At 40.6% G+C, this 125,786-nt stretch overlaps 5 protein-coding genes and 1 long non-coding RNA gene across 11 annotated transcripts; 3 read left to right on the forward strand and 3 right to left on the reverse strand.

Annotated features, from left to right (window-relative positions):
• Positions 1–1,889: 1,889 nt before the first annotated feature.
• On the forward strand, positions 1,890–9,810 carry zgc:55558 (uncharacterized protein LOC393228 homolog). 2 transcript variants are annotated; one of them, XM_034190175.1, is made up of 6 exons: positions 1,890–2,199; positions 2,398–2,510; positions 4,503–4,681; positions 5,009–5,168; positions 5,290–5,422; positions 9,782–9,810. In XM_034190175.1, the coding sequence occupies exons 2-5, from the start codon at positions 2,400–2,402 to the stop codon at positions 5,401–5,403; spliced, it is 564 nt and encodes a 187-aa protein (XP_034046066.1). In that variant the 5' UTR covers positions 1,890–2,199; positions 2,398–2,399; the 3' UTR covers positions 5,404–5,422; positions 9,782–9,810. The 2 variants fall into 2 exon arrangements, with proteins under 2 accessions (XP_034046066.1, XP_034046067.1); XM_034190176.1 differs by having other exon boundaries at positions 5,290–5,417; positions 9,779–9,797.
• Positions 8,964–46,140, reverse strand: pold1 (polymerase (DNA directed), delta 1, catalytic subunit). Of its 5 annotated transcripts, none has more exons than XM_034190168.1 (28): positions 45,943–46,140; positions 42,152–43,366; positions 37,351–37,536; positions 35,457–35,570; positions 35,122–35,262; positions 33,063–33,188; positions 32,700–32,868; positions 32,469–32,583; positions 30,570–30,699; positions 30,297–30,463; positions 30,094–30,198; positions 27,054–27,194; positions 26,754–26,864; positions 26,204–26,395; positions 26,045–26,133; positions 25,812–25,928; positions 22,900–23,013; positions 21,431–21,578; positions 20,722–20,817; positions 20,421–20,558; positions 19,640–19,815; positions 17,620–17,772; positions 15,135–15,237; positions 14,680–14,812; positions 9,797–9,910; positions 9,491–9,543; positions 9,292–9,389; positions 8,965–9,185 (listed from the first exon to the last, which is right to left on the reverse strand). In XM_034190168.1, the coding sequence occupies exons 2-28, from the start codon at positions 42,438–42,440 to the stop codon at positions 9,098–9,100; spliced, it is 3,606 nt and encodes a 1,201-aa protein (XP_034046059.1). In that variant the 5' UTR covers positions 42,441–43,366; positions 45,943–46,140; the 3' UTR covers positions 8,965–9,097. The 5 variants fall into 5 exon arrangements, with proteins under 5 accessions (XP_034046062.1, XP_034046059.1, XP_034046058.1 ...); XM_034190167.1 differs by lacking the exon at positions 45,943–46,140 and adding an exon at positions 44,387–44,607; XM_034190169.1 differs by lacking the exon at positions 45,943–46,140 and adding an exon at positions 44,387–44,607 and having other exon boundaries at positions 8,967–9,185; positions 43,186–43,366.
• A 2,120-nt stretch (positions 46,141–48,260) lies between these two features.
• gys1 (glycogen synthase 1 (muscle)) lies at positions 48,261–98,340 on the forward strand. Its single transcript, XM_034190172.1, has 16 exons — positions 48,261–48,400; positions 67,412–67,530; positions 70,130–70,311; positions 72,905–73,096; positions 74,710–74,895; positions 75,010–75,154; positions 76,797–76,914; positions 80,935–81,055; positions 81,166–81,272; positions 87,946–88,005; positions 88,286–88,478; positions 94,207–94,333; positions 94,409–94,504; positions 94,609–94,772; positions 96,174–96,254; positions 96,349–98,340. The coding sequence occupies exons 2-16, from the start codon at positions 67,413–67,415 to the stop codon at positions 96,592–96,594; spliced, it is 2,136 nt and encodes a 711-aa protein (XP_034046063.1). The 5' UTR covers positions 48,261–48,400; position 67,412; the 3' UTR covers positions 96,595–98,340.
• On the reverse strand, positions 63,057–64,574 carry LOC117527712. The gene is made up of 3 exons (XR_004565592.1): positions 64,403–64,574; positions 64,076–64,150; positions 63,057–63,690 (listed from the first exon to the last, which is right to left on the reverse strand). It is a non-coding gene; the product is annotated as an uncharacterized LOC117527712 (long non-coding RNA).
• Positions 97,781–106,842, reverse strand: aspdh (aspartate dehydrogenase domain containing). Its single transcript, XM_034190174.1, has 7 exons — positions 106,230–106,842; positions 105,980–106,124; positions 105,787–105,871; positions 102,728–102,877; positions 100,227–100,450; positions 99,999–100,138; positions 97,781–98,633 (listed from the first exon to the last, which is right to left on the reverse strand). The coding sequence occupies exons 1-7, from the start codon at positions 106,315–106,317 to the stop codon at positions 98,596–98,598; spliced, it is 870 nt and encodes a 289-aa protein (XP_034046065.1). The 5' UTR covers positions 106,318–106,842; the 3' UTR covers positions 97,781–98,595.
• Positions 106,843–115,598: 8,756 nt separating this feature from the next.
• Positions 115,599–117,261, forward strand: tmem86b (transmembrane protein 86B). The gene is made up of 3 exons (XM_034190177.1): positions 115,599–115,852; positions 115,963–116,206; positions 116,325–117,261. Exons 1-3 carry the CDS (start codon positions 115,802–115,804, stop codon positions 116,777–116,779), a joined length of 750 nt encoding a protein of 249 aa, XP_034046068.1. The 5' UTR covers positions 115,599–115,801; the 3' UTR covers positions 116,780–117,261.
• Positions 117,262–125,786: the final 8,525 nt, after the last annotated feature.

A 125,786-nucleotide genomic window follows, 5' to 3' on the forward strand; every position in this document is an offset into this window, starting at 1 on the left:
TTACATTTTTGGCCAATTCAGAGGCCCATAGAATGATTCAAGGTCAATTATTTATTTATTTATTTGATTTGTAAGCAGCCTCACAAAAAATCATCATGCAAAACTAGACAAATAATGAACACTTTTATTGCAATAAATTGAAAAGTGCGAAAAATTACATTTTTGGCCAATTCAGAGGCCCATAGAATGATTCAAGGTCAATTATTTATTTATTTATTTGATTTGTAAGCAGCCTCACAAAAAATCATCATGCAAAACTAGACAAATTATTGAACAGTTTTATTGCAATAAATTGAAAAGTGCGAAAAATTACATTTTTGGCCAATTCAGAGGCCCATAGAATGATTCAAGGTTAATTAATTATTTATTTATTTGGTTTGTAAGCAGCCTCACAAACAATCATCATGCAAAACTAGACAAATTATTGAACGATTTTATTGCAATAAATTGAAAAGTGTTAAAAATGACATTTTGGCCAATTCAGCAGCCCATAGAATGATTCGAGGTTAATTAATTATTTATTTATTTGGTTTGTAAGCAGCCTCCCAAACAATCATCATGCAAAACTACACAAATTATTGAACAGTTTTATTGCAATAAATTGAAAAGTGTGAAAAATGACATTTTTGGCCAATTCAGAGGCCCATAGAATGATTCAAGGTCAATTATTTATTTATTTATTTGGTCTGTAAGCAGCCTTACAAAGAATCATTATGCAAAACTAGACGAATAATGAACACTTTTATTGCAATAAATTGAAAAGTGCGAAAAATTACATTTTTGGCCAATTCAGAGGCCCATAGAATGATTCAAGGTCAATTATTTATTCATTTATTTGGTTTGTAAGCAGCCTCACAAACAATCATTATGCAAAACTAGAAAAATGATTGAACACTTTTATTGCAATAAATTGAAAAGTGTGGAAAAAATGACATTTTTGGCCAATTCAGAGGCCCATAGAATGATTCAAGGTCAATTATTTATTTATTTATTTATTTATTTGGTTTGTAAGCAGCCTCACAAACAATCATCATGCAAAACTACACAAATTATTGAACAGTTTTATTGCAATAAATTGAAAAGTGTGAAAAATGACATTTTTGGCCAATTCAGAGGCCCATAGAATGATTCAAGGTTAATTATTTATTTATTTATTTGGTTTGTAAGCAGCCTCACAAACAATCATTATGCAAAACTAGACAAATTACTGAACGATTTTATTGCAATAAATTGAAAAGTGTGGAAAAATGACATTTTCGGCCCTTCCTCTGGGGCCCTGGAGAGCCACTTGTATTCAATCAGAAACTCAATTTACCATGATCAGATAGTTAATAACTGTACCAAATTTCTGCAAAATTCTTTGAGATAATTTTGAGAAAATCAGCAGATGATGATTTATAAAAAGATTTATAAAATTTTATGTAGAAATGTTCAGCAATAAATTGGCAAATGTGCAAAATGTCATTCCTGGCCTCTCTTTTTTTGGGGGGGGGCGTTAAAATGATTTAACGATGATGACATTTTTATTGTCTCCAAATCTGCAAAAATAGAGGAAAAAAGTTATTGTAGTGGATTCGACCACAAAGTCCAGTTTACATGACCAGACAGACAGTCCCCCAGGGATTGTTTGTACCAAATTTCAGAAAACAAAAACTGACTGTCTTTATTTTATTTTATTTTTTTTTTTTTTTTTTCAGGAAATTCTCGTCCCTCCCTGGAAGAAATATCTCAGGGAAAAATATTTCCTTTTATTTTTACTACACCCAACTTCGGACACACCTACTTGTGATTGGAATTTTTTTTCTAATTAGGCGGGGTTGCAAAGTAAATCTTCATTGTGATTGGACCAAGATGCCGTCAATCAATTTGCCAGCATTTTATTGGTTGTCTAACGATCAGATTAACGTAAAGCAGCTTTACCGACAAGGAACCACTGGAAGTTCGGGGCAGCAGTCTTCAACAACCAAAGCGTTTACTTTTAGTTGCAACGTTAAGTAATATTTTTATGTGCACCTTTACGAATATATTTTTCTAAGTTTCCTTAAAGCCTTTGTCAGAAAAGCAATTTGCGGTTTGAATCTCAAGAGTTTTGAACAAGAAACCCGTCGGAAGCTAACGTTATGTAGCACGTACGCTAATCTCATTTATCCATTTAAACGCCGTTATTCGTTCCACAGACATATAAACTTTATACTGAAGGTAAAAATGTTTATACAAAACTTCTTTCTTTTCTTTCAGCAGCCCCATATTTAAATAAAAGCTTGTAGTTGAAGTTGTTGAACCTTAAATCTGTGCCCGTGGTGAAGGAAAAAGATCCAAATGGGTTCATCAGATTTTCACTCTCTAATAAAAAGAGAAATCACAACCTTTATTTACCTCCTGGTTTCTTATGTTCAGACATGACCGAGTACAAACTTGTGGTGGTCGGTGCAGGAGGTGTGGGGAAGAGTGCTCTCACCATCCAGCTCATCCAGAACCACTTTGTGGATGAATATGATCCAACCATCGAGGTAACTGTGGTTCAAGGAGCATTCTTTATCATGAGTGGGAACAAAATCCACACATACCAGAATTATGCATTTATGGAATTGAACTGCAGACCTTCTTGCTGAGTTGTTACGAAGTGATTGCACCTTTGTCTGTAGCTGTTATAATATACATCTTGCAGTGAAAGCCACCTTTTGAAGATCTTGTGAGATTTTGTGGGATTTGAAACCTCAATAGAGCGAATTGATTGCTGGTTATGGAGTCTCGCCCGAGTTGTTAACCACTGTCACCATGCTGCTGTCCATCTCTTTGCTTTTTAGACGTTTGAAGATTTGTGATTTTCGCTAGTTATTGAAGTTAGTCTAAATGCTCAATCGGTGGAGTTATCAACAGACTTTAATTGGAATATATATTAAGTGTCATTTGCAACTCTATTGATTAAGCATTCTCGGAACACTACACAATGGGCAGATTTCTTAAGAGACAATTTCATAAGGCCTGATGCATATTTATAACTTGTCGTAAGGGTAAAGCCACCTCAAATCACCAGATTTCAGAAAATGTTTCAACTGACTATCTCCGATTTGTGTCATGCTTTCACAAAATATTATTCCCAGTAAACCCCATACAAAATTTCAGCCTTATATCTTTGTTGGTTTTTGAGATCAATTTGCCAACATTTCATTAGGATATGAGACTGATTTTACTCTAAAAACGAGTAGTACAGAAAAACATGCCAAGTTCAATACGAGTAAGTCAGTTCTATTCGTGCAAAATGCATGAACTTTTCAGGAATTGTTCTTAAGTACTAAGTGTCTTTAACTACTATTAAAAAAAAAAAGATCCCCAGTTGTATATTTGTCTATAGCTTGCTGAAAACTTTTTTTTTTTTTTTTAAGAAGTCATTAGTCCTTTGCTTTGGCCCTCTGTATTTCCACATTGAAGCACATCAGAGCTTTGACATTTAATTTTTTTTCTCATTACTATTTTGGTGACTTTCTAAAATAAATACAATTTACTGATTTATGATGCATTAAATATTTAAAAAAAAAATCATGCCAATAATTCTAATGCATATTGGTCATGTATAACGAGGTCTACAATAAAAAAATACCACTGGAAAGGGCATGTCTTGGTATCTTGAACCAAACTATATTTATTAAGGTATCAAATGCACATTTCACTAAAAAACAGAAATGTAAAATAAAGAACTACTGTACTTAAAATATAATCACAAAATGTTTATCAGAGAATGATCATTTGTACTTTGTCTAAATATTCATCTCATCTTTATGCTGCAAATTTTAACATACTAAGTTCTAGAATTTAAACAATCTGCAGTGCCAGTAGAAGTAAAACTAACAAATACTGTTAACTTGAAGAGTTCAAACAATATATTGGTTTGCTTTTCAACATCACATTGAAGTTTATATTGCCTGTCAGTTGATGAACTGCAAGTGGAACAGCAGTAATCGTTAGGACATGTATAGGAGAGACCCAACAGATATCCTCCCTCTTGGGTCAACTGTAAGTCTGAGAGGATGCATGATTAATAGCATTCTAGCAGCTGGCATGCATGTTCATTTGGCACAAGTTTTACGCTGGATGCCCTTCCTGTCGCAACTCCATAAGGCAGGGGTGAGGTTTGAACCAGGAACATTCTACACTGAAACCAACTACTTGGCCACCACCCCTGCTAACAGCTGACACAAATGGCCGCTTTAAAAATAAGTTTACCTGGAGCAGTCATATATTTTTAATGGAGCAGGCACCTGTTTAATCCGCAAGAAGAAAATTGCTTTTCTCAAGGTATCTGGACACAGTTAGGATTACAACAAACACTGGACTGACCTCTAGAGGAGACCGACCTGAGTCGTCACCAGGTTGAAATCCCGGAATAATAGTTTCAGCTCTACTGCAAAGAGAATGTGGCATCACGGCATTAAATATCAGCTATGTGTGCAGATTTCTTAGTACTTGGAATTCTGAAGATATTACTGTGTTCTGAATTGCAGGACTCTTACAGAAAACAGGTGGTGATTGACGGGGAGACATGTTTGCTGGATATCCTGGACACCGCAGGTCAGGAGGAGTACAGCGCCATGAGGGACCAGTATATGAGGACAGGAGAGGGCTTCCTTTGTGTGTTTGCCATCAACAACACCAAGTCCTTTGAGGATGTTCACCTTTACAGGTAGAGCTTACACCCACTTTTTAAAATTTGTTTTTAAGTTTCCTTACATGTTTGACTGTGTGCAAGTGAGTAAAATACTGTACTGGCAGGTTTAAATGTGAGTTTGGCCATGTCGTGTGTTCCAGATCCAAATAAATATGAATCCCTGCTCAGATAAACATTTTTAAGTTCACATGTTGCAGTAAAGCTGACAATGAGCTGCCATGTTTTTAAGACTTGTACTTCTGAAATATCCTCCTGAATAACCATTTGAGGATGATTTTAATATTTACCATTTCAAAGAAATACGACTGCTTCACTCTGACAGGCGACGTCTATCTTCCATAGGGAGCAGATCAACAGAGTGAAGGACAGTGACAGCGTTCCCATGGTGCTGGTGGGGAACAAGAGTGACCTGAGTTCACGCACCGTGGAGACACGACAGGCGCAGGAGCTCGCGCGAAGCTACGGGGTGCCGTTTGTCGAGACCTCTGCCAAAACCAGACAGGTACCACATGCCGATTCTTAAGCATGAGCATAGATTAAGAACCGGAATAACACTGGAGATGATCTCAAAGTTTACTTAGTATCTTCAACACGCCTGAGTGTTGTGCAATTCTGTCTTGCAGGGTGTAGAAGAAGCTTTCTACTCATTAGTTAGAGAGATTAGGCGATACAAAGAGACCAACCGCAGCAACAAGAAGAGCAAGAAGAACACGCAGAGACGCTGCGCAATCCTATAGCCACACACGCATGCACACAGTCCTTTACAGCACACTCTGCACAATCAGTGCATCTCTCTTTGGAGGCTACCAGCACCACTCTGAACAGGGAAACAATGTAGCAACACCCACTTTTCTTGCTGTCATTTTTTCTTTTCTGCCATGATTTATCACTTATTCATAGTGTCCATTTTATGCTGTGAATTCTGTTCATTAGTTTAAAAAAAAAAAACTAGATATTGCTGTTTTTGTTTGCTAATTCCTGAGGGATAGGTTTGTTTCAGGGTGCCCATTTGCTCAATATGTTGTTCCCAGTGGTGAAATGTCACATGACAGTTGAATGTCTGAATTTAGGTGACATCCCCAAAGAATAATGTGAAGCAGCAGTAGGCAGTATCGTCGTCTTAGTAATGGTTTAAAAAAAAAATGTATGGCAGTTAAAAGTTTAACTGTTTTCCCCCCATCTTCTTTGTTTTGTTGAGTTGCTGCTGGGTTTCAAAGCCACAGAAATATGTTAGTACAGATTGTGTCACAGTGAATGAACAGATTGTATAAAACTGACCACTTTATTTTTACAGCATTAAATAAGTCATTTCAAGGCATTACACATGAGCGTGACTTTAACCACCCTTAGTGGTGGAAAAATCAATTGTCCCGGTGTCACCGGCCCTGCCTTAACTGCGCATGTATCATTTCGGAGCTTCAGCAACGATACACCAATTATTACCTCGTTTCATTACCGGCGTCGCCAACTGAGCTGTCCCCCCTAAAAATTGGTTCGCCCTGCCTTCATTGCGCATGCGTCATTTCTGTGCGTCAGCTGCGGTTCACTGGTTATCACCTCGTTTCTACTTCAAACTGCACTCCAGTCATCTATCTTAGTGACAAATATCTGAAGCTTTTGTACAACAATCATTTCAACATAAATTCAGCATTTCATAATAAATAAGAGGAAGCGATCAGAGTGCAACAACGAGCGGAGATGCTGCTGATGCGTTCACTGCTCCTCCGTCATTTCAAAGCGTCTGTAGCATCTCGCTGATTATTGCCTTGTTTTTGCTTAAAACTGACTTTTGAATGATTTAAGAGATTTTACTTTGTCACCTGATGCTTAATCACATTATTCCCTTTGATCGCTTTGGCTGTAGAGTCTCAGTCTCAGATGAGCTGCTGTAGTCCCAAATGACACATGCACAGGGCATTCAGTCTGCAACACCAGGTTTTCTTGCAGAAATAAAGGATGGTGCATTTTTCACCAAGCTTCACAAGTTTGTATTATCTGTGATGTAACCCATGTTTTTTTTTTTTTTATAATCAAGATATTATGTTAAGCCCATCAAGATTTTTCTGTGGGTGGGGAGGGTTTCATATCTTTTGTTATTGTGTTAGGACAGCATGTGAAACTGCTCGGTGTTGTACTGTACACAGTGGACTGCACTGGTGGTCAAAATGCCACAGTCCAAACAGCTTCATACACCAACAACCTTCTCATCAATTCAGTGGTGGATGACATTTAGCAGAGCAAAAATATATTTTTGGAATGTTTGACTTTTTACATTCATAATTGTGATGGACTTAAATTTCTATTTTTGTAAGATTGCAAATATTCCCAGTTAAAAAAAACAAACTCACTATTGCTCCCACAGTTCCTGAAATTCTGTTTACATATTAACTGCAGTCTTGTTGCATTGTCACCAGAAATAAATCAATGCAGTTCTGAACTGATGTAAATCTGTTTTCTTCACAAACATTTTATCTGTATTATCTCTGTGCTTTCTTTGGATTTGCTTCTGTAATGAACAAAATGTTTTTTGAGTCTCCTTTCAAGATACTTTTAACATTTTGCAAAAGGATAAATGTTTCCTTAGAAGTCTAGGCAGCTAGCTTGTGGGGCACCAGCTTGTTAAATTGTCATTTTACTTGAGTCTTTGTGTGTGTGTCCAGCAAAAAACAAACCCCCTCCACACACATGTGAATCCTCACCTGTGTCAATCTTTGGCATTATTGTGAGCTAATCTTTATCATTAACATTCGAGGTGCTGGAAAGTACTAGGTTCTGTCATAACCACTCGGTGTCCGACTACCACAAAGTCTGTCCTCCCGCGGTGTGTGTGTGTAAATGTCTTTGAACCACGACCATGTGGGATATGAGTTTCATTAGTTCTAAGTAGAACCTCCCTCCTTAAAGAACACATTTCATACATTTGTAACAAACAGTTTAATCCCAGATCTGTTCCTTTATAGGGAGGGGTTACAAAATATTGGGGTTGGTCAAATTGTATGAGGGATGTGGAATGTTGGTAATGTGACAGCAAATTTTAGATTTGTGTGCTATATGGTAGAGAACAATCTTACAGTCCTGAGACTTACAGGAAAAGGGTTTGAAAGTGACTGTTGCCAAAGGGACATCAAATAAATTTTGCTCTGGTATCCCTCTCCATCTGTCTGGCATCTTTTAGGGAGGGGTCAAATGGGATAAGAATTAAAAAAGCCAACCACACTGGCTGCCTTAACTCTGAAACATCTATAGAGGCATTGTGGGGCTGCTGGCTGCTGATTGGACACAAATCATCTTAACTACTTGATGCTTGACCAAATGCATGCTGACATTTCCATGTTTCTCAGTGACTTGAGGGAAGGTTGTACATTTTGGGGGGGGGGGGGGGGGGGGGGGGAAGAGATCTATATTTAGATTTTGTATGAATACATAACGTAGCATAACTCAAAGACTGGGTATTTTTGATTGCAGTGGACCCCTACCAAACGTTGCTGGACAGATTGAAGGGGATATCTTCGCCAACACAATCATTTCCAAACCTTTTTCCCCAGTGAAAGTGTCAGAGGCTGTTAATGTTCAGTCAGGTGCCTCTCGAAGCCTGTGGGAGATACTCAGCCAAAAGTGGTCTTGGTCTTCTTGAACAATGTATAATTTTTAAATTTGATTAATCACATTGTCTATTCAAATTGTGAAAGATGTGCATTAGAATTTTATAGTGCCCACGCCAGTATCTTGAAATGTCACAGTAAAGGTTGTCTCTTCTGTTTTCACCTGTTTCATGGTGACAAGAAATGGTTTACTCAGACTTGTTAAAGCCCCATTCAATAACAATTAACCCGCAGCAGTGTTTGTATTTGACTCAACGATACTGCAATTAAATTTTTATGCTAAGTGAAAAGATAGCCCCCAAAACATCTTTGTAGCTTTTGTTCTTGGTGCTGCCACTAAAGATCTGCATTGGGATTTGACGAGTTTCAGACTAGCTGTCCTTCCTGGTGTAACTTCAATTGTACATGGAGACATACACACACAGCCCTGTCTTCCCAAGCTGCCTCCCAGCCGAGTACTAGTCAGTACCTACTGCTTCCCTTCTGATGGGATCAGGTGTCCAAAGAACAGCACGACTGCAGCAGCTCTGACACTGTAACTTGATAAATTGATGTTAGAATAATTTTTGTCAAACAGATCAACTCTGCAGATGCAGTAAACATGTTTGCACTTTGAATCAACTACCTGTACTACCTTAGTAAACAGCAACAATTACAAAGTAAAGGTTTTTTTTAAACACTGCTTTTTATTGTAAATTAATTTCCATTACAAAAGAGAAAGTGTCTCATATATATGCATTTATACAAGCACAAACAAAAGAACTTGTCAGCGATGGTATAAAATCTTGTTCTTGGTAACAGGCACATAGGGAGTGAGTGTGTGTGGCTGTCACCATCCAAAACGAGCCACCAGTTTACTCTGGTCATCCAGATCTTTCTGTATCTTCTTTCTCATGTAGAAGATGGGACAATCTCGGCTGCAGGAGTCAACACAGACAGGGTTACTGGACGGTAATGAGTTACTGCATGTTTAGCTATCAGTCTGCAGTAAACGCAGTAGCTGTTGTGAGTGGAGACGTGTACCTGGTACACAGCACGTCCTCGTGCAGCGAACCCTGACAACGTTGACACTGAGTCCACAAGCGAGAGAAACGTTCCTCCAGCATGTTCAAGTGAAAAATCTGAAATTCACATCATGACGACAGCGACCATTAACGGTGACTACAATTTGTTTTAAATGTCCTTGTGTTCAAGGTTCCGTGTCATTCTGTGCTGTACCCACCTCCTTTTGATATAATTCTGACTCTCTCTTCTTACAGAAGTCACACACAGCACCTGCAATGACAGACACCAAACATGAACATGTAGTTTGGTGCTGTGCATACACAAATACTGACCTATATTTACAGAGAATTTGAAGATACAAACACCCAACCTTATAGTTGTGACATAAAAAAAAAAAAAGCCAGTGATTGTGCATATATATATATATATATATATATATATATATAGCTTTTAAAAAAAATGGCCCTAACGGTCCCACAAACAATAGAAAAATATGCAAAATATTGAGCACACACAAACACACCATCTTTCTTCAGCACAGCCTTGCATCCAATGCAGGTGCTCCTCTTCTGTGCAAAGGCCATGAGGCCCCCAACCTTCGAGGTCAACACGGTCTTGCAGCGCGTATGGTCACCCTCTGGAACACAACAGAAATTTTAAGATTTCAAAAATTAGACAAAGCAGAGGGGCATAATGCATAAACAGGAACATTTTATACATTTAGCGTCTTTAATCTGCAACCGTGACACTAGATTTGACCACTTTGGTGGCTTGTAGGTGTGTTGAGACTTTGGTTAGGGGACCTCTGCATAAGAGAACAAGGGATGCAACTGCTTATCGTTTTAAAACATCTCCTTTAACATTTTTTAAAGCATCCTGTTATATGAAATTGTTGGGATGACCATCATAAAGTTCAAATCTGAAGCCATGCTGCTCTGCAAGCAAATGGGGAAACTCTTCATTTGAATTGGTGACGAGCTACAACCCCTGGCAAAAATTATGGAATCACTGGCCTCAGAGGATGTTCATTCAGTTGTTTAATTTTGTAGAAAAAAGCAGATCACAGACATGATACAAAACTAAAGTCATTTCAAATGGCAACTTTCTGGCTTTAAGAAACACTATAAGAAATCAGGAAAAAAAAAAAAATTGTGGCAGTCAGTAACGGTTACTTTTTTAGACCAAGCAGAGAGAAAAAAATATGCAATCACTCAATTCTGAGGAAAAAATTATGGAATCATGAAAAACAACGCTCCAACACATCACTAGTATTTTGTTGCACCACCTCTGGCTTTTATAACAGCTTGCAGTCTCTGAGGCATGAACTTAATGAGTGACAAACAATACTCTTCATCAATCTGGCTCCAGCTTTCTCTGATTGCTGTTGCCATATCAGCTTTGCAGGTTGGAGCCTTGTCATGGACCATTTTCTTCAACTTCCACCAAAGATTCTCAATTGGATTAAGATCCGGACTATTTACAGGCCATGACACTGACCCTATGTGTCTTTTTCAAGGAATGTTTTCACAGTTTTTGCTCTATGGCAAGATGCATTATCATCTTGAAAAATGATTTCATCATCCCCAAACATCCTTTCAATTGATGGGATAAGAAAAGTGTCCAAAATATCAACGTAAACTTGTGCACTTATTGATGATGTAATGACAGCCATCTCCCCAGTGCCTTTACCTGAATGCAGCCACATATCATCAATGACTGTGGAAATTTACATGTTCTCTTCAGGCAGTCATCTTTATAAGGGTGATTCTTTAACTACAGGCACTATTGGCCTTGTAATTTCCACCACTCCATTGCCTTACAATATAAAGAGCCTTGGGGCAACTGTTTGTTGTGATTTGGTGCTATATACATGTGCTCTGATGTCACTTTATCTCCATAGAAACTACCCAAACAATCTTTCATACAAACTGTTTAAAGGGACATGACAGTGTTGTGGTGGAAATTACGGCAATAGTGTGGGACAACTACATTTTGTTTAAAAACATCACAACAGTTGTATGACACTGAATACCCTAATTATGTTTTGATTATTTTACTGATAATTTATTCAGAGATTTTAAAACATTAGAAAAAACGTTTCTTTACCATTCATTTTTATCATTGGAAATCAAACGTCTGGGTGTGGGACAAGCACAAAATGGCAATATTTGCATATAATGATGCTGAAAAGAGGTGAAAAAGTCATCATAGACTACTAGAACAAATTTCTTAACACACTTTCATTGTAAAGATAACTATAAAAGTGTGAAATTTCCCCTTTTTTCTGTTTTTCATACAATATGATCAAAGGACATAAGTGCCCGTAGTCTAAGAATCACCCATAAATCTCATTGGAACGGCACCAAACAAAAGTTCCAGCATCATCACCTTGCCCAATGCAGATTCGAGATTCATCACTGAATATGACTTTCATCCAGTCATCCACAGTCCACGATTGCTTTTCCTTAGCCCACTGTAACCTTGTTTTTTTCTGTTTAGGTGTTAATGATGGCTTTCGTTTAGCTTTTCTGTATGTAAATCCCATTTCCTTTAGGCGGTTTTCTTACAGTTCGGTCACAGACGTTGACTCCAGTTTCCTCCCATTCGTTCCTCATTTGTTTTGTTGTGCATTTTCGATTTTTTGAGACATATTGCTTCAAGTTTTCTGTCTTGACGCTTTGATGTCTTCCTTGGTCTACCAGTATGTTTGCCTTTAACAACCTTCCCATGTTTGTATTTGGTCCAGAGTTTAGACACAGCTGACTGTGAACAACCAACATCTTTTGCAACATTGCGTGATGATTTACCCTCTTTTAAGAGTTTGATAATCCTCTCCTTTGTTTCAACTGACATCTCTTGTGTTGGAGCCATGATTCATGTCAGTCCACTTGGTGCAACAGCTCTCCAAGGTGTGATCACTCCTTTTTAGATGCAGACTAACAAGCAGAACTGATTTGATGCAGGTGTTAGTTTTGGGGATGAAAATTTACAGGGTGATTCCATAATTTATTCCTCAGAATTGAGTGAGTCCATATTTTTTTTCCCCTCTGCTGGGTCTAAAAAAGTAACCCTTACTGACTGCCACAATTATTTTTCCTGATTTCTTATAGTGTTTCTTAAAGCCAGAAAGTTGCCATCTGAAATGACTTTAGTTTTGTGTCATGTCTGATCTGCTTTTTTTTCTACAAAATTAAACAACTGAATGAACATCCTCCGAGGCCGGTGATTCCATAATTTTTGCCAGGGGTTGTACGAGAAAGTGACCCACTGTGTTGTGGTCTTGTTTCAGTGGAACATCAGCAGTAATGTGGACAATGATCTCAACTGTTGCTGCAAAAGGGGGGAGCTAAGCCTGAAGGGAAAGTGATGAATTGACCAATCCGGTTAGGGTGCAATCCCCACACACGGTAATCTTGGTGGCCAAAACACAGAATTTGTGAAATTAGACCAAAATGAATTTCCTTCACAAGTTGTGTGGACACACTTGGAGATAAGGTGAGGAGCACTAGGACACAGAGCAGAATAGAATAGATGTTCCTTCATGCTAAAAGGAGCTTGTTGAGATGTTTCAGGCACCTCAGGATTTTTTCTGGCCAGACCTTGCTACTGGAATTACATGAGCTATCCTGCCTGGGAATATGTGGAATGCCCCATGATGCAGTGCAGGATCCGCACTGTGCAGGATTTGGCTGGAAAGAGGGACATCAATGCTGTATTAAGGCTGTTTTTTTTTGTTTTTTTTCTGGCCGATGCAAAGAAAGCAAGCTGTGAATAATCAAACAATCCACAAACTTTTTAACATGCTGATGTGCACCTGTGCCAACCCATAATCACAAGTCATTTATTCTGCAGGCCAGGTTTTTACAATGACAAAATAATAAAGAAAAGAGTTTGATGTTTACATCAAATCTCAAGAATTACCGGTGGATTCCAGCACAGAAAAGCTCAGGTACATGTTTCCTTTTATTTATTTATTTTTATTGCATTTTCAGGGCAAAATGGGGAGAAGGGGAGGGGGGAGAGTAAAGAATGGTTGTTCAGGGCCATACATCACTAGAAAAACAGAAGTATTTATACAAAGAAAAAACAAAAAACTGATATCTCACAAGATATAAATTCTATTTTTCCCAGTCTTTTAAGCATTGTTCAATTCTTAATCTCAAGGTATAAGTTAAGTATTTTATATAATATATTTTGTCTACAACTGCAGTCCAGTCATCCTTTGATGGTGAGAAAACAACAAGGAACTTCAATATCAAAAGTTTTCCTTATTTCTCTGGTCAACTCTTGCCAATAAGAATGAATTAGAGGACATTCCCAAAATATATGAAAGTGGTAAACCTTGGGTGAGCCACATTTCCTCCAACAGTGCATCTGTCCCTGGGAGGATCACTGCTTAAATATCATATCTGGAGTCAGAAAATATCACATAATACATTTCCAGAAAAATTCCCGCTGTGACCTTGAGTTTGGTGGTCTTCTCTTGATTGCCCCAAATGTTACACCAATCCTCCTCAGATATCTCCAAGCCAGATTCATTCTCCCACATCCGTATGACATAGTGAGCTAAATAATTTTTTGGAGTTTTGCATTCTTTTATAAATTTGTGAGATAAAGTGTCTACTTACTTTGGATTCATAAGCATCAATAAATATATTAATTAAATTTGGATCTTGGTGATTAGTTTGATTTCTTTGTTAAAATAATCTCTAACCTGGAGATACCTGAAGAAATCACTTCTCCCCAGGTTATATACATCTGAGAGAAGGTCAAAGGAGTCCAAATCACCGTAACAGGTTGTGGTATATAAAAGCTGTTATCCCATTACATGGGATAAACTAGCTGGTATAACCCTGGGTCGAAAGCTACCCACTTCAACAACTTTGCACGTTTCTTAGGGGAAAACATTTGGCAAGTTTTTAACTGTATTTTAAGAGTCACTCTGGTCCACTGGTTGAATTGATCCACATGTAAGTCCAGAGCTGAGTGTTACCTAACATAGACTGTGCTGGAGTTTTAGATTGTTTTAATTACATGTTTCCTTTTAATATATGACCTCCCCAGGAATGCAGGGACCCCAACAGGCTGAAAGCTCATGGAGTCTTCTGCGCTGTGCTTTCTGGTACTGTATCTGGCACTGCCCCCAAGCGGTGACCAGGAAAGATAAAGACAGAGAACTGTCTATATCCATTGGTCAAGACGGTGCTGACATGCAGCAGCGCAGTAGTAAAACCCAAGTTTTAATCTGCTGCCTCAACTAACCCTGAATGTGCTCAAAGGTGTTCACTTGAGACACCTTAACTGTTAAATATATGGTATTTTTAGGCTCTATAAATTTACGATAATCATGACCGCTAGCTGCTCAAATTGCAGTTTCATCAGTGCAGTTGATGTGTGCAGACTCACTCAGGAGGACGCTTTCTGCTTTGCTCTCTCCCAAGATGGGCTCAAATATTCTCAGCAAGGGCTTAGACAGCTGTTGTTCCAGGTAGTACTGCGTGTCAATGGGAATGTTGTTCTCTAGCACATAGATTGGGTCCTGAAGGAAGCACATGGAAACAAAAGGATGACAATGCCTCATCCAGATAGATAAGAATATTTTTGAGCCCCCCCAACACTCATACACACTGAAAACGATAAACTCTGTAATTCATATAAAACTACAACTTCTTATTGAACAAAACAAAAAGTCATAAATTACCTTTACAGTAGAATTGCTAAATGTGACATGCAAATCCCTACAGCAACAAACCAAATTCAATTGCATTGCCACACCCCTCATCTTCAGAACAACTGCATTAATAAATATACCATAATCAACACACAGTTAAAAAAGAAGAAGAAAAAAAAGTGCAACAAACCTCAGACTTCATGTATGCCGCCACTCCCTTTGCAGCCTTGATAATGACGTACGGAACTCTGTCTCCCAGGTTGGGGGCGCTGCCTGCATCTCTTTTCCTCATCCTGTAAAATACAGTCAAGAGGTTAAAGTGGTGGGTTTGTAATCAGAGGATCCTCAGTTCAGCACGGTACCCCAAACCATCACTGACTGTGGAAACTTCACACCAGACTTCAAGCACCTCCGATTTTGTGTCTCTCCACTCTTCCTCCAAAACTCTGGGACTTTGATTTACAAATGAAATGTAAAATTTACTTTTATCTGAAAAGAGGACCTTGGATTACTGAGCAACGATCCAGTTCTTTTTCTCCTTAGCCCACGTAAGACGCTTCTGACATCATCTGTGGCTCAAGAGTGGCTTGGCACTTGTAGCCCATTTCCTGGTGGTTCTTCATGCATTGACGCCAGCCTAAGTCCACTCCTTGTGAAGCTCCCTAAAGTTCTTGATTTGGCTTTGCCTTACAATGTTCTCAAGGCTGTAGTCATCCATGCTGCTTGTGCATCTTTTCCGACCACACTTTCCCCTCCAGTCAACTTCCATGAATATTCTTTGATCCAGAACAGCCAGAGCTTTCAGAAGTGACCTTCTGTGAGTTAACCTCCTTGTGGATGGTGTCTGTGAGTGTCTGCTGGACAACTGTGTGTACTGAACCAGATTTGAGAGATTCATGGTATTCATACTACAACCCCTGGCAAAAATTATGGAATCACCGGCCTCAGAGGATGTTCATTCAGTTGTTTAATTTTGTAGAAAAAAAGCAGATCACAGACATGACACAAAACTAAAGTCATTTCAAATGGCAACTTTCTGGCTTTAAGAAACACTATAAGAAATCAAGAAAAAAAGATTGTGGCAGTCAGTAACGGTTACTTTTTTAGACCAAGCAGAGGAAAAAAATATGGAATCACTCAATTCTGAGGAAAAAAAATTATGGAATCACCCTGTAAATTTTCATCCCCAAAACTAACACCTGCATCATATCAGATCTGCTCGTTAGTCTGCATCTACAAAGGAGTGAACACACCTTGGAGAGCTGTTGCACCAAGTGGACTGACATGAATCATGGCTTCAACACGAGAGATGTCAATTGAAACAAAGGAGAGGATTATCAAACTCTTAAAAGAGAGTAAATCATCACGCAATGTTGCAAAAGATGTTGGTTGTTCACAGTCAGCTGTGTCTAAACTCTGGACCAAATACAAACAACATGGGAAGGTTGTTAAAAGCAAACATACTGGTAGACCAAGGAAGACATCAAAGCGTCAAGACAGAAAACTTAAAGCAATATGCCTCAAAAATCGAAAATGCACAACAAAATAAATGAGGAACAAATGGGAGGAAACTGGAGTCAACGTCTGTGACCGAACTGTAAGAAACCGCCTAAAGGAAATGGGATTTACATACAGAAAAGCTAAACGAAAGGCATCATTAACACCTAAACAGAAAAAAACAAGGTTACAATGGGCTAAGGAAAAGTCATATCTCGAATCTGCATTGGGCAAGGTGATGATGCTGGAACTTTTGTTTGGTGCCTTTCCAATGAGATTTATAAAGATGACTGCCTGAAGAGAACATGTAAATTTCCACAGTCATTGATGATATGGGGCTGCATGTCAGGTAAAGGCACTGGGGAGATGGCTGTCATTACATCATCAATAAATGCACAAGTTTATGTTGATATTTTGGACAATTGAAAGGATGTTTGGGGATGATGAAATCATTTTTCAAGATGATAATGCATCTTGCCATAGAGCAAAAACTGCAAAAACATTCCTTGCAAAAAGACACATAGGGTCAATGTCATGGCATAGGGTCAATGTCAATGAGCAGATTTGATTTGATGCAGGTGTTAATTTGGGGGATGAAAATTTACAGGGTGATTCCATAATTTTTTCCTCAGAATTGAGTGATTCCATATTTTTTTTCCTCTGCTTGGTCTAAAAAAGTAACCATTACTGACTGCCACAATCTTTTTTCTTGATTTCTTATAGTGTTTCTTAAAGCCAGAAAGTTGCCATTTCAAATTACTTTAGTTTTGTGTCATGTCTGTGATCTGCTTTTTTTCTACAAAATTAAACAACTGAATGAACATCCTGTGAGGCCGGTGATTCCATAATTTTTTGCCAGGGGTTGTACATAAAGAGTAACTTGAAATAAAATATGTTTTGAGATGTGCATTTTCTATTTTTTTTAAACCACAGGCCATAATTCTAAAATTAAAATTAAGAAGTGAATAAAACATTTTAGTTTGTATGTACTGAAGCTAGAATATGTAAAATTTTCACTGACAAAAAATATTGAACTTTTTCACAGTATTCAAATTTTCTGAGACACACCTACACATGCAAATCATTTTATCAATATTCAACAATCAGTTCGCTCAAATCAAAGAGTCCCATTATACATGATTTGAAATAAAACTTCTGTATTTGTTCATTGTGGTCACCTCTCAGCCAGCTCCACATGTGCCTGTTTGCCGGCATACTCCTGAGCAGAGCGGGTCAGCTCTTTGGTGATGACGAGCTGGCTGATGTCGATACGGTTACACAGGAGGTCTGAAATCACCTCTTTAGCATGGGCCACAGCACCCTGGGGATCCCTGATAACACAGCACATCAGCAGTGTTTAATTCACTCTCAATTAACGGTTTAATATAATAATATCTGCAGTCACAACAAAAACTAATGCCACAAATGTGGTTCAAGCATTAGAATATGGGGTGTAGGTCATTTGTAGCAGCAAATCTGGTGAAATAATTCCAGCATTGTACAACCCCTGGCAAAAATTATGGAATCACCGGCCTCGGAGGATGTTCATTCAGTTGTTTAATTTTGTAGAAAAAAAAGCAGATCACAGACATGACACAAAAATAAAGTCATTTCAAATGGCAACTTTCTGGCTTTAAGAAACACTATAAGAAATCAGGGAAACAAATTGTGGCAGTCAGTAACGGTTACTTTTTTAGACCAAGCAGAGGGAAAAAAAAAATATGGAATCACTCAATTCTGAGGAAAAAATTATGGAATCGTGGAAAAACAAAAGAACGCTCCAACACATCACTAGTATTTTGTTGCACCACCTCTGGAATCCTCAGCAATCATGCTGTTGCCAGATCAGCTTTGCAGGTTGAAGCCTTGTCATGGACCATTTTCTTCAACTTCCACCAAAGATTTTCAATTGGATTAAGATCCGGACTATTTGCAGGCCATGACATTGACCCTATGTGTCTTTTTGCAAGGAATGTTTTCACAGTCTTTGCTCTATGGCAAGATGCATTATCTTGAAAAATTATTTCATCATCCCCAAACATCCTTTCAATTGATGGGATAAGAAAAGTGTCCAAAATATCAACATAAACTTGTGCATTTATTGATGATGTAATGACAGCCATCTCCCCAGTGCCTTTACCTGAATGCAGCCCCATATCATCAATGACTGTGGAAATTTACATGTTCTCTTCAGGCAGTCATCTTTATAACTCTCACTGGAACGGCACCAAACAAAAGTTCCAGCATCATCACCTCGCCCAATGCAGATTCGAGATTCATCACTGAATATGACTTTCATCCAGTCATCCACAGTCCACGACTGCTTTTCCTTAGCCCACTGTAACCTTGTTTTTTTCTGTTTAGGTGTTAATGATGGCTTTCGTTTAGCTTTTCTGTATGTAAATCCCATTTCCTTTAGGCGGTTTCTTACAGTTCTGTCACAGACGTTGACTCCAGTTTCCTCCCATTCGTTCCTCATTTGTTTTGTTGTGCATTTTCGAGACATACTGCATTAAGTTTTCTGTCTTGATACTTTGATGTCTTCCTTGGTCTACCAGTATGTTTGCCTTTAACAACCTTCCCACGTTGTTTGTATTTGGTCCAGAGGTTAGACACAGCTGACTGTGAACAACCAGCATCTTTTGCAACATTGCATGATGATTTACCCTCTTAAGAGTTTGATAATCCTCTCCTTTGTTTCAATTGACATCTCTCGTGTTGGAGCCATGATTCATGTCAGTCCACTTGGTGCAACAGCTCTCCAAGGTGTGATCACTCCTTTTTAGATGCAGACTAATGAGCAGATCTGATTTGATGCAGGTGTTAGTTTTGGGGATGAAAATTTACAGGGTGATTCCATAATTTATTCCTCAGAATTGAGTGCGTCCATATTTTTTTCCCTCTGCTTGGTCTAAAAAAGTAACCGCTACTGACTGCCACAATTATTTTTCCTGATTTCTTATAGTGTTTCTTAAAGCCAGAAAGTTGCCATTTGAAATTACTTTAGTTTTTTGTCATGTCTGTGATCTGCTTTTTTTCCTACAAAATTAAACAACTGAATGAACATCCTCCGAGGCCGGTGATTCCATAATTATTGCCAGGGGTTGTAGTTTTAAGTACCACAAAGCAGTTATAAAATACCAATAAAATTCCCGAGAAACAAACCTGGGGATAAACTTTAATGCACAGAACACATACCTCTCTATGAGGATTCTCTGCAGGCAGGTGTTTATAAGGTTAGCCACTAGAGGGCAGTTGTCTCTGCGGACAGTCTCAATGCCCTTGCAGTCCATCTTGTCATGTGTATCAGCACTTGAGGAGAAGTAAAGGCCGGCATAGCGCTTCTTGTTGATCAGCAGGTACGGGAAGTAAACCTTCAAAGTTCACAAATATATTTTCAGCAGCTGAGAGGACCGAAAACACAATTAATGAAAACATGTATTAAAAAAAAAAAAACTCAAATATAACCAAAAACAAAAAAAATTATGCTTGCATGAGATGTTTTTTCACGCAATTTGCAAATTTCACTAAATACTGCTTTTTCCCTGCCATTACTGGTCACACGACACACAGAAAGGGTCATTTGATATTCCAAAATGCATGGAGAGGTATGAGTGGATGGACAAAGACAGACAGCTTGTTCAACATTATGAGACATGACATCACAGCAATACTGGATTTGACTTAAAAAAAACATGCCAATATTTTGAAGGATTTACACATCAGTTGCCACGACGTTTGGAATGTCAGTTACTGCGAGATGATAAAATCTACCAACTCCATTATATCACTCAATAGAAACTGTCACTTCGCAATTATTTTCTGCAGACATGCTGAAAATGTCCCTCAACATTTGCATAAATATGTAATGGATACCCAGCTATTGACCCCTTTTGACCACAAGATCAAAATCAAGGCTTATCTGTGTTGGTCCTGCTTTCTGAGTTTAAGCAATAAATGCCGTTTTGTCCAATGGTACCTTCTCAAACTCCAGTTTGATGGGTGGTATAAAATGGGATGACACCCACTCTGCTGCTTTCTTTCCAATATCCATGGCCTCCCTCACCGTGGCAACACCAAGCTTAACCATGACGGAGTCCGTGTCTCCATAAATGACCTGAAACACACAGGATATTTCACTTACTTCATGATTACCTCATTTACTGAAAATGTGACATCTTACTAAACTGATATTAACCAGCAAAGGGAGACAAAAAGCCTCAAAGTGAATAGTTTGGGGTAATACTGGTGACAGCAGCCATGTGTAGTCTGTACCTCACCTTGGCATCAGCTGGGTAACCGTTAGAAACGGTGTACTGTGACTCCACTAATTGTTTAGTTTGTTCGATCATCTGCCTTCCAAATCCAGTGACGCTCTAAATGGGAAAACAAGAATAATTAACTCCCAAGCCATCAATAAAACAATGTGAAGCTTAAACCTTCATTGGTTAAGGAGCCAATATCCTCCAAAACCAGAGAAACTACTTTATACTCAACAATGGGTTTGTCATTAATTTTAACACTGCATACTGGCACGAGCGCAGGGAGACTGCGTACAAAATAACTAAAAAATGAGAGAGCAGATTTTTATCAAACTTGGTATTATGTCTTGGGTGAGTGTCTCCAGGTGATTAATATATGGAGCATAACGAACAAGGTCATGAGAAATTATAGTCCAAAAGTACATTTTCTCAGTTATAGTATCTTCACAACCAACTGGGTTAGAAACTTGTATCAATCAATAAATCTTACAGCAATCTGTAAATGCATTGTAATCAAATGGTATGCACTTCTGAGACCAAAAAATGTTGGTTGTGATTCATATGTACCATGCCTCAGTGTGAACATACTGACACAGCTTTGTACATAGGTTGTACTAAAACATGCACATTTTAACACTTTCAACTCAGCTACATGTATTTGACATCTAATAGGTGAATTTGTTCTCAACTTTGAGTACCTGCTTGACACTCAGAATCACTCACTCACCTGAGAGATTTCTAAACAGGGTAGCTTTCCCACCTGAGCCCCCGTAAAGCCATAGACAGAGTTTGCACTGATTTTGAGAGCCAGCTGTCGGCCATCCAGCACCTGCTTCTTAAAAGGGTCCGTTTCTTTCTTTAGCTCTGCCTTGGCCCTGTGACAAACAGTAAGACAACCACCTGAGCAGAAAGCAACTGATGTATAAGACAAATGTGTGTCCAACTTCTACCATCTTAGTGGTATTATTATTATGGGTTCTTTTGTTTGCTTGGTTAATCTTAAATCCATACAACAACAAATAAAAGCACTAGTCACATCAACCAGCAAAAGCAGCGCTCACACCTGTCCGGGAATTTTATTGAGGTTTCCCCAAGTGGCGACATGACATGGCTCATAAACGGTCAAGACAAGTAACAAGTCAGAAAAGGATGGACAAACATCTACCAGTTTTGAACTTGTTCAAAATTTTCAGAATCTCGGTCAGACACCTGACTGCTTTGGCTTGGTGTAACTTGGTGTCCAATTTTCACACCGGGCACATAAAGAGTTACCACAAGTTATCCCGAATAGAGTACAAGTTTTCCCAAAGTGGTTTCATCTGGTGTCACAGACCGAACAGCCCTCCCCTAAAAATTGGTCCGCCCTGCCTTCACTGCGCATGTGTCATTTGGGACCACAGCAGCACCTCTGAGACAGACTCTCTACACCCAAAGCGATCAAATGGATTATTAACCATCAGATGACAAGGTAAAACCTCTTAAATCATTCTTAAATCAGTTTTTTTGGCAGAAACAAGGCCATTTTAAGCAGAAAATGAGGCGGTAATTGGTGAGACATTACTGACGTAGGCGCTGCAGCACCTGCTGTGCACTCTGATAGGTCCACTGTCTTTTATTATAAAATAATACTGAATTTATGTGGAAATGATTGTTTTACAAAAGCTTCAGATATCTGTCGCTGACATAGATTATGACTGGAGTGCAGTTTTAAGCAGAAACAAGGCGATAATCACTGAATTGCTGGTGATGCTCAGAAATGACGCACGCGCAGTGAAGGCAAGGGGGACCAATTTTTTTTGGGGGGGGGGGGGGGGGGGGGCTTGGTCTGCGACACTGGAATATACAACAGGTTATGCTGGGCTGTCCCAAGTTCAGTACAGGTGGGACCAAGGTGGGTGGTGGTGGGGTTTCTTGACCTGTGTGCACCTGCTCAGGAGGACTTGATGTAAAATGCGACCAAGTGAGAGCCACTTGGTGAAATCAGATGCTCCAAGTTGTAACTGAGCCAATCACAGAGCAAGAACGGCTAAAAACAATGAATAAACTAACAATGCTACATGTAGAGAACACAACTTGAGGGCAGTGTTGACAAAAAGAGTTTAAATCAAAATCACAACTGGATTTCCTGCCATTTACAGTCACTACCATTCAATCATTATTAATATTTTCTGGTGAGTTATTTGAAGTGATTTAAACCTCTTTCTGGCAGACAGCAGATTCTCCAGTATCTCAGGCAGAAGTCCTTTCCGCACAGAGCTCTTCACAAAATGATCACCTGTTGGAGTCTTAATGAAGTCCTCTGGTGTCAAACTACAAACACACAACAGCTTCATTAGCTCAATGAACTCAAAATGCGTTTGTACATGTATAGTACACCGTGAGTTAACCGCATGCTATTATTCTGAATACTTAATTAAGCTAGTAAATAAATCAAACTGGAAGAATGTGCATGCGTGTCAATGCATTCAAGTATATGGATGTTTCTGTGTAGGCTCTCAGTTGTCCAGGTGGTTTCCATAGTAGAGAAGCTTGAATCTTCGACTGGACTGGGTTGCTAGACGCAAGGACGTTTCGCTTCAAATCGCAGAAGCTTCCTCAGCTAAAATTCTTGCTCTGGTGGTCTGACTTCTGTCTTGACTCTTGTAGAGAAGAATAATCAAGAAGTCACACAAGCTGGAGTTTTAAACCTAATCAGACCCCTCCTACCGAGAGGCACACTGTTATAGGCTAGTGATTAAACAATAGCTCTAATTAGCACCTATTGTGCTCTAGTTAGCACCCTCCTAATGACAGGGCAGTTGTCCCTCCTAATGATGGGACGGACCCTCTCCTAATGGCTCCCTTGACGACTCTGCTGGTGACGTGAATGACTCATTACCATGAACAAACGACTGAAACTGCTTTGACCTGAGTACCCCATTGTAAACAGGGGATAAAGCGTGTCTCACCCTCTCCCTGGTTAAGGCTGGGTTTCAAACGTTTCACAAAGAATGCCTCCTTGACCCCTCTCTCAAACCATTTCTTTTCTCTGGCTAATATTTTAACTTCCTTGTCCTCAAACGTGTGGTTAGTGTCTTTAAGGTGGAGATGAACTGCAGACTGAGGTCCACTGGCGCCTTCTCTGCGGTGCTGGTATAGCCTCTTGTGTAAATGTTGCTTAGTCTCACCTATGTAGTGTTCGTTACAGTTTTCCTGACATCTGATATAATACACTACATTGCTCTGTTTGTAACTAGGGATCCTGTCCTTAGGGTGAACTAATTTCTGCCTCAAGGTGTTAACCGGTTTAAAGTAAACTGGGATTTTGTGCTGTCTGAAGATCCTCTGTAGTTTTTCCCCTACTCCTGCTAAATAAGACTAAGACTAAGCAACCTTTACACAAAAGGCTATACCAGCACCGCAGAGAGGGCGCCAGTGGACCTCAGTCTGCAGTTCATCTCCACCTTAAAGACACTAACCACACGTTTGAGGACAAGGAAGTTAAAATATTAGCCAGAGAGAAGAAATGGATTGAGAGAGGGGTCAAGGAGGCATTCTTTGTGAAACGTTTGAAATCCAGCCTTAACCGGGGAGGGGGTCTGAGACACGCTTTATCCCCTGTTTACAATGGGGTACTCAGGTCAAAGCAGTTTCAGTCGTTTGTTCATGGTAATGAGTCATTCACGTCATCAGCAGAGTCGTCAAGGGAGCCATTAGGAGAGGGTCTGTCCCGTCATTAGGAGGGTGCTAACTAGAGCACAATAGGTGCTAATTAGAGCTATTGTTTAGTCACTAGCCTATAGCAGTCTGCCTCTCGAGGGGAGGGGTCTGGTTAGGTTTAAAACTCTAGCTTGTGTGACTTCTTGATTATTCTTCTCTACAAGAGTCAAGACAGAAGTCAGACCACCAGAGCAAGAATTTTAGCTGAGGAAGCTTCTGCGATTTGAAGCGAAACGTCCTCGCGTCAAGCAACCCAGTCCAGTGAAAGATTCAAGCTTCTCTACTATCAAGTATATGGAGTAAAAATTTCTGTTTCATGAACATTAAAATAGAAGGACACATACGTCCACAGGTGTCAGCTGGAGTCTGACTCAAATTCTAACTCACAGGGATGCCTTACACATATTATCATTAATGCTTTTATTTAGTGCAACTCTCTGATCTGGGTAACGCCACCTTTCGCTGCAAGTTGGTAGTAATTCAGAGTTGAAACTTCCGACTTCAAATCTAAATGAGTTTCAAAGCATCTGCTTGGGAAACCATGGATGTCATGTTTGCATGGCTGGGACATCGAACTCCTATTTTCTACAGCCATCATGTTAGAGAGATGGTCACGATTTTGAGACCTACCGCTGTACTAACCTCAACACCAAGATCCACAATTTAAGTCAGTACCCGTGAATTTACTGTAGATACATTTGCTGCATAAAACGCGACATCAAACACTCCGTACAAGTAAAAATGGATGAAAATGTAATTCCGTGTACCGCTCACAGTGTGCAGTGGCATACTGCTGTCAGAGTTCTCACAGCATACGAGGAACTTAGGGCAGCATAGCTGCACAATGAGTGTTGGAGACGCGAGTATTGTAGGAGGGTCCGGGGGCATCCGCTAGAACATTTTATAATTTAGAATCCTTTTAAATACCATTTCATGCTTTTTGATGGCCACTTTGTGTTGCTAACTGGGATGTTAAATAATGTGCACCATCCTTAAAAAAAGAAAACAAAACACAACAACACACACAGAAAAGCACCCCCCCCCCCCCCCCCCCATGTTGGTTAAATCACAGCATAGGGGACCAAAACACAGCATAGGGGGCACCTATGCTCAACTGCACTGGTGAGAACCCTGGCTGTGATGTCAGATCGACAAGCTCAGTCTACACGGATCTTGCCCAAGTTTCCAACTTGGAATTCCAACTTGACTAGCCATTCTGTTACTTTTCTGAGATGGAGCTCAATTTTTTTCAAATACAATGTAACGCAGCATTACTATTTACTGAATACCAGTGGTACACAGCTAACCCAAAAGTTAGCTTTGATAATTACTAATCTAATAAATTATAAAAAACAAACAAACAAAAAGAATGTGGATTTTCAAGAAAACAATATAAATAAATAGTTTACCCCAGTTTCTCCAATGAGCCTTTCTGCAGCAATGTAGTGTAACAAAGATTGTGAGCCATCATGATGGAGGGATACAAGGAGGAAAAATCTAGTGTGGCAATGGGAACATTGTAGTACCTACAAAAAAAAAAAAAAATGCAGGAGAAAAAATACACGGTAAGTTGGAACATCAACTTATCTGCCTCAAGAGCAGAGACAGGGGACACTTGTAGACAAACGGCAGGTGAACGCACCCTTTCTCTGGCTCAATAACAGTGGCTCCAGTGTAATCTTCTCCTCCTTCTGTCTTCACAACAGGCATGACCAGGTCCTGCTTCATGGCCTAAACACAAACCAACTCTTAACGTTTCCGCTCAGATACCTGCTAGCAGTAACATCCTGTAGGTCGTTACCTGTCTGAGCAGCTGGGACACGACTTTGATCTGCTGGCCTCTTGACAGCAGGTAGGTGAGCGGCACGCCTGTCACTCTGGCCATCTCCATGTAGTTAATCACACACATCAGCTTCTGCAGCAGGCGCAGCGGCAGATACGCGTCTTTGAGACAGTACACGGCCAAACGACGACGTGTTTGCTCGTTGCCATTCTAATGTAGAGAAAATGGTTGGGGATACACGAAAAAAAAGGGGGGGGAGCAGAAGTTAAATTGTATTAACATACAAATTAATGTAATTTCAAGCAGTTATTTTAAAAGTATTTGCAGTACATGTAGTGAGCAATCTTCAATCAGATAACAGGCAAATACGAGGTACGCTGACATGCATGATACACAAAGACTGATTTGATAAATGAACTTAAATATTTAGAAGTAAAATTAATTTAGCATAATGCTACACCTAATATGTCACAGAAACCTAGAAAATACTGATGACAGGTTAATCCAATCTGTTGATGTCTAAATAGTTATTTCATTTCTAGATGCAGCAGTGTTGGAGTTGCTCTACCTGCAGATCAGTGATGATGGAGTGCTGCACATCCTCCTTCTGTTCTTGCAGAAAGTGGAAACTCACAGCATTCAGTGTATATGAGCGCAGTTTATAGTCCCGGAGCAGCACCTGGCACACAGAAGCACCGGTAAGGTTATAATATAATCAAGGGTACAGTGGACTGTCTCCAGGTTTTATATCTTCTGCACTTGTATATAATCTGCACGTCATGCTGATGTTTCTACCAAGAAAAACTCTGCTGAACAGTAATGATGAGATATCACAATAGTTGAATGATAGTTTAGACAACGTGCTGACCTGCAGGAGATCAAACTGTACCCGGCCCTCCATGTTAATGATCTTGTTCTCTCTGCGGCCCATTTGTTTGCTTTGGAAGTTCAACTCTCGCAGGACTGACTTCATGTTTCGGACTCTACCCAAGTAGGGAAACATATTGACCTGAAAAGAAAAGACAAAGAATTACAGAGTACAAGTTTTAGGAAGATCAAGAGGAATAAATTATTGATCCAAGTGAGAAGAACAAGTGCTAGCCGTAGCTACGGTCGTCAGCGTAAGTTTACATACACCTCAGCTCAAACAGTCCAAACTCATCCTACCCAACTGCACATTTGTCAAACAATGTGTGTTAAATCAGTTAGAATATGTACTTTGTTCCATATAGTTATTTAAAATAAAAGTTTAAAAGTAGATTTTAATTTTTCTTCACCGTGTTAAGATTTTCAGTGGGTCACCAGTTTACTGAGATGAGTGATTCGTTAAACAGGATGATAAGTTGATGTATTTCTGAATGAGTAATAATTAGCATACTATGGAGCTGAGTGGGGAAACTAAAGGGCCTACCTGAACAATCAGTGCCTTCTTGCATTTAATCATATGTTAATAGCCATCTTGAAAGTGCTTGTGATGGCACAAGCAACTGTATAATATATTATATAAAACAGAAAACGCTTGGCACTAAACAGATGCTGTATCAAAGGCTTTGGAGCTCTTTGTGGAAGGAAAAGTAAAACCAGAAACTTTTAGTATTTTTCTAGGAACAAAAAATAAACCAGACACTTTATTTTTTTTTTTTAATGTTCTGTAACAGAACTGTCTATTTAAAATAATGGTAGTCAGTTAATGCTGTGATCGTTCTTGAAAAGGTTTCCATTCACAATGACCCGGGCAGGTTCACTTCTGCCTGTCATTTATTTTGGTTGTTGTTGTTGGCAGGACAAAGTGCTGGCATCTTGTGTTTAACACTAAGAAATACACCCGGAGCAGACAAACATCGAGAGACTTCTTTAAAAACACTCCATTTATTCGGATCATTAGTATGTTTTTTTTTGTCTTGGTGGATCAAATAAGATTTGTTTTCGTCAGGAGTAGAATGCTGAAGACACATCAGATGGCTGAACGCTGATGGGAATATATTTCAACTTTTAAAATAACTTATTTTTCTTGTTGTTGACAGAACAAAGCACTGGAGTTCTCGGGTTCAGGCTGAGAAACACACCTGGAGCAGACAAACACTGAGGAACACCTTTAGGGCTGCAGCCATCGATTATTTTAGTAATTAAGTATTCTATCAATTATTCTGGTGATTAATCGAGTAATTGGATAAAAAGTACTTTTGCATTTTTAAACAACATTAATAGTCCAGGGCTCTCCCTAAGCCATGGCACAATGTCGCTGCGTCAGTGTTGACATTTTGCTGAAATGGCGATGGGACGTGTGGCTTTCTGTTATGTTTTCTCCAACTTGTAATATTTAACCATTTTTAAGTTGTGTTTTTTTTTTTTTTTTTTTAAGGTTGGTGAACTGGGTCCCTGTGTGATTTTTTTTTATATCCCACTTTCTCTGTAATTCAGCAGATGCATTTCAACTGGAGGTTGAACATGCAAGCCTTGCAGTCAGTTTTTTAATTTATTATTTTGTGTAAATTACTGTGTTTGTGAAGCATGTGTTGGCAAAAAAAAAAAAAAAAAGCGAAAATTAAAAAGTGAAACACAGAAGAAAGACTGTATTTCTACTGTTTGTCATCAGAGGTCCTACTCTTCACTCACTCCGGGGACAGAGCTGTGACTCACACCGAGCAGAGAGAGACAGCAGCCAGCCGCCGGGTCAATAGTCACTCTCCACGTCGAGCGGACCATGTAACACACTGCTTCACTTTAAATGCACAGTAAATCTATTTCAGATGATCAGCGTGAACCCACTTTCAATTTAAAGGCTTTATTTTACTCTGTGTGTCACACTGGAAAGCTGTAGCTATCGCTGCTAATTTGATTAGCTGTTATGCTCTAGTCTTGTTTTTCTTTTTCTTGGGATGTTGCAGCACCACACACAAGCCTGACACATGTACAACGACATTAAACGAAGCTACGAGGCACAGAATTTGCCTCAAACATTTTTTGTAATCCAGTTATTCGAGTTACTCGACTAATCGTTTCAGCCCTAGGCACCTTCAAAAATGCTGAATTTCTTCAGTAATGTCCACAATAAGAAATTAAAGAATTTCCCTGACATAGTCTTCCAAAAGAAGGATGCCTTTTCGTGAGGCTGCAACGATGAATCTGACTGAAAAGACGTTAACAGGTCAGATTAAGACGTTACATAAATGTTTTAATATTTTAAAAACAGTCGGAACTGTATAAATGGTCGCATGAGGACTGGAGCTTTAGTTGCAGAGCCAATCAATGGACAGGTACCCCAGGCTTCTCTGTGAGGAGGAGAGCAACAGTGCTGTGTCTTTTAAAAATACATGAAACACACTGCTTTGCTTTAGATACACAGCGCCACATACAGGTCTGGCATACACAGTGTTCCATAGCTGGCATTGAACATTATTAGCCAGTTAGGGAATGACATTTTTTTGTTTTAACTGGTTCGGGAACGTCAATTTTGGGGTGGAACCCATAAACGGAAATGTTAAAATATGGTTTCTGTTTGGAACAAACCAGTTGGGAAAAAATTCTGGTTCAAAGCTGTGGTTACATGTCACTGAGAAAAAAATAAAATAAAACGACATCCCAGAGTTAATGAACATTTATCCCCAAAATGTCAAACAGAACTTGGGGATCACAAATAAAGAACTGATGAAAGAGTTGCAGGCATCAGATAGAAATGTGACAACATCCACCTTTAAGAGAGCGCTTCACCCCCATCATGTCAACTTTCAAATAATGAGTGTCTGTGGTTGACTGCATTTTAACTTATACACAACAAAATATTTCCAGTAAGAGGAAGTTCCATTTGAAACCTTTTTGCCATGCAGATGTAAGCTGATGTCTGCAACAGTAAGTGCCAGTGCTTTGGCACCTGTGAGTGCGAAGTGTTGAACATGATTCCATCCTACCTTTAAATGAGCTGCCCTGTTCAGTAAGTACGGAAAGTCAAAGTTTTGGATGTTATATCCAGTGATGATGTCTGGATCCACTGTCCTCAAAAACTCTGCCCAGCTCTGCACACACACACACGCACAATAATGCAGCAAATTATAACAAACCCTCTCAGTATACGGAAGACAAAAAACTGTGAAAATGAAAATCACGTTCATACCTGGAGCAGTTTTTTCTCTTGTGTGAAGCACAATATCTGAGAGCCTACGATGCTGGAGCAGGACTGGAGGGTGAACACAGTGCGAATGAAGGGTTCAGTCTCACCCTGCCGCTGCACCATAGATGCGATTTGAATCACGGGATCTTTGTCTGCTTCAGGAAAGATCCCTGGAAATTTGGAAAACATATATCTGGGTTAGACTGTACCTGCCTAGCCATACTGTGAACACATTAAAGATGACCCCCACCCCACCACCCAAATATATATATCAACCTTTTCTTCCAGCACATTCAATGTCAAAGCTGAGGACTCTGAGCGGTGCAATCCGTTGCCACTCTCCCTCTGCAGGGTGACTTATTAGATCTGTCCAGCCCACATCCACCTCATACTGACACAAGGACACCTGGATGACAAACAGAAGAAAAAAAATGGAATTATGTTCTAAAGACTCCCCTATCGCTCACTGACTGAGATGTCCTTCTTCTGATGGATGTCTGCTTTAATGGCCAAGTGTGCAGGCAAATAATGGGCAGTTAGTTTGGTAGTTCCTCAAGTTAATAAGCACTGAAAAAGTGGCCTTTGTAGGCACAGCAAAGGGGTCTTGGCAGATGACAATGGCAGCAAAGTGAATATAAGTTTGGGTTTGTTGCCATGATGATGAGATGGTTTTGTGAAATCCTGCCAAAGTGCAGTAATAGAATGTTCATCTGGTATGTAAAACTCCCCTAAGACTTCCATGTAATACGTAAGTGGAGCAAATTTAGTGGCCCTGCACTCACCCTTTGGAAAGTTATTGTGAGTACGGTATTTATTTTTTTGCTGTGATCTTGGAAAGAAGGTCATGGTTACTCATCTTTGAACCTCCAAGATGTCTATAAGTGGTGCAAATTGGTGTCCCAGCAGTCAACCTGTAGAAACTTATTGCAAGTACTTTCTACCATCGACATCAACGCTTGTCCGATTGTTCGGGACAAGTGTAAAATGTGATCAGACAAGCAACAGCTCTAAATCGTTGTCCGACCAGACAAGTCGTTTTCTCATTTACATCACGTCTTGTCTCACACCTTGCGTGAAAGCATCTTCAGTTTTCCCGCCACTCTCCACGCAGCAGACAATCGGAAACATATCACAGGGTTCTCCCCAGACAATGGAACAACGGCGCCGCACCATCAGTGTTCTGACAGCGCCGTCACACTTTCCTCTGCTCTCAGGTAGTTTTTTAAAATCCAGCCAGGCTGTTTGTGCTGAACTGCCCCCCCCCCCCCCCCCCGCAAAGAGCCAAGCAGCGCTGCAGCTCAACGACCATAGCGGAAAAAAACTCCGTCAAAACTCAAGTCTTCAGATAAAAAGTGCTGCTTCTGCTTGCATAGCTCCAGAAATTCATTTATAGGCTTTATTTTATAGTTAAAAGCCTTCATGTTTCCAAAGTTTGCTCAAATACAGTGTGAGAGTGAAGAGACTCTCGTTCCCTCACAGAGAGGGAGAGACAGAGAGAGAGGAGAGATATAGAGAGAGACAGAGGAGAGATAGAGAGATATAGAAAGAGACAGAGAGAGATAGAGAGAGAGGGATAGACGAGAGACTCCACCCATCCACACAAAAGGCTGTTTACAAGCAAATGACGCAACCAACAGGTGTGAAAAAAATCACGCATGCGCACGAAGGTTCAAGGTTGGCTCATGCAAGCACACAATTCAAATCCATCAGGCTTTTGAAAAAAATAAAAAGGTCGGATACTTCTCTAACAGACCTCGTATGGTGCAAAGTTGGTGTCCATGCACCCAAGCTATGGAAAAAATATTCCAAGGACTGCCTTTTTTTTTTTTGCGCTCTGTGACCTTGAAAATTACATCGGTCATCTTCGGTCAATAAAAATCCTCAAGACGTATCCCTGCACTCAAGCTGTGGAAAGATCGTCTTAGCTCGGAAGCACACACGGACGGACGGACAAACAGCATTTTTATGTCGCTGACTGGAGCAACGGGAACAACCATGTCAATGCAAAACCACTGACAGAATAAAGTCTGTATGAGGCGGACTCCTGTCCACGACGTTTTAGAGCAACTAATCTGCAGGCCTAGAGGCTAAGCAGCTGGTGCTGTACAAACAAGGTCTCAAAAATCCTCCAGAACAATGACAGTTGGCACCATACAACACATAAACTAAACCTACCTTGCCTGGACACTGGGAATCTGTGTTCGCTGTGGTCCTTTCTTCACGCAGTCTGTATTTGTCTTTGGGAAGCTCGATCCAACAACATCCCACTACATCGCTGTCCACCATAAACCTGAAAACACAGACGCTTGTGAGGTTGTTTCACACTGTAATTCAAAGCTTGATGCTTCTGTCTGACATCTAGTCATCAAATCACCCTTATTTTTACAGGATTCTAGAAACACATACCTGATTTCAAAATCTATGTTGGCCTCATAGGATTGGTAACAATGGGTGGGAAAAGATCCAAACTTAAAGCCTTGCTCCAGCAATCTCTTTGCTGGGGCAATGAGACGAGGCGTCGCCATGGTTATTCGTAGAAAGTCCAGAATGCGTTTTCCATGATAGCCATACATGCCTTAGGACATGAGGGAAAAAAATTTAATGAATAAATGCAAGAAAACTGAAACCAGAAAAAAAAACAGTGAGTGTACTTTCATAAATGTGATATAATTTTAAAAAGTAATTTTAACAAGGCTGTGTCTTCTTGGCTCACAATACTTCAATAAAAGTGTATTTTTGGACTCATTTACAAATACCTCTTGTACTCACTCTCTTTGCGGGTAATATCCACAGCCAACACTGTAACGGAGATGTTGGCTTTGTTGGAACGCATATCCTTCAGGACAGTAGCGTTCAATTCTTTTTTAAACTCGCCCAAATTATCCTGCGTGAATCCTTTACAAATGAGGCAGAGAGAACAAAACAATGCAGGATTATTAAGAATTAATTAGGTCATGTTTGCAGGCACAGACCCAAACAAAAACTGAATTAAAGTTTCCCAATGACAAAACACCTAGGATGACAACCGATCCATACCCATTGCCCAAAAATAGGCACCTATCTCCTGAAGCAAGGTGATAAGTAGGAGTCTTCTTGCCCTTTTCCATTTGCTGGGGTCCTCAACCCCAACTCAGCTGTACACTAGAATATGCGCAGAGATGTGGCACACGCTGAAATGCTCTAGGTGGCGTTTCATCACACTACAAGTCATATGCCTTATCTGAATCACACAAAGTAACCGTTTATTTGATACAAATTCATTCAAGCTGTACTGCAGGATTCTCCAGAGTGACCTGGTCCCAAAAACATCCAGTCCTCCCTCCCCTTACGTTACTGTTCAAATTCCAAGTCTCACATTACACAGTAAGGCTGGACACACCAGAACCTTAAAGACTTGCACCTTTGTTCTCCTGCAGTCTGCATCACCTCTGTCCAGCAACCTCTTGAATCCATAAGATGTCCTGAATCACTATACAATTTCTCCGCATGGAGATACACTTCTGACAACCAAGTCCAGGAAGCTACTGAAAGCCAAGGCAACAGTATCTCCACCTGCCTGAAGACATGCAGCTCCAACACCACAGATCTCACTCACCCTCAGCCACTTCACCACATTATCAATCTCACTCAGATTTGTGGTTTACAATTTACTAGCAGATCAGCCTTCAGAACTCTGGCACAACTGATGTTCAACAACTTGAGAAGTAGCTTTGCCTTATACAACTGCACAAAGTAGCTGGCCCAAAGGGACATTACAGCATAGCCGCGTGTCGGGTACATACCATCACTTACTGTGACCACAGTGAGATATGGTCTGGAGGAGAGCCATGCGCAGGACTATATTCTTCTTCCCGCTCCTGCTGAAATTATGACCATTCCTGCCTGCACCATGTGTGTTATAGTCCCGCCCGCACCCTGAAAACACTGAGCCCACAAAAATAGAGATGCAATGATTTTGTGTATTCTCCCGTCCCGCGGGAGAAAACATCATTTAGGCTATTAAGAAAGAAATTCATGGGATTGTTTGTTTCGTTGAATCCCTGGCCTGTATGTCTTTTGACGCACTGATCAGGAATAGCATTATTATTTAGTTGTTTTCCATTTAAAGACAGTTTCATGTGACAGCTCAGTTAACTTGCTGCACTGTGACACAGAGAGAGGCACAGACTCGCTGCGCTCTGCTGTGTCTCTCTCTGTTTGCACCTGTAATGTCCTCTCCTCCTGTTAAATTATTTAAGAAAAAAGTAGAGTGTGGACATGCATACTTTACACTATTCTATTCTATGTTGAGTCATCTTGTCGCTTCTGTTCCCACAGTTTATTTTTAGCTGCCTTCTCCCACTCACAGCGAGATTCTGACCGCCCGCTCCTGCAAGATTTGCACTGGGTCCCGTGGGGCCAGGTGGGACCCAAACCCAGCCCTCTAGTCAGGAGGAACACAGTGCTTTGAATTCTCTGTGAGCAGGCTGAGGGACACTTGACAAGAGATGGTCTGTCTCCTTCTCAGATCCCTGCTGCAAATGCCTCCCTGTCTACCCTCAGCACCACCTCAGCCTGTTTTCTAGACTTTGTATACATCCCACAATTATGACCAAGCTATGCACTACAAATCCTCTGGATGGTACTCAAGAAATAGAACCTCAGATATAGAACACCTCCTCCTGTGAGCATTTTTGTCTACAACACAATTCCTGGCAAATTTCAGGATCTTGTTTCTGAACAAGACCCCTGGGTTTGTGTAAACTTAATGTGTAAGGAAAGAAAAAACAAACAGTCATATAAGTAATGTACCAACAAAAATGTCTAAGGTGTAAAACAAAGACCTTACCACTTGGTGCAGGAACGTAAAAGTAAGGAGCAAAACCATGAACATGGCAGCACACACTGTTGCCAGTCTCTGTTACGCCAAACATCCGAATGATTGGGACTGTTCCCTGTAGCTGGCCAGGCATCCCATCCACTGGCACTCCTACACAATACAAAACAGGAAAATAACTCCAAGATACCTTTCCTTCTTAAATAAAGCAGTAACAGCTGATTGATTTCTCAAGTTAGAATTTCAATACAAGTACCAAAGCAGCTGCAATAAAATGATGTGGGTTTTATATCTGAAAAGTGTTATTATGAAAATAGAGCAGCCTGAATATTGAATATTGTAATTACCTAAATAATAGTCAAGGTCAATCTGTTGAAACACCAAACTATCAGAAGATGGGTCCAGCAAAGGAGCATGAGGACGTCGCCAGCGAGGGTTAAGGTCTGTTGAGAAGAAGTCACCTGAAAGAACAAAGATGCTGTGTAAAAACTCTATTTTTCATGAATACAGCTAAGAATTTTTTTTTTTTTAGTTTTATCAGAAACGGAACACCCAGAATTATTGTAATTTGCTGGGGTAATCATTTAAAAAAATGTTCTGTAGTTGCCATTTATTGAGAATTTCATTACTCATTATGTAAAGTTCTCACACCCTATGACTGCTGTGATAGGCTCCAGGCCCCTGTCACGCTAGAGTTGGAGTATGCAGGTATGGAAAATGGATGAATGATATAAAGTTAAATACAACATATTTACTAAAGTCAATACTGAAATATCAGTTCAGCTGTTTGCGATCGTTTGTTGGGACTGATATCTGTTCAAGTTTCTCACGTTGCAGAATATGAGTCTTAAAAAACAAAACAAAAAAACAAACAAAAGAAAGCCAATGATATGAGTAATACATGAATTAAAAATGCATAATGAGTTTCATGACATCTGGATCTACAGCATTGGTGAGTTTTGTTCCCACATCCCAGCAATACGGCTCGAACAAGAGGCCAGTCTGCTTGTTTGTTAGGCACGTCTGTGGACTGGACCCTTAATGGAGGTACGAGTTATGATAAGTGTTGCTCTTGTTAAGTAAATAATTATTTGATGATAGAGAATGCTTGTGGAAAAATCCAGTGTTAATCAGTAACGCTTTTACAACAGAATTTCCTCAAATCAAATTTATCTCTTGATCGTCCCCATTATAATTCAGGCAGATCTGCAAATAATCTTGATGGTGCAAGCAACAATAATTGGACACCATCATGTGAAACATTTTGAGTTCTATTACTCGAAAGAATCATGGAAATATCACAATTTTGCACAGAATGCATTGACTTGACCTCAGTTTGGTAGCTTTATTCAGCCCCTCACTGCTCAGACCACATTGGTGACAACTGTGTGCTTTTACTTAATTTCGAATCTACAATAATAGATAACAGAATATTTACAGAGGAATCTTTCAAATGGTGATACAAGCACCAACTTCTGCAGAAATACCCTAGACTTTTTTTTTTTTTTTTAAAGCTGGCAGGCCACTTGAATTTTCAATTGGCGGCCAGGTAGGGATCAGTGAAGAAGTACACAGGGGTCACAATTTAACAATGCTCCAATCATATTGAAATGTATACCACATTACTTGTCCGACCATAAAGATTCTAAAAATGTATAATTTGGAATATCACTGAATTCTGTGTAGCTTTGGGTAAAAACAGCAAAAATGGTGGCAAAGGTCAATATCAGTTTGTACAGGGGTCAAAAGTTAAAGTTGCTCCAATTTTGGTAAAAAGTAATGCAAATTATTGGTTAGGATTAATAAATGGATTAGTTTTAATTGTGCTGAATGTTTACTGTCCAAAGTAAAAGTCAAACATTGTCAACGTCCATTGGATTCTATGATGCGTGTTACTCTGGCCCCAACTGAAAATTCAAGTGGCCTGTCCGCTTTTTCAGAAGAGTAATGTCTAAGGAGTATTTGTGCTGAGTTTGGTGCTTGTATCACCATCTGAAAGATTCTTTCAATTTTCTGGTGCACTACAAGGCTTGATTGGGCTGATCCTCCCAGGATAGGACAGGTTTCTTTCTAGTCTTCATGACTAGACATGTGTGGGAGCTAACAACATTACCAAAAGTTGCTCTGAATGTACCTTCCTTTACCAAAGAATTACCCGGCACAGATAAATGAACCACACTTCGCAAAAGGCTCAATCTTGCATCTTCTTCTGCAATGAAGCATTAGTTTTCTATCACTCACCTACAGGGATAACGTCATGTCCTGCCTGCCCATCCATATCCTCGATCTCCATTTCTGCCTCGTCAAACATGGACAATTCCTCTTCAAATGATGGGCTGTCCTCCCATTCACCACCTGTTCGACCTCTCTTTGCCTGCGAGCCACCACCCGTGACAGGGCCAGTGTTGCGTCTTTTATTTTCCATGTCTGAAAGTGGTTTTACAAGTAAATTAGTATAATACTGGAGGCAAGAGCCGTATTACACAAGAGGAGTAAACAAATTGTTGTCTCAGTTTAGCAAGTATGCATCAACGTGCATAACGTTGATGACAGCAGTATACATACAACTTAATAATGAAGCAATCGTTCAATGCAACAAAATCCCATGCCAATAAATTAACACGAGGTAGGGGCCTGAATTCCAACTGCAGTGCAAGAAACCAATGTCACATAACCTGTTGTCAGTAGAAACCAGGTCTCAATAAAATTTCTGTATCAGCACTTTTCACGAGACCTGCATGCATTTTGACACTGGAAAATGCCTACATAATTCTGTCTGCTTTTGTGCTAATTTTAATGACTTCCTAGACTCAGCCATCAGAAGTGTATCTGTATCTATATGTGGTGAAGTGTTGACCTTGTAGAGACATTCAGTTATGTCAGCAGTGACAGTCATGTCTCTGGGTCCTCAGCCTTTGAGACTGAGAGGTGCCTGGGGGAAGAGCTTTTAGAGCCATCAGGTCGCTGGACAGAGGCATTTAGCAACACCGATATCTTTGGAGGGGAATGCAAGGTGAAGTCTTTAGGATCTTGGCTGCTACCTGTCTTACTGCATCCAAGTCTCACAACCATGAGACTTTGATCATATATTGAGTAGGCTACAAGGTTTCCCAAGGAATAGGTGATCAGGTTTCCCAAATCAGTCGCTCAAAGCTTTATTGCTAAATTTAGTGCCCAAAACCGATTTAGAGAAAAAAAGAAAAGTGTTATTTGAGTGTGTGCGTCACCTCTTGGGGGAGGTTTATAACGCAATCTCTACGGGCCATGAGGCTGGACTGGATGTGCTGTTTTGCTCCCTTAGTATTGTAATTTAAGCCCAAATTGGCTGTAGGTACATGGACTACCACGTGGTTTAAACTGCAAGAATCTTTTTTCGGTGACTGGAGAGAATTGCGATCATATCATTACATTAACTGGATTTTATTCCTGCATTTTTCAGAAATGCCCCCAAGCTTACTGCACAGACGTTAGCCTGCTGATTAGCTAACACACGGACTACGTCTATGTGCTGTACTTAGTTACATTCTAACTTGCAACACCGATTAATACAGCCGAATTGCTTCTTTTAAAACGTTGGTATTCCTGCGTTTAATTTTACTACCATGTTGGGCTAAAGGACCATGCTAGCAGCGTTACAACACTTAAAAGCATCATGTACCGGCAACCTAATGTTGGAATACACACGGCTGTCAGCTCCCGACGTGTTTCTAACGACGTTATACACATCTAAACACTTACTTCTTCACAGCAGGTCCCTAGGTGACGATTCCCGCCACTGTTTCGCCGCTAAAAGCGCGGAAATTGGCTGTTTTCTGAGTCAGACCAATCGCAAAGTCATCGATAATGACGTCACGCTCAAACCAGAAATTCATAGGTTACAGAATGAAGGGGCGGATCCTAAGCGAGCGACAACCGGAGGTAGAAGCGGAAGTGTAGTACCTTGATTGGCCGCTTGAGACTGGCTTCAAAACAGAGCACTTACCCATAGGACTCCGTGTTAAAATGTCCAATGTTTAGAGCAGAAATAAACGTTTGCAGCCTGGTACAAAAAAACGGTTTGGTCTCTTTCAACAGTTTCTGCCTCTATGACATTTGTACGGGGGTGAATTCTTTTCAAACGTCTTAGTTACCTCCGCCAAGGAGGTTATGTTTTCGGTCGCATTTGTTTGTTTGTCTGTCTGTCTGTCTGTCAGCAGGATAACTCAAGAAGCTTTGAACGGATTTTGATGAAATTTTGTGGAGTGGTTGGAAATAAGAGGAACAAGTGATTAAATTTTAGCGGTGATCCGGATCACGATGCTAATGCGTTAGCATGTCTATGGCATTTTCAATGTTAAAAGTTAGCATTAAGCAGTTGCAGCTGTCATCACGTTCGGGTGCATTTGATTTCAAATTGTAATATTTCTTAAATTTATTTTTGTTTAGGGTTAGCCCTCTGTCAGCAGGATAACTCAAAAGTTTTGAACGGATTTGATGAAATTTTGTGGAGTGGTTGGAAATGACAAGAGGAAGAAGTGATTAAATTTTAGTGGTGATCCGGATCACGATCCGGAACCAGGAATTTTTTTAAAGGATTCTTCACCATTGCGGGATAGGGGGAATTTTGTTTGTTTGTTTGTCTGTCTGTCAGCAGGATAACTCAAAAAGTTTTGAAGGGATTTTGATGAAATTTTGTGGAGTGGTTGGAAATGACAAGAGGAACAAGTGATTCAATTTTAGTGGTGATCCGGATCACAATCCGGATCCCGATGCTAATGCATTAGCATGTCTATGGCATTTTCAATGTTAAAAGTTAGCATTAAGCAGTTGCAGCTGTCATCACGTTTGGGTGCATTTGTTTTCAAATTGTAATATTTCTTAAATGTATTTTTGTTTAGGGTTAGTCCTCTGTCTGTCAGCAGGATAACTCAAAAAGTTTTGAACGGATTTTGATGAAATTTTGTGGAGTGGTTGGAAATGACAAGAGGAACAAGTGATTCAATTTTAGTGGTGATCCGGATCACGATCCGGATCACGATGCTAACGCATTAGCATGTCTATGGCATTTTCAATGTTAAAAGTTAGCATTAAGCAGTTGCAGCTGTCATCACGTTCGGGTGCATTTGTTACCTCTGCCAAGGAGGTTATGTTTTCGTGTCGCGTTTGTTTGTCTATCTGTCCAGCAGGATAACTCAAAAAGTTTGAACGGATTTTGATTCAATTTGGTGGAGTGGTTGGAAATGATAAGAGGAACAAGTGATTAAATTTTAGTGGTGATCCGGATCACGATGTTAATGCGTTAGCATGTCTATGGCATTTTCAATGTTAAGTTAGCATTAAGCAGTTGCAGCTGTCATCACGTTCGGGTTACCTGACACAATGGAGTTTGATGCGGAAGAGTTCAGAAATATATGTTTGGAATGTTTTGAGGACCATTTACAGTTGGCGATGAAAAACTTGGGTGTTAACTTTGTGTTAAAGTCAGAACAAGAAGCTGCACTGAAAGAGCTCTATCTGGAAGAGACACGTTTTGCATGTTGCCCACAGAATAGTGTGGCAGCATAGCAAAACAATTGTTCATTTTGTGATACAAAGCATGGAATTTGGCACACATATTCTAAATTAACTAATGTTTATTTTCAGATATGGAGCCATCCTGGAGCTGACCTCTAATGAGCTACAGGGGTCAAAATTTAAAAATGCTCCAATCATGTTAAACGATACCAAATTATTTGTCTGATCATAATGATTCCAAAAAGGTATAGTTTGGATGATCTATGCTGAATGTTCTGGAGTTATGGGGTAAAAACTGCAAAAATGGTGACAGAGGTCAGTTTCAGTTTGTACAGGGGTCAAAAGTTAAAGTTGCTCCAAATTTGGTAATAAAGTGATGAAAATTATTGGTTGAAATAAAAGGATTAATAAATGGAATAGTTTGACTGTGTTGAATGCTTGGTCTCCCAAGGTAAAGGGCAAACAAGGTCAACGTCCATTGGATTGACATAGGACATATGTTACCCCGTAACATGCTAACGAAGCATGACAGATTGGTGTAAACTATTCCTTTTAAAATGCTATTAACTCACCAATAGCAGGGGTGGTGGCCAAGTGTTAATGCGCTTGGTTCAGTTCAGAAGGTTCCAGGTTCAAATCCCACCCCTGCCACATTTCTCCATATAATGTGGAGTTGCGTCAGGAAGGGCATCCGGCGGTAAAACTTGTGCCAATCACATGCAGATCCACCTCGGATTTGCTGTGGCGACCCCAAGTACAAACAAGGGAGCAGCCGAAGGAACTTACTATCAACTCAACCAATAATTGCATCATTTTTTTTTTTTTTTTTTAACCAAAACTGCAGCAACTTGACCCCTGTACAAACTGAAACTGACCTTTGTCACCATTTTTGCTGTTTTTACCCCATAACTCCATGGAATTCAGTCATAGATAGTCCAAACTGTACCTTTAAGGAATCATTATGATCAGACAAATAATGTGGTATAGTTGTCAACATAATTAGAGCATTTTTTAATTTTGACTTCTGTGTAATTCTTTATTGGCCTCTGTAGCTCATTAGAGGTCAGGATGGCTCCATATCTGAAAATAAACAGCAGTTAATTAGAATATGTGTGCTAAATTCCATGCTTTTATCACAAAGTGAACAATTTTTATGGAAATTTTAGATAAGCTGCACCACTAAGGTAGGCATTTACTTTGATTTCATTTTCACCAGGAAAATCCTAATGATTTCCCCCACTCATAATCATATGTATTATACATACACTACTGCAATGATACGTAACCAATTTCTTGCATTGGGCATTGTGAAAGTTAGGAGTGTATCGCTGGAGTTACGTAATATTTGAATGGCCCTTCATGTTTATAATTATAGCAATTGCTATACGTATACATTTGTATATGACTGATATCAATGAGATTCTGAAGGGTAGTTTAATATGTCTATGTTATGATTATTATTACTATGTAGAATGTTAATACTACAATGTTGTAGGCTGATTTTCCACATAAAGTGTCATTTTTAGGATTTGGAAAATCTGTCATATACCAACTGACTCCATTTGTCCTAGTTGCTCAAGAAAGTTCAGTTTTGCTCCTGCTGATAGGGTTATGCCAACTTTGTTGAGGATCTGGAGAAGGTCATTATTGGCATGCAGCCTGACTGCAGCAGCAGTGTTCATCTTCTGAATGGCACATAGCTGCACATTTCTACTGTGCATTGCCATGCCATACATCGTGGCAACTGTGTAGTGTGCATATGGCTTGTTACAGTCAGGTGGATTGGCCAGGGTCATGAACAGATCGAATGGGAATGGCATTGTCCGTTTGAACTCCATCAAAGCTTCCCCAATGATATCCTTCTTGGTTAAGTCTTCTGGATTGGCAAATGTTCTGAGTATGGAAGGGCCTGGTTGTACAGTGAGGGAGCAGAGGATGTGATGCTATTGAGTGACGTTGTTGATAATAGCAGCTTCTATTGACTTCAATAAGAGCTGGGCATTTGTCATTTATCAAGCCAGCAAAGTCTCTGGTGGTGATGTGTGGAGATGTCAGGGCACGGCCCAGTAGGGCAGTCTCTTCAGGTGGCATGGGGATGGAGTCAACGTATTCCTGCAACCTGACACAACTTTGCAATCTTGACATGGAGGCAACACTTGAGGTTTCTGCATATGCATGATCACTCTGGATAGGGATCACAGAAAGGTCCAATTGACTTCTGGAGTTGGTTACAGTTTTCTTGCCATCTTGCTTGGATGGTGTGAATGTAATGGGATGGGACCTCTCTTTTCTGGCAGCATCAGAATTGTATGGTGTACTTGTCAGTGGTGTTACTATTTCATCTGTAGTATGCTTTGTTAATGCTGCTTTAACCTTTTGTTTGAATGTCACTATGTTGTCGATCTTGTTCTTGCAACTAGTACATATCTTTAAACCAGTAACATTGTGAGAGCTGAAGGTAACGCAAAACACTTCTTCCACAGCAGTTACAATTGGACTCGATGTTGGCAGGGCAGAGTTAGGGCACACATTCCTCAGCTTCCCACTTGATGACTTGCCACAAATAAAACAGTTTACAAACACCTTCTTAGTGGGAGTAGTTTCCAGTGTTGGTGTGGAAGTGACTACAGGTGTAACTGGCACTCTTGGTATAGTAGGCACTCTTGGCGTGCTTGTGATGTCACGAAATGGCAGTCTTGTAGAACTTGGTGACTGCACCGGCGCCTGCACAGGTTGATCTCCCATGATGGATTGATGATAATCACTGAAATGCAAATCAAAACATCTGTCAGGTTGGTGCATATTGGATAAAACATGTCATGTGAACATTGCTAATTGCTGCTTTACTTACATAGAAAAAGTATTTGTTGCATAACATTAACATAACATAATATTTGAAAGGCAGTTCTTATGGATTACAAATAAGATCACATAAGGTCTTTTTAAGGTCTGATTCAGAAATTTATGAGCAAAGCTACAAACATTTGCCTGATTGGTGAATTTAATACGGCTTTAAATGCTGCTCATCAAAGATCTGCACCATCTTCTCAAATATTACTAGCATTTGCAATGCAAATACTTTCCATTGTAAGCTATAACATTAGGGTAATATTTGGTACAACAAAGTCCATAATCTCGTGTGTTTTCAAGCGTAAATGTTCGTGGCACCCTGCTCAGAGTGCTGCTTTCATTGGTCCAACATCTCTGCTATTTTGGAATTGTGGGATTGCTTGCACCCGCAGCCTGAACTCGCCGGACCTACTTTCGCACAATCACAAGGGCCACTAGCTCATGACATGCTGACATGAGAAGGTGCTGCTGGATGAGTGTGTGTAACACATATGACTGTGAGTGCTTAAATCATTAGGATTTCCTGGTGAAAATTAAATCAAAGCAATGCCTACCTGTGGGCAACATACTTTAAGTTTCTTAAATATTTATTACGGCCATTCTTAAAACTTCAACTATCTTTATAATCTTATTACTGGTAAATTTCAGAATTGATTTAGATGAGATATACTCGTTATCTCACAGGAATATATCACAATTATCTGGGAACTACTTTTTGCGCAGGAATTCATCAAGCATGTCGGCCGCGAGCTCGTACGAACACAGAATACCCAGAAACTGGACAGTTGTTCGGCCATAACGAGATGAATACTACTCAACATTGCGCTGCACCAATATGTTCAAAACAATGTTGTATTTGCGATGACACCACATTTTCGCGGGTAACAAAAACATCAGGAGTATATTTGGCACAAGAACTTGTGTCAATACTCACGTACTCCCGCTGGATTTAATGTTGTATGCTAACGATGTTAGCACTTTAGCAGCTATCGGTAGCTTCACTCGTTCGATGAATTTACTGCGCGATTACTGAGAAAATACGCGGGTCATAACATTCATGTCCACAACAAAGTAAACCGATAGAAACCCACCGCGCAGCCCCCCAAATTTGATTTAATAAACATCCGAACCCATTTAAGTGGTTCGGACGATTTGGGTGAGACTAACACACGGGTTGAGTGTGCAGTGTCGGCGCAAAACCATTCGGTGGATGGGGGTGTCAGCGAAAACCATTTTTTAACCAGCACGTCGGGCGTGCCGAACCGAGCCGGAACTTATCGCTTGTCTGTGCAGGTTGTCTTGCACACACAAGCGACAACAAAATAGCTAGAAGGATATGTGGAGATATATCTCGTTTCTAGTTTATTTGAATGATACCCAAGATTTTGCTTCCTTTTCTTTCTTCTTTTTGTTTTGTAATTCGTACTTTATGTTTCTCTGTATTTTGACACTTTTGCTGTATGAAAGTGTATGGTCCTTACAAGATGTGTTTTTAATTTTTAAAAAAAGGCTTGTCTTGCTGAAGTTTCAAGAAAGTTGAACTCGGTCTGTGAATCCTCGAAAATGACAAGAACTGCGTACCACAAACTTTTGTTAATTAATATTACAAAGGTAATTTCCCAATGAGGGAGGTAGTTTATTATTATTATTATTATTCGTCCGTTTTCGACAAAAGCATACTGCCGCTACCATCCGCCGAATGGTTTGTTCCGACACGGCACACACAACCCGTGCGCTATCATTCTTCTTCTTCTAATGATTTCCGGCAGACTGTACGCTAAACAAGCGTAATGTTGCCCCATCCGGTCAACATGAACCACTTACATTAGGGTGACCAAACGTCCTGTTTTCACGTCGTCATGGCCGTCCTAAGTATTTTTTAGAAATCAATAACAATGTCCTGGTTTTCATTGTTTTTCATTGGCCCATTAAATTGACCGGCATTCAAGGAGCTACTAATCACCGGAACTATAGGCGGAATGGAATCTGAACAACTGGAAATCGGCAGAATGGGTTGTTTTTGCTTATATTCCACCTAAAACAAGTATTAATGAGATGATCAGGTCAAGCCATTAAAACAATCAAGTTATTTAGCCACTATATAAAACTATAGGTCAGCATTAGAAGCCCCAAACTCTTGACAGAACAGTGATAGAATAGCAGAACGGGAGCTTGTGTGGTGCCTCTAGTGTTAGTGAGGGTAAATTTTCCAATATGGTGATCTGCTATTCTGGCGTTTAGTGATAAAACGTTTGTGCTTTGAACATGACGGGGGGACATTATCTTGAGATTGGTTATCAATATCTTGAGAGTAGGGGGCATAGAAAGGTGCTGTTCTGTCAATCATTCCGTCAATTGTATTAGCATTCCGGTTCTGCCAACCGTTCCGGTTCCGGTTCTGCTGATTCGTACCCGCTGCCAACCGAGTATCTTACTGCCGGGCCGAGTGTCCTGGTTTTCGGTAATCAAAATATGGTCACACTAACTTACATGATATTCTTACGTAGAGTACGCTACGGTTAGCCCAGTGTAGAGTTGTTGTTTTCGTCTTCTTCTTCTTCTTCTTCTTCAAATGGAGTTCCGGCAGGCTATACGCTGGTATGCGCAATGCTGCCCTCATCTGTTATGATTCCGATGTTACACTATATTCTTGAGTAAGTGCCAGTCAGGCGGAGAAAACGAATAATAGCGCTCCTGATTTCCATGGTTAATCTCACCCACTGATCTATATATAAATATTACCCTTCGGATTTAAAGGAGGGGCGTGTTCAGGCGTCTTTCGTCATACGTAGAGCCACGCACACTCCACCCCTTTATGCATTAGCGAGTTATGGCGCTGGCTTCATTGTGGTTCTTTGGGGTCGCTTATTTCAGCAAAACAAATCTAGGCTTGCATATCAGATGTACCTTCTGGCAAATTGTAGCTGAATTTTCAGGTCTTCTTTTTAAGAAAATCGTCCTCTATCCCACTTCATCATGAAGCTGTATAACTGGGATACAAAATGCACTATGCAAAATTTCTCCAATTGCAGCCACACTGTACATAGTAGAATTTGTCTCAGTTGCATCACCAGTTATACAGCTTCATGGTGAAGTGGAACACAGAAAACAGAAGATCATCTACAGTTTGTCAGAAGGCACTGGGACACACAAGCCTAGATTTGATTTGTGACTTCCTAAATGGTATTCTTAACCAAATGTTATGAATGGGTTTTGTGTGCTAATAAAACCATTCTTCCCTTTTTCATTGCACTTGTAATCCTGAGCTGTCTGAGCTTTTTCATGTTTGTGAACTCACCAGCTGAGTTCTTTAAAATCTTGCATCTAACAGTTGATTTGACCACAAATATCTGTCTTTCTGGTGGGTATGTTTCGGGCTGGTGATTTGCATTAACAGCAGAAACAGAATCCAATGCCAGTGTAAGACTTGAAATCAACTGGATGTCAGTCAGGAGGTGACCAAGCAGTTTGAAGAATGAAAATCCAGCTACAATGAGTCTGCATGTCAAAGCTCATAACAGCCGCAGATACACAGAGTCAAGTGTGAGTGTAATGGCAGAGTTCTCATAGAATTGTATATGATATGTGGACACTTTGCAAAAGCTGCATGCACAGTTGAAGCAGGCTGATCCTGGAAAAGATGCGATTTTTCAGCATGACAATGCTCGTCCACATACGAGTCGAAAAACATAGGATGCATTGCAACGGCTCAAATTTTAAAAGATCTTACCACACTCACCATACAGTCCAGATCTCATGCCCTCTGACTTTTTCCCTTTTTTGTTCCAAGCTGATGCATTCCTGATGGAACACTTTCACACATGATGCAGAGGAGCAAGCAACTGTGCATTGCTTGCGCCGAGAGCAGACACCCGATTTCTTCACTGATGGAATCTGACTATGTGGAAAAGTAATGACATGGTCTAATAGAGAACAATCCAAGCTTTAAGTAGATAGCTTTATCTTTTCAGCCAGCCCTATTAGATAATTGCTTTCAAGAGATCTTGGTGCTTCACTTGTCTTTGGTGATTGTCATCCAGAACCCAGGCCTGTTCAGCTGATACAATGACATGTGCCCCATCCCATGATTTATCTTGAGTTATAATAATAATAATAATAATTTTATTATATGATTAACATTTTGTAGGATAATATCTGTGCTAATTCTTTATTTTATGTTAGCTACCAAGTATTTGAGTTATTTGTTTGGAAGTTCTGAGAAATATAAATTTCACTTCTATCATATGTCCAAGTTTCAGACACACCTGTTGGTGAGAAACAGTAACATTAGAAATGTGAGACTAAACCACACCCATTGTTAACACCCACATTGTATAAAAGTGTTTTGTTGTTTCGTTTGTTTGTTTTTTCAAAAATATATACAAGCTACTTGGTGTGCCTTCACAAGATGGACACTGTCTGTGAGGGACACAGGCCTGGTTTTTGTCATGACCTTTAATAAACTAAAAATGAGGAATACAATGGTTTGGTTCTTGGTAAGGGGCAGTAAATTACATGAAATAACCAGGTAGAAATAACATTTTAAAGAAATGGCATAATCATCTGAAGTTCATTGTTATGTACTGAAAATGATTTTGCCTGTTTATGTTGGGGCAATCAAATTTTTACCTACATAAGATGGCGGCCGCTTCGGCCGTTTTCCTTCATAGCATAGCGCTGGATGTTCATTCCATGTGCAAAGGCGGAGACTAAGAGACAACGACCAATAGGAGCGCAGCTCAGGAACGTGATAAACGTCACGACCGTCGTCCTGCGCTTCACACTGACTGCAGTCAACCAACGTCATTCATTGGTATTTAACTAAAGCGTCCGCCCCCTTCGCCTCGCGCTCAGCTGCTTTTCCCTTTTTTTTTTTTTTTTGGATCGACTGCGACAGCTGCCAATGCGGCCTTAGGTTATATTTGTGAAGTTGGGACATCATCGAAGGGTGAGTGTGTGTTTTTCACATTTGTTTTCTTTTTTATATCCAGGTCGACAGCAGTTGATTACTTCCTTGCAGCGTGTGCGCGCGTCAGGATTCCGTGTCCTTTGCGCGTTTCCGCGGTTGGTTTGCAGGATGTGCACGATGTCACGTTCGCCCCAAATCCACAGCTCGACGTGGGGGCAAAAAGCGTGTTAAAGGTTCTGATGGAGGGTTCTGACCTCTGGAGGAGTTATCACGTCGTGCACGCGTTCTGCAAATAAAAACCTTTGTCATAACTGCCAATATTGTCCAAATATGCAACATGTGCGTGTGAGTGCCAGTCGTACAGTCATTTGAATTGATCTCACTCCCCCAAGTCCCACAGTGATTTCTGCGCATGTATGTAGTTGTATCCTTCTAAAGTGTCTACAGGTAAGGGAGTCCCGTCCCAAAACAGGAATTTTACAAGTGTGGTTCGAGAAGAAGAGGCTCACAAGAAACTACTGTATTACACAAGGGGGGAAACTTTCAAGGTGAACTAATCTACTGAACAAACTCAAGGATTGCCACGTGAGGACGATCAGCCAGTCAGAGGTGTTCAGGGTACCTGCAGCCAAGTTTTGTGTATACTATACTATACTATACAGTATAGTATTGCTCCCAGTGTGTAGTGGGTGCCTTGTATGGCAGCACCCTGATACTGACATCGGGGTGAATGTGAGGCATAATTGTAAAGTGCTTTGAGCGTCTGATGAAGATGGAAAAGCGCTATATAAATGCAGTCCATTATACAGGCAGATAAACACTTAGCTGTAAGTCAGTTAATTGATCAACAGAAATGTGGTACTTGATTTATTAAGTTGTTTTTCACTGCCACATGCCAAAGATTAACAGGCTCGCAAATACGATAATAGACTTTTTTTGTTTGTTTGTCCGGTTGCACCACTAGCCATGTTTTGGATTATTTTCTTGAAGCTTTGTGGAGGTGTGGGATAAGTAGAAGATGCAAGTTCTGTATAGGGGTATGTGTGCTGGTGCTTGTCCTCAGATTCTGTAGTTTGAAGTGGATGAGTGTCTTTAACTCCTGGAGCCAAAGCTGACACTGCAGCTGGGTGGACAGGGCCTGTAGGGTTGTCTACACTGATGTCACTGATGACTTGCTGGGCGTGGTAACTTATGTCGTTGTGGCTATCTGTTGGATTCGATAATGACGTTTCTCCTACATATGGATTTTTGAGTGGCTGAGAAGTCCAATCTGTGACTTTACACAGATCTTCAGCATGACATCCTGCAACACCTTGACAGTCTAGGAATCTCTGCAATTATTTGAATTGTGGATTTTTTGCTTGGAGTTCAAGACCATAATTTCTTGAACCCACTCCTCCCAGATCTTCCGGCTCCACTTCACTCTGTGGATCACTAGGTTTCTGACAGGCTAGGAACTACCAGGACAGGCTGAGGGAAGTTACTTCTGGCACACTGATGACCAGCACAGGTGCCCCTCAGGGATGTATCTTCTTTCCACTGCTCTTTTCTCTCTACACCAATGAATACACCTTCAACGATGTAGCTGTTAACTCCTGAAATTTGCAAACAACATATCTGCTTTGGTTTAGTGGCATTAGTTTGGTGCTCAACATGGTCAAGACCGTAGAAATTTTAGTAAACCCCCGTCAGTAATGTTGGCCCTTAGAATATTCAGTAGCATTGTTGTGATGACCTTCAAGTCCTTGGGAATTAGAATCTCTCAGTACCTGAAGTGGGAACCAAATATCAAGCCCAGCAGAAAGCATGGGTGCTGTTGACCAAATTCTACACTTCAGTAACACATTATTATAACATACAGTTTTTCTTTGATACTTTTCTGACATTGTATGACTGACAATAAGATCAATGATCAGTGGATTAACTTGAAAAATTTCAAGTTAATCTGCTGATCATTGTTGTTAAATTCCCATTTAAAGAGGCCTGACATGAGTTTGTGGGGTAGAGGTGCTTTGCTCAAGGCCCTATATGTAACCGCAAGGTTTTACTCAGGTTGTGGTCCTGTATATATGTTGTGCTAGTTTTGTCATTCACAGTTCAGCACATGAATTTAGGAATTTCAGCCCCCCCCCAATTCTGTTCCAGGCATTAGTTTTTTTGAATTGTCTGGGTTTCACTGTGACAGCATTTTATTACCGATCTAATGCCGGGAGCAGTGCTTCTCAAACCTTTTCAGACCAATGACCACTTTACCAATAAAAACAAAAAATCCGCAGACCATCTTATTCTCTAAATATCCAAAAACAGTAGGTCTGCTTACCACTCTATTCGACTTTGAAGTCATTTAAGCAAGACTTTTACGTTAGACTACAATATTAAAATAATTTACCAATATACTCAAACCACTACAGGTAACTAATGGAAGACCAGTGGGCTGGGGACCACTCTTGGAGAAAGGTTGGTCTAGAGCAAATTCATACCTGTTCCATGATCACATTGCTTCCTTTCTCATGCCACTCCTCCATTTGTACAGTACAGGAAGTTTCATCATTTCTACAAGCTGGAACTGAACCTGTTCTAATTTCAGTGCATTTTCACCAACGGTCCTCAGGAATGCACCCTTCCTTTTAATTTTTACCCCTTTAGCCCATAATAGACTGAAGGGGTATTGTCATCACCCCAGCGGCTGGGTGGGCGTGCGTTTGATGGCATCAACAATTGGTTTGTTGGCGCCGCGTGACTGCTCTGGAGTGGAGAGGCCTACGGTCACCAAACTTACAGGAAAGGTGTATCACGTCAATACCTCAGTCAAGTTTGAAAATTGGTGACCTTGACCTTGAGGACAAGGTCACAGGTGAAATTTTAAAAGCCAGTGTACTATACTTGAATGCCATCATACTATGTAACATCTGTGAATGTAATATTTTGAGGGATTATAGATGCATGAAAAGCAATTTATCCAAGATTATATCAGCATATGTCACCGTAAAGGTCTTGTTAAATCTGCAGGAATTCTGCCACCCAGGGGTTTCACTGCCATGTAGGTTGAGGGGTACCACTGGCAGCCGCCGGTATTTTTTTATTTTGGAAGGGCGCCGTCTTAACTGAGATTGTATGGCAGATAATTAAACAATTTCTGTGGCTTTACAATGCCTTTTATAAAAGAGCACCATTCCTCACGTGGAGTGCATATCAGGTGTTACAACAAATGTGTATTGCACACTACGCAGGTATGTGAGAATGTTGCCAGGAGACGACCTTTGTTTGCGTCTTATCACCATGTTAGAGCCCTCGTAAATGTACGACCTGTATTAAAATAACACTTTGGTGTTTTAGCTACAATTTCTTATAAGAACCACCTGAGGAAAAAAAAAAACTTATCAATAGTAAATTATAAGAGAAATACAACATTTAAAACAATATGTTCTAAATTTGAATGAAAATGCATGTTGTTTTAGTTTTTAACTTGTACTGTCATTTGTGATGTTCGCTGTATATCTGCACTTTAGAAATGTCTATCTGAAAGAATTGTACAGGTCATTATTATAAATATATCTTTCCCTGTTTGCAATGCAGTAGGAGTTTGTGTAATATTTGTGAAATAGATTGCTGTTCTTTGACACCACATCTTTTTTGGGGGGGGGGGGGGTTATGGTGGGAGGTTTTTTGTACATGTGTGGGAAATGTGTACTTGTGCTGTGGTGGGCACAGATAACCAAAAAATAAACTTCAATAACAGATAATCAGATAACTGAAAAGTTATCTTTGATAAAAATAAAACGATAAGCCACCCAAAAATGTATCAGAAGTTACAGATAACCGATAAATTCCAATGTTGTCTCTGGTACATTTGCAACTACTAATAAACTGAATTTGAGTTTTAACGACACAGTAGCTTCTAGTAATATTAAAAGTGACAACAGACCCAAACAATGAGGCCACACTTTTGTCTTTGAACATTCTGCCCTTGCTGGAAGCTCTTGTTTACTACACTGTTTCCAGTACAGAGGCACTCTGAGAGCAGCCATAAAGCCCAGCTCTCTATCAATCGCAACGCTCCGGTCAGGCTGAGGTCTTGGAAAATAAAGCAGTGCTGACTTATGGTTTTGATTTATAAATAACATTAATACCAATAGAATAATTCCATTAATGTCAATTCTGTCATTTGTACAAAGTTAAAATATAACTTATATTTTTTAATGTTGAATAATGCACTAATTCTGAGGTTTTGTAACAAACACAGACAGATCGCAAAGGATTCTGGGTAAAAGTGCCTCTGCTAAACACCGATTGGTTCAGTCATTCATTATGTAAAACCAACACGTTAATGTGACGAGTGTCGTGTGTTGGTGTTTACAGATAAATGTGCTTTTGTAAAATATTCCATTTTTTATTTGTAAAAACAGGCATTTTTACAGAACCCTGGAAGTGTCATCGCAAAATGTTTTGCATGTGGAGAGTGTGCGCTCATTTTATTAGTGCCGTGCGCATGTTTGGTAATGTTGTAAAACGTGCACTCAATATTGTTTTGACACATAAATGTTGGCTTTACACTGTGCGAGTTTTGGCCCTTTTTCAGATGATTTTTCATTCGTGCGAGAATTTTTTGGACCAAGTTTCAGGTTATTTGCTCTTCCTGCATCGTGTAGTGTACATGGAGTAACAAGCTGCGTTTAACATCTCACGACCACCTCCTGATCGCCGATCGTATGGTCGAATGAAAATAAACCTGTTTGACATTATTCTGGTCGGCCATCGTGAGGTTATCCTGCTGCTGAGGGGCTACAAGCGCCCAACCGCTCGCACTGTGCCTGTGCAAACACTGCAGAGCTGTCTTGTAATGTTATTTTTTTGTTGTTTTTAAACTTAATTTGTAAAAAAAAAATAAAAACTTTTGCAAAGCCAAAAGTTGATTGACAACCATCTGATATAACCAGGGTCAAAATAAATAGAACACTGCCATCTACTGGTGCCCAGGGGGAGGTGATGGTCTAGTGGTTAAGGTGTTGGGCTTGAGTCCAGAAGATCATGGGTTCAAAGGGCCCTTGGGCAAGGCCTTTAATCCCCTATTGCTAAACTCAGCCACATGGGGTGTGCAGCCAGTACATTCTGAGTGCCGGTCCCAAGCCCAGATAAATGAGGAGGGTTGCATCAGGAAGGGCATCCGGCGTAAAACAAGCCAACCCAACTACAGGGTACCGGTGGAAATTGGGCTACTGCTGGGCGAAGATGACGAAGAAGAGGAGGAAAATGTTGCCATGAACAGCGGGAGAAGAAAACTAGAAGGGTGGAAATGAGAGTGGGGACTTTGAATGTTGGTAGTATGACTGGTAAAAGGGAGAGAGCTGGCTGATATGATGGAGAGGAGAAAGGTAGACATATTGTGTGTGCAAGAGACCAAGTGGAAGGGAAGTAAGAGCAGGAGCATCGGCGGTGGGTACAAGTTGTTGTACCATCGTGAGGACAGGAAGAGAAATGGTGTTGGGGTCATTTTAAAGGAAGAGTATGTTAAAAGTGTGTTGGAGGTTAAGCGAGTGTCTGACAGGGTGATGAGTGTGAAGTTGGAAATTGAAGGGGTGATGATGAATATCATCAGTGCATATGCCCCACAGTTGGTTGTGAGATGAAGGAGAAAGAAGATTTCTGGAGTGTGTTAGATGAGGTGGTGGAGAGTGTGCCCAAGCATGAAAGAGTGGTGATAGGAGCAGACTTCAGTGGGCATGTTGGTGAAGGGAACAGAGGTGATGAGGAAGTAATGGGTAGATATGGTATCAAGGATAAGAATGGGGAAGGACAGATGGTAGTTGATTTTGCAAAAAGGATGGAAATGGCTGTGGTGAATACCTACTTTAAGAAAAGGGAGGAGCACAGGGTAACATCTAAGAGTGGAGGAAGGTGCACACAGGTGGACTACATTCTTTATAAGAGATGCAAGATAAAAGAAATCACAGACTGTAAGGTGGTAGCAGGAGAGAGTGTCACTAGACAGCATAGGATGGTTGTTTGTAGGATGACTTTAGAGGTAAAGAAGAAGAGAGTGAGAGCTCAACAAAGGATCAGATGGTGGAAGCTGAAGGAGGAAGACTGTTGTGTGAAATTTAGCGAGCAGGTGAGAGAAGCACTAGTTGGAGGGGAAGCATTTTGGACAACTGAAAAGTACTGCAGATGTGGTGAGGGAGACAGCTAGGACAGTACTGGGTATGACATCTGGACAGTGGAAGGAAGACAAGGAGACTTGGTGGTGGAATGAAGAGGTCCAGGAAAGCATTAGGAGAAAGACGTTGGCGAAAAAGTTTTGGGATAGTCGGAGAGATGAAGAAAGTAGACAGGAGTACAAGGAGATGCGGCATAAGGCGAGAAGAGAAGTGGCAAAAGCAAAGGAAAAAGGCATATTGCGAGCTGTACAAGAAGTTGAATAGTAAGGAAGGAGAAAAGGACTTGTACCGATTGGCCAGACAAAGGGACAGAGCTGGAAAGGATGTGCAGCAGGTTAGGGTGGTAAAAGATGCACATGGTAATGTGCTGACAAGTGAGGAGGGTGTGCTGAGAAGGTGGAGGGAATATTTTGAAGAGTTGATGAATAAAGAAAATGAGCAAGAGAAAAGGCTGGATGATGTGGTGCGAGTAAATCAGGAAGTAAAAGAGATTAGCAAGGAAGAAGTCAATCAATCAATCAATCAATTTTTTTTTATATAGCGCCAAATCACAACAAACAGTTGCCCCAAGGCGCTTATATTGTAAGGCAAGGCCATACAATAATTATGTAAAAACCCCGGCGGTCAAAACGACCCCCTGGGAGCAAGCACTTGGCTACAGTGGGAAGGAAAAACTCCCTTTTAACAGGAAGAAACCTCCAGCCGAACCAGGCTCAGGGAGGGGCAGTCTTCTGCTGGGACTGGTTGGGGCTGAGGGAGAGAACCAGGAAAAGACATGCTGTGGAGGGGAGCAGAGATCGATCACTAATGATTAAATGCAGAGTGGTGCATACAGAGCAAAAAGAGAAAGAAACAGTGCATCATGGGAACCCCCCAGCAGTCTACGTCTATAGCAGCATAACTAAGGGATGGTTCAGGGTCCCCGGATCCAGCCCTAACTATAAGCTTTAGCAAAAAGGAAGTTTTAAGCCTAATCTTAAAAGTAGAGAGGGTGTCTGTCTCCCTGATCTGAATTGGGAGCTGGTTCCACAGGAGAGGAGCCTGAAAGCTGAAGGCTCTGCCTCCCATTCTACTCTTACAAACCCTAGGAACTACAAGTAAGCCTGCAGTCTGAGAGCGAAGCGCTCTATTGGGGTGATATGGTACTACGAGGTCCCTAAGATAAGATGGGACCTGATTATTCAAAACCTTATAAGTAAGAAGAAGAATTTAAATTCTATTCTAGAATTAACAGGAAGCCAATGAAGAGAGGCCAATATGGGTGAGATATGCTCTCTCCTTCTAGTCCCCGTCAGTACTCTAGCTGCAGCATTTTGAATTAACTGAAGGCTTTTTAGGGAACTTTTAGGACAACCTGATAATAATGAATTACAATAGTCCAGCCTAGAGGAAATAAATGCATGAATTAGTTTTTCAGCATCACTCTGAGACAAGACCTTTCTGATTTAGAGATATTGCGTAAATGCAAAAAGCAGTCCTACGTATTTGTTTAATATGCGCTTTGAATGACATATCCTGATCAAAAATGACTCCAAGATTTCTCACAGTATTACTAGAGGTCAGGGTAATGCCATCCAGAGTAAGGATCTGGTTAGACACCATGTTTCTAAGATTTGTGGGGCCAAGTACAATAACTTCAGTTTTATCTGAGTTAAAAGCAGGAAATTAGAGGTCATCCATGTCTTTATGTCTGTAGACAATCCTGCAGTTTAGCTAATTGGTGTGTGTCCTCTGGCTTCATGGATAGATAAAGCTGGGTATCATCTGCGTAACAATGAAAATTTAAGCAATACCGTCTAATAATACTGCCTAAGGGAAGCATATATAAAGTGAATAAAATTGGTCCTAGCACAGAACCTTGTGGAACTCCATAATTAACTTTAGTCTGTGAAGAAGATTCCCCATTTACATGAACAAATTGTAATCTATTAGACAAATATGATTCAAACCACCGCAGCGCAGTGCCTTTAATACCTATGGCATGCTCTAATCTCTGTAATAAAATTTTATGGTCAACAGTATCAAAAGCAGCACTGAGGTCTAACAGAACAAGCACAGAGATGAGTCCACTGTCCGAGGCCATAAGAAGTCATTTGTAACCTTCACTAATGCTGTTTCTGTACTATGATGAATTCTAAAACCTGACTGAAACTCTTCAAATAGACCATTCCTCTGCAGATGATCAGTTAGCTGTTTTACAACTACCCTTTCAAGAATTTTTGAGAGAAAAGGAAGGTTGGAGATTGGCCTATAATTAGCTAAGATAGCTGGGTCAAGTGATGGCTTTTTAAGTAATGGTTTAATTACTGCCACCTTAAAAGCCTGTGGTACATAGCCAACTAACAAAGATAGATTGATGATATTTAAGATCGAAGCATTAAATAATGGTAGGGCTTCCTTGAGCAGCCTGGTAGGAATGGGGTCTAATAAACATGTTGATGGTTTGGATGAAGTAACTAATGAAAATAACTCAGACAGAACAATCGGAGAGAAAGAGTCTAACCAAATACCGGCATCACTGAAAGCAGCCAAAGATAACGATACGTCTTTGGGATGGTTATGAGTAATTTTTTCTCTAATAGTTAAAATTTTGTTAGCAAAGAAAGTCATGAAGTCATTACTAGTTAAAGTTAATGGAATACTCAGCTCAATAGAGCTCTGACTCTTTGTCAGCCTGGCTACAGTGCTGAAAAGAAACCTGGGGTTGTTCTTATTTTCTTCAATTAGTGATGAGTAGAAAGATGTCCTAGCTTTACGGAGGGCTTTTTTATAGAGCAACAGACTCTTTTTCCAGGCTAAGTGAAGATCTTCTAAATTAGTGAGACGCCATTTCCTCTCCAACTTACGGGTTATCTGCTTTAAGCTACGAGTTTGTGAGTTATACCATGGAGTCAGACACTTCTGATTTAAAGCTCTCTTTTTCAGAGGAGCTACAGCATCCAAAGTTGTCTTCAATGAGGATGTAAAACTATTGACGAGATACTCTATCTCCCTTACAGAGTTTAGGTAGCTACTCTGCACTGTGTTGTTATATGGCATTAGAGAACATAAAGAAGGAATCATATCCTTAAACCTAGTTACAGCGCTTTCTGAAAGACTTCTAGTGTAATGAAACTATTCCCTACTGCTGGGTAGTCCATCAGAGTAAATGTAAATGTTATTAAGAAATGATCAGACAGAAGGGAGTTTTCAGGGAATACTGTTAAGTGTTCTATTTCCATACCATAAGTCAGAACAAGATCTAAGATATGATTAAAGTGGTGGGTGGACTCATTTACTTTTTGAGCAAAGCCAATAGAGTCTAATAATAGATTAAATGCAGTGTTGAGGCTGTCATTCTCAGCATCTGTGTGGATGTTAAAATCGCCCACTATAATTATCTTATCTGAGCTAAGCACTGAGTCAGACAAAAGGTCTGAAGAAGTGAGGGCTGCTATGAAGAGGATGAAGAGTGGAAAGGCAGTTGGTCCAGATGACATTCCAATGGAGGCATGGAAATGTCTAGGAGAGATGGCAGTAGAGTTTCTAACCAGATTGTTTAATAAAATCTTGGAAAGTGAGAGGATGCCTGAGGAGTGGAGACGAAGTGTGCTGGTTCCTATTTTCAAGAACAAGGGTGATGTGCAGAGCTGCAGTAACTACAGAGGCATAAAGCTGATCATCCACAGCATGAAGTTATGGGAAAGAGTAGTAGAAGCTAGGCTTAGAAAACAGGTGAAGATCTGTGGGCAGCAATATGGTTTCATGCCGAGAAAGAACACTACAGATGCAATGTTTGCTCTGAGAATACTGTTGGAAAAGTACAGAGAAGGACAGAAAGAGTTACATTGTGTGTTTGTGGACTTAGAAAAAGCTTATGATAGGGTGCCAAGAGAAGAGTTGTGGCATTGTATGAGGAAGTCTGGAGTGGCAGAGAAGTATGTTATGGTAGTGCAGGACATGTACAAGAATAGTGTGACAGCGGTGAGATGTGCAGTCGGAATGACAGACTCATTCAAGGTGGAGGTCGGATTACACCAAGGATCAGCTCTGAGTCCTTTCTTGTTTGCAGTGGTGATGGACAGGTTGACAGATGAGATCAGACAGGAGTCCCCATGGACTATGATGTTTGCAGATGACATTGTGATCTGTAGTGAGAGTAGAGAGCAAGTTGAGTCTAGTCTGGAGAAGTGGAGATATGCTTTGGAGAGAAGGGGAATGAAGGTCAGTAGAAGCAAGACTGAGTACATGTGTGTGAATGAGAGGGAGCCCAGTGGAATAGTGCAGTTACAAGGAGTAGAAGTGGTGAAAGTAGATGAGTTTAAATATTTGGGGTCAACTGTTCAAAGTAATGGAGAGTGTGGTAGAGAGGTGAAGAAGAGAGTGCAGGCAGGGTGGAGTGGGTGAAGAAAGGTGGCAGGAGTGATTTGTGACGGAAGAATATCAGCAAGAGTGAAGGGGAAAGTTTACAAAACAGTAGTGAGACCAGCTATGTTGTATGGTTTAGAGACAGTGGCACTAACAAAAAGACAGGAGGCAGAGCTGGAGGTGGCAGAGCTGAAGATGTTGAGATTCTCTTTGGGAGTGACAAGAATGGGCAAGATTAGGAATGAACATATCAGAGGGACAGCTCAGGTGGGACGGTTTGGAGACAAAGTCAGAGAGGTGACATTGAGATGGTTTGGACATGTGCAGAGGAGGGACCCAGGGTATATAGGGAGAAGGATGCTGAGGATGGAGCCACCAGGCAGGAGGAGAAGGAGACCAAAGAGGAGGTTCATGGATGTGCTGAGAGAGGACATGCAGGTGGTTGGTGTGACAGAGGAAGATACAGAGGACAGGGTGAGATGGAAACGATTGATCTGCTGTGGCGACCCCTAACGGGAACAGCCGAAAGACAAAGAAGATGATCTACTGGTGCCCAGATGCTTAGTACTTAGGGTGAATACTGCCATGAACACTACTGGCCAGTAGATGGCAGTAGAGGCCTGAAAAACTTGCCAAAACAAAATCCCAGATAATCCGTGTCTGCTACATTTAAGATGCGTGGGATTTAACAAACGCAAATACAATAACATCTATAAACCCAGAGAATATATTCACGAGAGTTTTGGGCTCTACAGTTTAATGCTGTTGTCTGTGGAGCCTGAACAGAGTGTCTGAAATGCATTTGTCATGTCATGAACATACTGAGATTAGACTATCCTGCCCATAATGCACTGCTGGGCACAGCATGTGCTCACTAAAACCTTAAAATTAGCACATTACTTTAAAACTAAAACGTATATCTGATATTTTCACTTGATAAAATGTCAATGGTAAAATGTCCGAGCTCCTCCCGAGCGACTCCGAGCTTGCAGTTATTGTTATATTTTTGTTTATGTTGTGCAGATTTGTTTTAAATTTAATTGCACAATTTTGAAAAATGAGTGCAGAAAGAAATCGATTTACTTTGCCGTGAAAAATTCCATCTGCTAACAGGGATTAGTTACCAAACCTCTGAGTAAGATCACTTACAACTAAAGGAACCGTGGAACTTTGAATTTTGCGCACACTCCATGAGCCAGTCATGAATTTTGACCTAATTGGTATCGCTTAACCCTCTGGGGTCTGAGGGCATTTTTTTTAATTTTTTTTTTTGGGACAGTTCACTCGCCTGGCATAAATGTTTTATTATTGCTGTCAACAGCTCTCCCTGCATCCCCCAATCAAGTTTTATGTCTCTTTTTTTTTCAGGACAACCTGTGCTTTCAGAATATATATGTTTTTGTTGTTTTATAAGTATAATAAAGGTTTACAATCAAAAATAGGCAAGGAAAAAAATAAAGTGAAAAATAATTTTCCACACACATTTATTCAAAACACACAGCAAACTATAATAAACAACTGTTTTGACACTTTATAAAAGTAATTTGAGGTCTTGTGTGAAAGACTGAAAAACAAAAAGGTTCAAACAGTAAACACAAATTCACATTTTGAACAATATATACAAAATGGTCTATGCATTTTGTTGTCCATTGATATGGTAAACATTGCTTTACACAGAGAAAGCAACAGAGTTTTCCAGTAACATTCACATGCAAACTAGTGGAGCAATCCTGATAGTTACACACTCTTTGTTTGAGCAGGTGAGATTGTCATCAGAGGCTCTCTGTCTGCTCCTGCTTTCACTGATCGCTGGCACAGTGCACACTGAGTATGTACTAATAGTACGTACTCATTGGAGCACCCAGGGGGCTATTCAAATGGGCCAACTAGTAACATATCACTAGCTACGTTTACATGGACACTTTATTTCTGATCTGATTGAATTCTATCCGATTGGTGGATCAGATTGTCCTGTTTACATAAACGTGCCCTAAAGTGATCCGCTTGCTGTGCGTGTTTACATGCACCGTGGTTACGATCCGATTCAGTCAGAAGAGCAATCCCATAATGCTTTGCGTTGTGACGTCTGCCGTTTGTGACATATGCAAATGAGTTGTACCCGGAAGCCCGCCCGTATAAACAATGGATTTGTTAGCCGGCGTAATCAAGATTACTGTTAATTTTTTTTGCGCGTTTCTTTTGAAACTGCAGCATCAGAGGAACATACTTCTTCTTCAGGACTTGTTCAGAAAGAAACGAGCGCGGCGGAATGTTTTTACGTGATGTAGCACGGAAAGCCGTAATCAAAACGCCGACGGATTAAACAGCTGATTTACGAGCCAAATGAAAAAGGAAGCCTTGGAGATCAGACGGAATTTTGAGGAAACGCATCATATTCCTCAAATAACTGACGGGACTCACAGACACATGCAGGTAGGTTATTTCTGAACGTCTGTCGTTTTCATTGACCCACAATCAAAACGTCACAGCTGCCACTTTTATGACTTCTGCTAACTTATTTTCTGTGGCTTTTAGGTAGAGTCCACTATGAAATATCACAAAACTTATTTTAAACAATGAACTTTTGCAAAATATGACAAATCGGTTTCATGAATAAATGAAACAAACCTTGTGTGTGAGGCCTTTTTACATTTCCTACTTACTTTACTCAACTAAAACAAGTTATTTGCTTTGAGATTTTGCAACATCAGTTGCAAAATGCCTGGAAAAGCCCAAGATTCCAATGTTTGTGCCATTCAGACCTTTGAGAGCTCAACAACTGCCAAATACCTTTCAAACTTAAGAGGAAAAAAGTCATATCCACTACACCCTGTGCTTTGTTAGCCTGATTTATTTTTAAGAATACAATGACTCATTAAGCATCAGAATTTTAAAATACATAACCATTTTGTTTTAGGGTGTGAAAAACACTGAGGGCGAAGACGTACAGCTACAAATCATTGGTGACCCTGCAGATCCACTCCTCGACTGGTTACTGAAAGGCTGCATAAATTCTACACATCTGAACCCAGAGGAGAAATTTGTTAATGTGAACCTCACCTCACTCTGTAACAGTAGAAAACACTTTAGGGATTTTGAAGTCGAGGTGGAGGGTGCTACTGAAGACAAGAGATTTTTCACTTCACCTTTACACCAGCTGTGATAGCAACCTGCTGTGCACTTCTTAATTTCTGTCAAAATGAGAGTAACAATGCAAGCAACAACTGGTTGGAGAACGCTGGTCACTTTGATGGCATCTTTCCTCAGCCTGGACCACAAGTCTCGATGCAGAGCCATTCCAGTAGGAGCAGGACAACGATGGCATTGAAGGAGTACATGTTCAATCACTTCCCTCTCCGAAATGGTCATCTCCATTAACAACATAATAAAAAAAAAAAAAAGACAAACGCTTTCTCTTTTTTTATTAAAGTGAATACAACTTTCTTCCATACACATATATAAAATAAAAACCTGGCAGCACCAAAACAATTTGGTTAAAAATAAAATATAGTGCTAAAAACTTTTAATCACTTACATCAGAGTTTGGCATTACTTCTTAAACTGGCATTACTGTGATGTCAGATCATAAAACCAAACAATAAAGGCGGCTCTTTGTCAGCAAAATAACATACTATCAGGAAAAAATTGAAGAAACTAAACATCAGGGCTAGTTTCTTATATTCAATTTCTACATGTTGTGTAGGCTGCAATCAACGTTTCCACTGTTATTTTGATTATTCTGCGTGTGCCGAAGTGGCAGGTGGTAACTTGGGTTGGGTGGTCAGGTGGCTTGCTGTGATTGGTGATGAAACAGTGGACTTAGTAGAGGACCAAGGTGAGATGCTTGCACATCATTTAGGAGAGATTAACTCACCTGTTCCAGACTAATATGACCCCAATGAACAACTTGAGATATGTGCCAAAATCTTTATCCAGGACAAACAGCCCAAAATGCCCACACCCTTTTTCATCCCAAGTGTTACTTCAAATACAGATGTATTTTCTAAACAGCAGCAGCTAGAGCTTTTCCAAGGTGTTGAACATGTTGAAAATGACCAGTACATCTTTGGGAGGGCCAAAGAAAACTGTAAAATTTCTATTTTGATATTTTAAGAGAAAATGGCTAAAGTAAGTGGGTCAACGTATTACCACACATCCAAAGAAAATGAACATTTTCCAAATATGAAATTTTTATTTTCAGTCCTGTTATCAATGGAATATGCATTTAAAGTGGAAAATACAAAACAAACCTTGTCTTTGGCAAACAGCAGTATCTAGAGGTCTTAAATGTTTTAAAGATTATCAGGGAAAATCCACAACAAAGTTTAAGATACTAAATATGTGGCGATTCCAGACTGTATGTAGGTCGTTTGACCTAGTGTTTTTTTCTTAAAATATAAAAATGAGAAATTTTACACTCTTCTATGACCCTTCTAAACATGTACTGGTCATTCTGAACATACAGAGTACCTTGGAAAACCTACAGCTGCTGCAGTTTTGAAAATTCAGCTGTATTTGAAGTAACACTTGGACGAGTGGTCATTTTCGGGCTGTTACATGCTTGTCTCAGCGAGGTCCAAGACTAACTTTGTTCATGTAAATGTGGAGCTGATGAGTAGGACTGAGAAAGGAGAGCCCAAACACCATCAAACCATTGCCCTATAATGCTTTCAGTTGAGCGGGTACTTTCTTCCATAAACCTGGAAAGAAGCATCTCTTCTCTTTCCAGATTCCGCTCATGCTGCTGTTGCATGTTGTCCAGGAAAGATCTCTGCTGGGCTGATCGATCACCCAGGAGCTTGGCATCCACAGATGATGGCTTTTGATCTAGAAAGAATGTATAATTTCAGTTAGCAAAGAAAAAGAGGGTTTATGTTTTTCTCTTTGTGGATCTCTCAGTCATGTATTATACCAAAGAATCATCCTGCTTCTATATTCAAATATGTTGTAACTTGTCCACATGGCTTTTGACTTCACAAAGCTGAAAACAAAATTGAAATGAAAATATGTTTGTGTCTCAACTGTCTAAAGGATATTAACTGTCATTCTGCTGGAAGTTTGTAATATTACCATTTCTAAAAAAAATAAAGCACTCCAAATAAATAAATATGCAATGACTTGAACATTATTTTTTTCAACAAGCTCTACAGGAAATTTCAGTAACTCACTGCGGTCTTATTTTGCCACATATTACTCTTTTAAAAAAACTCACTTTTTTGTCTGGAGCCTCCTCAGTGTGGTCTTCAGGTTGTGTTAAGCTGCTGTCATCAATCTCCTCCGACGTGCTCTTTACATGATCAGCAGCATCATGTGTATATATAAGAGCAGAAATTAACGCGATGCACTAAAGTGAACGAGGATAGAGTGTCGGTTAACTCTATGATCAGACTGTGTTCATGCACTTTACTCCGTGAATAAACTTATAGGATAACTTAACATGAATACCCAACATTAACTTGAACTAAAGCCACACATTTGGCTCAAAGTACGTCTCGAAAAAAAAAAAGGAATGAGTTAGCGTGATTTTATCAGGACTTACCTCCAGACTTTCCGGTGTCTCGGGTGAACTTTCCTCCGGTGTTTCTGTGTAAGCTCTCAGTTGTCCAGGTGGTATCCATAGTAGAGAAGCTTGAATCTTCGACTGGACTGGGTTGCTTGATGCGAGGACGTTTCGCTTCAAATCGCAGAAGCTTCCTCAGCTAAAATTCTTGCTCTGGAATTCTGACTTCTGTCTGACTCTTGTAGAGACTGCTATAGTCACAGTCTGCCTCTCAGTAGGAGGGGTCTGGTTAGGTTTAAAACTCCAGCTTTTGTTGGCTTCTGTTGTATTCTTCTCTACAAGAGTCAGACAGAAGTCAGAATTCCAGAGCAAGAATTTTAGCTGAGGAAGCTTCTGCGATTTGAAGCGAAACGTCCTCGCGTCAAGGAACCCAGTCCAGTCGAAGATTCAAGCTTCTCTACTTTCCTCCGGTGGAAAACCGACTTCTACTCTAGTGTGCTCCTTGGAGAGGGTCGTCCTCCGATTATTATCCATTATTTTTTAATAAGTGAAGCTGGTTGGAGCTGCGCCGCTTCTGCTCGTTTTTAGCTCCTTGTAGAAAGCGCTCGTTGCTTCCCAGCGGTTTTTAATTTGCTCTACTGACCTGCTGACTCCGGACACAACAAGTCTGTACTGCCAACTTACGTCAGTCAAACTTTTCCACTTATTTTAAATTCTTTTAAAACGTTGAGGACTGCTGGCTCTTGTAAAGTCCAGCTGTTTTTTTTTCTGTCGCCGTTTCCGCGAACACAGAGCAGGAAGCGTCACGTGGTGATGTGACGTAACAGACATGCGCAGTAAAGCTCCTCACAGGCGGACAATCCGCCGTGCCGTTTACATGGAACGCGATCGGGTTAAAAACAGGGTTACACCACCTCCTCTAACCCGATCGTAATTTCGATCGGATTGGGCTATCCTAATCAGATGGAGCTGTTTACATGGCGTGATTTTGATCCGATTGTTCAATCAGATTACTTTTGGTCCATCTAAACGCAGCTACTCCTGAAAACGATCTTTGGCTTTTCACGTGAGGTAAATCTGCCCTACGATTGGATTTTGGAAAACCATGTGACAGTGAACCAATTCCGATTGGACACTCACATTGCGCATGTCATCACACAGCCTCTATGAGGAGTACAAAGATGGCTGATGGCTGGCTCGAACGTCCGGAGTTAACTTTTCAGCAAAAAGTTAAGTTTCTATCGCATATCATTCAAAAGTTATAATTTAGTAGCACTTGGTCTTAGCCATCGTTTACAATGGCACCAGCCCTAGAGGGTTAAGGTGACTAAACAGCACTTACAATCGAGCCTCATGTTGTCATGGCCTACCCAAAAATGTATGCTAGCCATCCCAGGTTGGTAGCTGTAGCCAGGTAGGAGTCAATGAAGGGTTACACAGAAGTCAAAATTTATAAATGTTGAAAACTATACCACATTACTTGTCTGATCGTGAAATATTACAAAAAGGTATAGTTTGGAGTAACTATGACTGAATGTTTTGGAGGTATGCGGTAAAAACAGCAAAAATTGTGACAAAGATCAGTTTCAAATTGTACAGGGGTCAAAAGTTGCTCCAATTTCAGTAAAAAAAAAAAAAAAAAATTATTGGTTGAAATAACAGGATTAATAAATGGAATAGTTTTGACCTTGTTGAATGCTTGGTCTCCAAAGTAAAGGTCAAATAATGTCGACGTCCATTGGATTCTGTGACGTGTTATCCTGGAATGTGATAACTAAGCATGACACATTGTGAAAACTATTCCTTTTTAAAATTCTATTAATGCAACCAATAATTTGCATCACTTCTTCCCAAAATTGGAGCAACGTTAACTTTAACAAAACTGTCGTTTTGTCCCCTTAAGTGGTACCGAAAACCTGATTTGCCCATGGACAAAGAATGGTTAATATCAACATGAAGATTATTGTATTAACATTTGGTGGATCATGGCATACTCTGTCATTACTTATTGGACAATTCATTACAGTTGACTATCTTGTTTCATAGACTCAAAATGCAAGACCACAAAAATAAGTTAATTAATTAATACACCCTTTCTCAATTGTGCTTGGGACATGCCTATCTCAGCTTTCAGTGGCTTACCAGTCGAGTGAGTATAAGAGAAATTGTGGAGAGCTGGGCATGTCCCAACTTGTCCTCTGACACTCCAAAACTGAGGTGTTCTTTATCTCGCTCCATCAGCGAATCCATCGTGACGCGCAAAGCCTTCACGCGGCTTTCCATGACAAAATCTGTTGTTAAAAGTGAAATCTGCCGGAAAATGGCTGATGTCCAGCTCTTGTGATAACCAGAGAAATTGCACATGACGGTCCTGGAGCGACACAGCCATCCATTTAGAAACTAAATGGTGGTTTCTGCCTGTCGATCGCGGCTCGGAGCGCGGCGTGCCGTGCGCCATTGTGGGTTGTCCTTAAAGCGGTAGTAACACTCCTTAATCTCTGTGAAGCCCATAAAATTTTCACCGAAAGCCATGTGAATTTTCCAAATGGTTTCCAGCTGCCTGTCTCTAACAGTTTCTGAAAAAATTCTGATGGAACAAAGCCCAAATCATTCCGCCATTTCCTCGCAATGAAAAAAACGATGAGAGGGGTGGACCAGTGTTCACTCAAAGCCTGCCCACAGGCGAATGACGCAACCAACAGGCGTGAAAAAACTCAAGCATGCGCACGAAGGTTCAAGTTTGGCTGACGTAAAAACATATGAATCAAATCCATATATTTTTTTTTTTGCATAAAATAAAAAGGTCGGATACTTTTCTCACAGACCTCATAAGGTTAAAACAGGTTTTTGACTGGTAAACATCAAGTGACTTTGGGGTGGGCTTATTAAAATTTCAAGGGGAGGCTACAGCCCTATCAGGCCCCACCTTAGAGCCGCTTATGCCTGCAGAAACTCATGCAAACAAGAACTTAATCCTTTGCTGGCAGTGAAGCGTCAACATAGTAAAAGCCATAAAAATTAATTCACGTCTGTTCTGTTTTTACCCAGCATGCCGCTGATTCGTAGCACTTCTGTCACTTCCCTGTCAGGACTGGATGAATGGGATGAGGAATTTGACTTGGAGGACGCAGTTCTTTTTGAAATTGCATGGGAGGTTGCAAACAAAGGCAAGTGTTTTCATATGATAAATTATATTTTCATGAAGCATCATAGGTACTGTGTATCATCTTTATTTTGGTGCAAATAAAAAGAATACAGGAGTCCTCACTCCACTGTCTTATGCAGTTAGGCCCATAAATATATACAGGGGATCCAGAAAGTATTCACGACGCTTCACTTTTTCCACATTTTAAGTTACAGCCTTATTTCAAACTGGATGACATTCATTTTTTCCCCCTCACAATACCCCATAATGACAACATGAAAAAGGGTTTTTTTTTTTTTTTTGTTTGTTTGTTTTTTGCAAATTTATTAAAAAATAACACATAAGTATTCACAGCCTTTGCCATGAAGCTCAAAATTGAGCTCAGGTGGATCCTGTTTCCACTGATCATCCTCTAGATGTTTCTACAACCTAATTGGAGTCCACCTGGGGTAAGTTCAGTTGAGTGAACATGATTTGGAAAGACACACAGCTGTCTACATATTAAGGTCCCACAGTTGACAGTGCATGCCAGAGCACAAACCAAGCATGAAGTCAAAGGAATTGTCTGTAGATCTCAGAGCCAGGATTGTCTTGACGCACAAATCAGGGGAAGGGTACAGAAACATATCTGCTGCTTTTGAAGGTCCCAATGAGCACAGTGACCTCCACCATACTTAAAAAATGGAAGAAGTTCAGATCCACCAGGACTCTTCGTTAGAGCTGCCCACCCGTTTAAACTGAGGGATCAGGTGAGAAGGATCTTAGTCATGGAGGTGACTAAGAACTCAATGATCACTCTGTCAGAGCTCCAGCATTCCTCTGTAGAGAGCAGAGAACCTTCCAGAAGGACAACTATCTCTGCAACAATCCACCAATCAGGCCTGTATGGTAGAGTGGCCAGACAGAAGCCACTCCTTAGTAAAAGGCACATGGCAGCCCACCTGGATTTTGCCAAAAGGCACCTGAAGGACTCTCAGTCCATGAGAAACAACATTCTCTGCTCTGATGAGACAAAGATTGAACTGTTTGGTGTGAATGCCAGGCGTCATGTTTTGAGGAAACCAGACACCATCCCTACAGTGAAGCATGGTGGTGGCAGCATCATGCTGTGGGGATGTTTTTCAATGGCAGAAACTGGTAGACTAGTCAGGATTGAGGGAAAGATGAATGTAGCAATGTACAGAGACATCCTGGATGAAAACCTGCTCCAGAGCGCTCTTGACCTCAGACTGGGGCCACAGTTCATCTTTCAGCAGGACAATGCTCCTAAGCACACACACGCAAGATATCAAAGGAGCGGCTTCAGGACAACTCTGTGAATGTCCTTGAGTGGCCCAGCCAGAGCCCAGACCTGAATCCAATTGAACATCTCTGGGGAGATCTGAAAATGTCTGTACATCGACACTCCCCATCTAACCTGATGGAGCTTGAGAGGTGCTGCAAAGAGGAATGGACAAAACTGGCCAAAGATAGCTGCACCAAGTGCTGTGCGCATCATATTGAAGAAGACTTGAGGCTGTAATTACTGACAAAGGTGCATCAACAAAGTATTGAGCAAAGAGTGTGAATACTTATGTACAAGTGATTCCTTAGGGTATTTTTATATATATATATATATATATATATATATAAATTTGCAAAAATAAATAAAAAAAAAATCATGTTGTTGTTATGGGGTGTGAGTAAAATTTTGAGGGTAGAAAAAATTTACTTTGTTTTGGAATAATGCTGTAACATAGCAAAATGTGGAAATAGTGAAGCGCGGTGAGCAAATAATACAGCTCTAAATTCAAACGTGCAGGTGAGGTGCATATGTCATATTATTAACAGTTCCTTCCTTCTCCAAATTCTACCCCTCACCCTGTCACAAAGTGGAATTTTTTTTTAATTTTTTTTTTTTTTGTCTGTCCTGTCTTTGAGTTTGTCACAGATAGGCATAACTCCTGGAGAGTGTCCTTGATTTGGTTTGATTATTCTTATATTAAATAGTTCTTCAAAATCAGCTGGATGAATATTCTTCAAACTTGGTGGGATTATTATGTGGATAGATATCTAGAGGTGACTGGATTTTAGGATAGTTTGATCAAAGGTCAAGGAAGACATGGTCCAGAATTTTTTTTTTTTTTTTTTTTTTTGGCAGAGCTTAACAACCAAGAAATGTTGATAAATGATCTAAAGCATATATTGTTCAGCCATATATTTGTGATTGAGTATGATTAACTTCATAATGAAATCATACATACTCAAACACTATTTCAGACATATGTAAATTTTGTACATTTATATTACGGGGCGTGTGTGAAACAGCCCTCTGATACTGTTCATTTGTTAAATTAACTGTTAATAACACATACCTCTACACGAAATGGCATAGAAATCACATTTGGACATTTAAAAATGGAGAACTGTGCAGAAAGTGATATCATCCTGATATTGTTCTCCTGATTTGAATATGGTCACTATATTGATAATTTGAACGTTGAGCTTATACTTTTCAACATAGTACTGACAAAGAATAAACGTACTTTGTCAGATATTTTTTACCTTAACTCTCTGTCATGTTGAATCATATATCTTTGCCTTGTGTGCGTCCTTGGGGCACATTTGCTGCACGTGTACAGTTGGAGGCATCTACACAGTCATCCAGACCAAAGCACGTCTGACCACAGAGGAATGGGGGGAGAACTATTTCCTCGTGGGCCCCTACGTGGAGAGCAACGTGCGAACTCAAGTGGAGCTGATCGAGCCCTCTGACCCCGTGCTGAAAAGAACGATTGACAAGATGAACTCCAGTGGCTGTAAGGTACTGTGAGCACATACAGGGATTGTAAAGTCTGTCAGTGTCATGCACAACACCCAAACCCTTCTCTTTGACGTCTCTTCATTTATCCAGCACTCTGTCACTAAACTGCTTTTGACCTTTCTTTAAAAAGGTTAGATGTTATATCAGTGTCTCTCTGAGAAACACTCCACAAATAGATGTATAGATGTGTGTGTGCACATGATACGTTACTGCGCTATTTGTGTCTTTGCTGTGTCACACTTGGAATACTATGGAATTATGGGTCAAGGACATAAATATTAGCGCTCCTTAGGGAAGAGGCTGTTATTGGACCCCGAGTCAGACGACCTTTAAGTCCATGAAACAGACACCAACAGGACAAAGTAAGTCTGGTTTAAAAGCTGTTTAGTTTAAATATATCTTAATTCTTTGTACCAATTTTCAAGAATCTATTTCGGACTTTAAATGACACAATTGTGCAATCAATACAACACAATTATAAAAGTGTTAACATGCAGTGTGGAGTTCAGATATAATTTTTAATAGTGCAGCATGTGTGACATAATGAAAGTAGAGGTGCCAACAAAACAACAACAACATAGAGAAGACACAAACAGCCCCTGCCCCCACAATTACAATGAGCTATTGATAAGCCTGAGCTGCCGGGATATTTTTATTGATTACTCGTACACTGAGGAACTCTGTCACTGACCAGATGGACACAACTCAGTCTTTCTGTACACACGAGGGCAGATGGAACTAGCTGAACATTTCTACTTGCTTTATTCACATGCAGTTTGTGAGGGATTGGGGAAAAAACTTGTCCCCAACTTGCTCCATGTTTTCAGTAACCTTTGCTGTTTTACATTTGGGCTGCCTGTGTTACCCATGTCAACCACCTTGGGACAGTGTTGTTGTGATTTGGTGCTTTATAAATAAATTGAATTGAATCACACTAACTTCAGCTTTCCACATCAACAAACCAAATAAAATGTACAAACAGATGCCCTAAAACCTTTTCATAAAATGGATGTTCACTTCCTTGCTCTTTACCCTCACAAGGATGTAAGATGGGTCTTGGGAGTATGACCAATCAGTCCACATGCTTTACAGACTTTGGATAAGACATACTGTACGACCAGGTCCCTATAGGTATCCTGCGGAATGGTCTGTGGGAGAATAGGTTACTGGAACCATTGCAGTGTGCGATCTGGTGTCTGTACGACCAAAGTAGGAGCTGTGTCTGCATTCTCGGCATTACATCAAACCTGTTCCTGTTGCATGTTGGGCTCTGCCAGGGCTGCTCCTTGTCACCAGTCCTGTTCGTGATGTTTACAGACAAAATTTCAAGGCACAGTTGGGCTGGAGAGTGTCCAGGTTGGTGACGTTAGAGTTGCAGCTCTGCTTTTTGCAGATGATGTCATTCTATTGGCTTCATCAGAGTGTGATCTCTGATGGGCACTGAGCAGGTTAGAGGCCAAGTATTAAGAGACTGGGATGAGAATCGGCGCCTCCAAATGTGAGACCATGATCCTCTGTCGCAAAAAGGTGGATTGTCACCAAGTGATTAGTGCCCTTGGTTTCAGTGTGGAAGGTTCCCGGTTCAAACCCCACCCCTGCCACATTTCTCCATGTAATGTGGAGTTGCATCAGGAAGGGAATCCGGCGTAAAACCTGTACCAAATCAACATGCGGATCCACCTCGGATCTGCTGTGGCGACCCCGAGGGAAAACAAGGGAGCAGCCGAAGAGACTTACTTTACTTACTGGAGCATGAGGACGATAGACTAATTGGGGCTACATCTGATGTTTTACAGATGCTGTACTGGACCATCTTGGTGATGAAAGAGCTGGGCCAAAGTGCGAGACTCTTTGATTTGCCAGTCGATTTACATGCCTATCCTCACCTATGGTAGTAAACTTTGGGTAATTCCTGGAAGAACAAGGTCTCAGATACAAGCAGCAGAAATTAGATTACTCCGTCAGGTATCTGGGCTTACACTCCCTGATAGGGTGAGGAGCTCGAGTAGAGCCACTTCTTCTTCACATCTAAAGGAGCCAGGTGAGGTTATTTGAGCATCTGGTGAGGATGCCCCCTGGATGTCTCCCTAGGGTGGTCTTCTAGGCACATCCAACTGGGAGGGGGTTACGGTGAGGACCCAAGACATGCTGAAGGGATTATATTTCCCAGCTGGGTTGGGAACACTTCAGGATCCCCCTGGAAGAGTTAGAAGTGGCCTATAACAGGGAAGTGTGGGAGGAGCTGTACTGCAACTAGGATAGTAAACAGCAGAAAATCAATGAATGAAAGAAAGGAAGTCTACATTAAAATGAGGGAATTTTCTTTTCAATCAATAGTCCATGCAGCATTTGTATTGGTCTCAAAAGATGATTCATCATAAAATGTTGTGCCCAGTTGATTTATTGTATAAATTTAAGTTAAATCAGTGGAAATCAATTCATATGTGTTCCCCCTGTTACATTGTGAATTATTGGTCTTTTTATCATTATTTTAACAGCTTCCAAATTAAGTAGAACTCCTATCAAGTTTTCACGCATTTCCATTCTGCATTGTTTTGTACTTAATATCCCCCCTCCTGCCTTTTACCTACAGGTCTACTTTGGCCGCTGGCTTATTGAGGGCAGCCCAAACGTGGTTTTGATCGACATTGGATTCACTGCCTGGTCTTTAGACCGCTGGAAGAGTGAGCTGTGGGAACTCTGTGCCATTGGCGTGCCGTGGTTCGACCGTGAGGCCAACGATGCCGTGCTGTTTGGTTTCCTGACTGCGTGGCTTCTAGGAGAGGTCTTCTGCTCACACAGTCAATGTGCTTACTCTGTGAAGTAACAAGAACATACAATGGTGGTCAGATGTTTATATAGACTCATCATGAACATGAATGCTGTGGCCATGTTGGACTCGCAAATGTCTGTTTTGAATTGTTGTTTGGGGGAAGCATGGTTATACAACAAACTTCTTTAATAGACAAAAGGAATCTGTTGTACAAGTTCTAATTTACTTTGGGTTTACTAACTTCAACACATAAAATATCCATACATCAAACCTAATATTTGATTGAATGTTCCTTAGTAAGTTTCACCTTGAGAACACAATGTGGTGGCCATCAGCAAGTTTCTGTCAGGCATGTTGTTGGATATTTGACCACTCTTCTTGGCATAAATGGTAGTGTTTAATTGAACTTGTTGGCTTTCTGGTACAGACCCTACTTTTAAGTACAATCCAGATATTTTCAGTGGAGTTGAGGTCAGGACTTTGGGAAGACCCCTCCGTAAATTAATGTTGGCATGTTTCATCCACATCTAGCTTTGATAAGTTTGGACTCATTGTCCTGTTCGAAAACTCATTTTTGGTCCAAGTTTCTTATAGCTGATGATTTCAGGCTTTGCTGAAGACATCTGAGGTTGTCTTCTTTCTTCATTGTTCCATCAACTTTGTACAATGCACCAGTTTCACTGGCAGCGAAACAACTGCAGAGTACGATGCTACCTCCATGTTAACAGTACGGTGTTTTTGGGATTGGATGCATCACTGGTACTCTTCCAAAAAAGGAATGTGGTGGTGGGGGGGCATCCTTCTGGTTATTTGTGGCCAAACATCTCAATCTTTCTAATCTGACCATAAAACATTCCTCCAGTTGAGCTTGAAGACATTATTTGAGCAGGAGCTTCTTTCGTGGACATTGGCCTCTGAGTCCATTGTGATGTAGGTGGGTTCCTAGGTTTTTCCTGTCCACCTGAACTGGTTTCCTCTCAGGTGAGGGTGACCATTTGGTCTCCTTCCAGACCTTGGTAAGGTGGATATACCTCCCCATAACCTGGACTTGGTTACAGTTACCTGAACTGAAGATCTTGGAATCTGCAGTCCTTTTAGAAATGGTTCCAAGAAACCTTCCCGTGTGTATTTCTGTCCATTGAGTGCAATCATTCAAACCCTATATTTTTTTTGGGGGGGAACTGCCAGGTTTAATTAATCATGACCACCAATGGTAAATTAAGAGGCCTTGACAACTTAAGATATTCAGGATCTATATCAGCACCATTGAATTAGTTGGTGTAAGTATATAATTTTGACTCTCTGTCAAGAAACTTGAAATAAATTAAAACTTATGCACTTTTTTGCTATTAAAGATGTATGTTTCATAATCATTCTTTCCCAGAAATGGAACAGTTGAAAGAAGTAATCAAAACCAACATTGTCCTACTTTAACTGTCACATTTAATATTTGCAACAAGTGAATAAAACATCTCAGACAAGTCTAAAGATTAAATAACTGAAAGATGCGAATTATAAATACTCTAATATTTGGCTTCTTTTTCCTGCATATGGAGATTCTTACATTTGGCTGTCTGTATGTGTGTATTTTGTGTACATTGTCCCCTTGTTCTCCCACATCACAGTACGCAGCCCAGAGTGAGGAGCCTCCACACATTGTGGCCCATTTCCATGAATGGTTGGCTGGCCTGGGCCTGGTGCTGTGCCGGCAAAGACAGCTGCCGGTTGCTACCATCTTCACCACTCACGCCACGCTACTCGGACGCTACCTGTGTGCCGGCAGCGTGGACTTCTACAACAACCTAGCAGAGGTACATGTGGACTAATTTGGTGCAGCAAAATCACAGCACAGATGGATGGAAAATATATTAAAGCTCTTTTCTTCTGACCTGAGATTTATTTATTTATTTATTTGACTTATTCAGTTCAATGTGGATAAAGAAGCCGGCGATCGACAGATTTACCACCGCTACTGTTTGGAAAGGGCGGCTGCACACTGCACTCATGTCTTCACCACTGTGTCGCAGATCACAGCCATCGAGGCAGAGCACCTGCTCAAGAGGAAACCAGGTGTGTAGTGGTGAACGGATCTGCTAAACATACTCTACTGTATATTACTTAGAATTATATGATACTTGTAACACATTTGTTTGACCACAAAGAAGTCAATATATGATAGACACCATACTTGCACCATGGGTATCCCTGGTGTGTAGATTTTACGCTTGTCTGGTGTATATAATTATACATCAATGAAGATGAAGTAGTTTCTCTTCTGAACAATACAGCTCTTATAAATGCATGATAAACTCTTGATCCTTGCACCATAGATACACTATGGGGAGTTGATGAGTTGTGTAGATATTAGAATGATGTAATTTATCTCTTGACTGTGATAATGTACGATGGAGACGTCATACTGAAGTTGGAGGTTTCCTCTGAGAGGGGGTGATGTGTCACCTTTTTAGGGTTGCTTGGTATATGTGTGGACATTTTTTTTTAACATTTTTCTGAGCTTGTATTATTAAATACCTAAACTGTGGGAACACTTTTTTTAATTAATTAATAACTAAAATTGTGAGCTGCCTGTAGCCTTTGTAAATTATTGCATATTGATGAGTATGAACTGATGTATTTTCTCTGCAGTGAACATCTGTCTTTATGATTACATGCTACACACTTAATACTTACACCATAGGTGCATGCCCTGTGGAGGAGATGAGCTGATTAGACTTCAAGGTTATTTGACATATACAGTGTATTTAGGGGTGATTCTTTAACTACGGGCACTATTGGCCTTGTAAATGTAATTTCCACCACACCATTGCCTTACAATATAAAGCACCTTGGGGCAACTGTGTGATGTGATTTGGCGCTATATACATGTGTTCTGATGTCACTGTTCATCTCCATAGAAACTACCCAAACAATCTTTCATACAAACTGTTTAGGGACATTACAGTGTTGTGGTGGAAATTACGGCAATAGTGTGGGACAACTACATCTTGTTTAAAAAAAATCACAACAGTTGTATGACATTGAATACCCCAATTATGTTTTGGTTATTTTACTGATATTTTATTGAGATATTTTAAAACATTAGAAAAAAACGTTTCTTTACCATTCATTTTTATCATTGAAGATCAAAAGTCTGGGTGTGGGACAAGCACAAAATGGCAATATTTGCATATAATGATGCTGAAAAAAGGTGAAAAAGTCATCATAGACTACTGGAACAAATTTCTTAACACACTTTCATTGTAAAGATAACCATAAAAGTGTGAAATTTCCCCTTTTTTCTGTTTTTCATACAATATGATCAAAGGACATAAGTGCCCGTAGTCTAAGAATCACCCTTAGATGTTAGTGGGTGTAGTAATCCCCTCCAAACACACACACCCCAACAGCTATTACTCAAGAATATTTGAAGGAGGAGACTTCAAATTGTGAATATTATAGTAATATCATAACATGCATGTCTCGGTATTGCTTGAAACGTTACTCAGTGTTGTAAACTACTGAATTGTTCCACAAATTTTCATATCTATGAAACTTTGCTTGAGCATGAACCATTCCTCACATGACCTTGCAAACACTTTCCAATTTCAAAAAAAAAAGAGATAATTAAAATTGTCCCTTTGAGGTCACTGAGCAGGTATTTACTCTAGTTTCTTTTTTAATCTTTCACCTATGTGTGTCCATTCTCATACAGACATTGTCACACCCAACGGGCTGAACGTGAAGAAGTTCTCAGCTATGCACGAGTTTCAGAATCTCCACGCTCAGAGCAAGAACCGAATCCAGGAGTTCATCAGAGGCCATTTCTATGGGTCAGCGACGCCGCAGCCCTCTTCACACACATGGGATTTACAAACTGTTGTAGCCTGTTCAGGGATGACAGCTGGTTTTGCTGGTTTTTGAATGAGTTGTTATGCAACAATTATAACTAAGTAAATGAGGTGAAAACCTCATTTACTTACAACTATGTCAGTGACAATATATGGTCTTGCTATCATCCTGTCCATTCACAGGTGCAGAGAAATGCCTGTGTAACTCTGTTTGAAACATCAGAATTGCTCAGTTTTTCTTTCACCCAAGATGTCAGAAATGTGACGATCCAGATAATTCCATGCAGATTGGTAGTCATTATTAAAGGGATGTCTGTTATCATTTAGAATTTGACCTGTCCCTGGAGAATGAAGGCAAAATAGTGCATTATTTAAACCAGATTAAATATACAGTAACATGTAGCTCAGGAAAATGTTTGCTTTGTCATTGCGTAATAGTTTGGCAGCAGTTTAACTGTTTGCGTCCACAGTGGTGTGGGTTGTCAGATAACTGAAGGTTTGGTGCATCAAACTCACGTCTGTGGGCTGAACACTGCAGGTTGAGCATCATGCTGGAGATCATAAGTTCGCACCCTGAGGGGAGCGAGTGGGAGGAGTCAGACATAACGCAGAGCAAGCTGCTACCCTTGGACATCTTTTAGTGTGAATATAGTTGTAGATAACTATGGATAAAATTGTTTTTTCAGTTGTAAATGTAATGTTTTCAGCCTTGGTCCCATTAGCTTGCATTGCATTGGTAAACCCATATGACCAACCCCTTGGCCACATTACCTACAAGCGACAGAGGCAAAGTGACAAACTGCCATTTATTTTCATTTAGAATGGCCGTTTTACAGCGACAAACAAGAAGTGATTGCAACACCGCCAGCTAAGCATGGTCAAAATACGAGGTCTGTGATAAAACTAACGTACCTTTTTATTTTTTTCAAAAACTATATGGATTTGAATCACGTGCGATTACATCAGACAACCTTGAACCCTCGTGCGCATGTGTGTTTTTTCACGCCTGTCGGTTACGTCATTCGCCTGTGGGCTGGCTTTGAGTGAGGAGTGGTCCACCCCTCCCGTCGGAATCTCTTTGTCTGAGAATTTCCTGAGAGACTGACGCTTTGCTTGATCAAAATTTTTTCTAAAACTGTGAGGCACATCGAAGTGGACATCATTCGAGAAATTCAGCTGGTTTTCTGTGAAAATTTTAACGGCTGATGAGAGATTATGGACTGTTGCTGTCGCTTTAAGGACTGCCCACGGAGCGGGACGTCGCGACGCGCCCTGAGCCGCCGCTGCCTGCCTGTTTCGAGCTGAAAGCTTCCAAATTTAAGCCTCTGTTGACCCAGGACGTCGTGAGAGAACAGAGAACTTTCAGAAGAGGTCGGGATCAGCAGTTTATCTGGACATTCCACTGTTAAAGGAGATAATGAAAGACGTGTGGACGGGTCCGCGCAGCCGGCGCGGTGCGGCGGCACAGGAAAAACACCTCCGTGTTGATAACCATTTGTAAAAATCAGGCGGCTTTTGATGGCTTTCAGTTGCGTGAGTATCTGAGAAATTGTTTAACAGCTCGACATGTTCCAACTTGTCCTTAAGGCTTCCAATGGAGGTGTTTTTCCTGTGGCGGCGCGCGGACCCGTCCGCACTTTCTTTCATTACAAGCGTCAGTCTCTCAGGAAGTTCTCAGACAGAGATTCCGACGGGAGGGGTGGACCACTCCTCACTCAAAGCCAGCCCACAGGCGAATGACGTAACCGACAGGCGTGAAAAAACTCACGCATGCGCACAAGGGTTCAAGGTTGTCTGATGTAATCGCACGTGATTCAAATCCATATGGTTTTTGAAAAAAATAAAAAGGTCCGATACTTTTCTAACAGACCTCGTAAATGAGAAATCTGGTTTATTCAAATCTTGAGTGAGGCGACATGGCGACTGCCAGTCCAAGTGCAGGCAGTGTGATGCACATTGGCTGCTTGCTTAAACAAAATAAACCAAGATGGTAAAATATGCTCCCAAACAGCTGTATTTCTACATGAATCTATTTGGTTGTTTTTTATATTTTATAAACGTTAGCATGGGGCAAAAACACTTCTAAATCTAAAAACACTGTTATTGTAACCAGATAACAACTCTGAAGTGATTTACAAGACATCTTACAGAGATGTTAGCATGCTAACTAGCAATACAGTTGTGTAACTGTAACAAATGCTAGACTGAAACAAAGCAATCAAACTTTGGTTCCATTAAGCAAGTCCATCATGGAGTACAATTGTGACCATCTCTGATTTCCTCATATTATTATTTTTAAAATCTATTTAAGCATTGTACACAGTAATGCCAAGCAGCCATGAGCTAACCACGCCTGGCAATGTCAGTCAAGTGAAAAACGCCAACTCATCTGACTGTAGCTTACACTCTCAATCTGGCATTATGTGCACAACAGTGCCTACTAGTGGCATGATGTGGTATAAGCACTTTACCCATAGACGTCGCTCTAATTTAAAGAATTACTTTTTGCAATTCCAATCTGCATTTGGAGCCAACACTTCATCTCACTTCAACTGTGATGAAGTGCTTTGAGAGGCTGGTGCTGAGGTACATAAAATCCTTAATGCCTCCCAGCCTCGATCAGCACCAATTCGCATACAGAGCCAACAGGTCCACAGGTGATGCCATCAACACAGCCCTCCACACACTGTGTCAACATCTTGAACAGCCTGGCAGTTATGCGAGGATGTTGTTTGTGGACTTCAGTTCTGCTTTTAACACACTTGTTCCAAGCAGACTGATGTTCAAACTGCGCAGTCTGGGCATTGGCGAGCACACCTGCAGATGGGTCAGAGACTTTCTCACCAACTGTCTGCAATCAGTCAGGATGGGGTCCCACCACTCCTCAGTGCTGACAGTAAGTGCTGGGGCCCCTCAGGGCTGTGTGCTCAGCCCCATGCTGTACACTTTGTACAGTCATGACTGTACACCAACCTGCAGCAGCAACATCTTTGTCAAATTTGCAGATGACACTACTGTGGTTGGGCTCATCCATAACAACGATGAGATGGCCTGCAGAGAGGAGGTCCTGAACCTCACTACTTGGTGCTCCCTAAATAACCTGGCACTTAACTCCTCAAAGACAAAGGAGTTGGTGCTAGATTTTAGGCGGAGGAGGGAGGACTCCCCCCCCCCTTTTCATTCAGAGAGACACTGTAGAGGGTCAGTGACTTCAAGATCCTGGGTACATACATTTCTCAGGACCTGACATGGGGCACCAACACCAATGTCCTTGTAAAAAGGGCACAGCAGCGTCTGTACTTTTTAAGGTCAACCTGTCCCAGGAACTGCTGCTGTCCTTCTATAGGTGTTCTGTAGAGAGCGTCTTCACCAACAACATCTTGGTGTGGTATAGGAGCTGCTCTCAGGCTGACAAGAAGGCTCTGGAGAGAGTCAGGAAGTCAGCACAGAACATCATAGGAGCGCAGCTGTCCTCTGTCAGACATCTATAACACCAGATGGTTCACACCCGGGGCACAGCTTGTTCTCGCTGCTGCCCTCAGGAAAGAGGTACCGGCCCATCAAGGCCCGCACATCCAGACTCACCAACATGTTCTACCCAAGTGCAATACAAGTACTGAATGCACATTAGCCTTCAGTCTGCACAATTCATTGCATTTATTTTTTATAAAGGTGAATGCAATGAATAGCGCAGACGTCTATTTATATACACCTACTGGCTCCCTTGTAAATACATGTATATATTCTTATTTGTCTTTTTATATTTATATTTTTTTATATTTACTTTTACACCTGTGCACTACAGGAGTTGTCTTTTAATTTCATTGTACCTTGTGTATAATGACAATAAAAGCATTCTATTCTATTCAAAAAGCTCCTGGAGGTGATCTGAGTCATATTTGATTAAACAGGTTAGACGTCATGCAGAATTAAATGCATTTGTAAAGATTACAGTAACAATGATTTTTATTTATTTATTTATTTTTATTCTTTGCTTATTAGACACCTCGACTTCAACCTGGACAAGTGTTTGTTCCTCTTCATAGCTGGAAGGTACGAGTTCTCCAACAAAGGTGCCGACCTCTTTCTGGAGTCTTTAGCCAGACTCAACTATCTGCTGAAAGTAAGTGCTCATCTGTCCACAAGTGTGCGCTCATGTTCTTATGCATGTGTGAATCCTATGTGTCATTTCTATCTGATTGTGTTTTTTTGTTTGTTTTTTTTACGTCACAGGTCAACCATAGTGATGTAACAGTCATCGCATTCTTCATTATGCCAGCTCGGACAAACAATTTCAATGTGGAGACGCTGAAAGGTCAAGCAGTGAGGAAGCAGCTGTGGTGAGGTTACTTTTTTGATTGTTTTTAGTTCATCCAGAAGGTGAATAAGGGCACGCAGAAAACTGTTAGTCACTAATGCATCCGAAAGAAGTGCAAAAGTAGTAGCTGTGCACCCTGTGTAGTCATGTGAACTCTTGTGCCGATGATGTTATGTTTGTAGGCAAGTGCTCCTTGAATGGAACATTCCATCTTTCACCTCATGAAATATCTTTGCCATTGCACAAATGAAAAACATTAATTATTTGTATTATATAACGCCTAAAATTGATCGTTGTCATTTGATATTTTATTAATTTATAAAAAAGAGAAAAGGGACTTATTTTGATGTGCATTACTGGTCCTTTGACATAAAGAGGTTCCAAACAGTCCAACACGAACTGTAAACAGCAATCCAAAATTGTTCTCAGTCAACTTGCAAAAAGAGTCAGATAGTTCAAAAACAATCCCAACGATGTAGTCCATACCTGATGCTGTGCAAAACAAACCCTTCCATGTTTGTTTTTAAGCTAAGCGCTGTCGCTGCTAGAGTGCGCGCGCTGTGATTGCGGTGTGTAATAGCACAAAACGTATAGAACCAAAATTGCACAATAAATGGAACACAATGGCAAATGGTACGAATGATCCATATCATGTGACATACAAACCACCAATCAAATGACAAGGATCTATTTAGGTGTTATCTAAAACAAAACCAGGCATGGTTTCATAATGCATCTTATTGGCAATCAGCTACGATCAAAGGAGCAGCAGCAGGTTTGATGTTACATCCGTACTAACTCCGCACGGCGTCATCAACATCAACTATTTTAGGGAAAGAACAAATGATCCTATGTGAAGATGTTAATTTATCTCAGTACTTGTGGTGTCAAGAACGCGTGCTTTTTCCTCCAATTCTCCCTCATCTGTGTGCACACAAACACAATGGAACCCTACAGACTAACCTGAGACCAAAAAAAAAGTTGCCGGGGGCGGCATACCCCTTTTGTAGGTTCTTCTAAATTGTCTGACACTAGTTAAGCAAAAATAAGATGAGCATGACTTACCCATATTGGAATTGTCTTGGGCATATCCTTAAAATGTTGAAGACTACGCCGGTCTCTTGCTGCGCTGCTGTAATTATTTAACTTATCTTTCTGGGGTCTGCAGGAAATCCATTGGAGCTGAATGCCCTTCTTTTATCCATGCTGATTGTTCTAGCCATATACTGAACATGAAACCAGTCTGTTTTTCAAGTTAGAAGTGTCAAAATTATCCAGTATTGAAGAACTGAATAATTAATTGCTCATGCCAGTATTGAAGGCAAACCTTTTCTTGCCAACCAAGATGGTGATCGTGCAGTCTACTGACTAGAGTGCCTATATGCAGAGTGGCGACAACTAGGGATTTGACACTTTTTTCCTAGCTAAAGCCAATAGACATGACGTTTACTATGTTTATGAATGCCAATTTCATAGTCATCCCTGTCTTCTCGTCAGCCAATAGGGTTGAAATTATTGATATAATTTGACTTTTAAGTTGGGGGGAAAAAACTGCGCATTTGATAGTTTAATTGATTTATGCATGTGACTATGCACCTCTGTAAATCACCTGGGGCCTCATGTACAAAGCGTGCGTATGCACAAAAACCTGGCGTACACCCATCTCCATGTCCACGTGCAGATGTATCAAAAGTGACTTGAGCGTGGAAATGAGCAGTGCATCACACAAAAATCCTGGCTGGCGTACGCACATTTCTACAGCTGTTATGCTCTCCAGCATTTACAGGTGACGCATGGAGCCGGTAATAGTGTGAAAACATGAAGTCATCAGAGTGATGTGCACATCAGAGACACACTGATGAACATTTAACACACCCACGTGTTTGCAATTATATGGATGGATATAAACGCGCGCGCAAAGTGATGTGTAAAATGGCATTAACAGTGGCTGCATTGGCGTTGTTAGAGGACCTTGCAAATGGTGCAATCCGATGTGAGCGTGTGTTCGGAGAATGTGAAAATTTACTTCCAAATGAGGATAATTGGCTCTGAAACAGATTTCGATTACTAAAGCCACTGTTACTGGAGGTGCGCACAGAACTGCGGTCGGCCCAGAGTGCAATACTGCGAGGAGCCAGGGGTTGTCTGTGCCCACACAGCTGATGACCACGCTGGGCACCCTGGCATCAGGGGCATTCTAGCGTGAGCTGGCTGATCGGTCAGGCATGTGCCAGTCAACCTTGCGCTGAGCTGCAGTCATCCAAATGTCATCAGGTACATTCCAACATTACAGCACATTTTGCAGCAAGAGCCACTTTTCCTGTTAAGTGCACACACATTGGTATGAAGGCACCATCACATGATTAATTTGTTTCTGTTAATGGGGAAACATTTTCATTCCATCAATGTGCATTAGGCTGCACGGTGTGTGATGGGGGGGCCTTGGGTTTAAATAGTTTATTCGTGTAATTGTTCCGAACGAAACCAGAACGGGCACATTTGGAGATGTGCACACTCACATATGCTTTCATTAATATTAATGTCTTTTTTTTTGCTTGATGGTGAGCTGCAGAGCTTCTTAACAGGCTTCCTGTATTTGGTATTTGTCAATAAACACGTGTGTAAATTGTGACTGGTCAGCAGAGGCGCACCTCACCTTTTTAATGTCAGTGGGTGGGTGTGTGTGGCCTCACACACACACTCCTTAGCTCTTTTTCCAGTTTCACGATTAATCCGTTTAACAGTGTACTGAATAAACTGTCCCTGCGTGTCTCCATGACACTTCCAGTCATTTATAGTATAATTTCTTTTGTTTTCATGTTGTCCGACATGACGTCGTGAGGAATCCCTGCTCAGAGGGCCGATTTACATGAAACTGCATATTTCAATAGGGCATGGCCAGGGAGGAGTTTGGTTCCACGTTCAGTGGGATGTACAAACGGAACGTGCCTGAATTCATGCCTACGTACACTTTCATACATCTCAATCTATTTGTGCTTACACTGGATTCAAGGTTTTGGCGGGCGCCAACTTTTAGTAGAAAGTCCATGCAAGTCTTTGTACATGAGGCCCCTGCTCCTTGAACATTAAAACCTGGATGAAAACGTGAATCAAATATTTTTGCACATTTCTGAGGTCCATGGCTGTGTTTAATTATCAGTTGTGTAAAGCTAACAAGCTTTTCAGCGCAGACACACACTAAATACATTTTCAGTATTTTATGACAGTTATTGTGAACAGGATTATTGATCTACAGATTAATTATATTTGAATAGAATAGAAGCTTTATTTGTCCTTGTACACATACAGGGGGATTAGGGGTGCCACTCCGCAACTGACTTTGAGAATAAGAAACGATAAAGAAACGATTGGTTTTAATATTATTTTCATTGGTGCTGTAAATTTAAAATTGTTTGACATTCTAGGCTCTATAATATTTTGATCGATTGAAGGTTTTATTTCAGACATGAAAAACAAAACAAATACAGAAGAAAACAAAACATCAAATATAGAAAAGTAACAAATCACAAAATAAATAAGACAAAAAAATAAGAACAAATCACAAAAAAATAAGAACAATGTCAAGATAATGTGTCTGAAAGAGTAGAAAGCATATGCTCATTCATTCGTACTGTTTGTCCTACCGTTTGTCCTTGCTAAGCCCTTTTCTTAATCATCAGTTGATTTCAAAATACTGTCTTTTAAACAAATTTAATAATAATAAATGTATTTATTATTATTATTAATTATGGGGTGCCAATTTAAATTTGCAACTATATGTATGTAAAAACATACTGACACCTCATGATTATACATATTTACATATGTGCATATTTACAGACAAAAAAACTATAAATAATAACTGAATAAATGAATGTAAGTAGTAAGGAATCTGTGAAACAATTGGTGACCATCACAGCCCTTCGTCCTGCTTGTTCCCTGTGAAAACCATGTTTTTGTTTTGCCGTTTGAACTGGGTCATGCTTGGACCATCATTGCTTGAGCACCCAGTTTAGTTTAATTTAATCTAATTAAATTGGGTGCGCTAATTTAATTTAAATTAACACGTGATTTTTAGCAGCCACAATTATAGTATAAAATCCTGAACTTATCCAATAGAAATATGAGCTGGATTTTACTTTCCATCCAATTATCCTGACTTTTTATTTTTCTGTTTTATGTATCTGCAGGAAATCTATACATTTTTATCTATTTTCAGATGGATTGTTGCATTTATAGGCACATCATCATGTCATTTTGAAAATCTGCCTTTGGAAACTGTAAACATCGCGTATACTAACCCTAACCCTATGTCAGTGTCACCAGTCTGTGTATATATGCACTCTGCTAATGACATCAGCTGCACCTTGTGAATGAAAATCAAGATAGTTTCATTACATAAATGTGCTAGTTACATGGTCTTTGTTAAATTATTTCAGTTATGGCCAGAACTGTTGAAAGGTTTATTATGACAGCACAGGATCTCCACAGGGCTGTGTCCTTTTCCCTCTGCTCTTCTCCCTCTACACTAACTGCTGCACCTCCAGCCACGACTCTGTAAAGCTCATCAAGTTTGCGGACGACACCACCCTCATCAGACTCATTACGGATGGGGATGAGTCTGCCTACAGGAGGGAGGTGGACCGGCTGGTGACCTGGTGCAGCAGCAACAACTTGGAGCTCAACGCCCAGAAAACAGTGGAGATGATCGTGGACTTCAGGAAAGCCACAGCCCCCTCGCCCTCACCAACAGCCCCATCACCACTGTGGACTGTCACCGCTTCCTCGGCACCACCATCACCCAGGACCTCAAGTGGGAGTCAACCATCAGCTCCCTCATCAAGAAGGCCCAGCAGAGGATGTACTTCCTGCGGCAGCTGAAGAAGGCCAAGCTGCCTGTCCAGCTGATGGTGCAGTTCTACACGGCCATCATCGAGTCCATCCTCTGCTCCTCCATCACGGTGTGGTACACCGGGGCCACAGCCAGGGACAGACACAGACTGCAGCACATTGTGGCCTCTGCTGAGAAGGTGATCGGCTGTAGCCTTCCATCTCTCCACGACCTGCACGTCTCCAGGACTCTGGGCCGAGCAGGTCGGATCACAGCTGACCCTTCTCACCCTGCACACGGTCTATTCGAACCACTCCCCTCGGGCAGGAGGCTACGGTCCATCCAGACCAGAACCTCCTGCCATAAGAACAGTTTCTTCCCCTCTGCCGTTAGACTCATGAACACCTCATAACTCAGTCACCTTAAGCTTAACTCTGTCACTTTATCATTTTATCACGTGTCACTTTAGACAATGTACTTTGGTTTTTAATTGCACTCCTCCCACTGCACTGTTTTTTCTGTTTCTCTGTTTTTCTGTTGCACACAGCCTTTCATATTTCTTTTTTTATCTTATATTTTATCTTATTTTGACACATATGTTATATTTTATCCTAGCATCCTAGCATTTTATCTCTTCTTAATGTTGCACCATTGTACCGAAGCAAATTCCTAGTCTGTGAATCCTGTTCACTGGCAATGGCAATAAACTTCTTCTGATTCTGTTAATGTTTTTGAATAATTAATTCGTTTTTTTGGTTTTTATGTAAAATGTTCTAAAAAAATGTGAAAATCTCTTAAATTACCAATGGAAAAATCATGAGTGGTGACTGCGTAATGCAATTTGCCACGTCAACACTAGGTGACACCAACTCCTAACCACTGTGGTTTTAATGAAGACGTGAAAAACAAAAAGCAACAAGTAGTATACTTTTAATCAACTGGAAACTACAGAAGTAGCTGAATATTGTGGGGAAGATTTTTGTTGTAATATCAGGAGGGAAATATTGTTTGCACTTTCCTTATTACCTCTGCCAACGAAGTTGGAGGAGGTTGTTTTTACCCCTGTTTATTTGTAAACAGTGCGGAGTCCACAATTTTTCATATATCATGAAAGTTTGACTGAAGGTTCATATTCTGATAGGCAAGAACTGATTCAATTTTCAAGGTCAAAGGGCAAAGTCAGGAAAAATCTTAAATCTTTAATATTGAATAAGTTTTCAAACATTCATAACTCTGTCAAAAAAGATCACATTTCTTTCATATTTGACATCATTATGTAGGATGGTATCCTTTATCAACTGACAAAGTGTGACCCAGATCCGATCCAGATTACAGATTTTGTGGCCATTTAAATTTAACATTGAAAACTCCATTTAATATATATTTTACATTATACTCGTATCTTAACCAAACGTGCCCCAATCACACTCATATTTGAAAGTGAGGTGCAGACTTGCACCCACTATCACTGACAGTTTGATCCGGATCTGATCCGGATTGTGGATTTTGTGGACATTAGAATTTAATATTGAAAAGCCCATTTGATGTACATTTTGCATTATATCTCAATCAAAAGTGCCTCAATCACTCTCATTTGTGACAGTGAGGTGCAAACTGGCGCTCTCAATGAATAGACTGTTTGATCCACACCTGATCACGGATTAAGTAGCTGTTTCATTTTAACATTGAAAAGCCTTTTGATCTATATTTTGTATTACATTTTAGCTTATGAAAAGCCACTTCAGCAGGACTTTAACATTGAAAATTTTTTCCAAGGTAAAAATTTGTGGAATTGGAAACTAGTGTTGGCGGAGGTTTGCGCTGTGCTCTAATTGTTTTAATTTTTTTCCTTCCCCACACACAGGGATACTGCTCACACTGTGAAGGAACGCTTCGGAAAAAAACTTTATGAATCTCTGCTTGGGTATGTTGATCTTGTTCAGTAACGCTCGAAGTTGGGATGAACATAAAAGAATAACAGCTCAGTCTAATGGTATAAACTACCATTGTTATAAACTATGCTAGCTCTACAAAGATGTACTTAAAATGTTGGCGCTATTATGTACAGTATTTTGAATTTTGTGTCACCACTGTCAAAACTTTGATTAATTTCCAAAGAGCTGCGTTAATTTCTTAATACCATTTATGCATGGTACATCAGTTATAAAGTCTAAAAAATAAAATAAAATCTGTTTTTGTTTTAGTGGGCAGCTGCCCGACGTGTCAAAGATGTTGGACAAAGAGGATTTCACCATCATGAAGCGTGCCATCTTTGCAAATCAGAGACAATGTCTGCCTCCTGTCTGCACTCACAACATGCTGGACGACAGCAGTGACCCCATCCTTAACTCTGTCCGTCGCATCGGCCTTTTCAACAGCTCAGCCGACCGCGTCAAGGTGTGTTACATCATCAAACCTATTCGACATAAATTTCCTCAGCAAAGCTTTCAGTCACTTGTTCTGTCCCCATATTATATGTATGTAAGTATATTTACTTGCATTCTTTTGGGAAGTACTGTATTTTCTGGACTATAAATTGCTTCAGAGTATTAGTCTCATCTGTCCAAAAATGCATTATGAAGAGGAAAAATACATATGCAAGGCACTCCATTCTGTCAGTCTCATTTAGTTTTGAAACATGGTGCTACTGCTTCCGATGGCGTTTTAGGCCCACAGAAATTTTTTTTTTTTTTTAGACTTTGAGAATAAAGTCGTAATATTACGAGAATAAAGTCGTAATATTATGAGAATAAAGTCGTCATTTTACGTGAATAAAGTCGTAATATAATATTTGACTTTATTCTCGTAATATTACAACTTTATAATATTACGAGAATAAAGTTGTAATATTATGACTTTATTCTCGTAAAATTCCGACTTTATTCTCGAAGTCTAAAAAAAAATTCAGTGTGGCCCTAAAACTCTGTCGTAACTGCTTCATGCAACAAGCAAAATTAATTTAATTGCCATGTTATTTATTTATAATGCAAACACCACCGTAGCAAGCAGAAGCTAACAAGCTCATTAGTGTTGTACTAATACTAAGCACAAAACTTGAGTAAAATGCCTCTTTTGACCACTGAACAGATTATCGCTGAATGTAAACACTGCGTTAGTGAGAAGAAGCTAACAAGTTAATCGATGTTGTATGAATCATAAAACCCTAGTAAACTGCTTCTTGTTGCCACTGAACATAGGGGAGATAAACATGCAGTGTCATTAAATGTTTGAAAATTCTTTTGTGGAACATTTGTCAGTTATCCTAGCTATCCCTGCTGCTGCTCTTGTTGTCTCACCAAGTCCAAATAAGTGGGGTGCCAATCTATATTCCCTCCTTTTTATTCCAGATCGTGATCTTTCAGTTTTGAGAGGCTGTTTTTATCTCTCAGATCTTTAGGCTTGTTTTCACAATGGTTAGCATCCAGTGTAACGGTGGTGTTTTACTGCCACCTTCTGCTCTGTAGTGGGAATCACAGTTCCTCTTTCAGTAACCAGGAGCAGATAGTCATTTTATTTTTTTTTTCTTCGTATGGACATTGCTTCAGATAGATAGATGTATCTATTGACAGCCTAATACGAGTATTTTTTGTCACTTTCTGTAATGACATTTGATAAACCTTTCTTCATGGTTTGATTTAGAAAAGAATGTTCATTTGCATGTATGGAAATCAAGGGCGTAGGTTTGGTCTCAGCTTTGGTAGGGACAATACCCCCCCGGCCCCCCTGCTCACCACCACCACCCCCTAACCCACTCATACCATTAGACGCACAAGTACAGCATAATACATAACATATGACGACATAATGCTGAATAATTTAACACTTTATTTACAATATTAAGTGTGTAGGCAAACAAACAAATAGCTTAAATAACAAAATTGCACCCAAAATCACGAATCTATTCTATAGGCCTACACCTGAGAGAACAAGACAACAACAAAAAAAATACTTGTGGAGCTAACAAAAAAAAAAAAAAAAAAGTTTTTGCAAACAAGATGTATAATCTATTCTCTTCATCAATAATGCAGTTGTAGGTATCTGGCAACCTAATTTGCCAAAAAAAAAAGGGATTTCCAATGATATATATGGTGTATTACGGTAAACGTAAGCCTGTGATGTCATAACGCAGAGGAAAAACACGGAAGTTTCACACTAGTGCGCCGCTGATTCTCATTACCGTAAGTTCTCATGTAAGCCCTCACTCTGAAAAATTTCAACACTGACAGCAAGCCAAGAACCCGTGCTTTCCAACATTATGCTATATGTTGCATATATTACAGTAAAGTGCGTTCGGTGACTTTTGAAACGAGGAAAAAGTATGAAAAACAGCGCAAAAGTGACAGAAAAGTACAGCGACAGACAGCAAACATAAATGTAGTATTTTTTGAGGAAAAGGCAGGATGTTAGTGTCATTTGTGAAGGTGTGTGCAGTTTATTTTAAGTGTGGCGCACAGCATTGTTCGCAACCCCTCCCCCCCGCCCTTCTTGTTTTTCTGCACCGGAGCAGTGTTGCCAGATATGAAATATGAAACTATCGTACAAAAACCTCAAAATTATCGTGTTTTGGGAGAAATTATCGTACACAAACAAAACGCATACAACGTAGCAATTTTAGCGTTTTTTTTTTAATTTACAAAGAATTTTATGTCACATTTTTAAACAGTAATTATAGTAATGGGGAAACTATGGCACAAAAAGAACGCAAATGCACAAGCAAGACTGTGAAGTAACACAAACGTGTTAATTACCAGACTAGAAAGAGTCGAATTCAACCTCGAGGTCGCTGTCGTCATCCGATGCCATGGCCACTTGTGCAGATTTTGTTGAACACAGAAAAAATGTTGACACCTCCATAAGGAACTTGAACTTTTTTTAAATTTTTCTTGTATATCTCTTTGCGCTTGTGTTTTGTTCGTTTGTTATTGCATTTGTTGAAATACAGTTTCGAAAAAAAAAAAAAAGATGTTGGTTGGGGAATCTTCCTGTCCTGTCCTGCAGAGATTGGATGGGAACTCATTACTTTGTATGAGAGGGGGCGGGCTTTCAAATGACTGTCCCGGCAGCCCAAAGCCAGCAGCAGCCCTGTGTCACACAGTGTGTGTGGTGTGTCTTTGATGCCGCCTGAGTGCAACGCCTGCAAAATGATTCTTGGGTGTCAGAGAGAGATGCGTGTTTGGGCAACCAACTGAAATTATCGTACATATTGGGTTTTTTCCCATTATAGATCGTACATCGTACACAGGGCAAAACTATCGTACAAATACGATAATTATCGTACATCTGGCAACACTGCACCGGAGCCACCCATCCTCTGCGCTCCGGGACCTCCCACTTTACAAATTAAGCACTGCCTGCCACGAGATGCGCTTTGTTTACGTCCATGTGAGAAGAACGTGAGCTAATGAAATTGCAACATGGGTAACCCTGTCACTCTGGCACGTCGAAAACACAAAACGTGACGACTAAAATTATAGTATCGAGTTCGCAAAAAAATAGTGAATGATTTTGTTATATAAACAAAAATGCTAAATATGGGTAGGGACTATTTTGTCATCCCAAAATATTGGTTGTGACTTGTCCCTATGGTCCATATGCAAACCTACGCCCCTGATGGAAATACAAGCTATTTTAAGGATTTTGAGCTTTACTCACTTTTTTTCACTGCTCTTATTTTGAACACAACTGTAGAACTTTTGTCTTCCACATTGGATCACCTGCAAACAAAAACCACTAGACTGGAGTAGAATGCTGCCAGAGTAGGACTCAAACCCAACGCATCAAAAAATGTAAAATCATGCATGAAGCTCAAGAGCATGTTCTGAGAGTGGAACAACAAGCTTCACATACTTGGAACGCACACTTGTAGAAGGATAGAGGAAGTCAATCAATCAATCAATCAACATTTATTTATAAAGCGCTTTACAGCACCGACTGGTGTCCAAAGTGCTTAACATTAAAAACACAAATTTACAAAATAAAACACATATAAAATAAAATTTTAAAACAACACATAAAAAAAAAAAAACCATAAAAATAACAGAACATGTCACCTCCCCACTAAGTGTTAAAAGCCAGTTTAAATAAATAAGTCTTTAACTTAGATTTAAAAAGTGCTAGGTCAGGAATAGTACGTAACTCAAGGGGTAGCTCATTCCACAGTCTGGGGCCAGCTACCGCGAAAGCATGATCACCCCAGCGTTTATATCTTGACCTTGGAACATCTAAGTAAAGCTGGCCAGACGCCCTTAACGTCCTACTGTAGGTGCGCAAAGTTAAAATTTCAGACAAGTAGGGAGGTGCAAGGCCATAAATAGCTTTAAAAACAAACATTAAAATTTTAAAATCAATTCTAAAACGAACTGGAAGCCAGTGGAGTGAGTATAGGATGGGCGCAATATGCTCACGTCTAGAAGTGTTTGTCAAAAGACGAGCAGCAGCATTCTGCACCAACTGGAGACGCGCAAGAGACGACTGATTAATGCCCGCATAAAGTGCATTACAATAATCAAGTCTGGAGCTGATGAAAGCATGAATGGCCGTCTCAAGATCACGTCTACTGAGAAAGTGCTTTATTTTAGCCAAGAGGCGAAGTTGGAAAAAACTAGCTTTGACAACAGAATTTATCTGTTGATCGAACCTCAAACAGCTGTCAAATATCACTCCCAAATTCTTGACAGCTGGTTTTACATAGTTAGCCAAAGCACCAAAATTTGGTGTTACCACATTTGGTATGCCAGTGCGCTCAAACACCATGATCTCAGTTTTACCATCATTCAGGTAAAGGAAGTTTCGGGACAGCCACTGCTTTACATCACGAATACAATTAAATAATGATGACAAAGCATCACTCCCATTAGTCCTCACAGGCAGATAGATTTGCAGATCATCTGCATAACAATGAAAGGACAAATTGTGCTGGGTTATAATTGACCCCAATGGCAGAATGTACAAAGAAAATAGAATCGGCCCAAGGACAGATCCCTGCGGCACTCCACAGCACAGAGGAGCAGTTGATGAGGAAAGGTCCCCAATCATGACAGAAAAGCTCCTTTCAGCCAAATATGATCTAAACCACTCAAGTGCAATACCATGAATGCCAATAAAATGTTCCAACCGGGAAACAAGTACTGTGTGATCCACAGTATCAAAGGCTGCTGTGAGGTCCAACAGAACCAGCACAGCAGGATTCCCTGCATCCACCGACAGAGTAATATCATTATGAACTTTTAAAAGTGCTGACTCAGTGCTGTGTCACGATCTAAACCCAGACTGGAATTTTTCAAGGATGAGATTGTCTTCTAAAAATGATTGTAACTGTAAAAAGACAACCTTTTCTAAAACCTTAGATAGAAATGGCAGATGAGAGACAGGTCTAAAATTGGATAAAACTGATGAGTCCAGGTGAGGTTTTTTAAGAAGAGGTCGAACCACAGCATGTTTAAAAGCAGCTGGAACAGACCCTGATCTAAGGCAAGCATTGATAAAAGTTAGGAGACCCGCCCCAACAGTATTAAAAGCCTCCTTCAGCACCTTAGCTGGAACAACATCAAAAGGAGAACTTGTAGATTTTATGTGTTTTACAACATCAGCGAGAGATGCAAAAGAAATGGGCTCAAACTGTTCGAGCACAGCAGAATGTGCACGAGGAGCAGACAACTCAACATTACTGACTGATGAAACCTTATCAATAAAAAACTGAAGAAACTCCTCACAGGTTGTGGTTGTAACATCCAACAAAACAGAGGTGTGTGGATTTACAACTGAGGAAGTAGCGTAGATATAGTGCAGCTTCCAGAAAACTTTCAACGGTGTGCCTGGAATTCCTGGTAAAAACTTCCACAGCCAAAAGTGGAGTGTTCAAGCCTTACGTGCCTCCTGGTGTGCAGAAACTGGAGAATGCATTATGACAAAAGCCTTTATATTCCGTGTGTGCATGTGCCTGTGTGTTACGACAACACAAATAGAATGATGTACATAAATGGGTTATTTTATATAAGTTTTTCCCAGCAGCCATACCAAGTCATCTTTGAGACACTTCATACATTATTTGCAATGTCTTTGAGAACTACTGGTGTACATATTCAAACATCTGGCTGTGATAATGAATAGATTTTCCATCCATTAGATTATTTTCCATCCGGAGTTCCTCTCATCCACCTCTCCTCTGCTTCCAATGGATTATGAGGAGTTTGTAAGAGGTTGCCACCTTGGTGTCTTCCCCTCTTACTATGAACCTTGGGGATACACACCAGGTACGACTGGCACACTGTGTGGGCGTGTGTGTATCATTTGAAGTCCTAACCAGGTTTTGCTGTTTGTTTCATCAGCCGAGTGCACGGTCATGGGAATCCCATCAATCTCGACTAACCTATCAGGCTTTGGCTGTTTCATGGAGGAACACATTGCAGACCCTACAGCATATGGTGTGCCTCTTTATGCAGTTTCCATCCCGCCAAAAGTTGTTCTTTACAAATACAAATGAAAGTGATAATTGTTGATGCCTACTCTCCCATCAAACAATTTCCAGGTATTTACATCCTGGACCGGCGGTTTCGTGGTGTTGATGATTCATGCAGCCAGCTTACTTCCTTCCTGTTCCAGTTTTGCAAGCAGAGTCGGCGTCAGCGGATCATCCAGAGAAACCGGACTGAGCGCCTGAGCGATCTCTTGGACTGGAGATACCTTGGCAGAGTGAGATTTACAGCCACATGACTAAATTGTGTGGTACAGTGCTTCCGGAAAGTATTCACAGCATTTCACTCTTTCCACATTTGGTTATGTTACAAACTTATTCAAAAATGGGGAAAATTATTTTTTTCTCTCAATTCTACTCACAACACCCCATAATGACAACATGAAAAGTTTTTTTATTAAAAATAAAAAACTAAGAAATCACATGTACATAAGTATTCACACCTTTTGCTCAATACTTTGTTGATGCACCTTTGGCAGCAATTACAGCCTCATGTCTTCCTGAATATGATGCCATAAACTTGGTGCACCTATCTTTGGGCAGTTTTGCCCTATTCCTCTTTGCAGAACCTCTCAAGCTCCATCAGGTTGGGAATGTCGGTGCACAGCCATTTTCAGATGTTCAGTTGGAACATTTCTGGGGTCTGGGCTCTGGCTGGGCCACTCAAGGACATTCACAGAGTTGTCCTGAAGCCACTCCTTTGATATCTTGGCTGTGTGTTTAGGGCCATTGTCCTGGTGAAAGATGAACAGTCACCTCAATCTCATGGTCTGGGAGTCCTTCAGGTGCCTATTTGTCAAACTCCAGGTGGGCTGCCATGTGCCTTTTACTAAGGGGTGGCTTCCATCTGACCACTCTACCACAGGCCTGATTGGTGGATTGCTGTAGAGATGGTTGTCCTTCTGGAAGGTTCTCCTCTCTCCACAGAGGAATGCTGGAGTTCTGACACAGTGATCAGCAGGTTCTTGGTCACCTCCCTAATTCTCCCTGATTACTCAGTTTAGACGGGCAGCCAGCTCTAGGAAGTCCTGGTAGATCTGAACTTCTTCCATTTATGGATGATGGAGGCCACTGTGTTCATTAGGACCTTCAAAGCAGCAGAAACGTTTCTGTACCCTTCCCTAGATTTGTGCCTTGAGACAATCCTGCTTCGGAGGTCTACAGACAATTTCTTTGACTTCATGCTTGGTTTGTGCTCTGACATGTACTGTCAACTGTGGGACCTTATATGTAGACAGGTTTGTGTCTTTCCAAATCATGCCCACTCAACTTAATTTATCCCAGGTGGACTCCAATTAATGTGTAGAAACATCTCAAGGATGATCAGTGGAAACAAGATGCACCTGAGCTCAATTTTGAGCTTCATCACAAAGGCTGTGACTATTTATGTACATGATTTGTTAATTTTTAATAAATATGCAAAAATATATATAAAAAAAAAAGTTTCACACATCGTCATTATGGGGTATTGTGTGTGGAATTTTGAGGGGGGAAAATGAATTTCATTCATTTTGGAATAAGGCTGTAACATAAAATGTGGAATTTGTGAAGCGGTGTGAATACTTTCTGGAAGCACTGTAACTTTGAACAGAAGTAATGTTTCTTTTGTTCTGTGTTAGTATTATATAGCTGCTCGTCACATGGCCTTGGCTAAAGCTTTTCCTGATGCTTTCATATACGTACCACATGAGACCACCCCAGTAAGTTGACTTGAGTTTGAGAGTGAGAAAGCATTTATATTTCATGTTTTGTTGCCTAACAGATAATCTGATGAATTTTGATTCTCATCCTCAGACTTCAGGTTTCCGTTACCCCCGACCAGCCTCCGTGCCGCCATCTCCGGCATTGTCTCGTCACTCATCGCCCCGCCACAGTGAAGGTGAGGACAACGATGATGAAGAACGCTACGATGAGGATGTGGAGGCAGAAAAGGACAGAGTGAACATCCGTCAGCCGTACGCCCCCCCAATCAAAAACAAGAATCCTGCTGCTCATGAGTCTAATGGGAATGGTGACAGTGTTACAAGTGACAAAAACTGACACAGATGCATAAACGTACAGTACACGCTAAACCTCGCTAGCACAAAGTTTACAGTTAAAAAGCTGCCTAGGTACTGAACGTGCTCACTTTAAGAATAAGTGCAGCTGTGCGACTGCAAACAGTGACATTGTTATAATGGCTTTGGTTGAAAATTGTATCACTGTGTCTTCCCAAACTGTGTTCCTCAGATGTAAAAAAAAAAAAAAAAAAAAAAAAAAATGGAAAAAAGTATTTGAACTGCTCTTGGCATATTTTCACTTTGTTTTGTGGATTAAATGTAGAAGACCACTCGTGTAGGAAAAAGAAAATCACAACTGCTGGATTACATTTAGTACTAACACTGTACAATTTGGGTGTAACTCACTAAAATCACTTATGGAAGCTTATTAGGAATTTGTGAAATTGCTTATGTACTTTATTAAAACAGACAAATCATTTGTTAAGCTTTTCCCCTGTAAACCATGTTGCAGTAGTGGAATCGCAAAAAGCAGTTGTATGTGTCACTGATGATGACATCTGCAGTGAAGGCGACCAAACGATAGCTTTGATAAATGCTTATCTGCTAATTGAAAAGTAAACTGTGATCATGCTAAACTGATAAATCACTCTGTTTAACTGAAGCTTTCAAATTTTATTATGTGAAATTAGCGTTTTGTGTTTTTTTTGGTGTTTTTTTTTGTTTGTTTTGTTTTGTTTTTTGGCTCTGCAACCTGGAAAAAAGCCCATAAAAGCTCAATTTTTGAGGTAGTGCAGTATAAACCTCATGGTTTCCAAACAGGTTCAGCATGCCAGGATCAGTCATTAATCAAGATGTCCATAAATAATTAAATGAACAAATGAAATGGACAGTTTATAGTTTATTTGCATTATAGAACACATTAAATTAATAAAATATTAAGAAATAAAAATACACAGGTAAAATTTCAATCGGTTGAGGTGATGCTCATTGCCTTTACGCGATGTCCATTTCTCTAATGGGATAAGCGCTAATGGGAACAAATGTGTGATTTTTAGGGTTTGCAAACATTTTTTTGACTGAAGCTTTATTTTAAAAAAAAAGATCACTTAAAGATAGCAGAACTAAATTTAGTGGAACTAATTGGTCTGCTACTTTCATGGTAGTCTGAAAAGCTAATCCATTAAGGAAAAAGCATTGCTAATTAACTTATTTCCACTTTTTTTTAAATGCATATACTTTGTGCATTAAATTTTACAAAATAAGATCAATCAAGCTGTGAGGTGATGAGCTGAACTGTCCCACCAGTGCAAAGCTGGTGGTGTTTTAACTTTAAGATGTTTTATTTCAAATGCCTTCTTTACCATAAAATTCATCAGAGTAAAAATAAAAATGTAGAACCTACAGAACCAGCCAGAAAATACATTAAAAGCACTTTGTTCTCCAGCGTTGATAAAAGTGGCATTTCCTCTGAGTTATTTCTGCGCCTTACTGTATCGCCGCCTTTGTGGCAAATTCTGAGAAGATGTGACCCTCCCGTTTGGGGATGATTGTTCCTGGGACTGCCTGTTACTGCAAGTATTTATTTGTGAAAGAAATGAGAAAGATGAATGGAGATGGGACTGATATGTTTTCAGGTGAATGGGGGGAAGGAGGTAAAGTAGGTCTGATGTTATGGAGGGGGAAAAAGGTTTTAAAATGTGAACTTGGTGCACCCTGTGTAACATTTCAACTGTTTGAATCTTTGCACCAGATGAACTTGTAATAAAGTTTAATATGGATACCTGAATGTGGTAACAGATAACTGGCTCATCTTCTGTTTAATGAGGGTTTATTGAGAAAAAACGTCTTTATTTGGTGTCGGTAGCATACTGATCTACAAAACCACAACTGATTTGTCCTCGTCTGGTGGTGTAGTTTAACATCACCTATGTAATTCATTCATTTCCTATACCAGCTTACTCCAATCAAAGGTCACGGGGTGGAGCCTATCCCACCAGTCACAGGACGTGAGGATGCAAGTCTCTTGCAGGGTTCATCGGTGTCAACACAAGTATATTCTGGCCCCATGACCTTTGCAAACTGGAAGAGAGAGAGAAATAACAAATGTGAAGGTTAATTGATGTCACTTAATTGTTCCACTTGGCTCCAAACATTAAAGCTACAATGTGTAGGATTTATTCGCAGAAATTTAATATGGAGTTACTTGGTGTATAAATTACTTCCAACAATGAGTCGGTGTGTTTTCAGATGAGAATGAGATCTTCATATCTACACAGGAACAAGCCCCCTCATGAAGGCCGCCATATTTACACAATAACCCAAAAGTGACATACATGCATCCCCTGCCTTTCACGTTCTGTTGCGTGACCAAAAGACTAAAGGAAAACTACACAAATCAGTGGTTGCACCCCAATGCACTACTGGTTGCTAGTAGAGAAGCTTGAAACAAACAGAGCAATGTAGTGTATTCTATCAGGAAAACGTCAGGAAAACTGTAACGAACACTACATAGGTGAGACTAAGCAACCTTTACACAAAAGGCTATACCAGCACGGCAGTAAGGGCACAAGTGGACCTCGGTCTGCAGTTCATCTCCACCTTAAAGACACTAACCACACGTTTGAGGACAAGGAAGTTAAAATCTTAGCCAGAGAGAAGAAATGGTTTGAGAGAGGGGTGAAAGAGGCATTCTATGTGAAACGGTTGAAACCCAGCCTTAACTGGGGAGGGAGTCTGAGACACGCTTTGTCCCCTGTTTACAATGGGGTACTCAGATCAAAGCAGTTTCAGTCTTTTGTTCATGATAATGAGTCATTCACGCCATCAGGAGAGGCGTCAGTCCCATCGTTAGGAGAGACAGCTACCCTGTCATTAGGAGGGTGCTAACTAGAGCACAATAGGTGCTAATTAAAGCAATTGTTTAGTCACTAGCCAATAGCAGTCTGCCTCTTGGTAGGAGGCGTCTGGTTAGGTTTAAAACTCCAGCTTTTGTGGCTTCTGTTTGTTCTTCTCGACAAGGGTCAGACAGAAGTCAGACTACCAGAGCAAGAATTTTAGCTGAGGAAGCTTCTGCGATTTGAAGTGAAACGTCCTCGCGTCAAGCAACCCAGTTCAGTTGAAGATTCAAGCTTCTCTACTATGGAAACCACCTGGACAACTGAGAGGCTACACAGAAATACTGGTTGCTAGTGGAGGCTAACAAGTTTGTGAACACTCATCTTTGTCAAATGGAGAGGCATAAGTGTTGCTTTTCACGAGAGAAAGCAAAGGAGCATGAATTCCCATCCCCCCCCCCCAAAAAAAACAAAGTGAGGGGAAACGATCATAACTGGTGATGGCATGATGCAATCTGCAACCTCACCAGGAGATGGCACTAAATCCTACACACTAGTTTTAAAACTTAAAAAAAAAGTGGAATTTTAGTTTTGGGGGACAAGAACGTGCCTAGTAAACTATTCCAGAAGGAGCCATATGTGGCGATTCCAGTTACAGCTCCGAGTTTGGCTGGATTCCGCCTTACTGTGTGCACAGAAAAGCCATCGGGTCCTGTCACCTCCACCTCTACCACATGGTAGTCTCTTAACCTGGAACAGGTAGAGATACAAAGTTTGACAGTTCGGCAGTTTATGCATAGGTGTGATTAGGTGTGTGGGATTTCACGGGGAAACTCACCTTGTATCGGACACGATCTCTCCCTGAACACCAGAGAAGCCGAGTGTCCCTGCTGCTATTGCTGCTGCTGCCATAGTGTTAATGTTGTTCGGTGCCAAAGGACACAATTCTGCCACAGAACCTCTGAGTATAACACGCCTACCCTCTCCTTCTGACCAGTCACTGAGAACGTCTCCTGGCAGCCGGAAGCAGGATGGATGCTTGGCCATTCTTATAAACAAAGCCTGAAAATAAGCCAATAAAAAGCTGCAACACAACACAGTGACGTTTATGTGAGTCTGAAATAGTGAGTCAGCCCTATTGCTGTGCCACTTTGGAGCATTTTGAGGTGTACTTTTTTAGGAAAGGTGCTCTGTAAATGGGTATACTACTGGAACTGTTGTGTGTGGGCCGCCAGAAGAGGAGGTACTGCTGGCCCACCAACAGAGGGCGCCCTGCCTGAAGTGCGGGCTTCAGGCACGAGAGGGCGCTGCCGCCATGGACACAGCCGGGGGTGACAGCTGTCACTCATTACCTCTTGACAGCTGTCACCCATCTACTCAACGTCCTCTCACTCCATAAAGACCAGACGTCATCTCCACCTCGTTGCCGAGATATCATACTTCATTGGAGGTAATATCCTCAGCCATTTGTGCTTACTTATAAGCTGTATATTGTGAGTGTTTGCAGGAGTACCGGTCCTTTTTGTGGATGCTGTGCAGGACGGCACTCTTTTTCCTCTGAGGGATCGCTGCAACATATTGAGTGAGAGGTGGAGGTGGCATTCCCACCGCTGTTGTTACTGGGTGTACACACACCCACACTTGACTGTCTTTGTTCTTCGCCAGCAGTACCAGATCCGACAGTCGGGGACGGTGATCACCTGGGAATTCGGGACTTGGCGGCTCCAGTATTCACCAGGTTCTGTGGCTGGCGGAAATCGTGTGGTTCCGGCTCTTCTCAGGACAGACGTCTTCTATCCTCGAGCCTGCCCACACGTCACCTTTGTGGATTGACTGTAATGATATTCTGAGATTGTCTGTATGTTCGTTGTGCACAATTCACAACATTAAATTGTTATATTTTGGCTCATCTATTGACCGTTCATTTGCGCCCCCTGTTGTGGGTCCGTGTCACTACACTTTCCCAACAGGAACTGTGATAATCTCAATGTTGATATGTGCAATCAGTTAAACGGTGTAAATGATCAAACTAGGGTTCATGTACAAATTTCCAAAAGAGCTGAGCGGGTGCAGACATTAAATCTTTCTGTCTGCTGATCCAGGCATGGCCCCACTACAAATTTCACTTAGGAAGTGGGTGGTAAGTCACTGCACCTCTTGTTGAATGCCTTAACTGTAGCATGCAGTGCCTGTTCAGTGTCAAAAACCTCTACGTTCATGTGTATTTGCATTGTAAATTTTCAAAAGATGTGTTTATGACTTTGAAAATGAATTGCTGTAGTTGTGACTGTGGGGTTTCCTCGTAGACAGACTCTTTGGATTTTAACTTTCAAAGGACCGAGTGGGGTCATTTATGACCCCACCTGCATTTTATATGCAAATATATGTATGCTTTTTAGCATAACATGCTTTGATTTTATTGTGATGTTTCATTCTCATCACTATACTGTAGTATTTACAGTGAATATTGGCAAACAGCAAGATTTACTGCTGTAGAGGATAAAGGTCAAAATATGGAACTAGAATTGCCCATGTGAGCTCAAATTTGGGTTCAAGGCAATTGGGGTCAAAGGTCAAAATTTTGATTTATGTGTTTGTTGTCCTACTCCTGCGTGGTCCTTGGGATGATTTCCATTAAACTTGATATGCGCATGGCAGCCAATTCCAGATTTGGTCTTAAAGGGTTTGCTTTGGCAAAAGTCAAGGTAATTGGAGCTAAAGGTAAAATCTTTTTATTTACACCAGACTTGACACACATATGGAGATGAGTCATGGAATACCCTAACAAGGTAAAATTTTCCAAAGGTCAATCATTGGACCCCCCATGTCCTTTTGCTGATTTCTATGAAACTTTAAAAGTAAAGGCCAAGGAATTTGATTTTAACCCAATCTGGATCAAATGTGGCACTCAGGTCTTTTCAAGAATTCCCCGGCAAGGTCAGCTAGACGTCAGATATTTGGGTGAAGGTCAACATCATTGGGAGTCACATGTCAGATTGTTGTAGCGGTTACTTTCTTCATGCCCATGAGTGCTGCTACCTAGTTCTTTAGAAACTATCCTAGAAATTTTGTGAAAATAATGATAAAAGTAAGGTGTGACAAAGGAGCAGTGCTCCAAACATCCTCTTAGCAGAAAGGTGCTGATTATGTTGTTGCATGATTCCTGTAAGACATCCTCTTAACTTTAAAAAATTGCAGCTATTTCTTGAAAGTTTGCCTGGAAAATGACTTTTTAAGCAAACTGAAAATAAAATGCAGACACATATTATCTAAAACCTGTCTGGTGGAGGCAACGGTTGCTGCTCATCCATGTCTCCTGCAGTGACTTCAAAATCCTACCTTCAAGCCTCCACTATCATTGAGCCTCTGGATGTCCTGGCCTCCCCATAATGCACCACTGGGGATGTAGAGCGTCCGACCATACTGCTGAGCAGCCTGACGCAACTGCTGGTTGAGGTCAGGATCAGAGAGGGCGGAAGGAGATCCCACCTGACAGGAGTTAGGACATAACGTAACGTTTTAGACCAACATGTAGAAATGGAAGTAAGTGCTATACAAGTCCTGAGGTCAGTCAGGTTGGTGCTTATCCCCAGATGCTGCAGCATGAAGGGAATGAGAGTCTACAACTCCACCTGGATGGGACACCGGTACATCTCAAATTAATTCCCCAACCAAGACTTGTACCCAGTTTACAGATGGGTGGACTGGGATGAAGTGTCTTGTCCAAAGAGATGGGCAGGCTGGAACACACACCTGAGATCAAACCCCAGTCTACGAGGTCTATTAGAAAAGTATCCGACCTTATTATTTTTTTCAAAAACCATATGGATTTGAATCACTTGTGATTACATCAGACATGCTTGAACCCTCGTGGGCATGCAAGAGTTTTTTCACGCCTGTCGGTTACATCATTCGCCTGTGGGCAGTCTTTGAGTGAGGAGTCGCCCACCCTCTCGTCGATTTTTTCATTGTTTAGGAATGGCTCAGAGACTGCTGCTTTGTTTGATCAAATTTTTTCAAAACAGTAAGGCACAACTGAGTGGACACCATTCAATAAATTCAGCTGGTTTACGGTAAAAATTTTAACGGCTGATGAGAGATTTTGGTCTGGTAGTGTCGCTTTAAGGACGGCCCACGGTGCCTGACGGCGATCTGTGCTTCGAGGCGGCAGCATCTCGCCGTTTCACGTTGAAAACTTCCACATTTCAGGCTCTGTTGACCCAGTAAGTCATCAGAGAACAGAGAACTTTCAGAAGAAGTCGGCATGAGGAGTTTATTCGGACATTCCATTGTTAACGGACATTTTGTAATGAAAGAACATGCGGGCAGAGTCGCATGTCGGGCCGGACCCAACCGCGGGGGGTCGCGACAGGAAAAACACCTCCGTTGGAAACCTTAACGGGCAAGTTGGAACATGCCCAAGCTGTTAAACAATTTCTCAGTTACTCACTTGTTGAAAGCCATCAAAAGCCGCCTGAATTTTACAAATGGTTTTCAACACGGAGGTGTTTTTCCTGTCGCGGCGCACACAGATTTGCCAAGTCATCACGGAAACAACTCGGCGAATTTGCGCGCACGTCTTTCATTAAAAAATGTCCTTAAACAGTGGAATGTCCGCATGAAGTCCTCATGCTGGACTCTTCTGAATCTTCTCTGTTCTCTCACGACGTCCTGGGTGAATTAAGCCTTAAATTAGAATGTTTTCAGGTCAAAACAGGCCGACGACGGCGCCTGGAAGCGCTGCGCGACGTCCCGCACCGTGGGAAGTCCTTACAGCGACAGAAACACCCCATAATCTCTCATCAGCCGTTAAACTTTTCACCTAAAAAACCAGCTTAATTTCTCGAATAGTATCCACTCGGATATTCCTCACAGGTCCAGAAAAATTTTTGATAAAGCAACGCGCGCCGTCTCGAGCAGCGTGTGAAACAAAGGAATTCAGCCGAGAGGGCGGGACCACATCTCACTCAAGGCCTGCCCACAGGGAAACGACGTCACTGACGCGTGAAAAAAACACACATGCGCACGAGGGTTCAAGGATGATTGGTGTAATCACACGTCATTCAAATCCATATAGTTTTTTTAAAAAATAAAAAGGTAGGATACTTTTCTGATAGACCTCGTATAGGTTGGGAGTCCAACTCCTATCGCACAGAGCAGCCTGATCTGCTAACATCTTCTCAGCAAGAAAAAGACAAATTGTCACCTCTTAGACACATTTGGGGCTAATGTGAGTCATCATTAGCAGTTATGGCTCAGTAACAGAACTCAAAAGTTGACAGAAGTCTGTTAAATATGCGCCTGTCTCTGCCAAAATACACTCTGGGGTATAAAATAACCCAGGCTGGAGTAAATTTGGGGCTGTACCAGAATACACCCCTTTAATCCCCCTTATGTTTTATATAAATATGGTTGAATTTCAGTGCAAAGAAGGTTTTTTAAATCTGAATTTTCAAAAATAACAAAGTCAAATATCAAAGTCCTCATTTTTACAGACTTGATGGGATGAAAAAAGCACAATTTCATTTGTTTCTTTCAGGATGCTAAAAAGTTTTGATTCAGAGATCACAATGGAATTCTGTGGAGAGATGATTCTTGGCTGAACAAAAAGTTGCAAAAATTTTGCCAGTGAACCAAATCCCCTTCACATATTTACCCTGCACACTGGAGAAACAGGGTATTGTAATCGGTCGTGTGTGTGTGTGTGTGTGTGTGTGTGTGTGTGTGTGTGTGTGTGTGTGTGTGTGTGTGTGTGTGTGAGCAAGATAACTAAAAAACAGCCAGATGGATTTTTACCAAGCTTGGTGGGAAATATTGCTTGGATCTTGAGATGATTAACTTTTGGACATGATCGGACTAAGGTCAAGGTCATAAGGTCAGGATTTTCTGTTGTATTTCCGACACCAATAGGGACAGAGAAATGATCTAAAGCAAAATATTTGTGACTGATTGGTATAGATGATGTCATTGTGAAGTCCCAAAAGGAAGTCATGTTTGTTCAGAGCTTGCAGAGTTTGTGAAGGTGGGTTCTCAAATTGCCCAGCAAGGTCACATTTACCAAAGGTCAATCAATGGGGTCATTGTCTGTCTGTTGGCCTACTCCTCTCAGGTCCTTTTACTGATTTACACCATACTTGGTATATCAATGAAAGTTGACCCCAAAATTACTCTTCGGCAAAGATCAAGGTCAATGAATTTGATTTTCAACCTGCTTTGGACTAAACGTGGCACACCCTTAGGTAGATTCCAGAACTGCCCTGGTAAGGTCAGACAGGGGTCAATCATTTGATTGGAAATCAAGGGAATTTGGGTCAAATGTCAGATTACTGTAGCCCTTACTGTTTTCATGTCCCTGCAATGGACTATTACAAACATTCACACAAATAGAGGAATCTCACCATGAAATGAGACTGAGACAGAAAGTGACACCCAAAGTCCTTCACCATCTGAGGATGACACACCTCAACGATGACATCACAGCACCTACAGAATACAGCCATTATCAAAATGTATAAGCATGTCATGGAGCATAAAGTGCACTGAGATAATACAAGATTGTGCATGTGAGTTCTCGAGCACGTGTGTTTGCACCTGTCTGCAAAGGATGACAGGTCACAGAGTATGAGATCATCAGGGACTAAACCTTTCAACTTGTCTGAATTTCTGTTCCAAACGAATGCCAGAGTTAATCCGAGAACAGCTCCCTCGTTCAGGATCCTCTGGACCAGATACTGGCCTGCAAACGCACAGAAAGAAGGTAAAAAATCCACACGTAGATCCACTTCAGTTGGGCTTTTGTTGGTTGTTGATCAGATGTGAGGAAAAGAATTTGTGTGTAAACCTAAGTGCCCATATCCAACAACTCCAATCCTTAGGGAGGATGAAGTACTCGAACTCATGTCCTGTGCAAAGAGACCAAACACAAACATTGCAGAGCAACTAAAAACACACACACACACTTATGTTTTGATCTGACTGCATATCTGTGTTGCTTTGTCTTGTCTTCAACACCTACATTTATTGCTTAACTCACCCGATACTCCGGCAGTAATCCAGAGCTGTGTCTCCCAACAAACAGCACAACTACCAGCCCACTGCGCTCAGTCACAGACACGCACAGGACAAAGTGTAGGCCCGAGTTAATCATTGTTGCTTTCCATATCCGCGGAGTTAATACTAATCTCCTCCATTATTGCCAATGGTTCACAAAGCATTCAAAATCTGGTGTAAAGTACATTAAAATGTTCCCCCTAACAGCCGAAGAAATGGGTTCCTACCTACGTTTTTTGTGATTAACCATTAGAAAATCATAAAACCATTAAAAAATTAGTGAATAATTTTTTTAAAAAGTTATTGTTGTTAGTGGTGTTGAGAAGCATTTTGTGATGCCTGCAGTACTGGGTCGTAGTACCCGTAGCCATGAAGACGGTAAAAGTCATGACAATGTGATATTTGACCCCAATGACCTTGACCTCCTTTGACCTTTGCTAACCTTGCCTGGGCAGTTCCTGAATCCATCTAAGTGTGTGCTACAACCTGTCATAAAGAAAAAAAAAAAAAAAAAAAAAAAAAAAAAAATCACATTCCTTGACCTTTACCAAAAACGAATTTTTGGCTCAGGCTTCACTGACACACTAAATTTGGTAGAAATCAGCAAAAGGACCTGGGACTAGACCAGAAAACAGACTGGCAGACATGACCTTCACTCCAATGATTGATCTTTGGCAAATTTGACCTTGCTGGGCAATTTCAGAACCTACTTGTATATCTGTGCCATGTTTGATGGACATCAGAGTGAAAATCAAAATTTTGACTCCGATGACCTTAAAGGGTGCATCTGGGGGTTGACCATCATCCACATCATCCACAAGAATGGTGGAGTTCAACTAAAGGACCTGAGTAGGAGAACAAACAGAATAATGTGGCTCAAATTATAGGATGATCCTTAGTGTAACTGCTTATACTCCTTTCATCTGGCCTGTGTGTAACAATACGTTCCATCTTGGTATTTTTGTAAACATTTTCAAGTAGCAGCTGCTTTTTAAGAAGCTTGATGCAGTGCAGTACTCTATTGTACAATTAGGCCACACACACACACAATATGAATTATGGGGCAGCCAAAGTAGAATTAAATTAAATTATGTGACAATTTTGGATTTTTTTTTTAATCTTTTTTTTAGAATGCCAAAGTGATTCTCACTCACTCTTCTTCAACCATCCAGAATCCAGTCACGGGACAAAGTGATTCCATATACAATAATAAAGCTGTCATACGTTGAAGATGCGCTCGTGCACGTGCTATTTATTGCCCGCCGTGTCGTTGTTTGGTTTTTGTTTGTTGTCCCCCCACCCCACCACAGAGCACTCTAATGATTCTTCTGCAGAGTTGTCTGTAGTTGTGACTCTCATTCGAGTATCAAAATGTACCCTCCATTAAACAATCTGAAAGCAATTTTGATTTAGTTTTTATACACAAATGGTCTACCTTGCTCAGCCATCTCTATGGAAGTAAATCTGTGCCATCAGAGTTTGAAATAGAATTTTTAAGGTTTAATTTTTTTAGTATCAAAATCAGAGTTTGAAATTGAATTTCTAAGGCTGAATTTGTTTAGCATCAAAATATTCAGCCTCAAAAACTTCAACCTAAAAAAAATTCAACCTAAAATAAAGTTAACCTGAAAAAAATTCAACCTAAAAAATTCAACCTGAAAAAAGTTCAACCTAAAAAATTCAACCTAAAAAAAAAAAAAAAAAAAAAAAAAACAATCTCAAAAAGTAGTAAAGCAGGGAGAAGCAATCAATCCCTGCCTCATTCATCCAACGTTTAGCAATTTATCACATCATCTTTTTTTGATTCGGTCTCTGTGTCACATGACCAATGGAGCAAAACGTGATTGGCTGAATGTTGGACGATTGAGACAGGGATGGATTGCTTCTCCCTGCTTTTCTATTTTGTGAGGTTGAATTATTATTTTTTTTTTAGGTTGAATATTTGTAGGTTGAATTTTTTTAGGCTGAATTTTTTGAGGTTGAATTTTTTTTTTATTGGCTGAAGTTTTTGAGGCTGAAAAACAAATTCAACCTTAGAAATTCAACTTCAAACTCTGATGGCACAGATTTACTTCTGCCCATCTCCCCTTGCATCCTTTTTCTTACACAGTTAAATTCACACAAAATCCTTTCAGCAGAGTTGTGTGAGGTTATGGCCATTGTTTTAGTCATAGAATGTAAATCTGAAAATAAAGGTTTACTTTTCTCGATTAATACATCTCTAAGAAGAAACATCTTCTCTTTCTTTGACAATCACATCTGCTTCAATTTGCATCCTCCAGCCAGCATCTGCTAAAGGTGCGTTTACACATAATCAAGACGCATTATGAATGTCATTTTTCTGTCATTCGTGACACATTCCTGACATTCTTAATGTGACTTAACGCATCTGAATAGGTTTCTTAATAGTGCGTGTTGGTGTGTGATATTCTTGATATTCGTGGAACATGTTTTTGCCTGTCAAAAAATTTCCACGAATGTCACCAGTGGCGGTCCTAGAGTGATTTACTCCCCGGGCGAAACCCCCTGCGTGTGCCCCCCCGCGCACACTAACGTGGCCACCACCTTCACCCCACCACCCATGAAAACACTAACTTCGTCCAGAACACCCACAATCCCACAAATTAACTCACAACAGCTATTTTCAAGAACAAATTTCCAGTTTTAATGACTACTGCAATAACAAACACAAAGAAATTGGCACAGTCTAATGTGTCATCATCCACGGACTTATCTGCAATGATCATCTCAAAAGTTTGCAGGAGGGCATCATAATTGTTTGCCCCAGTGCTCACTATCCGTGATGTGAAATTCCATCGAGTAGGAGCATTTCTGGGCAACCTTGAGCAGCCTGCAGACTCAAGATAAGACATCCTCTTTGTGGATTTTGAGAAAAATGTGGCAAACCCAGAGAGTGATGCAAAAAATATTCTGCACTCAGATAAGCATTTGGCCCCCTGAGACAGAACCAGATTCAGTCTGTGTGCATAGCAATGCACAAACATTGCACTGGGGGCTATTGCTTTAACTTTGGCCTGCAAACCATTGAGAGCTGAAGCCATGACAGCAGCCATGGCTTCTTCGTAAGGAAGACTATCAAATGGCTTTGCCAAAATCCGGTCCACAACATTCAAATTGTCTGCCATTACGTGCAGCTTGCTAGCTAGCTAGCTCGCTAGCTGGGACTAGCGCGAGGCTAGTGTGAAGTTTGTCCGCCTGTGAGTGCTTTGTGACGGTGGAGGAGCTCAGAAGCACCCGTTGCTCGGTAGGGACACAAACTGCGATAGAAGTCAGAAAGAGTGATAGAAATCAGTCTCCAAACACAAGAAGCTACAAAAAAAACCCACCAGAAATAGAAGCTCGATTTGTCGCTAGTCGTTTTTAACAAAGAAAACGCCTCTAAGAGGATTAGGAAAGTCTCCGGTTCAACTCAGAACAGAATGAAAATTAAAAAATGCTCCCACGGATGTTTACACCAAAAGATCGCTGATTCGCTCATTTCGCTGTCAATCAAAAAGGGATTCAGCCTCAGACAGATCATCCAATCATCATGCAGAAGCTGAGCGTCCGAGCCGGCCGAGGCCAGCCCACTGCCTCATAGACCCCCAGACACGCTGAGCGTCCAATGGGCGGGACAAAGCCCAGCATTTATTCAATGACTCGTTTCGCTGCACTCTTTGCTTCGCTACTGTTTATAGCAATGTGAAGCTGCGGGAATGAGTGAGAGGAAAGCCGCCATGGGGCGCCGCTCTGCCGTAACGTAACCACGAACCCCCCCGTCAGGACAACCCCCCCCCACCCCGTTTTTTTTTTGACCGTTTTTCTTTTCCGCACGGTCGTACCTCCCTCCCCCCCCCCGGGACCTCATTGCTTGCCTCTACTGGTGGTTGGCTCTCACTGCGGTATTGTATCACTTCCTGTTCCGGAGCACAGCGGTGTTTTTCTGTATCTGTTAGCTGTTTAATCTGTGCAGTTAGATTGATCTAGTTAACTAGATAACGATTTGTTTCACAGTGTAATCTTCACGTGCCTTAACTAAAGCACTCCCTCTGCTGAATCACCTGTAAATTATTTACACATTATTCACTTTGTGTGTTTTTAGGAATCCGCTAGCTTAGCGCAGCTACTAGCTCCTAGCCGATTTAGCATGGCGGCTTCTCCTGTCTTTCCCGCACTTTTCTGCTCTGGGTGTGAAATGTTTAGTTATTCCTCGGCCTCCTTTAGCAGTAACGGTACTTGTAATAAGTGTAGCTTATTCGTAGCTTTGGAGGCCAGGCTGGGCGAACTGGAGACTCGGCTCCACACCGTGGAAAATTCTACAGCTAGCCAGGCCCCTGTAGTCGGTGCGGACCAAGGTAGCTTAGCCGCCGTTAGTTCCCCCCTGGCAGATCCCGAGCAGCCGGGAAAGCAGGCCGACTGGGTGACTGTGAGGAGGAAGCGTAGCCCTAAACAGAAGCCCCGTGTACACCGTCAACCCGTTCACATTTCTAACCGTTTTTCCCCACTCGACGACACACCCGCCGAGGATCAAACTCTGGTTATTGGCGACTCTGTTTTGAGAAATGTGAAGTTAGCGACACCAGCAACCATAGTCAGTTGTCTTCCGGGGGCCAGAGCAGGCGACATTGAAGGAAATTTGATGCTGGCTAAGCGTAAATTTGGTAAGATTGTAATTCACGTCGGCAGTAATGACACCCGGTTACGCCAATCGGAGGTCACTAAAATTAACATTGAATCGGTGTGTAACTTTGCAAAAACAATGTCGGACTCTGTAGTTTTCTCTGGGCCCCTCCCCAATCGGACCGGGAGCGACATGTTTAGCCGCATGTTCTCCTTGAATTGCTGGCTGTCTGAGTGGTGTCCAAAAAATGAGGTGGGCTTCATAGATAATTGGCAAAGCTTCTGGGGAAAACCTGGTCTTGTTAGGAGAGACGGCATCCATCCCACTTTGGATGGAGCAGCTCTCATTTCTAGAAATCTGGCCAATTTTCTTAAATCCTCCAAACCGAGACTATCCAGGGCTGGGACCAGGAAGCAGAGTTGTAGTCTTATACACACCTCTGCAGCTTCTCTCCCCCTGCCATCCCCTCATTACCCCATCCCCGTAGAGACGGTGCCTGCTCCCAGACCACCAATAACCAGTAAAAATCTATTTAAGCATAAAAATTCCAAAAGAAAAAATAATATAGCACCTTCAACTGCACCACAGACTAAAACAGTTAAATGTGGTCTATTAAACATTAGGTCTCTCTCTTCTAAGTCCCTGTTAGTAAATTATATAATAATTGTTCAACATATTGATTTATTCTGCCTTACAGAAACCTGGTTACAGCAGGATGAATATGTTAGTTTAAATGAGTCAACACCCCCGAGTCACACTAACTGCCAGAATGCTCGTAGCACGGGCCGAGGCGGAGGATTAGCAGCAATCTTCCATTCCAGCTTATTAATTAATCAAAAACCCAGACAGAGCTTTAATTAATTTGAAAGCTTGACTCTTAGTCTTGTCCATCCAAATTGGAAGTCCCAAAAACCAGTTTTATTTGTTATTATCTATCGTCCACCTGGTAGTTACTGTGAGTTTCTCTGTGAATTTTCAGACCTTTTGTCTGACTTAGTGCTTAGCTCAGATAAGATAATTATAGTAGGCGATTTTAACATCCACACAGATGCTGAGAATGACAGCCTCAACACTGCATTTAATCTATTATTAGACTCAATTGGCTTTGCTCAAAATGTAAATGAGTTCACCCACCACTTTAATCATATCTTAGATCTTGTTCTGACTTATGGTATGGAAATAGAAGACTTAACAGTATTCCCTGAAAACTCCCTTCTGTCTGATCATTTCTTAATAACATTTACATTTACTCTGATGGACTACCCAGCAGTGGGGAATAAGTTTCATTACACTAGAAGTCTTTCAGAAAGCGCTGTAACTAGGTTTAAGGATATGATTCCTTCTTTATGTTCTCTAATGCCATATACCAACACAGTGCAGAGTAGCTACCTAAACTCTGTAAGGGAGATAGAGTATCTCGTCAATAGTTTTACATCCTCATTGAAGACAACTTTGGATGCTGTAGCTCCTCTGAAAAAGAGAGCTTTAAATCAGAAGTGCCTGACTCTGTGGTATAACTCACAAACTCGCAGCTTAAAGCAGATAACCCGTAAGTTAGAGAGGAAATGGCGTCTCACTAATTTAGAAGATCTTCACTTAGCCTGGAAAAAGAGTCTGTTGCTCTATAAAAAAAGCCCTCCGTAAAGCTAGGACATCTTACTACTCATCACTAATTGAAGAAAATAAGAACAACCCCAGGTTTCTTTTCAGCACTGTAGCCAGGCTGACAGAGTCAGAGCTCTATTGAGCCGAGTATTCCTTTAACTAGTAATGACTTCATGACTTTCTTTGCTAATAAAATTTTAACTATTAGAGAAAAAATTACTCATAACCATCCCAAAGACGTATCGTTATCTTTGGCTGCTTTCAGTGATGCCGGTATTTGGTTAGACTCTTTCTCTCCGATTGTTCTGTCTGACTTATTTTCATTAGTTACTTCATCCAAACCATCAACATGTCTATTAGACCCCATTCCTACCAGGCTGCTCAAGGAAGCCCTACCATTATTTAATGCTTCGATCTTAAATATGATCAATCTATCTTTGTTAGTTGGCTATGTACCACAGGCTTTTAAGGTGGCAGTAATTAAACCATTACTTAAAAAGCCATCACTTGACCCAGCTATCTTAGCTAATTATAGGCCAATCTCCAACCTTCCTTTTCTCTCAAAAATTCTTGAAAGGGTAGTTGTAAAACAGCTAACTGATCATCTGCAGAGGAATGGTCTATTTGAAGAGTTTCAGTCAGGTTTTAGAATTCATCATAGTACAGAAACAGCATTAGTGAAGGTTACAAATGATCTTCTTATGGCCTCAGACAGTGGACTCATCTCTGTGCTTGTTCTGTTAGACCTGCTGCTTTTGATACTGTTGACCATAAAATTTTATTACAGAGATTAGAGCATGCCATAGGCATTAAAGGCACTGCGCTGTGGTGGTTTGATTCATATTTATCTAATAGATTACAATTTGTTCATGTAAGTGGGGAATCTTCTTCACAGACTAAGGTTAATTATGGAGTTCCACAAGGTTCTGTGCTAGGACCAATTTTCTTCACTTTATACATGCTTCCCTTAGGCAGTATTATTAGACGGCATTGCTTAAATTTTCATTGTTACGCAGATGATACCCAGCTTTATCTATCCATGAAGCCAGAGGACACACACCAGTTAGCTAAACTGCAGGATTGTCTTACAGACATAAAGACATGGATGACCTCTAATTTCCTGCTTTTAAACTCGGATAAAACTGAAGTGCGGGAACGTTAGATTACAGTCAGTGATATACGTGACGCTGCAGCTGTCAGTCAGTCAGGAAGAGCGACGACGACGACATTTGGGTTATATTTATTTATTTTTATTTTGTCTCTGTGTGTTTTGCTGGAGTAAGTTGAAGAACTCTTCGGAGGTTTAAAACGGGACAAAACTAATCAAATCAATGACACCAAAGTTTGGCGGGGATCCTTTTGGAGGCACATGGAGGTGCGCACATCAGATCTTTCTCTTGGTTTAATGACAATTGCACATCCCGGTTGGAGGAGAGACGTTTGTCTGACTCGTTATAAACCGTGTCAGGCTTCATTCACACTGTCAGCGCGCACACGTCACGGAGGCTGCTGATCTACGCGGGTGGAAAGGAGCGCAATCACCACTTCAGCTTAGGTGAGCTGACGAGCTGCTCGGATTTATTCCCGAATGTTGCTCCTGGTGTGGAAACGAGGGTGACAATTTAAGATAAAACGAATGAGTGATGTTTTTTTTTTTATTTGTTTTAGGGGGTCAAAGCTGTGATCTTTATTGGGACAGCAGACCAGTTATAATGGTAATAGGGGAGGCCGGGGCTGTTTGTAACGGTGTTCAAAGCTGCAGCCTTGCTGGTATTTTGATTTCACTTTACACATTATGAGGATCAGTCCACAGAAGTGAAATATTCTTTGGAGTATTCCACACTCTAAAACAAATTATTTGCTCAGTTTAAAAACAAAATAAAACAAAACCCTAAAATAGCAATTTGCATGTTTTTTAAAAGAAATTCTAACTCAGCCACTGAGTACACATAAGACACTTATAGTAAGACAAACCCAAGTTTAGCAACGCATTTAATTAAGTGGTTTTGTATACTTAATTTGCTTTGTCCTCTACACTGTTAATTCATTTTAACCAAATTAAAGGTTTTGGTGTTATTAGTTAGTCAAGTTATTTAAGTTTTTCAAGCTTCTTTTTTTTGCCTCCATTCCACTCAGTAATGTTCATGCAAAATATTACCTTAATTTTCTCTCTCTCTCTCTCTCTCTCTCTCTCTCTCTCTCTCTCTCTCTCTCTCTCTCTCTCTCTCTCTCTCTCTCACACACACACACACATTCTCTCTCACACACACACACCTCTCTCTTTCTCTCTCCCTCTCTCTCTCTGAAGGTGGTGTGAACATTGTAGTATGTACATAATGTTCTTTTGTCAATTGAAGAATTTTTCCATATTTTGAAAGAGTGTAAATTTGGTGATATTTTCTATTTTGTTAAGGTCGGTGTCATTGTGAACCCCAGGATCTGTTTGTCTGAAGATAATGGCAGTGCAGTACAGTTTCGTGTACTATGTGTGTAGTTGGTGTCAAATGGTGAAATGTTCTTTGCTCAAGAACTTGAGTGTTGTATTGTATTTGATACTGTTCCTTTCCAAAGTAGAAATGGGGCCTAATATAGCTGTAAATGGTTAACTTTATCTGTAAAACTGCTGATTTTGAGAAGGACATGAAATGATTATTGTGGAATTGTAGTAATTTTCCGACTGTTCACTTGAATGCCTGTACTGGACAAGGCAAGGGAATCTATTGGCACAGCAGCCCCACCAAGACTGTTTTCACCAGCCGCCACTGGGACATTACATAAAGAACCTGGGTTTGAATCAGTCTTCATTATATAACCTTAGTGGAACTTGTTTTTGCTTTTCATCACTATTGTGCAGCCACATTCAACTTTGCCCCTAAAACAAAAAAACGCAGCAGCAGAGGTCAAAAGTCAGCTGTTTGTACATTAGAACTCCTAACAGTGAGCGCATTGATTATCAGAGAATAGTAATTTCCTCTTGGTCCAAAGTTCATTGTTGTGATACGCCAACATACTGAGAGGCACAGACGGGAGACGAACATATGAGGTGCTGCTAACTGAGGTGGTAAAGGCAGGGAAAACAATCACAAGAGAGCACGAGAAATATCACAGGAGCTCACATCAGATTGAACTTGGATGAAATGGATATTCTTGAGACGGACGCATATGACAGGAGACAGAGGAGGAATATGGTACCTAATACTTTATTACTTACATTTATGTTGTTGGTGCTGTTTCCCCAAAACTAAAATTCAGATGTTTTCTCCTCTTCTACCTCCATCTTCTTATATCTTCCTCTCAGTCTTGCACCCTCTTTCTCTCTCTCCTTCCTTTCTTCTCAGCCACAGTGCTCTACTTTTACCTGTGGACTCCTGGGTCCCCACCATCCATCATGTCTGTAGGTGTCAAGGCAGCACCAACACTTCTGTTGTCTGTAGTCGTGCTGAGCTGGAATGGAGGCCAGAGTGTCCTGGGTGTGGCGGGTGGAATAATCTTCTCGGTGGTTGGTGACTGTTGTCTGATCTGGCCTGAGTTTTTTCTCCACGGTAAGCCGAACTTGTTTCCATGAGGGATGTTTTGTTTTGCTCTGTTGCCAGTCTGGTTTTTCACATTCTTCTGCTCCTGCACAGCAGGTGTCACTGTGTGTCATCACCTCTGTTTCAGGAATGTGTGCATTCGCGTTGGCACATCTGCTGTACTCAGTCGCCTTCCTCTCTGATCGTTATGCAAAATATTCTTCTGCTTCTGCCTCGATGTACTTCCTTTATCTGATCCTGTGGCTTGTGGGAGGAGGTTTCTACATCTACCTATACCCGTACCTGCAGAAGGTACCGAACTCCGAACTACTGACTCCAGCTGTGGGGGTCTACGTTGCTTTAATTACGCTAATGTCAACGTTGGCCTTTCGAACCCGCCAGACAGCAACACTGCTCGGAAGTGTGATCTTCACAGTGTCAGACATGGCACTGGCTCTGCAGGTGTTCAAAGCATTGACACCGCTTGAGTACGGTAACCACATTGTCATGGTAACATATTATTTGGCACAGCTGCTTATTGCTGTGGGTGATGTTACAGCAGTGGAGGAAAAGGATGACTTTTCAAAATGGAAGAAGTCCTAATCAACAACCCTGTGGCACACCTAAAGTCTGGTATATCATCCTCGCTACTTCACAACTGCAGATGTTGGATTTTAAAATATAGATAAACAAACCCATCAAAGAAATATTCAAGGACAGTTCTCAAACATCACGATCACTTGTGTTTTAAATAAGGTTCACAAAAACAAAAGATGTAAAAGAGCAACTGGAAGATACCTAGTCATGTATTTACAGTCTGTATGAGATCTGCCCAAGACTATAGTAACAGCTGTAAAATTTATATCTCTAAATGTGACATTCCAAAAAGTTATGTTGTTTTTTTTGTTGTTGTTTTAAATCAATTATGTTGTACATAGCTAAAGACTGTGCATGTAGTGGTAATGTTTTTACTTGTTACCAGAACACTACATGTATATTACATTAGTTTGTCAATGTACATTTTTAAAGGACCATAACTGAGTCATATTTTGTTATTTTCAAGAATTAAAATTATACAAACTGAATGAGTGTTGGGATTGGTTTACAGCAAACACAGGTGGTGGTGGTGTGGGTGTGTGGGTGTGTGTGGTGGGGGTTATTTCATGTAAGTTCAAATTTAAGGAAAATTTCCCACCTTTCACATTGTGGTTCCCCTTTTATGAAAATCACTTCTGAAAATTTAAACTTGGAAGTGTTTTGCAGATCTATCTCGGATCTGCTGTGGCAACCCGGAGTGGAAAAAGACAAGGAAAAGCTGAAGGAACTCATAGTAAATAAGAAAATAAAATAAACTATTCATTCATCCATCCATTTTCTGTACCCGCTTATGCTTATTCCAATCATGGGTTATGGGGGAGCTGAGTCTGTCCCAGCACTCATAGCGCAGCAGATAAAATAATATTTACAGAGGAATTGTGCAAATGATGATAGAAGCACCAAATCAGACACAAATACACCTCAGATATTACTCTTTTGAAAGAAATGATTGCCTATTTGAATTTTCAGTAAGCAGTAGGGGTCAAAATGAAAAGATTCTCCAATCATATTGAAAACTATACCACATTATTTGTCTGATTACAAAGATTCCAAAAAGGTATAGTTTGGACTATCTGTGACTGAATGTTATGGATTAAAACCTGGATTAATCTTTTTAGTCACATAGCAATACTATTATTCTGAACACTGCTGTACTTTGTTCATCTATATCTGTGCATGTTCATGTTCTAGTGATTGGTTTGTGTGGACAAGTTCCAATCTTGTGGTATTGGTTTTGTCGTATAATATATTATACTTAGTAGCATTCGATTCGATTTGTGTTGTCTCTTGTCTGCTGATTCTCTTTATATAACGGTACTTGTAATAAGTGCAGCTTATTCGTAGCTTTGGAGGCCAGGCTGGGCGAATTGGAGACTCGGCTCCGCACCGTGGAAAATTCTACAGCTAGCCAGGCCCCTGTAGTCGGTGCGGACCAAGGTAGCTTAGCCGCCGCTAGTTCCCCCCTGGCAGATCCCGGGCAGTCGGGAAAGCAGGCCAACTGGGTGACTGTGAGGAGGAAACGTAGCCCTAAACAGAAGCCCCGTGTACACCGTCAACCCGTTCACATCTCTAACCGTTTTTCCCCACTCGACGATACACTCGCCGAGGATCAAACTCTGGTTATTGGCGACTCTGTTTTGAGAAATGTGAAGTTAGCGACACCAGCAACCATTGTCAGTTGTCTTCCGGGGGCCAGAGAAGGCGACATCGAAGGACATTTGAAATTGCTGGCTAAGGCTAAGCGTAAATTTGGTAAGATTGTAATTCACGTCGGCAGTAATGACACTCGGTTACGCCAATCGGAGGTCACTAAAATTAACATTAAATCGGTGTGTAACTTTGCAAAAACAATGTCGGACTCTGTTGTTTTCTCTGGGCCCCTCCCCAATCGGACCGGGAGTGACATGTTTAGCCGCATGTTCTCCTTGAATTGCTGGCTGTCTGAGTGGTGTCCAAAAAATGAGGTGGGCTTCATTGATAATTGGCAAAGCTTCTGGGGAAAACCTGGTCTTGTTAGGAGAGACGGCATCCATCCCACTTTAGATGGAGCAGCTCTCATTTCTAGAAATCTGGCCAATTTTCTTGGATCCTCCAAACTGTGACTGTCCAGTGTTGGGACCAGGAGGCAGAGCTGTGGTCTTATACACCTCTCTGCAGCTTCTCTCCCCCTGCCATCCCCTCGTTGCCCCATCCCCGTAGAGACGGTGCCTGCTCCCAGACCACCAATAACCAGCAAAAATCTATTTAAGCATAAAAATTCAAAAAGAAAAAATAATATAGCACCTTCAACTGCACCACAGACTAAAACAGTTAAATGTGGTCTATTAAACATTAGGTCTCTCTCTTCTAAGTCCCTGTTGGTAAATGATATAATAATTGATCAACGTATTGATTTATTCTGCCTAACAGAAACCTGGTTACAGCAGGATGAATATGTTAGTTTAAATGAGTCAACACCCCCGAGTCACACTAACTGTCAGAATGCTCGTAGCAGGGGCCATGGCGGAGGATTAGCAGCAATCTTCCATTCCAGCTTATTAATTAATCAAAAACCTAGACAGAGCTTTAATTCATTTGAAAGCTTGTCTCTTAGTCTTGTCCATCCAAATTGGAAGTCCCAAAAACCAGTTTTATTTGTTATTATCTATCGTCCACCTGGTCGTTACTGTGAGTTTCTCTGTGAATTTTCAGACCTTTTGTCTGACTTAGTGCTTAGCTCAGATAAGATAATTATAGTGGGCGATTTTAATATCCACACAGATGCTGAGAATGACAGCCTCAACACTGCATTTAATCTATTATTAGACTCTATCGGCTTTGATCAAAAAGTAAATGAGTCCACCCACCACTTTAATCATATCTTAGATCTTGTTCTGACTTATGGTATGGAAATAGAAGACTTAACAGTATTCCCTGAAAACTCCCTTCTGTCTGATCATTTTTTAATAACATTTACATTTACCCTGATGGACTACCCTGCAGTGGGGAATAAGTTTCATTACACTAGAAGTCTTTCAGAAAGCGCTGTAACTAGGTTTAAGGATATGATTCCTTTGTTATGTTCTCTAATGTCATATACCAACACAGAGCAGAGTAGCTACCTAAACTCTGTAAGGGAGATAGAGTATCTCGTCAATAGTTTTAATAGTTTTACACTTAGCCTGGAAAAAGAGTTTGTTGCTCTATAAAAAAAATCCCTCCGTAAAGCTAGGACATCTTTCTACTCATCACTAATTGAAGAAAATAAGAATAACCTCAGGTTTCTTTTCAGCACTGTAGCTAAGCTGACAAAGAGTCAGAGCTCTATTGAGCTGAGTATTCCATTAACTTTAACTAGTAATGACTTCATGACTTTCTTTGCTAACAAAATTTTGACTATTAGAGAAAAAATTACTCATAACCATCCCAAAGATGTATCGTTATCTTTGGCTGCTTTCAGTGATGCCGGTATTTGGTTAGACTCTTTCTCTCTGGTTGTTCTGTCTGAGTTATTTTCATTGGTTGCTTCGTCCAAACCATCGGCATGTTTATTGGACCCCATTCCTGCCAGGCTACTCAAGGAAGTCCTACCATTATTTAATGCTTCAATCTTAAATATGATCAATCTATCTTTGTTAGTTGGTTATGTACCACAGGCCTTTAAGGTGGCAGTAATTAAACCATTACTTAAAAAGCCATCACTTGACCCAGCTATCTTAGCTAATTATAGGCCAATTTCCAACCTTCCTTTTCTCTCAAAGATTCTTGAGAGGGTAGTTGTAAAACAGCTAACTGATCACCTGCAGAGGAATGGTCTATTTGAAGAGTTTCAGTCAGGTTTTAGAATTCATCATAGTACAGAAACAGCATTAGTGAAGGTTACAAATGATCTTCTTATGGCTTCGGACAGTGGACTTATCTCTGTGCTTGTTCTGTTGGACCTCAGTGCTGCTTTTGATACTGTTGACCATAAAATTTTATTACAGAGATTAGAGCATGTCATAGGTATTAAAGGCACTGCGCTGCGGTGGTTTGAATCATATTTGTCTAATAGATTACAGTTTGTTCATGTAAATGGGGAATCTTCTTCACGGACTAAAGTTAATTATGGAGTTCCACAAGGTTCTGTGCTAGGACCAATTTTATTCACTTTATACATGCTTCCCTTAGGCAGTATTATTAGATGGTATTGCTTAAATTTTCATTGTTACGCAGATGATACCCAGCTTTATCTATCCATGAAGCCAGAGGATACACACCAATTAGCTAAACTGCAGGATTGTCTTACAGACATAAAGACATGGATGACCTCTAATTTCCTGCTTTTAAACTCAGATAAAACTGAAGTTATTGTACTTGGCCCCACAAATCTTAGAAGCATGGTGTCTAACCAGATCGTTACTCTGGATGGCATTTCCCTGATCTCTAGTAATACTGTGAGAAATCTTGGAGTCATTTTTGATCAGGATATGTCATTCAAAGCGCATATTAAACAAATATGTAGGACTGCCTTTTTGCATTTACGCAATATCTCTAAAATCAGAAAGGTCTTGTCTCAGAGTGATGCTGAAAAACTAATTCATGCATTTATTTCCTCTAGGCTGGACTATTGTAATTCATTATTATCAGGTTGTCCTAAAAGTTCCCTAAAAAGCCTTCAGTTGGTTCAGAATGCTGCAGCTAGAGTACTGACGGGGACTAGCAGGAGAGAGCATATCTCACCCGTGTTGGCCTCTCTTCATTGGCTTCCTGTTAATTCTAGAATAGAATTTAAAATTCTTCTTCTTACTTATAAGGTTTTGAATAATCAGGTCCCATCTTATCTTAGGGACCTCATAGTACCATATTACCCCATTAGAGCACTTCGCTCTCAGACTGCGGGCTTACTTGTAGTTCCTAGGGTTTGTAAGAGTAGAATGGGAGGCAGAGCCTTCAGCTTTCAGGCTCCTCTCCTGTGGAACCAGCTCCCAATTCAGATCAGGGAGACAGATACCCTCTCTACTTTTAAGATTAGGCTTAAAACTTTCCTTTTCGCTAAGGCTTATAGTTAGGGCTGGATCGGGTGACCCTGGACCATCCCTTGGTTATGCTGCTTTAGACGTAGATTGTGGGGGGGTTCCCATGATGCACTGTTTCTTTCTCTTTTTGCTCCGTATGCATCACTCTGCATTTAATCATTAGTGATCGATCTCTGCCCCCCTTCACGGCATGTCTTTTTCCTGGTTTTTTTCCTCAGCCCCAACCAGTCTCAGCAGAAGACTGCCCCTCCCTGAGCCTGGTTCTGCTGGAGGTTTCTTCCTGTTAAAAGGGAGTTTTTCCTTCCCACTGTTGCCAAGTGCTTGCTCATAGGGGGTTGTTTTGACCGTTGGGGTTTTTTTTATAATTATTGTATGGCCTTGCCTTACAATATGGAGCGCCTTGGGGCAACTGTTTGTTGTGATTTGGCGCTATATAAGTAAAAAGTTGATTGATTGATTGATATACACTGTGTTAGGCTGCCAGTGCCCCTTGTCACTAGATTGATTTGCATATAATCTTGAAAGTGTTGGGTAGTAAGATAATATAGTTGAATCTCTGTGTTCTCTAGCATTTAGGTTTAGTTGCGTTCATCACTTCAATTGTGGAGTGACCTCTTGTTAGCATTTTCTCTTGTTGCATACTTCAGTTGTGATCAAAACATTTTGACTGTTCTCAATACTTATTTAGATAACAACCTCTGTTGTCTTGAATTGAAAAATGGAGGAGGAAATGCAAAATGGAAATGGAGGAAAAGCAGCATGAAACAAGATTCTTCAGTGGATGGTGATGTCTGCATCATTTGTCAGGACTGTACTAAAGAAAATCTTGTTCAGGGTAGTGACAAAGGAAGGGTTACATTGCAGGATAGTGCAAGAGTCCATCACAAGCTCAAAGATACGGAGAACAAACTCTCAACTGAGAGGATATTGAGTTCTGATGAGATGTCTCTAAACTGGCATAGATCCTTTTACAGTTGGTTCACCAACAAGACAAATATCAGGAGACTAGAGAAAATGTCAGTGTCTCAAGACACAGAGGAACCCATTGCAGGTCCCTCCACTGGTCAAGCTGCAAGACTCAGAAGTGCCTCCAGTACTTTCTAATGGGCCCTGTACGTATATTCTGCTGGGAGGAGAAGGCTGACAAGACTCTGCACAATGTTGAGACCTTCACGATGAATGAAAAGATACTGAAGGCTGCAGAGTTTGATTGTGATCTGCACATTGGTCTTGCTGGTTGTGGTGATCTCATGGCAGCAGAAGAAAAATATTAGAACAGTTTTACCCACTTTTGACCTTTAGAGACATGCATATTTATCCAAGAAAAGCGTTTCATTTCAAACCATCATTCTTTTTTACTTAATTTTGCTCATTTGCTTGCGTTGGTCAAATCAAAGATGACTTACTTTTTTACCGGTAACAATAATAGGCAGTCACAAAATTATTTTTTTTTTGCTAATTATGAGGTGAAGGCTAGGGATACAGCTTTCCAACATTTAAATTCAGCAGGTTAAATTACATAGAAATATAAGTTGTATTGTATTTTCTCATCCAAACCAAATAGCACCACACTTCTGACAAATTTGACAAGGCGGGTGACCATTTTGTTTTATGCAAATTAGGGGTGAAGGAGTAAAGACACAGCTTGCCAACAACAATAATTGAACTCAACATGTCAAAATACATAGAAATAGACTTGAATTTTTTTCTTTTCTAATGGAAACACAAGCAGACTTTTAAAAAGCTTCATGAAATGAGCGGCCATTTTGTTTAATGAAAATTAGGGGTAAAGATATACAGCTTGCCAACAACATTTGAATTCAGCAGGTCCAAATACATAGAAAAGGATGTTTTGTTTGCTTTTATAGTACATATACAAGCAAAATTGTGGAAATTTTGATGTAATTGGCAGCCATTTTGTTTTATGCAAATTAGGGAGTGAAGGGGTATGCCAACGGGCAATGTTTGAACTCGGCAGGCCAAAATGCACAGGAATCAGTCTGTTGTCTGCTTTTAACAGAAAGTGTCTTGGACACTTTATACAAGCTTCTTTTCTGAAAATGGAACCTTACTATTGTGAACATCTGGTCCACTGTTGCCCCCTATCGTTGGCTTGTGTTCTTCCACAATGACCAGCAGATGGCGACGTTTTCAAATGAAGGTTTGATTCATCAACACTCAATACAAACATGTGAAAGGGGGTAGAAAATGTAAGTTTTACTTCATTCTACTCCCTTTGAGTAATGTACGCAATGTATAAATGTTTTAACTTGCTCAATAAAGTATTCATCATCATCATCATAGCTACGTTTACATGGACACTTTATTTCTGATCTGATTGAATTCTATCCGATTGGTGGATCAGATTGTCCTGTTTACATGAACGTGCCCTAAAGTGATCCGCTTGCTGTGCGTGTTTACATGCACCGTGGTTACGATCTGATTCAGTCAGTAGAGCAATCCCACAATGCTTTGCGTTGTGACGTCTGCCGCTTGTAACATACGCAAATGAATTGTACCCGGAAGCCCGCCCGTATAAACAATGGATTTGTTTTCTGGAGTCATTAAGATTACTGTTATTCTTTGCGCGTTTCTTTTGAAACTGCAGCATCAGAGGAACATGCTTCTTCTTCAGGACTTGTTCAGAAAGAAACGAGCGCGGCGGGATGTGTTTTTACGTGATGTAGCACGGAGCACGGTTAGTAAAGCCGTAATGAAAACACCGACGGATTAAACAGCTGATTTACGAGCCAAATGAAAATGAAGCCTTGGAGATCAGATGGAGTTTTGAGGAAACATCATATCCCTCAAATAATGGGACTAACTGACGGGACACAGACACATGCAGGTAGGTTATTTCTGAACGTCTGCCGTTTTCATTGACTCACATTAACATCACAGCTGCCACTTTAATGATTTCAGCTAACTTTTTTCTGGCTTTTAGGTAGAGTCCACTATGAAATCTCACAAAACTTATTTTAAACAATGAACTATTTCAAAATATGACAAATCAGTTTCATGAATAAATTAAACAAACCTTGTGTGTGAGGCCTTTTTACATTTCCTACTTACTTTACTCAACTAAAACAAGTTGTTTGCTTTGAGATTTTGGAACATCAGTTGCAAAATGCCTGGAAAAACCCAAGATTTCAATGTTTTGTGCCATTCAGACCTTTTTGAGAGCTCAACTGCCAAAGGTACCTTTCAAACGTTTGAGAAAAAAAGTCACATCCACTACACCGTGCTTAAGGATATAATTGCTCAAATTGCTCATTAAGCATCAGAATTTTAAAATACATAACCATTTTCTGTTTTAGTGTGTGAAAAACACTGAGGGCGAAGATGTACGGCTACAAATCATTGGTGACCCTGCAGATCCACTCCTCGACTGGTTACTGAAAGGCCACATAAATTCTACACATCTGACCCCAGCGGAGAAATCTGTTCATGTGAACCTCAGCTCACTCTGTGTAACAGTAGAAAACACTTCATGGATTTTGAAGTCAAGGTGGAGGGGGCTACTGGTTGGAGAACACTGGTCACTTTGATGGCATCTTTCCTCAGCCTGGATCACAGGTCTCGATGCAGAGCCGTTCCGGTGGGAGCAGGACAACGATGGCATTGAAGGAATACATTTTCAATCACTTCCCTCTCTGAAATGGTCATCTCCATTAACAAAATAATCATTTAAAAAATCTGACAAACACATTTTCTTTTTTTTTTAAGTGAATACAACTTTCTTCCGTACACGTATATGAAATAAAAACCTGGCAGTACCACAACAATTTGGTTAAAAATAAATTATAGTGCTAAAAAACGTAGCTGAGATGCGTGCACATCATTTAGGAGAGGTTAACTCACCAGTTCCAGACTAATATGACCCCAATGAACAACTTGAGATATGTGCCAAAATCTCTGTCCAGGACAAACAGCCCAAAATGCTCACACCCTTTTTCATCCCAAGTGTTACTTCAAATACAGATGTATTTTCTAAACAGCAGCAGCTAGAGATTTTC

This window comes from Thalassophryne amazonica, chromosome 16, assembly GCF_902500255.1.
Source record: "Thalassophryne amazonica chromosome 16, fThaAma1.1, whole genome shotgun sequence".
NCBI lineage: Eukaryota > Metazoa > Chordata > Actinopteri > Batrachoidiformes > Batrachoididae > Thalassophryne > Thalassophryne amazonica.

Bases quoted from the DNA above. Each gene is read 5' to 3' on its own strand.
- zgc:55558 (XM_034190175.1), top strand. From the start codon at position 2,400: ATGACCGAGTACAAACTTGTGGTGGTCGGTGCAGGAGGTGTGGGGAAG. The intron at 2,511-4,502 runs GTAACTGTGGTT...TCTGAATTGCAG, and splicing joins AATATGATCCAACCATCGAG to GACTCTTACAGAAAACAGGT. The intron at 4,682-5,008 runs GTAGAGCTTACA...TATCTTCCATAG, and splicing joins GAGGATGTTCACCTTTACAG to GGAGCAGATCAACAGAGTGA.
- tmem86b (XM_034190177.1), top strand. From the start codon at position 115,802: ATGGATATTCTTGAGACGGACGCATATGACAGGAGACAGAGGAGGAAT. The intron at 115,853-115,962 runs GTACCTAATACT...TCTTCCTCTCAG, and splicing joins GGAGACAGAGGAGGAATATG to TCTTGCACCCTCTTTCTCTC. The intron at 116,207-116,324 runs GTAAGCCGAACT...CCTCTGTTTCAG, and splicing joins GCCTGAGTTTTTTCTCCACG to GAATGTGTGCATTCGCGTTG.
- aspdh (XM_034190174.1), bottom strand. From the start codon at position 106,317: ATGTTTGTGTTTGGTCTCTTTGCACAGGACATGAGTTCGAGTACTTCA. The intron at 102,878-105,786 runs GTGAGATTCCTC...AACTCCTGTCAG, and splicing joins TGTCTCAGTCTCATTTCATG to GTGGGATCTCCTTCCGCCCT. The intron at 100,451-102,727 runs GTAGGATTTTGA...GCTTATTTTCAG, and splicing joins ATGATAGTGGAGGCTTGAAG to GCTTTGTTTATAAGAATGGC.
- pold1 (XM_034190171.1), bottom strand. From the start codon at position 42,440: ATGGAGTTCAAACGGACAATGCCATTCCCATTCGATCTGTTCATGACC. The intron at 27,195-30,093 runs GTAGGATGGAAT...TTTTCTTTTCAG, and splicing joins ACAGGGCAGCTCATTTAAAG to GTCAATATGTTTCCCTACTT. The intron at 14,813-15,134 runs GTTTGTTGCACT...TGCTTCCTTCAG, and splicing joins CGGCATACATGAAGTCTGAG to GACCCAATCTATGTGCTAGA.
- gys1 (XM_034190172.1), top strand. From the start codon at position 67,413: ATGCCGCTGATTCGTAGCACTTCTGTCACTTCCCTGTCAGGACTGGAT. The intron at 81,273-87,945 runs GTGAGGTTACTT...CCCCACACACAG, and splicing joins GCAGTGAGGAAGCAGCTGTG to GGATACTGCTCACACTGTGA. The intron at 94,773-96,173 runs GTGAGATTTACA...GTTCTGTGTTAG, and splicing joins ACTGGAGATACCTTGGCAGA to TATTATATAGCTGCTCGTCA.